General features: G+C 36.8%; 2 protein-coding genes and 5 long non-coding RNA genes across 7 annotated transcripts; 3 read left to right on the forward strand and 4 right to left on the reverse strand.

Annotated features, from left to right (window-relative positions):
• Positions 1-1,144: 1,144 nt before the first annotated feature.
• On the reverse strand, positions 1,145-1,772 carry LOC109171742. Its single transcript, XR_002052649.1, has 3 exons — positions 1,758-1,772; positions 1,463-1,553; positions 1,145-1,257 (listed from the first exon to the last, which is right to left on the reverse strand). It is a non-coding gene; the product is annotated as an uncharacterized LOC109171742 (long non-coding RNA).
• Positions 1,773-4,233: 2,461 nt separating this feature from the next.
• On the forward strand, positions 4,234-5,290 carry LOC109172249 (clumping factor B-like). Its single transcript, XM_019321412.1, has 2 exons — positions 4,234-4,369; positions 4,725-5,290. The coding sequence occupies exons 1-2, from the start codon at positions 4,234-4,236 to the stop codon at positions 5,288-5,290; spliced, it is 702 nt and encodes a 233-aa protein (XP_019176957.1).
• Positions 5,291-11,805: 6,515 nt separating this feature from the next.
• LOC109172441 lies at positions 11,806-13,891 on the reverse strand. Its single transcript, XR_002052750.1, has 2 exons — positions 13,747-13,891; positions 11,806-12,190 (listed from the first exon to the last, which is right to left on the reverse strand). It is a non-coding gene; the product is annotated as an uncharacterized LOC109172441 (long non-coding RNA).
• A 15,740-nt stretch (positions 13,892-29,631) lies between these two features.
• On the reverse strand, positions 29,632-30,481 carry LOC109171754. Its single transcript, XR_002052653.1, has 2 exons — positions 30,327-30,481; positions 29,632-30,103 (listed from the first exon to the last, which is right to left on the reverse strand). It is a non-coding gene; the product is annotated as an uncharacterized LOC109171754 (long non-coding RNA).
• Positions 30,482-39,785: 9,304 nt separating this feature from the next.
• On the forward strand, positions 39,786-120,201 carry LOC109171760. Its single transcript, XR_002052654.1, has 3 exons — positions 39,786-39,961; positions 112,440-112,443; positions 120,115-120,201. It is a non-coding gene; the product is annotated as an uncharacterized LOC109171760 (long non-coding RNA).
• Positions 100,219-100,836, forward strand: LOC109171749. Its single transcript, XR_002052651.1, has 2 exons — positions 100,219-100,357; positions 100,529-100,836. It is a non-coding gene; the product is annotated as an uncharacterized LOC109171749 (long non-coding RNA).
• Positions 120,202-139,255: 19,054 nt separating the features above from the next.
• Positions 139,256-140,341, reverse strand: LOC109172296. The gene has a single exon (XM_019321470.1). It carries the CDS (start codon positions 140,339-140,341, stop codon positions 139,256-139,258), a length of 1,086 nt encoding a protein of 361 aa, XP_019177015.1.
• Positions 140,342-140,400: the final 59 nt, after the last annotated feature.

The following is a 140,400-nucleotide window of genomic DNA, read 5'->3' on the forward strand; positions in this document are numbered from 1 at the left end:
TGGCAGAAATGGCGTACATCTCCTCTCGATCTCTTTCTTGCTAAACTTGATGAAATGAAAGAAGAGGAAGTTTTTGCCTTAAAATGGCTTTGCACAAAGGATGTTTACGAAGCCGTAATGCTTCCAAAAATCACTCGGGCGTATTCATACAAGCTTACAGACCGTAGCATTGCGAAAGGAAAAGCTGCGATCAGTCTCGATATCCAGAAACCTCTGCTTGATGATCCGGTCTTCGAAGCAGAAATGAAGGATCTAAGGGACGCCATGAGATTGTCCAAGATTAAAATGGAGCTTGAGAAGCTACATAAGAATGATCCTCTCTGCAGCACTAGTGGCACGCACTAGTACAGAAACAGTCATTCGCGTCCAAAGTTAAGGCTAATTCGCGTCCAAAGTTGCTTGGACGCAGATGTCGGGGACGCTGATTGTATAAACAATCAGCGTCCAAAGTAGCTTTGGACGCGCAAAATGATTATTCGCGTCCAAAGTTGAAGAACTTTGGACGCGAAAAATGATAATTCGCGTCCAAAGTTCGTGAACTTTGGACGCGTATAGTGTTTATTTATTTTTTAAAAAATACTATATGCGTCCAAAGTTTCTGAACTTTGGACGCGTATAGTAAAAAAAAATTAAAAAAAATATTTTTTTTTATAAAACTACCAATATTTTCCTGTACATCTCAGCATAACTACCAAATAATATATTTCAACATTAATCAAATATTTTCCTGTACATTCCAGCATAACTACCAAATAATATATTTCAACATTAATCAATTTAAGATGTACACTACACACCAATTCTATCAACTACAACACACCAATCTAAAATTTCAATTCTAATAACATTTTACTACAAATTCTAAATGTTAACAATTAAAGTAAACTATTAACCATACCATCTACAAATCAACAATACCCTCCCCTCCCCATTGTTTAATTTTATTAAAAACAATTTAAAATAAATAAATAAATAAACAAGTGCCTAGCAATTTTTTCAACATTGCATATTAGTGAAAGAAGTGTTTTTGGTCCCAGGTAAGGGAGACATGAAGTATTCACAAACATAATCATAGAAGTACTGAGGATGGTCATCCACAGAGCCAGTCATTACTAGGGAGTACTTTGTTGTTTTCTTTTAATTGGTAACATAAAAAATTGGATCACTACTCAATTTATATATATAATTCTGGTATAGGTGCAATGCTATCTTCTCTGTGTAGTTCCAATATTATCAGAGACATCCTAGAAGGGGCAACTACAAGGACACAACTACAAATCAGAAAATTATATCATCAAACTAAGTAAGGATTCTCTGGAACTACTTTTGATTTCACAGAAATAATTAGACTGGAAGAATTAATATGGTTTAGGAAATATCCTTAATTTAACAAGAGAACAGAATCACTGTTAAAAGATTATCAGAGAAAGAGAAACCAGGACAGATATCATCAAGATGGTACCATATCTTTCTTGAAATTCAGGTGTACTTTGTAAGAACTCCAGTCCTGGATGAGTTGCCAAAAGTTCTCTAAGTACAGGTTTGAAGTCCTCCTACAGTAAAGTTGGTTGAAAGATATTGTCATAATAAAGAGTGTTATAGTTCATCAGCTAAATATTTGAATTTGCATGCAAATTTTTTTCTTTGACAGTCACATTAACAGATCCTCTTTTTTTGGTGTTAAGATATATTGACTGGAAAAAAGCAAATAAATTGGGCAGTGAAATTCAATTTAAACGCAAATTTAAAAAAAGCACCTGTGTCAGATACTTGTGGTATCAGCTCTTTAACTGATTGATTCACTAATTTCTGATATAACTGCTAGCCTGAAGGAGGCACATGACAAGGTGAAGCCCTTATTTCATTTTCACCTTCCTCCTGGTTGCCACCTTTGGTGATAACAGTTCATACTTTGAGATGTTAACTCCACTTAATGCTACACCTACTGTTTTTTTGTACTAGTGGAACAAAGCAGACTGTGGGCAGCTTTGGCTTCACCCACATTACATCTTACCCAAGAAAGGCAAGAATGAGGCCTTGAGCCTTTCTAACAGAGATCCCAAGCAAATGCGAACCTGATCGATGCAGAATATATATGAAAAACAACACAAATTTCATATTAATGTTCGATATTTCAATCAGCTTAAAACAAAGTAACACACTTGTCTGTAAATATTATCTTTATCTAGCAGTTCTGCCGTCCTCAAGTTTTTGCTACTGTTTAGTCTCAATTCTCTTACTACTTTCCTGTTTAAGCATGCAAAGAGGACTTTCGATATGCCTTTGGCAAATAGTGTTGTCATTTCTTTAGTTATACAAGTGTGAGGAATCTGGGATCGAAAGAAATGTGACATTAATATGCATTTTAACAACACTAAATCACGTTTGGAATGAAAGTAAAAGAAGAACCTGAATGCATTGATTCAATGCCTCCAATACCATCACTCGAAACTTTATGGTTGGTTCCTACAAGAAGAGTGCAAGCAATGGCATTTAAGTATATAATATAAAACCATTCATGCATGGATTGCTGTTGGTACAATGGTTCAGAGCTTCAAGATCCATTCATGCATGGATTGCTGTTAAACGAAGACACGTATGGCCATGGCATCCAGCCAGTGCTTAACAATGCGACAGTTGATGATATGTTCCAACCAGAACTTAAGTTTGAGGATCAGATCACAGTCTCGGGATTTGCTGAGTTTTTCTCAGGAGGATTCAACGTAAGTAGCAACGATATAATGTATGATGAACTGTACCTTAGAAGAAATTTCAGGGAAGAATAACGAACTTCTAAGTTCTAATTACACTGTTAGAGATCAATAATGGAGACAATAAAACACGAAATCAATTATGTTCAAATTCAGAATATTGAAAGTCTGTAAGAAAAAAAGGTCTAATTAATTAGCAGCTATTCTTCTGTATCTATCTGTACACATTCAAATGCAATAATTGGAGACCTTAAACTAGAGGCATATCTGATCTTTTGCATCATTTCATTGAAGCAGTATAACAAAACAACCTTAAAACCAGTCATTGGAATTCTTCCCTGTGAACAGAACTACTCCACAGGAGAACAACAGCAACAACAACGAGTATAGTGACCGGTGTCCATTTCAGAGCAATAGTCTAATAAAAAAAGAACAAATGTTAAACCTTAGCTTGAGCAGGGTTATGAACCTTAGTATCATCATCCATACATTCTCGCGTACCTCGAGATTTTTAGACCGCCAGATTGGAGAATCACTCAGATTGGCTGCCATCATAGTCTCCAGCATATCTGGTAGCAGTGGTCAAAGTGAATTCCCACACTGGACATTATAAAACTGATGAAAACAGGAGCAAGAACATAAAGATTGAATAATGGTAATTAGTCTCACCAAGCCTTGTATCAACATATTACCTTCTGATATTACCAGTGATGGTATCTGCAAGGCAAAATGGTCAAATTCAGTGTTCTTTTCTGGCCTCAAACCATGATTTCTCAGCATCAAGGAAAGGACCACAAGGAAGTAAACCAGTCTAGGTTGCCCGAAGGCCAATAAACTGCTCATGTTAGGAGTCAAACTTGTAACCTTGTAGTTACAAGTCAACAATAACAAGTCAACATAATCATTATCATATATGCATTATATGTACATGAAGGCATCTACGAGAAGACAGTAACAAATGTGATGATGTAGATACAAATAACAGTAAAGGAATAATAAGGGTGATACCTAGATGATATCCAAACAGAATTGCTCCCAAACAAGCAACACCAACACATGGCAACACTGAACCTGATGATTTCCCTTTCCCTTTGAGGGGTGCAACTGCTTCAATGTCTCCTTCTGTTATTCAGGATCATAGATTATAAACAACTTTAACATTGACATGTTAAAAACAAAAATACAGTACTTTATTAACTCAAAAAGTTAAAGATCATCTTAGGAGCAATTTGGTAAGCCATTTGGAAAGTAAAGCAAAACAAGGGCACAAAACAATGTGCAAGGCTCTCACATCAAATCTAAACTAAAATAAACAATTAATAATAAAATTTCTAAAATATATTACAAATAAATAAAATAAAATTAAAAACTTTAAAAATAAAAAAATTCATGTGTACCTTGCGGTCGACAATGCGGAAGGAGACCGGGAGCGACCTTGCGGGCGGCGTCGACGACGGGGACAGCGTGGACCGGTAGCGGCGGCGGGGCTGGAGACCGTGGCGGAGGCGACACTGCGGCGGCGATGGAGAACGACGACACGAACGGCGGTGACCGATGGAGCTACAAGAAGCCGACGAACGACGAGAAGATGGAGCGACGGTGGCTGTGGGGACGACGGAGAGATGTAGAGCTTTTTGGGGAAGACAAGTCTATGGAGGGTGCGTATATTTGGGGAAGACGACGTTCAAAACCCTAATAATATTAATAATAAAAAATAGAGGGCGTCCAAAGTATATGCGTTTTGGACGCCTATTAGTGTTCAACATACCAGGCTTTACATTGGGCGTCCGAAGTTACTCAACTTTGGACGCCCATTGTTTTATTTTTATTTTTTAAAAAAGAAATTAATTATATAGTGCCATTTAATTACAAAAATGTCACTGTCTTCCACATTTCGCGTCCAAAGTTTAAACTTTGGACGTGAATTATTCAATTTTATTGATGTTTTTTGTACTAGTGACGAAAGATGATGGTTCTCATGTTGTCCTGCCAGTTGAACAAATGACGAGAAAGCTGAGGATCATCAATCAGACAAAACTGAACAAAAGAACACTCCTCGAAAGGAAGATCATGAAGCAAATCAAGATGAAAGAAGTAATGATGAGAAATCTGATGAAGCAAATGACACTGATGGGAACAATGATGAAGATAAAGAAAATAATGAGGAAGATGACAAAGATGATGATAGCGATGATGGTGACAGTGATGATGATTCTGATGATGATAATGATGATGACACCGACGGATCTCCCATCATTGGAAAATCAGTAATGCTTCCTCCTACTGATCAATACTCTCCACCGAATGGTCGAAACGAATGGACACCGAGATCAGCTCGTGATGGCAAAAAGGAAGCATCACCGAGTGCGAGACATGGCGTCTCCAGTCGAAAGGAGCATGGCATTCAAACTGATATCTCTGAAGAGATGGAATATCTTGATGCTCAAGCCTTCTTAACACTTCTTGCGAACACAGTCATTGCGCTCAAACAACAACATCAACGGTACAATGAGCAACGTCAAGAAGATGCTGAAATGATGGAGCACTTGTCTTCCCAAATGACCCTCATCTCGGCATAATTATCTTCCATGCAAAAGGACCAACAGAAGGTGCAACCGACCGTCCAACAAGTACAACAACCTCCTGATCTCAGTCACCAGACCGAACTGCTTGACATGATAGCCAAGGAACAACATTCGATCAAACTGTCAAAATTCGGTCTCAAGGAACGAGTTGACCTCTCTTGTTTGAATATTGATACATCTAACAACAACCTCTTCACAATGCCTGACTATCAACTTCAGATTTTGAACTACGTCAAAGATCTCTCGATCAAGGTTGATAAGCTTCTGAAGCCCTCTGATCCTCCTACTAATTATGCCAAAAAGGGGGGAAAAGAGATATAAGAAAGATGAAAATGATGAGGATGAAGGAAGAGGAGAGGGATTTTCAAAAGAAGAGAAGAAGGAACTGTAGAAGGAATTTTCGACAACAAAAACAAGACACCCCCTCCATCAAAGTCTCGGCAACACACACCTTCAAAGTCTCGACAAGAAGCACCTTCCAAGTATCGTTGATTAAGACCTCGTTCATCCTATGGTTCAAAATCCATTTACTCATTTGCAGGACTATCTCACCGAGACAAGAAGAATCTTCGAAATAGGCTGATGAGGGATAACAATGTGACCATGGATGGATCTGGAACATTCGTCCAGTTTAAAGAATACAAAAGAGGAAGTGGCAAAAGATTTGAAGGTTGTAATTTTCCAATCTGGCTCAAGAAGAAAAATAATGACACAAGGTAAGATTATCAATAGAGAGAAAATGAGAAAATAAGAAAGGAGAATGAAGCTCTATGGCTTGAACAGGAAGAAGCCAAAAATATGAGAGAACGAGAGCTTATTCGTTATCAAGAAACACAAGAAATGATAAAGGATGTTTTGAAAATTGGAAGGGATGCAGAGATAAGTACCAAATACGACACCGTGTTCAAGGTCCACAGAGAATCTGGCAAGCGCTATGTAGAAGGAATGAACTCCATAGAGCTCGGGACTTGGAGGAATCATGGCATTGTACCAGGACGAAACATTCTAGAGGCTTATAAGAACTACATGAGCTATAACTTTGGAGAGAAGTATGAAGGTTTAGTTCGAGAAAACCCACTCCGAGACGTCAGAGATTCAATCAACAACGAACTAGACTTCGACAATATGCTCCAGAAGCAGAAGGAACGAGATGACAAAGAAAGAATGGAAGCACAACAGGTGAAACAGAATCTTTTAAACATGTAATAATCTAGTTTAATCTTAGTACTCTTTGATCTGTAATTTGCATTTTATAAATGAAAGTTCGTTTTTGCATATTTTGTGAGTACTTCCGGTCTTTGATTTTAGCAAGGTTAATAGATCTTCAAGTAAACTCATCTATAGGGATGTTTTGTAATAAAATTTCCTTTAAAGGATATCCTTCAGCCTTGTGGTAAGAGTGTAGGTTTTGGCATCATCAAAAAGGGGGAAACTGTTAAGAACAAGTGTAATTAGATTTTGATGATACCAAACTGTCTAGGATTGTAGACCCCTATTTTTCCTTCCTTAGATAAGTCTCGTGTAACAGACTCATGAGGTGTACAAATCTTGCTCGAGACTAGCATAATAAGTCTACATGAAGGCTTGAAGACGTCAAGATGATCGAAAGATGCTTCCAAGCGAAAGATGGATTGAGCAAGTCTCGGATAGTCTTCTTTGACAAAAAGGATCTCTCATCTAAGAGAAATGACGAAAGATAAGGTCAATCTTTCGACCAACATCTTTGAGTAAAACAAGTCAAAGACAAACTTGTAAAAGACAACGTTCATTCAAGTGAAACAATGAGAATGTTGTCTATAACTTAGATGGGCAAATCATTTGGACAAAAAGTGTCCTAGGAATGATCTTCACAAAAGACAAGGAGCATTAAAAGACTTGTACCATCTTGTCAGAGAACAAGGACAAAAGCCATAATGTTTTTGGCTCCAACGGCTACACAGCACAAGTGCATTAAATGTTCAATGCCCACTGGTTAATACTCACTGGTTATTAGGCTTGGAATTTTCATCTCCCTCCAACGGATGGATTTTTCCACCTATAAATACCTCTCTTCACCATTGAAGAAGGTGTTGCTTATTTCACTCTTGCTATCCAAAGAAAAGCTCTTCAAACAGTTCCATCTCCTAAAGCTTTTCATAACCAGTGATCTTGTGAAGTTTTTTCCAAGGCATATTCATTTCCATACTTCACAACTTGAAGCAGTCTTGTAATTTCTCAAGTGAAGATTCATCCAGACTTCAGGACAAGGCTTCAACCTGTTGGAGAAACATCAGATTATCTTCCCAACATCTCAACTTAGGAAGAAGTTGATAGAGGCGGACTAAACTCGAGGTAGTGTTATTATAACACGACACAGACTTTCTTTCAATCATACACCCGTTGTGTCCTTGATTCTTAAAAGGTTTCCAACCCGCGCGTTGACGTTGCGAATATTTTCCAACAACTACAAATTTCTTTTATCACTAAAAATAAATAAATATTTTGACAGTGACGTGGCTGGAATTATCCGTTCTGAATTTTCTCCTATATGCATTGTTGTTTCTAAGTCAACATTCAAGTCTTCGCACACTAGACACATGGAAAACTAAGTTCCAAAGCCGTCCGTCTTGACAAGTTCCGCATAAAGACAAAAAAAAAAAAAAGAATAAATAAAGAAAAAAGTTCAGTGTACAATGTAAATATAATTTTGTCATCCAACACAAAAGAATTGTAATTTGGTCATTCAACTGATCAAAATTATGCAATTTGCTGTTATCACATTTGTGCATGTTTTTATAGTTATTTTGAATCATATCAGTAACTAAGTTCTTTAATCTTGCTTATTTAATACGTGTTTTCCTTGCTTTCTCGTTAGAATATGGTTTTACACTTGCTTTGAATGTCTTACGGTGTTTGGTAGTGTTTTTTCACCATTACAGGCTAAGTGTAAAAGCAAGGGGAGATTTTCAAGCATGAATGGATCAAAAAGATCAAGAAGTCAAAGCATCAAAGCCTCGACGCGTCGAGAATTTCCAGTAGCTATAGATCATGCCAAATCAGAGGCTCGACGCGTCGCGTCGAGAATGCGGAATGCTGAATTTTGGAACTTTCCTAAATTAATCCCATTGGGTTTCCACTATAAAATGATCATCTTCCATCAACCCTAGGGCACTTTTTTTTCCCAGATTTTGGTATTGGAAGGCAACGAAGAGCAAGAACCAAGAGGACCAATTTGAAAATTTACAGTTAGCTTTGGAGTAGAGAATTGGCTAGGAAGATTCGGGAGAATTCTTTCACTCTTTCTCTTATCCCTATTGTTGTTTGTTTATCTTTCAAGATTGTATTGATTGCTATTATGGCAATGAGTGGCTAAAACCATTAGGGATTTTTGGGTGAATTTGTTTATGAACCTATGTGCCTAGTTCTTTAATTTCTTAACATATTTATTATGTTTGGTTTTATGATTTGTGTTGCAATCTTGTTTTAATCTGTTGTTGCTAGTAATTAAAGGCTTAAATTACTTGCTTCATAGCCATATTCATGTCATAACGATAGTTAGGCATAAATTAGGGAACACACGATTGCACTTGACTGTTGCACCTTGAGAAAGGGCAACTTGGTTGGGGAAATTATTCTAGATTGTTGCGCATCGAGAGATGGTAGTAATTGGGAATAATTGAATGCTATTCTTTGTTCTTATTGAGTGTTTAAGCCACGAGAGTGGAAATTCACTAGAGATAGAGATTACGAGAGTAATTCTATTCCACTTTGCATTTTCACACAAGTCTTAATTCCAAACTAAATATTACAAACTTTAATTGGCACTAGGTGATTAAACATTGTGATTCCAAGAATCCTGCTTTGCTCTATTGCTTACAACACCTTGTTAATTAGTTTATTCTGCCTTTTATTTTCTACAATTATCCAATCTTCAAGTTTCGTTCAGATTAGTTCCGTATGAGTAACCAAGTAGCTAGTTCTTAGTACCATATCTCCCTGTGGTTCGATAACCCAAATACTCCGAATATTATTTGTTTGCCCCAAATTACCACAATCACAATTCAATTAAAATGATGACTTATTCCTTTTAATTATTTTTGATGTGGTAATCATCTTATTAAAATTTATTTTAATAAAAATAAATAATCACCTCTTTCCGTCTTCATCAAGAAGAGGTTTCTTTGTCTCTAGTCAAGGACGAAGAAGTTTCTTCGTCTCCGATCAAAGATGATGATGTTTTCTTTGTTTCCGACTGGTGATGAAGACAGAAAAGGTCGTGCTTTTCCATTTTTTTTGAAATTAATTTTATTTTATTTAAAATTATTAACATAAATTTTTTTAAAAAAATTTATAGTATTACCGTCACGTCACTATTAATTGGAGGATAATGTTAATTTTAGTTGAATTGTATAATTTTAACAGTTCAAGGAGTCAATTGTAATTTTAAGTTGGATGACCCAATTATATATTTTCAAATGTGGTTTGATGATTAATTTAATTTTTTTCATAAATAAATAAAAAAATAAAACTTCAGTTATTTAGTGATGGTTTCAACAACTAACATTAAATACGTGATTCGCATCAGTTGTTAAAAATGATGCATGATCTTTATTTATTTATTGTTATTATTTTTTTTTTGTAGTAACACAAATTCTTAACTTCAATTTTGTAAAATCGATGTGATGCGCATTAATCTTGTCATAGTTGGACTATTTGTTGTGCAGCGGCGGAAACACGGGAATTCAGCATTCTATCATCAAAATGTAGATTGACTGCTACATAAGTATAATGAAATAAATTAAAGTTGTGTATTCTTTATTAACTATAACTTTTGGCATAGTGATAAGTGCTTGATATGGCAATTGGTATCAGGACAGATCATGAGTGCTCCGGTGTCAGGAGGGGGATTGTTAAGTGGCAGCTCGAAGAGACGAGTCTAGCATCCTGTCATTCAAACGTAATACTGACTGCTACGCAAGTATAAGGAAATAAAGTCTCACATTCGCTATTAGCTATTTGCGTAGTGATAAGCGTTTAATCCTGACACTTAATTAGCTTGAGCAAATTGGTCAGTCAAGAAAACTATACGAGTAGATTACAGAATTGAAGTTAATTTTTCAAAAAAAAAAACATATTAATGTTATGTTAAAATCTTATCTGGCCTCGTGGCACTACTTTAGTTAGTTCTACCGATCACCCTAAAATCTAGCTCCAACTGTAGTGTGGGGGTTTGAATCCAATCAGGAATCTACTAGGGCGTCAATGTGAGTTCTTGATTGATTAGAAGTGATGAAGAATCCTTGTCGACATAGTATATAGGCAAGGGGTGGGAATTTGGGGACTTACGCGACAACTCGCAAATTACCTCCTCCCTTGACTCTTGGACAAGAGTTCCAGAGACTTATAAGAGCATGCATCCTCAATAGTTGTAGATTTTGATGAGTTTTTGTAGGTGTAACTATGAAACACAAGATTGGAAGGAAGGGAAAAAGGAAAAAAAAAAAACAAGTAAAAACAAAATTTGAAATAAAAAATAATAAAAGCTTCAGGGGCGCGCGGAGTGCACGCGCCCGGCTAGGGGCTAGGTTTGTATCTCACGCAAATCGTGCTTTGCTTTTTTATTTTGTTGGTGGGTCTCACTCTAGATCCAAAAATCAGGTCATTATCTAGTGAAAAATTATCTAAAAATTCTCCCCCATTTGTTAAAAATCATGATTCAAATTTTTAGATATAAAAAACTACTTAAAATTTACTATTGTGGATGCTCTAAAAATTAATCTGGTATAATAGTTAGAAAACCTAATGTATAAAATATTGTCTAAACTCTAACGGAGTTCCACTTATTACCCTTTAGTCTTTACTTTACTGAACGTTTGACGGAGAAATACTCCATTGCATAGGTACCTTACTAGACTTCACTTTGCTAATTAAGTTCGATTTGCATTATACATTTATACTGACCTGTTTTGAAGATGACCATACTGTGCTTAACACATCCTCGGCAAGGTAAGGTAAATTATTTAATTCCAGCAATGATCCTCCGATTATATTGATTTTTTAAAATTAGTCCTCGATTTTTAATTTGGACACTTTAGGTCCTTTAATTTTCAATTTCTTTTCAATTGAGATCCTTTTGTCAGAATATGGTTAATTGGATTATTTTAAATGAAGGGATAAACTCGTCCTTTCACCAGTCAATGTATTATTTTTTGTATTTTTCCTTTTGTATTTCGCTGCTATACCTTGTAAACATCTCAATAATGGAGAAACGCACACACGAGCAGTCATCAAATGGGGAGTGACGAGGAACATTTTAGGACTTCGACTGAGGTTATCTTCATATATATTGTGTATACAAGGAAGAAATATAAAGAATAATACATAGGCAGGTGAAAGGACGAGTTTACCTCTTCATTTAAAGCCCAATTAACTATATTCTAACAAAAAAGACCTCAATTGGAAAGAAATTAAAAGTCAAGAGACCTAAAATGTTCAAATTAAAAATCGGGACTAATTTTAAAAGATCAATATAATTGGAAGACATTTAATATTCATAGTAGACAAGCTAAGCACAATTATATATATGGAAAGATACATGAGAGGAATAAGTGCGATAAGCAAATATATATAAGAAAGCAGTACAATAAATTAAAGTTGAGATTTTGTGCTCATGTAATTTGCTTTCTTATTTATTTTCATCTTAAAGCTGGGCGGCGGCCGTTTAATTGGACGGCTCCGGGGCCGGGGGTTTACAGTAGCGATCGTAGACGCTGCATCTTCGTGGGTGGGGATCTCTTGGGTTGCCAAAACAGTTGTGACTCTTAGGATTACACATTATGGGTTTCGGAGCGGAAGCCGGACTCAATATCATCCCATAACTTACTACACGGCCCTTTGCCGTTGTGTCTCCTGCAACTGATGGGGTAAGAATTATTAACTCTGTTCATTCTTATTTACTATTCATTGGTAAAAACGTTCTAATTAAAGAATAAAACAAAAGATCAATATGTGATTATTCGTGGTAAGTCAATCAATTTATGCTTTGTTTGACGTTAAACGGATATTTGGAAGTTAAAAAATTAAAGACATTAGGACAATCTTTAGTCAACTTAGTCGGATTGTTAATATGGTAACAATATAGTTATAAGTTCAACTCTCAATGAGCCGATTCTTTACCAAGTAGAGTCATAAGGTGGGATTTTTTTAGTCAATGAATAGTCTCCATAGTAGTTGTGAGTTTTTCTTATCACTCAAAAAAAAATATTTATATAATATTCTTTGTTTATTCCATTTTCTATTTAAATTAGATTCTTATACCCTCGAGATTCAATCAATAAATCAAATATATTGTAAAAGTTAAAAAGATGAGAATGAATAGTTCTGAAGCTATTTTATTACAGTACATTTTAAAATGTTTGGTAAAATTGAACTGTTGAGTAAATTAACATATGTAAAAAGACCCAAAAGACATCTTTGTATACGTCAATGTGTTACACCGTTTATCTTATATTTAATTTTGAAAAGAAATATTTATTTAAGATATATATATATATATATATATATATATATATATAATTTATTTAATAATGTGTAATTTTGAAATGATGTACATATGAATTTTATGTGGAAATTGACAAAAATTAGGTTTTAGGCCATATTTGGTAAATGACTATTAGTTAATTGGGTTAATTATAAGGTATAATTAGTTGATAACATTAGCTGATTGTAGAAAGGTGTTTGGCAAATTAGTTATTAGCTGATAGTTGTTTGGTATAATTTTTTTTTTTTTCTCAAAAAGTTAATTGAAAAAGTTTCATTGAGTAGTTTTTTGAATTTTAACCGTTTGAAGTTACAAAAAGCTAATTAACCAAACACTTATATTGATTTCTTAACCAAGTCAAACAGTTAATAGTGGTCAAATAAGCAAAAATTTACCTATAGACTAACTATTTTATCAAACTGGGCCTTTTATGTCAGGCAGAAAAAGAGTGTTTTTTTTTTTTTTGTAACCTAATAGAGTTTGTAAATGAAAAAATTAAAAGCTCAAAACTCATTAGATTAAACATTATAGAGATAACGGTTCAAATAAGTTCCTATTTTAAATGCCAAGCACTTTGTGCACAGGTGGCATCCGAGTTGGACGCTCATATGAAAAGTTGCGAGTACGAGTCTTAGTGGAGGTGTTATTGGGTTTTTGTGTTTTAGTAGGTTGAGAAAGTAATTATAAACAGATACTACGTTGTAATAGAGTCAGTAGCATTAAAAAAAAAAAAAAAAAAAACTCCTATTTGAAATACATTTTTATTTACCAAACAGATGAAGCTGACATGTGTGTGCGTAAAATTTATTGAAATCTATAAATTCAACTAAACAAAACATTAAAGATAATTAAAAAAATATCAATGTCGAAAATTTTATAATCTGATGACATAAATATAGAATAAGAATGAGAATTGAAGTAGAAATTTCACCTGACAATTTTCGAGCACATGTTAAGGGTGAAAGAAGAAGTGTTGTGATCAAGAGAAGTATAAAAGAAAAAGAAAATGGCTTGGAGTTCATGGCTTATATACTATATATATTGGAATATTGGATATATGTGTACTGTGTAGATTTGTGTATACAAACAACTGAACTGACCTCCCTTTTATAGGGCATACTATGCACTGATGATGAGGAAGATGAAAGATCCACTTGAACAATGTTAGGTGAAATTATTGAATGTCAAATTTAATAATAGAAAAAAAATTGTACTACTTTTTTTTTTTTAATACTATTGACTATTACAATGTAGTATCTATTTTATACTTTCTCAAATTACTGCAGCTCAAAGAGTCAATACCCCACTACCAGGGTTCGATCTTATGACATTCCCTCATGACCGTCAGGGGATGAGTCACATAGGAGTCATCTGAGCACAAAGTACTCGGCAAATTGTACTACTTCTGATGCCACATTAGTTGTTTTACTCTCTAAGCTAGTTCTAGTTTTTTTTTTTTTTTTTTTTTTTAATTTAAATTTACGGGGAATCGAAGTCTGTATGGTTCACTAGTGCTTATAGTTGACCTGCTCAAATCAAGAAGGACAAACACTTCTCATAGAGAGGGAAACTTGCAACCTTGTGATTACTAAATCAACTATCTAACTAACTTGACTCTAGTTCTACATGTAACAGGATCAATAGTACTCAAAAAACTAACTTGACTCTAGTTCTAAATTCCTGTCATTATAAGAAATACCAATAAATTTACCAACGGATAAATAGCTACAGTTTAAATACCTAGTGTTTTAATTACGAAAATCTATTTGTAAATTAAATACATATGGATTGTAGTAATTTATTTACAAATTTTTATAATGTTAAATTTATTTTTGAGTAAAAGACATTTTTGTCCTAAACTTATAGTGGCAAAGACACTTTTAGTCCTTCATAAAAAAATCAGATAATTTGTGGACACTTTTATTGTGACGAGGACAATATTGGTCCTTCGTCACTTATGTCGTTAGTTGACTGTCTAAATGAGGAGCATTTCTGTCAATTCAACTTAAACGACCCAGAAGGCAACATAAATGAATTGAAGCTATTTGCTGCAGATCTCCAATCCAGCCAATATAATCCAGTTTTTCTTGCCTTCATCATGTGCCAGTCTGGAGTTTTCACATGCTGCTCTGCGGCCTCTCTTTGCTTCTCTTCCGGCACCGGCACGAAGATACCAACCCCGTCAGTCTTCTAGTAAGTGGCGATGATCACCATCTCAATATTCTCAGCAAGAAGGAAATGAGGTTTCTATTGGATCTTATATCTGAAAGAGCCCCTGCAATATCCTGGTTTTTGGGCTCAAAAGTCAATACTCAGGTCTCATTTCAATGCTGAATGTGGGTGGATTCACACTCTTTCTTGAGGACAATGATGATAAGATGAAAACAGAAACGATGATGATCAGTATGAATAAGAGTCGAGTTAACAAGGTGGAGTATCACACACGTGCTGAAGATGCATATAAGCTTCTCAAAGATGCAAGGAAACACCCACAACTCTACTCACCATTAGTTAGCATTAGAAGTAATAGAAGTAGCAACAGAAGAAGAAATAGAAGGTGCAAACTGGCAAACACATTGTTAGCAAGGCTTTCACAAGAGGTTTATGAGACAGATTGGGATGTGGTGGCGGTGGACGAACCTTCAAATGACTCCGTTTATTTTATAAATTTGTAAACATTTATGAAAATGACTCCGTTCTTTCTTTACTTGATTTTCCATCCATCAGATCTTGTAGATCAATGGTTCGGATTTGTTCACAAGTTCTCACATGGGAAGTGGTTCTCATATGATTAGGATCCTAAAGTAGTATATAGGTCCATAATCAGGTGAGATCCATGTCCCATATCAAAATTTGTGAGCAAATTTAATTCAACTCATTGATCAAGTTGATTTAATAGTTTAAAATAAACAATACATGTCACATTTTGAAAATTGAAGGACAACATTTACACCACTAATAATTCAGGAGTGACATTGATAATTAGCATATTTGTGAGCGGCATAAATTACAATTTTCTCAATAAACTATTTGGAATGGAAAAAAAAAAAAAAAGATGAATCGTATATGCACAACTATATATATTGTGAGAGTAAAAGTGAAATTTTAATTAACTTTGCATAGTGTGTAGGTTCATATATTGACAGTGGCGGGGTCCTTGAAATATCTGTTGTGAATATAATGCTCTCTTTGATGCATGCATTATTTTTGCAAGTCATTAAGTGTTGGCACAGTAGACATTCATTCATTGTCTCCTGGCTGGCATAAGACAGTGCAAAAGCTGTTGGTCTCCACAAGTCAACGCAAATTCTTCACTCCCGTTTTTTACTTGCATCTCCAATAGCTTTGATTTTTTGTTACAATTTTTTGCCACATAAGGAGAAGAGAAAAATGAGCAAAAAAAATAAAAAATAAAAATAGAAAAAAAAAATCTTTTACGCGTCAATGCAAATGCGCTAATGAATAATTTTATTTTTCTGCGGGACTCACAAAAAATTCAATTAATACAAACACAAAATTTTCACTCTTCTCTTCCCTCCACGGCTCCATCTCACCTTTTTTCTCCCCCGGCCACCAAGCAAAAAACACTACTGGAAATTATGAAATTTTCGACTATCTAAAAGTAATGTTAAATCAAGTCAAAAGCCTTGTTCCGACCACTTTTGGTATCTGGAAAAATCTTTATTGCTATTTCCGATCACATTTTAGTATCAACTTAATTTAAAATCACTTTCAAATGGTCGGAAATTCCATAATTTTCAGTAATAAAAGCCCTTAAAAAGTATTGATAGAGATGCGGCCCTTATTGCTAGTAAAAACCCTTTAAGGCAATATAATATCGATTAGTGGTCAAATAGGAAAAAAATAAAAAATACAAAAGTTAAGTTATTGCTAGTTGGCGACCGTTTGACGCGCACAAGGGGCTCGCAAGTCACGCCCACACATGATTTCTTTGATTTTTTTTACTCTAAACAAAGGCCCCGTTTGGTAAATAGTTATCCTATCATTTAATTTTAACTTATTTGACACTATTAATTGTTTGACTCATTAGTTTTTTGTAACTCTAAAATGCTAAAATTCAAAAAGCTACTCCATACAACTTTTTCAATTAACTTTTTGAAAAAAAGAAATTATATCAAACAACTATTAGCTAACAATCAATTTACCAAACACCTTTCTACAATCAACTAATGTTATCAATTAGTTATACCATCTAATTAACCCAATCAGCTAACAGATAACAACCATTTACCAAACAGGGCCAAAACTCCATTAATACATACTAAAATTGAATTGGTTGTCAAAATTAATGTCCAACATGCTATGCGGTTATGATGTGGAAGAAGCTAGCACAAGTAAAACATTACGTGAAATTATTGGATATAATCATAAAGCTAAAAAAAATAAAGCTGTCCTTCAATTCATGCATTATTCTTCTTGCAACTTGTAAGTCAATGTCTAAGTCTTCGCACATTATAGTAGACATGGAAGGACCAAGACTGTCTTCACAACTCTACGTAAATTCCTAGCTTCTCATTCACTTTCTAATTTTGATGGAAATATATCACTCATATATTTTGCATCAATAATAAAAATCATGTATGAATCATTTTTTAATAGTTAATAAAATTTTATAATAAATAATTTTTTAGACAAATTCTCCTATGAAATTAAACCGTCTCATAGATCCTCATCCGTGAAATAGATCGAGTTTTTGATAAGTATTATATTTTCACGCATAAGTATTACAATTTTCATTATAAGTAACTCTTCAATTCTTAATAATATATTTTGATTTAAAAATACTACAAATTTCATCAAAAGTATCACATTTTTCGTATATGTATTACACTTTCTCCCATAAATAACAACTAAACAATTTATCTAGGATTAGTATTATATTTTTTTCTCATAAATAAGTATTCAACCCAAAATATTACATTTTGATTTAAAAGTACTACATTTTTATTCAAACGTGTTGCATTTTTCCTTATAAGTAACAAACAATTTATTATTGATTAATATTACATTTTTCAGCATAAGCATTATATTTTCATAATGACTCGAACCATCTCACATATACGGATTCATGAGACCCACTCTTTTTTTTTTTTTTTCAAGGTAACACCTTTTTAAGTCAGTAATTACTACTCGAAGGTGTGCTCCAAGTGAATTCATGCCTTGTGACCTTAGTCAACAAAACACCACAAGAAGGTAAATCAATCTAGGTTGCCTAGAGGTATCAAAGTGACATTATTGTGTGGACTATGGTTCACACAATGTTGTATGGACCATAACAAAAAGTACATTTTTAATATACTGAAAGTACATTATTCATGTATTGAATGTACATTATACAAAATAATGTACTTTCAGTATTCAAATAATGTACATTCCTTGAATACAATGTACATTTTAATATACTAAAAGTACACTATTTGTGTACTAAATGCACATTATTTGAAAGTATAATCCACACAACTGTGTAGACTATGGTCCACACAATAATGATTTTGTCAAAGTACAGTGGGCCAAAACTCGGGGGCCAACTCTTAGTGAGGTACAATCGTTATACCCTACACCACGGCGCACATAGCACTGTGCGCCCCGCGCCCCCCAAAACGATGTTGTTTTTGTAAGTTATGTAGGGAGTTGACGCGATTATGTACATTTTTTTATACAATTATGTACATTTTTTTAATACAATTATGTACATCCGAAATAGGGAATTTATGTGTATTATGTTAAGAGTTTATGTGTATTATGTATTATGTTAGATTATGTGTATTATATTTTTTAAAAAATATGTGTATTTTGTTATAAAATTATGTACATTCTAGTATACAATTATGTACATTTTCAAGCATGAGAATTTTTTTTTAAAGAAAATTAACAACCGACACTATAAAACGGAATTTAAAAAAAAAAAAAAAAAGTAATAATAATTCGAAACGAAGTCGTTTTGCACCAGGATGCACAATGCAATGCGCACCATGGTGCATGATATAAATTGTCCAGTGAGGTAGGTTAGGGCCATGAAAACTATGGATAGATAAAACGTGAGTCTAGCCCGCAAATTGGCCCACTAATCATTATCATAATTAATATTTAAATTTTAATAATTCAAATTATATGCTTTAATCAATAAATAAATTAGAAAATAAACAATAAAATATGAAATAATGTTAGCTAATAAAAATGTGTTACATATGCTTTTAAAAAAACTCAATTTTAATTTAGAGCAAGGTTTATTCATACATACCTTTAGATAGGGATTGTAATTTTTCTGTCATAAAAAAAGAAAAGATTAAAACAATAGGATGGCGAAATTAAAGAAGGAAAAAATGGCCAAGAAATATAGGTCAAATATCTGTTGATAATGAATTTTTTCTTTTTACAAAGAAAAATATTTGAAAATAGAGTGTTTGGTGAATAGTGAATAGAAATTTATCTAAGTCAAACAATTAAAATTAATGCTTGGTAAATAATAGATTAAAGCAAAATCGCTAAAATTCATAACGCTGAAAGTACTAATAATAATTTTTTGTGTTAGTAGATTTCATATTTACATTTATTTAGTTCAAAAGATCGACTATTTTGCCGATCGACTAATATATATACTATAAATATCTATTTATATAACAATTTATATTTTATTAATTTATATTTATATTAAATATAATACCATTAATTGTATAAATAGTCATATTGCACCTGTAATAAAATGAATTATTGAGAAATATCATATTAATATTCTTTATTCTATACTCTTACCGCTCTAAGGGTGTGTTTGGAAACCTGGAAAATGAGTTCTGGAATTCATTTTCCAAGTTTCCAGTGTTTGGATGTGCCTGGAAAATCAAGTCAATGGAAATCATTTTCCGTTGACTTTGGAAAATAGGTTTGTTTTGGAGGAAAATGACTTCCCCTTTTTTTTGGGGGAAGTCATTTTCCAACTTTTACACCAACATCACACCACCACCAACATCATCAACACCATACCACCACCACCTCACTACCATCACCACCACTATACCACCGCCACCATACCACCGCAACCACCGTCGCCACCACCACCACCACCACTACCACCGCCGCCGCCTCCATACCACCGCAACCACCGTCGCCGCCACCACCATACCACCGTCGCCACCACCACACCACCGCCGCCGCCGCCACCACCATACCACCGCAACCACCGCCGTCGCCACCACCACCATACCACCGTCGCCGCCACCACCATACCACCGTAACCACCGTCGCCACCACCACACCACCACCATCACACCACCGCCGCCGCCATCACCACGACTATACCACCGCAACCACCACCACCATACCACCGCAACCACCGCCATCATTGTCACCACCGTCATACCACCACCAGTTATTATTATTATTATTATTATTATTATTATTATTATTATTATTATTATTATTATTATTATTATTATTATTATATAACAAATAACACCACTACCACTACACCACCACCACCACCACCACCATAATATTTTTGATATACTATTCGTTATTTTTTTATTATTATATTTAAAATTATTATTATATTATTATATTATTATATATTATACATGTTGTAATATTCTAAATAAAATAATTAAAATGTTTAATTATACAATTCTACTCATTTTCCAGAAAATGAACCAAACACACAAAAACAGTTTTCCAGAATGCAACCAAACACTGGAAAGGAAAATGTTTTCCGAAAAATGACTCATTTTCCAGAAAACATTTTCCAGAAGTCATTTTCCTGCTTTCCAAACGGACCCTAAATCCTCTAATTATTTCATTTCGGTCTCCATTCATCTTGTTCCTTCTCTTATGCCTTTTATTCTCACGCGTTCGAAATGGGAATATTTTTTTGTGCTTAAATCACGAGGTGTTTCAAATCTTTTTTCGTGCATCTTACAATTCGGATCGACCCAATTTATCCCTGTTCGTTTCGAGAAGCATGAGAACTAGTTCAAGGAGAATTACCATTTATAAAAATCGAACCCGAGTTATTCCTAAAATTGTCCCAACAAAGAAATTCTTTTGCCTATTGAACTACCCTTTCAGTTAAAATGTGAACATTTGGTGTCAATATCAACTGGAAATATACATATTCGTTATGATTGGAATGGTAGCACAACTAGACATGCATGGTCACATGGAAGGACTAAGATCGTTGAAATCCCATCCACATATGTGTATTTTGGTTCGATCCTGAAAAATCATATATATACATCTATGCAAGTGCTAAGCTAGAAAATTTATGTCAGGGAGGTCAGAATTATAGTAAAATTTATAATGTCAATCAACGTGATCATACACGATATTATTATATATATCATACATAATTATACTATGTATTATCAATAATAATTTTTAAGAGTAAATATCGGCGGAGGTCCTCCGACGTTGGTGGTACTGCCACTTTTAGTCCTCAACTTTTAAATCAACCACTTTTAGTCCTCTTACTTTTTGTTTCTAGCCATCTATGGTCCTTTCGTTAAACTTGACCATCTAATGCCGTTTTCTAAAAGATAATTCCGTCCTTTCATAATAAATTTATTAATTATTATGTTTAGTTTCCTCATCAGAATAGTCAAACAATGATTTCCCCAGCTATGAACGTGTACAAAACCAGCTCGTGAATCAAAATGGCGTACAAAAGCTGGTACGAAGGTTGTGCCAAAACAACGTCGGGATATCTCGGTATGACTCGGCAAACATAATAATTAATAAATGAAAAACAGATAGCCAATAATGGAGCGGAATCAAGTGCAGGAAATAAGCCTAATGTTACTCGCGAAAATAATAAACATGACCGTATCATAAGTAAAGCAAACCAAGCTGCAGCTGAGGGCTCACATGTTGTGGTAAGGGGAAGGTTGACGGGCAAGCAAGTCGAGCGAAGCGTTATTTCTAACAACATTCCTGAACCTTTGCCCACTGGATTAGAGGATCTGGAAAATATGGAACATCATAGCGATCCACCAGGAACTGAAGGTGACAACATGGACGAGGAACCATGGCATGAGTGCGGTGAAGATGTGTCGAGGTCGGGTTCTCTTGACGAGGACTCTGTAAGCATTGAAAATTTAAATAATGGTGTTGGACCGTGGTGAATATTTGATTATTAAATTAATTACTTTAATTAAGCTAGTTGGACTAATATTTATTTAATTGGGTTAATTAAATGACTCATTGAATAATTAATTGGTTTAATTACTTAATTAAGTGTAATTGGATGTTGGATTGTTCGGCCCGAAATGGTGAACGATTTAATCAAGTTGGACCAGGCTGCTTGGATGAATTGGGTTGCCTAGTTAGTGGGTTTGACTTGGTCTTGGCCCATCAAAATTATATGTGGATTATATAATTTTGGGAAATTTGAATATTTGATATTATTTGGAAATTTAATGAAATCATGAACTTGGACGCAATGGTGTCCCGATACATTCCTTAATTTAATTAAAGAAATTAAATTAAATAAGGAATTAAGAGTTGGTTGGAGATTTTCCCTCACACTCACCACTATAAATAGTGGTTTCATTTTCAAGAATAGGGGCTCTGGAAATCTACATATCGAAGCTCTGCCGAAATCTCTCCAGGATATCGTCTGGAACACGCCCGCAGTTGTACTGCGTATACTGCGTTGAGGAACACGCCACTTGAACACCGGAAGCCCTTCTTTGAAGATGAAGCTGCATATTAGCCCTTCACTGAGGAACAAGCTACTAACTCCGGAGGCCCTTCAGCAAGGAATTACTCCAATTCGGCACACTCCCGAATTCAGCATACTTCCAGTTCGGCATACTCCCGAACTTGGCATACTTCCAGTTCAACATACTTTGAACTCGGCACACTTCCAATTCGGCATATTCCGGATTCGGCATACTTCCAACAAAGAACTACTTCAAGTTCAGCATACTCTGAACTCGGCACACTTCCAATTTGGCATATTCCAAATTTGGACACTTCCAATAGGCATACTTGTAGTAGAGAATCAGAGGACTTCTCATATACAGAGATTGTACCCCTTCCCGTTTGATATATACTTGATACTACTTGTAACCGATACTTTGAATTTCGAATATATACAATTCAAGTTTTTCGCGTTTACAGACTCGACTCGGTGAGTGTTTCCTTTTTTCGTGTTTCTTTGTGTTTGTGTTTTGTTTCGTGGTTTTCTTTTTTTGCAGGTTGTTATGATTATTTGTCTGGAATTGCCAAGGAGCGGCTTCTAAAAAGTTCATTAGAGCAGCTCGTTCTCTGTTAAAGCATCATAAACCATGGTGTCTTTGTTTGCTTGAACCAAAGATGTCAGGTAATGGTGCGGATGAGGTTTGTTTTAAACTTGGGTTTGAGAACTGGATTCGTGTTGAAGCGGTCGGGATGAGCGGGGGAATCTGGATTCTCTGGAACGATGTTAACAATGTCAAAGTTCAGAGCACACACCCTCAGTTCATTATTCTTGAAATTGGTGACCATGCAAACAGGTTATGGAATATGGTCATTGTCTATGCAAGCCCAAACAGAACCCTGAGGAGAAGGTTATGGACAGACCTTAGCGCCATTAATGGTAGCGTTCCTCTCCCATGGGTAACTTTGGGGGATTTCAACTCCGTTACAGGAATGGATGAAGTCAGCAATCCGGCAACGTTTAATGATCAACGTAGCCGTGATTTCAATGACTGGATTGATAGGGAGCACCTTATTGATATGAGCTTCAGTGGCCCTAAGTTTACCTGGAAACGGGGAAACAATGTCTCTACTTACACAGCAGCGAGGTTGGATCGTAGTCTTTGTACGGAAGAGTGGATGGATCTTTTTCCTAATGCAAGAGTCACGCATCTGCCAGCTTTAAGCTCGGATCACAATCCCCTTCTCTTAAGTGTCAACGAGAAAGAGGAAAACAACAAGGTCAGCCGTTTTCAGTTTCAAGTTGCGTGGGCTGACCACAAGGACTTTCTTCGCATTGTGGAATCAAACTGGACTGAAAAGGATAATATTAATGACAAGCTAATTGACACAAGGGAAGCTCTGCGCAAGTGGAGTAAGGAAACTATTGGCAATATTGAAAAAAGGAAAAGAAGGTTGTTTGCTCGGTTGGAAGGCATTCAACGAAGTCTTGGAGGCCATGCTACAAATTATCTTATTAAGTTAGAAGCCAAGCTTCGAAATGAGTTGGAAGAAGTGCTCTATCAAGAAGAGCTTATGTGGTATCAACGTTCCAGGGAAAAATGGATTGCTTCGGGTGATAGGAACACAAAGTATTATCATGCTATCACAAAAGTGAGGAAAAAACAATGTCATGTTTATGGTCTGCGGCTGGAAAATGAAAACTGGACTCATGATGAAACAATAATGGAGGGAATGGTGCTAAGTTATTTCAAAGAGATTTTCAAGGAGGATCTTAATAACCCCCAGGTTCAAGGTAATAATCCTTTCTATCCTAAATTATCTAATGAGAATATTTCTTCTTTCTGCAGGGGCGTGACTTTGGAAGAAGTCAAATTTGCTCTCTTTGAAATGGCTCCTTTCAAGGCACCAGGCCCAGATGGATTTCATGCAGGTTTTTATCAAAAAGCTTGGGCAGTCGTGGGTCCTGAAGTCACAAAGATGGTCTCAGATTTTTTCACCAATGCTACGTGCTTTGAAGGTTGGAATGATACTCTTTTGTCCCTTATCCCAAAAGTTAAGCATCCTGAAAGAGTAAGCCAATTCCGCCCTATTAGTTTATGCAATGTCTCGTATAAGATTATTACAAAAGTAATTACTAACAGACTTAAGGTTTTTTTGAGTGATATAATTGGAGAAGAACAAAGTAGTTTTGTTCTTGCCGACAAATTGTGGACAATATCGTGATTTATCAGGAGATGCTTCATTCCATGCGAACCAAGAAAGGAAAGACGGGCACCATGATCCTTAAGATTGACCTTGAAAAGGCTTATGATCGCCTTTCCTGGAACTTCATTAGAGAAACTCTAATGGAGATTGGCCTCCCTACTCATTGGGTTAATATCATTATGACTTGCATAGAAACTACCAAGCTTGGAATCCTTTGGAAAGGTAAACATCTTGACTGGATTGTTCCGACGAGGGGAATAAGGCAAGGCGATCCTATGTCTCCTTACATTTTTGTGTTGTGTATCGAGAGATTGTGTCACCTGATCAAACAGGAAGTAACAACTAAAAAGTGGAAAGCAGTCAAGCTGTCTAGGTATGGCCCTGAACTCTCTCATCTTTTATTTGCTGACGACATGATATTGACTGCAGAAGCTTCAGAAGAGCAGATTGAGGTAATCAAGAATTGCCTCAATAAATTCCAACAAATGTCGGGTCAACGGGTAAGTCTCCAAAAGTCTCAAATTTTCTTCTCCACTAATGTGGATAGGGAAACAGCGGACAAAATAACCCGAGCAGCGGGAATTACTAAGGTGGAGAATCTTGGAAGATATTTAGGTGTCCCTTCTATTCATGGTCGTGTAACCAACTCCCTCTTTGGCCCCATGATGGAAAAGGTGGAAAATAGGCTAGAAGGCTGGAAAGGTAAGCATCTTAATCTTGCAGGGAGAAAAATTCTTGCTCAGAGCGTTCTCAACACAATCCCCTATTACACTAAACCATGTATATTCCAAAAGGGGTTTGTGACACAATCGAGAGGAAAATACGTGGCTTCATTTGGAATCAAGGTACTCATCTGATTAAGTGGGATGTTGTTACAAAACACCGAAATCATGGAGGTTTGGGCATCCGCAAGACAAGAGAAATGAACCTCGCGTTTCTAGCCAAATTGGGATGGCGTATGATAAAAGGTAATCAAAACCTTTGGGCAAGAACAATAGTCTCTAAATACATGCAAAATAAAAACATTGAGCTTGGTGTAAGTTGGAAGCAAGGCGCCTCAAACATTTGGAAAGGAATTTGTGCAGCTGCACCTATTCTTAGCCAAGGGATCAGGAAAACAGTGAACTCGGGGAATGATACTCTTTTCTGGTTAGATGACTGGCTGGGAAATGGAACAAGATTGCTAGAAAGTGAAGAGAATAACTCTTTCAGTAGTAACACGGTGAGAAACTACTGGATCCAAGGAATTGGTTGGAACTGGAACAACATGGAAAGAGATATCCCCTCGGCCAATAAACAGTTCATGGACCTACTAAACTTGGATGGCAAGGAGATGGAGAAGGATGATATTTACTGGAGAGAAAGCTCAGGACTTTTCTCGGTTGCTTCCGCATATAATATTGCAACCGGTGCGATCAACAATTCCAACAGTCATTGGGAGAAAATCTGGAAGATTAAAGTACCTAATAAAATATGTGCATTTTTGTGGCTCTTACGGCACCAGCGGATCCTCACAAATGCCGAGCGAAAACGGAGAAGTTTCACTTGGGATGCGAGCTGCAGTTGCTGTGGTCACAATGAAGAAACAATTGACCACCTCTTCCGATACTGCAGGGCGGCAAAGGATGTCTGGAGGGCGTTCCTACCTGGCACAGAAATTATGAGACAGGATACTTTAGATTTTGAGAGATGGATGGACGACAACATCAGTGGCAAAATTAACACTCGGGAACAGAGCAATTGGAAAGAAGTTTTCGCCATTATTCTATGGTGGATATGGCGTTGGAGGGGCAATCTGGCTTTCAACAATGAAGACTGGGATGCAATGCGCAAAGTGGATTGGATCAATACGTATGCTGATCAGACTACCAAGGTGTTCCGAAAACAAAGGGAAGTTCACTTCATGATGATAAATAATCAACATGGTAAGTACTCCGTTGTGAATACTGATGCTTCTTTTTTTAATCTTGACAGGCCTGCGGGATGTGGAGGATTAATGAGAGACGCGAATGGCAATTGGAAGAGAGGCTTTAGTTGCATTGCAAAAGCCGACACTGTGGCAGAAAGCGAAGCTTGGGCACTCTATCTCGGAATCAAATGGGCTTGGAATAATGGAGAGAAACGAGTTCGTTTCCTTTGTGACTCGCAAGAAGTGGTAAATTGGATCAACTCGGATACACAGATCCTCGGGCCATGTGGTAGAATCATTAAAGAGTGTAAAAGCTGGCTAGACAAGGATTGGGAAGCCAATGTTCAACACATTACGAGAGACCATAACAATGCGGCGGATGCTCTAGCCAAGATAGCTTTGAGAAGACAATGTGATTGGATTGAGTTCACAAACCCCCCGAATGAGGTTTTGAGCTATCTCCAAGCTGACGCTGCGAAGAGCTGCCTTACCAATGAGGCAATGAGAGCTAGGAATTAGCCTAGCTGGGTTCTCCCCTCCCCACCTTTTCAAAAAAAAAAAATATTAAAATTAGTTTTTCCTATTTAAAAACTAGTCTTTTGAATTAGCAAACGTACATCTTAAAAGTGTAAATAAATAATAAAAATACATAATAACTAACTAATTAATTACTTGATTTTTTTTTTTGGGTGAATTTGGATTTCAATATATGTTTTGAGCTTATTTAATATATACATATAGTATGATTAAAAAAAAATGAGAGGGGTCAATTCCATTTGGAAGGTTGTGAGTTCAAGTCTCAGTGGTTATTGGCTCTTTGTGTTTCAGTAGGTTGAGAAAGTATATGAACAGATACTACAATGTAATAGAGCTAGTAACATTCAAGAAAAAAAAAAAAATTTAGTAGTTACAACAAAAAATAATACATATACATTTCTTTAATTTAGAATTATGTGTTCACAATGTCTTTATTCAAAAAAAAAAAATTATTCATTATCAATAGATTAAATAAGATAAATAATTTTATTAGTTATATTGTCTTTATTTTTCTTTAATATAAAAATTCTTTATATTCAAATTTATTAATTGATTATATTCGCTACCAGCGAATTTATTTAATTATTAACATTGGGTAGAAAAAATGACCGCCAAATTATTAAATCAAATGAATGGTTCATATTGTTCAGGTTTTAATTTTTTTCTTTTAAGATTTTCTAATTCATCCTTAATTATATGATTATCCATTTAACTTTTCCGTTAATTCACCGTTAGTCTAATTCTAATATTAAAGTCTAATATAGAATTATAACTACACCATTAATCTAATTCTAATATTAAAGTCTTAATAGAACTTAACCACAAATCCTAATGTCGGAATCTCCTCAAACAATATTAGTATATATTTCATATTTTATGCCCTAATTTTTATTTGTTCTCCCTTATGTCCCATATTTGGTTTCAACCATACGTCCATACCTATACAATTATTTTATTGACAATTATAATCAATATTGATTATATTATCTTGCATTTGTAAACTTAGAATTACCTATTTAACCCGCACGGGCTTAGCTCAATGGTTTAGTGGGTAGTATTTAGGAGAAGAGACCAAGGTTTGAACCTCGGCGCCGGCAATGCGGGAATTATGTCCAAAGTGGGCAGATTCCTTGTGCGTACCAGCATTTGGCCCTGTCTGCTGAACCATTGAGTCACCGTGATTTACAACTTCCCACAATGCTCTGTCGGGTCGGAGTGTGGGGGGGGGGGGGGGCCTTGGGGTTGGGGACTCAACCTTTGGGAGAAGAATTACCTATTTAAATACGCAAATTCAACCTTCAATTATCTATGCATGAACAATTTCAATATAATCTTGCCTTAATATACTTTAAAGTACTTATTTTAAAAAAAAAAAAAAAAGCATTGGGCATTATCCCAATCGCGCAATGCGCGTAAAAAACTAGTATGAATAATAAGTTAGATACTTACTAGTATTTGTTTCATTGTAGGCAATCACATTATCACAACTAAGTTGATAAGACAGTTAGTTTGGTAACTACAAGATATCAAGTTTGACTCCTCATAAGAGCTATCTATTGGCTATCTTGATTTTAGTTAGTCAACTATAAACAACTTAAATTGATTTATTTCTTTGGAGTCTTTGCCAGTTAATGTCATAAGTACATACTACATAGTGTAACACATGAGAATGAATTTTCTGTAGCGCAGCCAAACTTTTTTATTTGGGATAAATTTTGCTGAGTATGACATCTCAGGATATATTTGTTTGGATGTCCAATTAATAATGTTAGAGTGTGCTAATTTCAATTGTCTAGTTTTTTTTTTTTTTTTTTTTTTTTTTTTTTTTTGTTAATTAATAATGTTAGTGTTTAGTAATATTAGAAGTATTTTAATAGAGTTAATACCGTTTGAGGTCCTCCGAGTATAGTGATTTTGCCACATTTAGTCCTAAACTTTCAAATTGACCATATGTGGTCCTTCGACTTTCAAATTTAACCATTCGTGGTCCAAGTTAACCACCCATGGTCCTTCAACTATTAAATTTTAACCAACCATGGTCCTTTCAAGAGGATCACACCTGGTTAAGTTTTGAAACTTGAAGGACCATGGGTGGTTAACTTGGACCACAAATGGTTAAATTTGAAAGTCGAAGGATTACATATGGTCAATTTGAAAGTTTAGGACTAAACGTGACAAAACCACTATACTCGGAAGACCTCAAATGGTATTAACTCTATTTTAATATTTCTTGTTGTTTGCTTGACTATAAACCCAAGTAGTCACTCCAACTTAAGTTAAGTACTAAATCTATTTTAACATGAAAATCAATAGAGAATATTTTATGCTTTTGCTGCGATCTTTGCATAGACAGATTTTAACAATGCAAACCTTTTACACATTTATTACGGAGTATTAAAATTTCATACAACAGACGTTAAATAAATTTAATTACCATACTGGACAAAAGAAAATAGTCCATAATAAACATTTAGACTTTATTATTATTCAATATTCATAAAAGAGGAGGTAATGGCAATTGGTTAAAAAGATACATGCAGGAGTGTTTCTATAAGCAAATATAATGACAAATTCATAAAGCTGAGGCTATCAACTACTATGTAGTATGATGATAACACCTCTATTATTATGCAGATATGTAATACTTTTTCACTAAAATATACAAAGTAATATTTAAATAAAGTTGAGGCCAGCTTTCATATTTTCAATACTGAGACGTGTAATACTTTTTATTATAATGTAATTTTTTTATATAAATTTATAGAAAAATATTATATTTTAACTAAAAGTATTACACGTCATCTTATAGAGACGACGTCATACAATATTTGCTTGGTTTAATTGGATGGCTCTGATGGAGGAACGCCGCAAGAGCGATTGTTGAAGCCGCACCTTCGAGGCTTTGGTCGGGCACCAATACAGCTGCCATATCTACGATTATTACATATGGGCCCTTTTTTCAAAGGGTTACCTATAGGATGACTTCCTGTGACAAATTAAATAAATAAATAATCATAATTTATAGGAGGATTGATCAATTCAAAAACTTTTGAGTAGCATAAAGTTAACGGTATGTGTGTGCATGTGTGTGTTTATATAATCCGATATATATATATATATATATATATATATATATATATATATATATATATATATATATATATATATATATATATATATTCAAAATGAAATAAAAAATAGAAATATACCCTGAGTTTCATCGGACAGTTTCCGAGCACATGTGAGGGGAGAAACAATGAAGAGAAGTATGAAGAAAAGAGAAAAGAGCTTGGCATTCATGGCTGCTGATTGGCTGAGATATATGTGTGTGTAGATTTTGTGTATACATACAACTGAGCTATATATGCCCCCTTTTATAGGCATATATATATTGTGCATCTAACATTTCTCAAAACACAAGACTTTTCCACACTGGCGTGCCTGGATTTATCTGTTGTGATTGTTCTCCATCATTCATTATTTTTGCAACTTGCAAGGTGATGCCATCACCATGACAATATAATCATGACATAAGCACATTACAAGACATTATACTATGAATCTATGATCCTCATTACCTTATTTATCCAGCTCATGTTGTGGAGATCAGTGGATGAAGTAAATTATGGGATGTGTCTCAACTGGCCAACATGTTCCAAATGCTAAGCCAAATTCATATATATACCATGCAACTGCTACTAAAGTAAAACTTATGAGTTTATTTTGATTTGATTGACCAATTAAATTGTGCCCAGAATATTTTAAATGCAATAGTTTAACTGTATAAATAGTGATATATTGTACATTAAATGGAATCATAGAAAAATGTCATACTCTATTCTTGCTTCAACTTCTGTTTCCCTCCCACTCATTCCTTATCCTATTCCCCCTTTCGGGAGTCATCACACATTCTAAGTGTAAGCATATAGAGATGGTGCCTACATAAAATTTACCTATCGGTTATGATTTTATTAAAATTATAACACAAGTCAACATATAAGTCTTCACACATGCATGGTCACATGGAAGGATTAAGACGGTTCAAAAGCTATCGGTCTCGACAAGTCCACCCAAATTCGAGGTTTCTAATTTTTTAAATTTTGATAGAAATTAATTAAATATCTCATATATATATATATATATATATATATATATATATATATATATATATATATATATAACGTAATGCATAAGACCTATGGAGGTTTGAATGAAATGACGTGGTTTCTTTCTGTTTAATCATAAATCTCGTATTTAATTATTTTGTTTACTGGTTGAGCAACTCTATGGTCAGACAAACCTAACAAAAAAAAACATTTTAAATTTGTAATACATGATGACTTTGTGTTTAGCTGAGTAGAAAGTGGGGGAAATAAATTAAAAGAGATTAATGTGGAAAATAAAAGAACAAAAAGGTTAGGATAGCAAAAGAAGATAAAAGGGCAAGAAATATAGACCAAATATATTTGTGTGGATCGGAAAATGAAAATATCTAATGATCGAGATAATATTGTTGTCTTTTGGAGACAAAAGCATTTGATAATATGTCGGCTATTATTATCTTTCTTGAAATTCAGAATGTTTTGGAATAAATATGTACGATTTCATTTATTGGAATAAGTATATATAGATTTTTATGACCTTTTTGCCATAAAAATTACCCTTTACCTAATTTTATATTATAAATTAAGGTTTTTAAGAATAGTCTTATTAGCTATTATAATTAACTAGTAATTCACCCGCGCGATGCACGGAAAAAAATTATGTTATTATAAATATAAATAAAAAATAAAAAAACTAAAATATTTTAAATTATTTAATATAATAATATTTTTGAGCTTCCATTGGTCAAGTATTTATTATTTTTATAGAATACAAAATTACAATTAAAATTAAAATTATAATTTTTTATGGTTAATATAATCTCTAATTATGTGCATATTCAAATAAATTTATAGAGAGAATTTACATAATTACATCAATTTATTCTTAATTGTATTTCATCTATATTATAATTTTCACAATACGAATAATAACTAAGATAATTACATTTGAAAAGCAAATTTTAAATTTTGTAGGTGTAAATTTAAACTCTAATTGAACACATTTTTTATATGATTATATAATATATAGCTATTTTATTTTTTAAATGTTGTGCTTTATATATATATATATATAATAAAGGATGTTGTTGCATTAATTGTAACATTAAATATTTCCCAAACCATATAGCTTTATTATATAAAGGATTAGTTAATTGCATATTATTGTTTAGAAGTAAAATCTTATCATTATATATGATGGGGATATTGGGCATGGACTAAAACTTATTGGGTTAGCGTTATTGGGCCGCAGATGGACCGAAGGGGAGTGGGCCGGTGAGATGGGGGTGGGGGTGTCGCCGCCAATGGGGGATGACCGGTGCCGGTGGCCGGAGGGGGTCACCGACTGGGGCGCTGGCCCAGCTGGTGACGACTTGCGTGGGGGTAGTGTGCGGCACCGTTGGCCGGTCTCGGCGTTGGCAACGCGTCCCTATGCGTTCATGATCCAATGAACGTGGGGGGTGACGTGCCGGCGTAACAGGGGGTGTGGGGGGAGTAGCGGGTGAAACGTGGGACACGTGGCTCTTGCCGGGAGGAATGTCAATCTTGGGACGTACACGTGGATGGTATAGGATGGGGGGAGCTAAGTATGCTATAAATAGGGGGTTTGGATTCCTGACATGGCATGATTTAAACACTATAGGCACTAAGGTCTAATGGTCTGTGTTTTGTATTTTTAACCTTCTCACCTAGGTTCGATTCTTGTCAGTAGCTTACTAGCGCCCCGGGTAATAAAGCTATAAGCTATTGTTTTCTTACCCGCGTTCTATATTTCTATACCCGTTTATGGTTAGTTGACAATTTTTATCATAATGAACTTCACTTTGATGGAACCAAGTTTATCATTATTATTAGCCTGCGTGGTTCACTCTTAATTTTTAATTATTGTAAATAAATAATAAGGAATATATAATGATAGATGGGTCACACTTGTGAGAAACTGTCTCACAGATCCTTGGTGAAATGGGTCGGACATTATTGAAATGTAATACTTATACGGAAAAATGTAATACTAATAAGGAATAAAGTGCTTAGCTTGTTACTTATAAGCAAAAGTGTAATACTTTTGATGAAAACTGTTATAATTTTACATCTCGATGTAAAACTATCACTTTTGTTATACCCTTTTATCTTCCCCATCCTCCTATGCTTTCCACCAGTGATAGTATCAAATGATGAATGTAATTGTTCTACCATTATTACAGGCCTATTCCATTAACACTATTTTTAGGAAGAGATCAGAAATTACTTATTATTAATTTATTATATTTTTAGACTTTGTAAGTGTTGGAAAAAATGCTTGTAATCTGTAATACATTTGAAATACAACAAAATACAGAAAACAACAGGGAACAAAAAAGTGGATCATTTGATATCTTCAGGCATGTAATCACTTTCCTATAAGCTTTAAATCTCCTTTTATAAAAGCAACAAGGTTCAAGATTTAATCTTATGGGATACAAGAAGATGAATGAAATTCTTAAGTTGCTTTGTTTAAGAATTTCCCGTAGAATTGTAGAACTGTGAAATATCAAGATATGCAACAAAACAATCAAATTTCCCTTAATACAAGAATTCTCTCCATCTTTTTCGTGCATGCAGTGAGATCACGATCTCTTCCGGCGATCGTTTCCGATCGTGCTTCTTGAACGTGGCCTTCTCTACTAGTGGTGCCTAGGGGAGTTTCTCCCTAGTGTATCTAGGGCTCTTATTTTAATAGCGATGGATTCCAGTCATCTTCACGGCGAGCGATCTGTGAGAATTCTCTACGTTGTCTGTATCGTTTTTGTTCCGGTAATTTATTCGTGTTTATCGTGTGTCGACGGCTGCAACATGGCTATGCGATCGACCCCAAATCTCAGCCTGCTCGAAGATAAGTGGGCGGATCTATCTTTAGCGGATGAAGATAACGGTGGCCTGCCAACACCGGATATCCAGGTGGGCATTGGAGACACATCACAATGGGAATTGGTTGGGCGTTTCCTCACCGATCGTCCGATCAAATTCGAACATATGCAGCAGGTGATGGCATCGGTCTGGAGGCCAGTCATGGGCATGCATGTCGATTTGTTGGATGAAAACCTGTTTGTGTTTCATTTCCCTCATCACAAAGATATGCAACGGGTGCTTGACGACGGTCCGTGGTCGTACGAGAATAATCTGTTGGTCTGCGCGCAGATCAAGCCGGGGATGCGCCCGGATGAAGTGGTTCTTGACAAGGTTCCTTTTTGGGTCCAAATCCATGGCCTGCCAACGATCTACACATCGGAAGATTTCATCACCAAGATCGGTGATCATGTTGGCACTTTTGTGTCGATGGACCCGAACAACTTCGGGGGTACATGGCGTAGTTACTCCCGGATCCGCACACTGCTGGATGTGAATCTCCCACTCAAGAGGAGAATGAAGCTTCTACGTAGGGATGATACATCCCAATGGATTACATTCAGGTATGAGAGGCTCAACCTCTTTTGTTTTTGCTGTGGCATCTTGGGGCATACAGAAAAATTCTGTAAGAAAGTCTACGAGGAAGGGATAGAACCGGAGGCATTCCCGTTTGGGGCATGGATGAAGGCGGGTCCGAGGAGACAAGTTAAGCCGATCGGAGCTAGATGGCTCCTACCATCCAAGACCAAGACATATGTACCGGCGGCTAGAGGAGTGACGCCGGATGTCGCGTTGGCAAGAGTGGAAGAAGGCAGTGGGTTGCATGGGGACCTAAAGAGACGTAGGGAAGGTGATGAGATAGTTGGGGAAATTTCGGGAAGTGGCGTGGTGATGGAAGAACATGTAAAATCATTTGATAAAGCGGGGCTGGGAACTCAGCCCTGCGAATCACAATGAGCATTTTGAGTTGGAACTGCCGGGGTTTGGGTGGCACCCGGACAGTTCGTGAATTGATGAGCTTGGTAGCTCATCGGCGACCCAGTATTGTTTTTTTGATTGAAACACTAGCAGTTAAAAGTAAGATAGAGAGTTTACAGGTGCAATTGGGTTTTAAGGGTATGCTGAATGTGGATCGTGAGGGTCGAGGTGGAGGCTTGGCTTTGTTATGGCGGGATACTGACATGGTGAACTTCTTGAGTCTTTCCAAACACCATATTGACGTGGAGATATATTTACCGGAGAAACCATTGTGGCGTCTTACGGGCTTTTATGGACATTCTGATCAGTCCATGAGGCACGAGACGTGGGATCTTCTACGACAGTTGCGTGATCAGTCACCGCTTCCTTGGGTGGTTCTCGGAGATTTCAACGACATCTCGTGTCAATCTGAGAAACGTGGTTTGCGTCTCCAGTCAAAATCGCTCATTGATGGTTTTAACTCAGCGTTAAATGATTGTTCATTACTGGACCTAGGGATGTCGGGCTCTTGTTACACATGGGAAAGAAGTCGGGGAACGGCAAATTGGGTGGAGGAGCGGCTTGATCGAGCGGTGGCTTCGTTAGAATGGATGGATATTTACGAGAATGCGGAGGTACACAATTTGCTAACCTTCGAGTCCGACCATAATGCTATTTTTCTGGACTTGGAATCCCGACCGGTTCGGCGTGCTTGGAAATCCTTTCGTTTCGAGTCAGCTTGGCTTTTGGAGGAGGGATGTGGCAAGGTAGTAGATACGGTGTGGCGACAGTCTTCCGGCATGGACTTTCAGCAATGTCTAAGCTTATGTGCGACGCATTTGGGTAGGTGGGGAGGGGAGTATAATCAGAAGTTTGGTCGGCGTATTACAATATTCCGACGTGTATTGGAACAACTTCGAGATAGCAGAGTTCACGAGACAGTGCAACAATATATGAAGGCCGAGGAGGAGTTGAATATATTGCTCGACCAAGAGGAATTATTCTAGAAGCAGTGCTCTAAGCAACTTTGGCTCAAACATGGGGATTCAAACACAAAATATTTCCACAAGATGGCCTCTTTCAGAAAACGGCGCAATACTTTGTCCCGTCTAAAGGATCCCCAGGGAATTTGGCAGGAAGGAGCGAATTTGGACGCTGAGGTACTCAGGTATTACAACTTTATTTTTCAGTCCGAGTACAGTGCAAATAATATGCTTGATCGGGTCCAACTAAGACTCACCGACGATATGAACGCTTTCTTAAGACAACCGTTCACGGTGGCCGATGTTAAGGCTGCTCTTTTCTCCATGGCCCCGGAGAAAGCTTCGGGACCAGATGGGATGACTCCGGCCTTTTTCCAACATTTCTGGCCAGTTTTGGGCCATGATCTAGCCATGTTTGTATTGAATTGTATCTCAACGGGCCAGTTTCCCGAGGGGCTCAACGAATCGAACATAGTTTTGGTTCCAAAAAAGAAGACACCGGAAAAAGTCACGGATCTGCGGCCAATTGCACTGTGCAATGTGGCCTATAAGGTCATTGCGAAAGTCTTGGCAAATCGATTAAAAGGAGTTTTGGACACGGTGGTTTCGCAGTCACAAAGTGCTTTTGTGCCTAACAGGTTACTTACAGATAATATAATTGTTGTTGGGGAAGTGGGTCATTTCCTTAGGCGAAAAACGAACGGAGCTTTGGGGTGGGCGACTCTAAAGCTCGACATGGCCAAAGCCTACGACAAGATGGAATGGGACTACCTGAGCGGTATGTTACATGCGCTTGGCTTTGAACGGAACTGGATTGAGCTATTATTACAGTGTGTCACCACGGTCAGTCTGTTTTTTTTCAGGGCTACAAATGAGGAAGCTATGTCTGTCAAGGGATGTCTTGATAATTACAGTGCAGCATCGGGGCAACTTGTTAACTATGATAAGTCTAGCATCATATACAGTGCAAACACGAGGGTTGAGACACGTGAAATGATTAACGTATGCATGGGGGTCCGTGAGACGACTGACTTTGGACGTTATCTAGGACTACCTTCGATTCTGGGGCGTAACAAGTCGGCCACTTTTCGCTATATTGAGGAGAAGGTTTAGGAGCGTTTAGGGACTTGGCAACATCGGCTGTTTTCGAGAGCAGGTAAAGAAGTCGTGCTCAAAAGTGTTGCGCAGGCCCTCCCTATTTTTACTATGTCTATCTTTTTACTTCCAGGGCGGCTGTGCGATAGAATAGAAAAGGCTTTCAATCGTTACTGGTGGGGCGGTGGTGTGTCGAATGGCAGAGGTGTACATTGGATGAGCTGGTCTCGTTTAAGTGTGCCTAAAAGTCGAGGGGGGATGGGCTTTCGCCGGCTGCACGAGTTTAATATTGCTCTTTTGGCTAAACAGGGGTGGCGTCTACTGACTTCCCCGCACTCTTTGGTTAGCCGCCTTCTAAAAGCGAAATATCATCCGAAATGTGAGTTTATGGAGGCCAGCATTGGACAAAATCCTAGTTACATATGGCGGAGTATCATCGCAGGGCAGAATGTTTTGCGTATGGGTTTAGCACGTCGCATCGGGGACGGCAAAGACACAAGAATTTGGGGCTGGCCTTGGCTGGCGGACTCTACTGTGACCAGGCTGAGTACCCCTCCGCCGGATGCTTTACAGGAAGCTACGGTCAATGGCCTCCTGACTGATACTGGACAATGGGACGAGGAAATTCTCAAGGACCTGTTTGTAGAGTCTGATGTACGTCGGATTCTTGCCACTCCTTTAACGATTCATATGCCGGATTCTTGGCGGTGGATGGGTGATATCCGTGGAACTTACTCGGTTAAACATGGATATCAACTTTTGACACCTGATAACTTTGTGCATGCATCTGATGAGTTCAAAGCTTGGGAGAAGCTCTGGAGTTTGCTAGTTCCACCAAAGGTGCGTAACCTCATCTGGCGCTGCGCACGGGGTATTTTGCCAGTGCGTGAAAATTTGAAGACGAAACATGTGTGGATTGGGGGCGGTTGTCCACTATGTGGGCAGGCCGCGGAAACTGCTGAGCATCTGCTTGGGGAATGCTGGACTGCCCGACAGATTTGGGAGAAGGACGACGTTTTACAAGGGGCTTCCATCCCAGTGTTCCTTGACTCAGTTCTGTCCAGCTCAAACAGGGAGAGAGCGGTGCATGCGGCGGCTATTATATGGATGCTTTGGACTCTGAGAAACGATCGAGTATGGAGGGATAAGGCGTGGGATATTATGGTGGTTCGCGGTCACGTGGTTAGACTTATTTCCTTGTGGAAGGATGCTTACAAGGTCACTATCCCAGGGTTGGCATCGGCGGGGTTGATATCATTTGGGAACCTGCTCCACGATTCTGGCTAAAATGTAATGTTGACGCTGCTCTTCTGACTGATCATGTGGGCTTTGGAGCGGTCATACGGGATCATGGGGGTCAGTTCATAGCAGCAAAGAATGGCCGGTTGGCCTGCGTTCGGGATCCTTTGATGGCAGAGGCTTGTGCTGTCAAGGAAGCGCTTTCTTGGATTCGTGGTCTTGGCCACAATCACATGATCATCGAAACCGACTGTTTACTTTTTTGCAACACATTTAATTCTAGCTCTTCAGATTTCTCTTATGTTAATTCTATTGTAAAGCAATGTTTGATACTTGCTAATGGCATTGGGACCGTTGTGGTTCGTCCTGCCAAGAGATCAGCGAACCAAGTGGCTCATGTTCTTGCACGGGCAACTGATTCTTCGGCTGACTCGAGATTTTGGTCTTTTGTACCTCCTGATTGTATCGCCAGTTTAATGATTTAATGAAATATGTTCTTTTGTTTCAAAAAAAAAAAAAAAAAAAGATATGCAACAAGATAATTTTTTATCTCTCTTTGCAAATGTTTCTCCATAATATTTATAAATACAAATATGACTGTTGGAGAAGTTACATGGAAGGTTTCTGCAGTTTTAAAAACTTATCTTCCATAAAATATATCTTAAATGATATATTTATCATAAGAGAATATTAATTACATAAATCATGTTCAACATAAATATATATGTAATTATGAACCTTTGTAAGGTTGTGAACCGCATGCAAATAACTGTGCAAATATATTTCTATATATATATTATAATTTTCTAGCACACTTTTGCATGTAAGTTATATATCTTAAATGATATATTTATCATAAGAGAATATTAATTACATAAATCATGTTCAACATAAATATATATGTAATTATGAACCTTTGTAAGGTTGTGAACCGCATGCAAATAACTGTGCAAATATATTTCTATATATATATTATAATTTTCTAGCACACTTTTGCATGTAAGTTTGAGAAATTGAAAGCTTACGTGCTGTATAATCATTTTCCAAATGAAATACACAATTTACCTATATTGGAGAATAATCCTCCAATGTTGGGGAATAGAGAAAGCCTTCCAACAAACTCATTCTCTATATTAACTTTCTACCTAACTAAAATAATATTTATAACTCCGCAACTTCAAATATTATTTAAGCTTTCATGGTAGTCTATCTGAACCATTAATCTCCATTACTATATAAATTTCTAACAGTAAATGACTGGAAACCTTACTTTCAAGTTTCATCCACAATCTCATAATTTTTAATCACTTTTTAATAATCGGAAGTCACATACTTTTCCATGTTCCAAAAATATGCCAATATACTGATATAGCATTATACAAATATTACATTAATTGGATGGCTCTGTCGTCCCATGACAGTTGCGATTGTTAGGATCGCATTTTGGCTTTGGATTACTAATAATACAGTTGCGAATAATTTTAGAATTGCAGATGGGCCCTTTGTTCACAGGGCCTTTGTAAACCATATGGCCGCCGTTAGCCGCCATGTTTCCTGCAGCAGAGACTAAAACGAAGTTAGGTAAAATTTAATTATCTATCTGGTATAATAAAGTGATATAGATAATAATAAATATGTGATAATAACTTTGTAATAAAATCGATTAATTTATAGGGAGCGTTATGCTATGGACCGGTGTCTATTATGTATACGGTGGACACGCTGCACATTTATAATTTTTATACTGTACATAAATTTATATACTATAGATTTATAATTTCTATATTGTAGATTAATAAAATTTATAATGTAGATTCATAATTTCTATACTGCACATTCATAATTTCTGTACTGTAGATTCATAATTTCTACACTGCATATTCATAATTTTTGTACTGTAGATTCATAATTTCTATACTGTACATTCATAATTTATATACTGTAGATTCATAATTTTTATACTGTAGATTAATAAAATTTATAATGTAGATTCATAATTTCTATACTGTAAATTCATAATTTCTACACTGCATATTCATAATTTCTGTACTGTAGATTCATAATTTCTATACTGTACATTCATAATTTCTATATTGTATATTCATAAAATTTATAATGTAGATTCATATAATACAGAAATTATGAATGTGCAATATAGAAATTATGAATCTACAGAATAGATTTTATAAATCTACAGTATAGAAATTATGGATCTACAGCTTAGAAATTATGAATGTACAATATAAAAATTATGAATGTACAGTGTGTCCGCCATGTACATGGTAGACGGGTGCATGGTGGACACAGGTCCATAGCATAATTTGCCAATTTATAGATAGTGGGTTAATTACTTGCGTTCAAAAATAAAAGGGGTGAGAGGTGGAAAGGTACCTGGAGCTTCATTAGATAGTTTCCGAGCACATGTAAGGGGAGAAACAATGAAGAGAAGTATGAAGAAAAGAGAAAAGAGCTTGGCATTCATGGCTGCTGATTGGCTGATATATATGTGTGTGTAGATTTTGTGTATACATACAACTGAGCTATATATGTCCCCCTTTTATAGGCATATTGTGCATCTAACATTTCTCAAAACACAAGACTTTTCCATAGTGGCGTGCCTGGAATTATCTATTGTGAACTTGTGATTGTTCTCCATCATTCATTATTTTTGCAACTTACAAGGTGATGCCCCATGACGATATATAATCATGACATAAGCACATTATATACTATGATCATCATTACCTTATTTATCCGGCTCATGTGGTGGAGATTAGTGAGAGAGGTAAATCACAAGATATGTCTCAACTGACCAGCAATCACTCAAATGTTAGGCCGAATTTAGGAATAAGGTTCAAATTGCCCACTGAACGTAACCTGAAAATATAATTAGGCCACTTAATGAAAAAAAGTACAATTAGGTCACTGAACACTCAAAAAACGTGCAATTAGGCCACTGAACACTCCAAATGTATGCAATTTCACCAACAAAATAAAATGCCGGCCACCCCGTCATTTTTTTGTTATTTTTAATTTTTTTTAAAAATTTATTATTATAATTTAATAAAAACTATTAAAAATGCCAACTCAGCTGCCATGTAAGCAGGTAATCTGCTAAAATTGATGGTAATATGCTATCAGGTGAAATTGCATACATTTGGAGTGTTCAATGGTCTAATTGCACTTTTTTTTTTCCGTTCAGTGGCCTAATTGCATTTTCAGGTTACGTTCAGTCACCAATTTGAACCTTATTCCGCCGAATCTATGTACCATGCAACTGCTAGCAAAGTAAAATTTATGATCTTATTTTGAAGTGACTAACCAATTGGACTGTGCCTTAAAGCTTTAACTGCACTGTAGACACCGAAAATTTGAACTCGACAAATGGACTGACGAAATTGTTATTGGGCCGATGTTGAGATTGATTATTGGGCCATAATAATTAAGTTAGCCCAATTAAATTTTATTTGGGCTATATTGAATTAATTAATTGGTCCAAGCCCATTTCATATTTATATTTGAATTTGAATTACAATTATAAAATTATAATTATAATTATAATTTAAATATAATATAATTTTATTATATTTGAATTAAATAATTATAATTTAATTTGAATTTGAATTAGATGATAGAATAATGAACCTAGACTTAATTTTGACAATATTCATTGTATTAGATAATTAATTAATTAAATTAACTTAATAATAAAGGAGTTTGTTGAGGGATTTTGGTTAGACTTCTCACTATAAATAGAGCCTTCATTTTGATCCCAAGACGTAGTTGAAGACTAGAAGAACACTTGAAGAATTGAAGAGAAACTCTGGATTGAAGATCAAATCAAGCTAAAGTGGACTGAAGATCAAGCCAACTAAAGATCGGAGGCCCTTCAAGGCCCTTCAACGAGGATTAAGCAACAAAGCCCTTCATTGAAGAACAAGCCGCCTCCGATTCGCATTCCGGAGGCCCTTCAGCCAAAGTTTTCAAGTCAAGTAAATCAAGTGAAGAATCAGAGGACTTCTTGATAGTGACCTTGTACCCGCGCAATTTTGAAATTTGAATATATACTGTACAACTTTTCTTGTTCACAGACCTAATATAATTATATAATTAAATAAAAGTATTGTACTTGAAACGGAATCATTGAGAAATGTAAGCCCAACCTGGCTCTCGGTAAGCTGTGCTCCTGCCCAAGGCCCATCTCTAAAAGGGGCCCATATGAGATATAAATATATAATGGGGGCAAATTATTGTGGGCAAATTATATCGTGCATCGCGGTGCATAATCAATTATGCACCGCGTATCAAAACGACATTGTTTTATTTAATGAAAAGAAACGAAATCTTCGCAAAAAATAACTCTGTTCTTCAGTTTCAACAAACACTCTCGAGATACCAAAAACCCATTATGTCAATAGTGATGACTAAAGTTTCTAAGCTGTGGTCGGGGTTCAATGGAAGATCATCATCTGTAAACATGATTGATTGGTTCCACTTTCCTTCTGTTTTCCTTCGGCTCGGACTGAATAAGTATGACTTGTAATTCTCGCGACCACTGCCGCCGTTGCTCCACCGTGTCACCATAGCACGAGGCCAGTTGTATTTATCTCTAAAATAGAAGACAGTGCTCGTCTGCTCGAGTTACCCAGCCTGAGTGCAAAGCTCGGGAACTTCTTCTCGATACCAAAGACGCTGCATAATAGCTCATTGATAAGTGCAATTTTTATAACTTATTTCATAATGATTGACTTAATAATTTTTATTAATTCGTTATATTTTTATCTTATTTTATTAAATTATTGCACTTTTATTTACATTAATTATATTTTGTAATAATTTTTATAATATAAAACTAATAATAGTAGTAGTTTAGTTATAGTCGGTCACGGAAGAATAGGGAAGCGGTTGAAGTCTGAGCAGTAGCGACGCTGAAGAGGAAGGATGATCAATCTACTCCGGAGCAATTCCGGTCGGTACGGCTGGGTTGATTTTCCGGTGAAGATTTCGGCGGACAGCAGTTCTGTTCGGCGGTGATCATCTCTGATCGGCGGTGACAGTCCAGTGAACAGCGGCGGTAGCTCCGAACTCTGTAAGGTGGTGAGCTTTTCTTCGCAGCAGCAGAACTCCTTGAGGACGGTGGCAACAACAATTAAATTCTTTGCTCCATCAATTTCTGGTTTCTTCTCTGCTCTTAATTATTTATTAACTTTTTTGCACTGTATCTTTCTGGAGAATGGGTTTTTATGATGTTTAAATTGGTGAATTTAAAGTCTTTGAATATTGTGTTTATTTTACACCTTTGAGTTACTGTGAATTGTGAAGTTACGAGCATTATTATGAAGCTTTATCACAATTGCTTTCATTCTTTTTCTTAATTTGCTCTAAATTTGTGGTTGAAAATTCTTAAATCCAAGCCTTTGAATTAAATTGCAGCTTAATGTTTAAGTATTTTGCTAATTGCTCTTATCAATGATAATAATGCCGAGTTACTGTGTTGATTGTTTTTTTGCCATTTCCTGTTATTTTCATTATGCACTGCTAAATATTTTTGTCTAGGAATACGATACGAAAACTTCGTATTAATTTGTCTAATCTTGCCAATCAAATTAAGTTTTATCTTTCAATATTACTTTGCTTTTGAGTTAACCCTGATCTTTGATATTCGTTTTTAACACTTTATATTATTTACTTGTTATTAAATCGCATTGTATCAATTTCTTGTGAGTTCGACCCTTGCTATTGCACATTATCACTTGATTCGTGCACTTGCGAGAACATAATTAAAATTTTTTATCAAATCTTAATTGTACCGATCGACCCCTAATCGGGTCGGGTCTACCCTGATGAGGTAGGAAGTGGTTGAGAATTGCCCTTTACAATATGCGGAGTACATACCAAGCATGCATACAGTTATATGCTTAAGGGATATCTTCCATCTAGTATATAATTTAATAATTGAATATATATAATATGTTAACTACAAGTACATAATACGTGATTTGTAATATTAGGTACATAATATATTAACTTCATTTATATAATATATTAACCACATGTATATAAAAGATGCTCCCTTTGTATATAATATATTAACCACATGTATAATATATTTTGTTTGTCATGTTTACTGATAAGTGTTAAAATGTGTCAATTTTATGGGGTATTTAGGAGTAATATTTTGCTATATTTAGAGTCTTTTGAGCCTATTACATGCTTAGAATAGCTTATTTTGATTAAAGTTAGGCACAAAGATCAATTGTGGTTACATTTGTGAAAAAGAGCAAAATATTGACATTTTTAGGACATTTCGGCAGCAATTCGGTAATTTGAGAATATCTGGAGCTAGGAATGTCCAAATGAGGTGATTCAAGTGGAATTGGATCGGAATTTCGAAGAACTACAACTTTCATAAAGACCACAAAGGCCAATTCAGACATCTAGACAATCAAACTTAACAAAAACCGTGTCAGGATTTCGAGTTACACTGATGTCACACAATGACGACGGAGTAAATGAGAAATAATGGGCTATTGGCGAGATTTTAAGGCAGGAAATTTTCAGATTTGAGGCAACCATTATCATTATTCATCTTAGAACTTTCTCTCACTAGGTTTTTAGATTAGATTAGGTTAGAATTTCCTCTCCCGTCTCTCTAGAAATTAGCTCTCAAACATACTTCATTTTGTAAGAAGAAGAAGGGGATTCTTCACGCCATCTTGGGGGATCTTCATCTTCACTCTATTGTTTTGTAATTTTGACATTACAAGTGGGTAATCTCATAAGATCTATCTTTATATTGCTTGATTTGATGATTATGCCTACTTTGTGTATGCTGAGATTATTGAGCATGAATATGAGTAGCTAGATTTCTATGAGTGGATTAGATATTTCTTTGTCATTGTTGATGTATTGATTAATATGATTTGACTATATGTTTGATCCTTGTTGGAAGTGGGTTTTGTCTTGACTTATGTATGAGTTTGGTTACCTCACGCATGAGATTTAGGATGAGTGTATTGGCAAGAGATTGTGATACACTCTAGCCTCTCCACTTGAAATTCCCGCGTTGCTATCCGAGAGGACCAAGTCCGGAAGCAATCACGTAGGCAACGTGTTCGATGAAATGCCATAGGCATAGAATTTGTCTTGGAGGCTAAGCACGTAATGGCTAGCATTAGCAAACCGTGTGCCAATGATCAAAGCCCCGCATAGCCTCAATTCTCACTAGTGTCTATACATTGCAATCCTAGGAATTCCAATTCACTCCACTTCTTTTTATTTTATAGTTTCTTTTATTTCTTTGCTTATTTTTCTTTGTTGCACTCCTTACTCCTACCATCTCTTAGAGCATCCACTATAGAGAAGAATGAGGAGTTATTTCACAACTTTTGAGGTGCAAATGCCATGTTGGAGGAGAGAGGTGAAAAGAGAGAGTGTTTTTTTTTTCTTTTTTCTGCAAATGCCAAGTTATTTCTCTTCCCAAGGAAGAGAAATAAATGAGAAGACAGCAGTTGTTGTGCGCATTTCGCGCACAGCAATTGCCACGCCGGGCGCGTCAGGCGCGCCTGACAAGGTCATTACTTTATTTATTTATTTATTTATTTAAAATCAGTTTTGGTTTTTTTTTTTTCCTCCCCTTCCCACATTCTCTTTCCTAATAACTCTTATATTATCCCCAAAATCTCCTTAACTGATGCGGATGCTCTTACACCATGCACTTTCATAGCTTCCTTGTGTCAATGTGTACTTGTGTTTAGGGATGATAATGGGTCGGGGAGGGCTACATCCATCACCCGACCCACCTTATATTTTCTCCACCCACCCTCACCCCCACCCCGCATCGGGTGGACTTTTTCAAAATCCACCCCCACTCCTACCGGGTGCGGGTGCCCACTACGGGTACCCACCACTTATAATCTTATTATTTTTTAAAAAAAAATAATATTTAAATTATTTACATATAATAAAATAATAAAATTTATTAGTTATACTAAAACATAAAATAATAGAAATATTTAAATATAATAACAAAATTGTTAATTTTTAAAAATAAACTTAGTAGTTTAGATATAAAATAGTAAAAATTTACATAAACTTATAGAAAATCTTATAAATAACTACATGGCGAGTCGGGTGGAGTTCTAGGCGGGTTTTGTACATAGAACCCGAATCCAACCGACCCACCACGGGTTTACTTTTTTAAGACCCACACCCGATCCACCACCCAAAAAAAACCCGACCCAGGCGGGGTGGATTCGGGTGGATATCCGCGGGGCGGATTGAAATTGCCATCCCTACTTGTGTTTGATAATACAACATTCAATTCCAATTATCCATCCCTAGAGAACGACATCCCAGGAATCTTCATTCCCACTCTTCTTTCCATCACTCAGCTAAGACTACATCTTTCATTTACTATTCATTATATTGGTCAAACCAACTATTTCTTCATTGTTTATTTTCTTCAGTAATTTTAAATTTGACTTTTTGTGTTTAATAGTCCTTTAATGTAATTTTTAAATATATAAATTTTATATACTACTACTAAACTTAATATTATGAATAATAATTGAATTAAAAATATCTTCAGTCACATCTTGTTAGTCGAACCAGGCAAACGTACAAAATGGGACATTTGGAGTATATAATATGCTAATTTCATGTATAATATGTTTTTAATAGGGTACACAATTTAAGATGGAGATCATTTGCAGTTGAATTCCAAATTTTAAGGTGTTGTTGAGAGGGAAAAAAAAAAAAAAAAAACAAAATGTAGCTCAAATTAAGTCATTCGTATTTATCATAATTATACTGTTTCATGTTGTCTTGGTAGAAATTTGGATGAATGCTCTTGTGCCTCATTGTAAACCAAACTAATGAACTCCATTTTGTTTCTGCAAGATCCTTTCCTATTTCTCTGTTTCTTGATTGAGTTTATCCTGTTTATAGATAATGTGGTTATTATTTTCCTGTTGTTCACTTCTTTATTTCTCTAAATTTCAAGTTAAATACTGGTATGTATTTAAAGAATAGTGAAAATGAAGAATTGAAGAAGCGATGAAGCTATTTGGTAGCAATTGTTTGTCCCACATCGGTTGGGGAGAGGGAGTTGATGGGTGTGGGAGGTTATAAAAGAAGGGGGATGTGGGCTTAGTTAGACATACCTTTCTAGGCCTTTTGGCTAAGATCTAGTGTAGTACAATTGTTATGCTATGGACCTGTGTCTAGCATATATGTTGGACACGGGGTAATAGTGCCGTTAGGCACTGTTATCTCTTTTTAAATTTTTTTTTTTTAAATTTCAAATTGCTTTGTTATAGGAGTATATGTTCATAATTTTATTACTATATGTTAATAACTGTACATTAATAACTCAATAACTGTATGTTCATAACTCTATAATTGTACATTTATAATTCTATAACTATACATTCATAACTTCATAACTGTATATTCATAATTCCATAATTGTACATTCATAATTTTTGAAGCTCTATGTTCACAATTTTAGAGCTTTATGTTCATAATTTATTCCATAATTGTACATTCATAATTTTTGAAGCTCTATGTTCACAATTTTAGAGCTCTATGTTCATAATTTTATCACTATATGTTCATAATTGTAAGTTCATAATGTCAGAGCTCTTTGTTCATAATTCGATCAATAACTGTACATTCATAATTCCATAACTGTAGTTTCATAATCTCATAACTGTAGATTCATAACTCCATAATTGTAGATTCATAACTCCATAACTGTACATTCATAACTTCATAACTGTACATTCATAATCTTTGAAGCTCTATATTCACAATTTTAAAGCTCCATGGTCATAATTTTATCACTATATGTTCATAATTGTAAGTTCATAATGTTAGAGCTCTGTGTTCATAATTTCATAATTGCATAACTGTACATTCATAACGGCATAACTGTACATTCATAATCCAAAAAAAAATAACGCCGTTAACGGCAAAACACGAGCGATTTTTTTTATTATTTAAAACTAAATGACGCGTTTTTTTTTTTTTTTTTTTTTTTTTTTTTTTTTTTTTTAAAAACAACGTCGTTTTGGGCTCGTGTCCACAATTCATTGTGGACACGGGTCCAGGGCATAATTTGCCAGTGTAGTATCTGTTCTTGTTAGTTTAATATTTGATACGTGGGTTATTAGCCTACACGATATTAACTCAATTTTTTTTTTAGTGTAAAGACCCACTAAGGCAGCTTGCTGTTTGGGCCTTTGAGTGTCGCTTCGGCGTTGTACTATTGCCTTGGCCTGGCACACCCCACCAAGTCCAGTTTAAGAATTCTAAGTCCATTTCTTTTAGTCTGTTGGAAGCCCGTTTTGCTACGTAATAGTAGTCATTTTTCCTAATGCGTTTGTGTTGGGTTTGGCAATTTATATCCTACACCACGGCGCACGTTGCACTATGCGCACAGATGCAAAACGACGTCGTTTTAATTTTTTTTTTTTTTTTGAAATTTCCCGCCCCAGTGAATGACAGTAGTTTTTTCTTTAAAAAAAAAAAAACCCGCTGTTCAAGAATGTACATAATGTTATACTAGAATACACATAATTGTATACATGAATGTACATAATTATATAACAAAATATACATACTCTTTTTAAAAGATAATACACATAATCTAACATAATACATAATAAACATAAACTTTTAACATAATACACATCAACTATTAACATAATATACACAAATTTTCTGATTCGGATGTACATAATTGTATAAAAAGAATGTACATAATTGTATAAAAAATGTACATAACTGTATGAACCAATACACATAACTGTATGAACAAATACACATAACTGTATGAACAAATACACATAATCCCAGCAACTTCCTACCGCACCTCCCAAAACGACGTCGTTTTGGGAGGCGCGCGGCGCACAGTGCTATGTGCGCCGTGGTGTAGGTCATAACGATTGGTTGGGTTTAGGTCTCTGTATATTTACTGTTTGTGTATATGCTCTGAAATATTTGTTTTGTTCTTCTACAAGTTTAATACTCCGTATTTGTTTTGTTCTTCTACTAGTTTAATGTAATTTATTATAAATAATCAAAACTTAAATTGGTAATAAGGAGAATAAGATAATGTAGTTAATTAAGGCTGATATAGGTCCATCTTGTAAGGTAGATTCAGATTTAAAAATACACATAGAAATTATGGATCCAATTCTATGTCCACTTTGCATGGTGCCATGGTTGCATATATTTGGTGACAAACATTGTGCTCGTCTCAAAACCACCCGCATGGAGGATGTGTATTGACTACATACACATGCATGAAGAAGGAAATCAAGCAAATCTTATAATCTTTCAACTTCATAATTTGCAATCACTTCTTACAAAAGGTGAAATTTTGTTCCAGAAATCTAACATTCCGATCTAACATGATTGTGAAGAGAAAAATTAAGTTGACTAAGAGATCCATTAGGTGAGAGTGTAAGTTAATTCTATAAACACCAGATCTTCAGAACACATGATTTCACATACTGTATTCAATTGGCGTTCAGTGAACATACCTGGCACCATTATTATCCCGTGAATGCTTGAACTAGAGACTTGGTTTCTCTCTCCAAACCTTCAACATTCCTTTCTTTAAGAACTCTGATGGAGAGAGACTTTAGTTTTTGTTTTTCTAAAGGTTGGGGAGAGGACCAGAGAATCAGAATAATGGTTAATCATTATCTCTCGGTTCCATCAACCTGAGAGGTTATTATATGATATTATCCTTAACTGGCCAATCATAGGATTATTTCATTATTAAATATAAATAAATATTTATGAGCCAATAGAATAACAACATTAATAATTATTCTAACATTCTCCCACTTGGCTCATAAGTCATAAATTTAATAATGAACGTGAAACATAATATGCATAGTATAAGCTAATTCCTACATTATATTGGTCAGAACATAAGTCATCGTTAAGTTAGAAATTAATAAGAATCATGGCGGTAATACGTCACTAATTTAACGCAGTCCCTTTCATGTATCACAATATTAATTTCAAACTCAATATGATTCATAATGAACTTTTTCATGATGGTCCACGATAATGTCTTTGTCAAAGACAAATCCTGTTTATATCAACATAAAACATTCATGTATATATACATCATAAACTAAACAGGATACTGAATACATAAACGAAGCTATATTGAGCTCTAAGTATCAAATATATCAAAACACAACCTTAACATAATGTTAACAGTTTCCAATAACGCCCATTATTTCAACATGCTCATGAAATGCCTTTGGTGGCAATGCTTTAGTGAATGGGTCTGCAATCATTAATCTAGTGCTAACATGTTCAATTGATACTCTCCGTTCCCGAACATCTTCTTTAACGGCAAGATACTTCAAATCAATACGTTTAGACTTGTATACTTGTCGTTTTTAGAAAAGAAGACTGTTGCGGCATTATCACAATAAATTTTCAGCGGCTTGGCAATACTATCGACAATTCCAAGTCCCGAAATAAAATTCCGCAACCATAATCCATGATTTTTGGCCACAAAACATGGCACAAACTCCACATTCTAAATCTTTCTAAGACTTTGTTGATATATGCTTTCTGAGACAATCCTAACACTCCTTGTGATCTATTACGAAATATTTCAATTCCAATCACAAAGGATGTCTCACCCATACCTTTCATTTCAAAGTTCTTAGAAAGAAATTGCTTGGTCTCGTGCATTAAACCAAGATCATTAGTAGCAATCAAAATGTCATCGAAATACAGAATAAAAAATATAAACATGCTCCCACTAACCTTCAGATATATACATCGATCAACATTATTTTCTTTAAATCCAAAGGTCATTACAATATCATTAAACTTAAGATACCATTGTCGGGAAGCTTGTCTAAGTCCATATATCGATCTGTTAAGTTTACACACTATGCGTTCCTTTCCTTCAATTGAAAAACCCTCAGGATGGTTCATGTAAATTTCTTCCTCTAAATTTCTATTCAGAAATACAGTTTTCACATCCATCGATTGTAGCTCTAAGTCATAATGGGCTACTAGTGCCATAATTATTCTAAATGAATCTTTCTTTGAAACAGGTGAAAATGTTTCATTGAAATCAATACCATCCTTTTGAGTAAAACCTTTGGCAACACGTCTGGCCTTGTATCGTTAAGTATTGCCATTTGAGTCGTGTTTGGTCTTAAAAACTCATTTACAGCCAACAGGCTTACAACCTTCAGGCAATTCAACAAGATGCCATACTTCATTATGTTCCATTGATTTTAACTCATCTTTCATGGCTTCAACCGATTTAGAAGAACTAGAACTATTTATAGCCTGTGAAAATGAAACTAGATCTTCATCAATTCCAATATCAAAATCTGATTCTTGAAGATAAACCATATAATCATCAGATATAGCTGATCTCCTTTGTCTTTGAGATCTTCTTAATGCTACTTTTGTAGGAATATCATTTGTGGGTTCATTGTTAACTTCAACATGGAGTGATTGATCATTAATCTCTTTATCATTAATTTGTTGTTCAGGCATGTGATTAAATTGTTCAACCGTTGCAGGCTAAACAATTTGAGTAACTCCAGGTAGAGTAATTTGACGCACACGAACAACAAATTGAGAAGAAGATATCAGAGAATTTTGCACCGTAACTTCTTTAAGTTCCACTTTTCGTGGTTCAACGCTCCCACTTATGTTATCATTCTCAATGAAGTTAGCATTCCCAGTTTCAACAATTTTAATAGTATGGCTAGGACAATAGAATCTATACCCTTTAGATTTATCTGGATAACCAATGAAAAATCCACTAGTTATTCTTGAATCCAGTTTCTTTTCATTTGGACTATAAATGCGTATCTTCGTCGGGCATCCCCAAACATGAAGGACTTGGTTTCCTTCATGTCCACAGTTCAAATGGTGTTTTTGAAACTGCCTTACTAGGAAGCATGTTTAATAAATAAGCGACATTTTTTAAAGCATATGTCCACAATGATAAAGGTAAAGAAGAATAACTCATCATACTTCTAACCATTTTCATTAAGGTACGATTACGCCTTTCTGCAACACCATTTTGTTGTGGTGTACCGGGCATTGTGTATTGAGCACAAATACCACGTTTTTCAAGAAATTTAGCAAATGGACCAAGGCATTGTCCACTTTTAGTATACCTTCCATAATATTCTCCACCCCTATCCGATCTTATAATTTTCACATTTTTGTCTAATTGTCTTTCAATGTCATTCACAAATACCTCTAAGGCATTTATTGATTGAGATTTTTTTGTGCAACAAATAGACATAACCATAACGTGCAAAAATCATCAATAAATGTGATGATATTTTCTTTTCCGAATGTTGGGACATCAAAAGGTCCACATATATCAATGTGTATAATTTCAAGGAGCTGTGTGCTTCTTGTGGCTGTATTTTTATTTGTGTGATTTGAATGTTTTCCTTTAATACAATCCACACAAATACCTAGATCAGTAAAATCTAATTCAGGAAGGATTTCATTCTTTACTAGTTTTTGAATCCTTTCCTTAGATATGTGACCCAAACGTTTATGCTACAAGTAAGCTGATCTTTCATCCACTAAACTTCGTTTAGTTCCAATACAGTGATGCAAGGTTAAAAGAGTTTCAGCAAAAAGATTGTCAAGCTTTTGTTTGTACAAACCATCAGAAAGAATACTAGAACCAGTGAAATAAATTTGCTTGAATAAACTGAAACAACCATTTCCAAATTTAGTGGAAAAACCATAAGAGTCCAGTTTTGACAAAGAAATTAAATTCCTAGAAACTGAAGGAACATAAAGAGTTTCAAACAAATCCAAATGATTTCCAGTATCTAAAATTAAACGATAAGTTCCAATGGTTTCTATTGGAGCTTTGACTGGATTCCCCATAAATATAAATTTTTCATTTGGCTTTATGGTTTGGGTCATAAGGAATCCATGCATTGTATTCGAAACATGAGTAGTGAAACCAGAATCAATCTACCAAGTATTATAAGGAACTTTAGTTAAATTTGATTCGAAACATACTGATATATAATGTATACCTTTCTTTTCGAACCATGCATTATGCTTAAGGCAATCTTTATGAAAATGTCTATATTTCTTGCAGAAATGACACTTGTCATTCTTGTGTTCCTCTTTGTGGATTTGAGAAGAGGACCCATTAGTCTTCATTGGTCCTTTCTTACCCTTATGATTCTTCTTTCCAAACGTCTTACCAGCCATTGACTGACCCATGAGATTAATTGAGTGAATTTCTTATTTTAAGACTTGTTTCCTCTCGAGTTAGCATTTCATGCAATTCGAACACATTCCACTTATCTTTAATGGAATTTTAATTCACTTGGAATGTCTCATACTCGAGAGGCATAGAGTTTAAAATAAATTGTACAAGGAAAGTATCACTCACGTCCATTACCATGGACCTTAATTTTGTTGCTAAGCTCAACATAATCATAAACAATCAAATAATACATTGAAGGCCAGGTCTCCTTTGGGTGATCCAACAACATATAACTTTAAACATAATACGATGCTAAAAAATTCATATAATTGGTCATTAAGTATATTACGACTAGACTTGTTTGCTATCTTTGGATATGCTAAACAACCCAATCAAATACAAATAATTAACCATTATTATGTTTATAATTGTGAAATAATTGATCAACCTTTGGGTGACTCTTAAATATTTCAAAATTACAAACCTTCAATTTACTCAACAAGACAAAACATGTCATCTCATTATAAGCATCACATAATCATGGGCACTTGAATTTTATTTAAATTTGATGTCTATTAAAATTTTATAATTTGGCCACTTTGGTGACTAACAAATTAATCATAATTAGATACCAAGTTAAGTGGATATAATATAATAAATAATATCATAAAATATCCACATACATAATTATCACTAATATGTAAGACAAATGATTTGCTTCATTTACATGGGTAGAGATGAAACCCCTCAACTTAAATTTAAGGGGCGAGGTTCTAAACCACCATGCAAATCATGTTGGCTACAAAGAATCATAATTAATCTACATACATAATTATCAAAAAATTAATTAACATACAATTAATTATACAAATTAATATGCAGTAATATGGCAGAAGCGATAAACACAAGCACCATGATTTCTCATGCTTTAAAAACCATGCGCCAAACACAATTATTATAAACATGTGCACACAGTATCAGATACTCCATTAATCCTATATATGCATAATCCTTTATATTGTAATCCATCCTATGTTTAAACTTTAAACACATCAAATGCATGATACAGAAAAATTCGTATATCACTGCATATTACTGTAGAACACTTAAACATTATATATATATATATATATATATATATATATATATATATATATATATATATATATTGTTGGAGAAATAGGCTGATAAAGTGAAAACTCAATAACTACTGTGCCGTGGTATAACCACTGCATAGAAGCGAATTCGCTGCTACCGGTGCAGGCTCACAACAACGGCGTCGCCACCGAAGGTTAACACAGCAATCACCGTCTCCGTGCACCCGGAGCAGGGATTGGAACATACACAACATTCTCATAGTGGAAAGGGGACAATAAAGATAACAAGACAATGTTTGTCTGTGTGTCTGAACTCAAGAATACCCCATTTAAATAGTAGAATCCAAATGATTATGGCCACTTAATAACTAACAAATATTGACCACTCACCAAACTTGTGGTGAATATTAATCAAGACTAAATCACCAGGGTAATGAGGACCACAAAATTATCCATTGACTTGCATTTTCCCAACAACCCCCACAAATGCAAGAGAATGCTAAGGAAGACTCTGAGAAGTATAAAGGATTGACACTTAAGTGTTAGTGAACGAATCTTGAACTGGCACATAGTGACACATGGTATCCTCTGATCTAGTGAGTGAACGAATCTTGAACTCTTAGACTAGAGGTTTAAACCATAGTGCCACGCATCAGACCTTAGATCTTGTGTAAGTTCCGCGAAAAAACTACATATATATTTACCCCAACTGAACTTCGGGTTGCTCATGAGTACTCTAGAAAGATAGCTCATTATCTTTCATAAAAGGCGGCTAACCCTTTTTACTCAAGTAGGTGATCTTCTTAAGTCTATCTCAATATAGACTATACCCAAATTGGGGTATGAAATCATTAAGAGCATTTTATGCTCACCCTCTCAATTATTAAGCGGTGAATTCATTAAGTCCATCTCCATAGGACCACCCATCTCATTGGGTTATAAATTCATTAAGAGCTGTTGCTCAACCTCACCAGTACACACACATCATAGAATGACTAATTAGTGTACTACTTTGTGATTCTTTCCATGGCTTCATTTGACCACAAAAGTGGGATCCACCATGAATTCATCACCTCTTGAGCTTTAAGTCATTTCATCAATAATTTAACGACTAACCTCATAATTAGTCATCTCTATTAAAGTAAGTTGATCATCTCGATTAAACTTACGTACACTTTAAAGTGTACTTTATTTACTCACAAATAATTCCCTTGAAATTTTCATGTTCAACATGAAATATTCTCTTTTACCATTATTTTTGGTACCACAAAGAGACTTATAGGAAAGAAGTATAAAAGGAGTTAATTACCCCCACAATGTAACACTTACGAGAAAAGTATTTGATTTCTTATCCAGATTGATCTTTAGTGGCCAACATTGGCTCCTTTGCAGATTGAGTTTTGCAGATTTGTTTTGTGAAACATTATAGTAGCTCCGCAATTTAATTTATACATACTCAATAATTGATAATTGAATATATTTCAACAAGCTTGGTTATCTCAACCCACCATAATTACCCCTTTAAACAGGAATTATAGGTCTTCCAAGATGACTCAACCAAGTTTTTAAATAATATATATAAATGCTCATTGCTAGTTAGTAGTAAGCCACAGAGATAATGTTGTTTGCATGTTATTTCACGTTAAACAACATAATCACAATTTTCACATGATTTTATTGAGATTAATTAGTCTCATATTCAAAGAATATATTCAAATTAATGTTTATTAGAAATGATTTATCTACATAAATTCAACAAGGTGAACTCGACATGTATAACTTTAATACTCAAAGTTATTTCAACTTCACCATTTTTTTACCTTCACTTCGAGAAAATTCATAACTTAGTATAGCATTGGTATAATGCAAATCAACAAAAAAATTTCATATTTATTCTCAAAAGAATAAATAGCCCCCAATTATTTATAACATGGTAATTTAAACCAACACTATTATTACACCACGTAAGCAATATTTATTTGCAAGGCTTAATTTTTTATTTTTTTTTTAATATCACGTGAAAGTTAAACTCATTTCACTATATCTCAATAATTGATTACCACACTAGTCATATGACCCCCACAATCCTCGTAGTGATCAAGCTATTTGATTCTTCTCCATATCTACTTGATTTCATATTGAAATATATGCTATTCAAATTGATATGGTGATTACCCATGCATATAATCTTTGTATGCATGAAACTAAGTTTAAACATGTGACCATGCATACATTATTGATACTCTTAAGTATTAAATGAAGAAGCACATATACGAATGCATGCATAACTCAAATGTAATATTAATACTTAGCTTTCGTAAGTAGCAGGGTGAATGACATTCGATCGTTGTTGCGCATCTTTCTTCTTCTCCTCCAACATTAGAATATTTTGCGAGATTACCCAGATTACTCCGATGCAGTGCTGAAGTACATAATCTTGATACTAATGGAGAAGGATGACTTGGAGAATCAACTATGCATGTTTCATGATTTCATTGCTCTCCAGACAATTGAGAAATACTTCTAATATGTCCTTCATGGTTCTGATCACATCTCACCTTCATAAACTCCTATCTCTTGTGTTCTTTTGGAACACCATAGCAGAAACATAGAAGTTTGCAAATAGCAATCCACAATACCACTTTTGCAATAATTCATGTCTAGTACGTAGCCCTCGATCTCATTGAGTGAGACGACGAAACAAGTCAATTTCAATAGCAACAACGCAATCAACAGGTTATTACTCTTCTAGGCTGTAGCATCAAATTTTAGATGTACTGCAAGCGCATGTTGGCAGCGATGATAACCCCATAAATCCTCCTTGTAGTGGGAACGTCTTTTCAGCATAAATCTGTGACAAAAACATCTTCCAATTTTCCCATTTTTTTTTTCTTTTTTCATTCACTATTATCAGCATCAATTCGCTTCTATATTGTTGGAGATATAGGCTGATAAAGTGAAAACTCAATAACTGCTGTGCCGTGGTATAACCATTGTCATAGAAGCGAATTCGCCGCTACCGGTGCAGGCTCACAACAACAGCGTCGCCCCCGAAGGTTAACACAGCAATCCCCGTCTCCGTGCACCCGGAGCAGGGATTGGAACATACACAACATTCTCAGAGTGGAAAGGGGACAATAAAGATAACAAGACAATGTTTGTCTGTGTCTGAACTCAAGAATACCCCATTTAAATAGTAGAATCCAAATGATTATGGCCACTTAATAACTAATAAATATTGACCACTCACCAAACTTGTGGTGAATATTAATCAAGACTAAATCACTAGGGTAATGAGGACCACAAAATTATCCATTGACTTGCATTTTCCCAACATATATATATATATATATATATATATATATATATATATATATATATATATAAAGCCATATATAGAGCAACACTCGTCATCATTAATATATAAACATACGGAAACACACAACAAAACGCAACAATGGAAGCCAAAAATAAAAAGGATGTCTGCGTATGTATATATTTAAGGCTTACGTATATATTCAGTACACATGTTTGCAGTGTAGAGAAAAGACTTTGCAGTACTGTAGGTAATGCAAGTACATATATATACCCTTAACAAATATGTATGCAGTACATAATATATATATATACGAAACATATATATGTATGCAGTACTCATATACGAAACTTACGAAACCAGCATGTAAACATAAGGGATATTTTATATAGGTAGAAAACATCAGTACATACATACGGAAAAATAACCTTTCATCATAATATTTGGAAAAAACATATGTTCTACAACCAGGCTCTGATACCACATGTAAGTTAATTCTATAAACACCAGATCTTCAGAATACATTATTTCACATATTGTATTATATTAGTATTATACAAACATTACATTAATTAATAGGTTTTTTATTGTCATTTCTGAATTATCCCAACAGGAAGAACATAGCTAGCTTGAGTAGGAAATTTAGTACCGAACACTATGGATTTATAATCCAGACATTATTTATTTATATCTTAAGCATAGGTCGATCTCTAGCATATATGTAGTTACATGCATTAATTTGCTTGCGGCGGACGATGCCCCCCACCGCCACCGCCAGGTGGATGATACCCACCGCCACCGCCACCGCCAGGTGGATGATACCCACCGCCACCGCCACCGCCACCGCCAGGTGGATGATACCCCTGGAGCTTAGTAGCCATCTCTGGTGGCTTAATAGTCAGCCCTTTCACTGGCGGTTTGACAACAACAACTCCCTTTGCTATGTCGCCTGCATCAACAATGTTCAGTAGCAGTTAAACCATGGGATCAGGAAAATTGCATTTTTACTCATTCAGTTATACTATGATAAAAATTAAGTCCTAAGTTATATGCGTGATCATTTTTAATTCCTAAGTTATGAACAAATTAAATTTACAATCTTAGTCCCTCGACACTATTTCTACTACTAATTTGTCACTTAATAAAGTGGTTGATTTGGTTCTTCAAGGACTAAAACCGCCACTCCATATGTAACTTAAGAATTAGAAATGGTCACACATATAACTCAAAAACTAAGTCTGTACTATAAGTATAACTAGATGACAAAAAGTGCAATTTTTCTTATGATAATTTATATAATTAAGAATAGTTGTTGAAACTATAATTCAATCAGCAATATATATACTCCGTGTATATATATATAATAAGCTGGCGTGCATGTTTGTATCGTCAACTTCTACTCATACATACCGGACAACCTCGTCCGAGCGGTTGTTGGGCGTGCAAAAACCAGTGCTGCGATCATGGCAAGAATGAAAAATAGAAAGAGTGGTTTGGACTTCATGGTTGATATGTGTGGTTTTTGTGTGTACACCAAACTAAGATTTGCCTTCTTTTATAGGCGCAATATGGGATGAGGGAAGATCCACAACCACAAGAAAAGCACCGCGTAGAATTAGATTATAATTAATTAAGTTCAATCGATATGCTATGGACCCGTGTCCAGTATGCATTGTGGACACGATAACGGTGCCGTTAGTGGCATCGTTATCTTCCATCATTTTTTAAAAAATTTCAGACCACTTTATTATAGGAGCATATGTTCATAATTTTATTACTATATGTTCATAATTGTAAGTTCATAATGTCAGAGCTCTGTGTTCATAATTCCATAACTGTACATTCATAATTCCCCGTAACTATACATTCATAATTCAATAACTGTAAATTCATAATTTTCGAAGCTCTATGTTCATAATTTTAGAGCTCTACCTATGCTCATAATTTTATCAATATATGTTCATAATTGTAGTTCATAATGTCAGAGCTCTGTGTTCATAATTCCATAACTTACATTCATAATTCCATAACTGTACATTCATAATGCCACAAACGAATAACGCCGTTAATGGCGAGACAAAGTCAATTTTTTTTTTTTTTTAACTAGAAGGCCGCATTTTCCGTGAAAACGACGTCGTTTTGAACTCTTGTCCACAAAGCATTGTGGACACGAGTCCACAACATAATTTGCGAATTAAGTTGGTCGGATATTGGACTCGATAATCGACAAAATTTAATTTCAAATTCTATTTTTTGAGCAAGTTGTCTATTGACCTTTGTGATTTGAGTCGATTTGTAACCTAAGCTGGTTTACGAGGGAGCTGCCTATTAGTTTTCCAGGCCGGTTTGAGCTAGTCAGCAATTAATCTAGACTGATTTATTTCATTGTGATTTTTTATCAAGTGGGATCACAAGACTAATTTCTCTTCAAATACACCTTCGTGTATCGGAGACTAGCTTTCTAGGAAATGAAATATTTTATTTTTCTTTGATACCCTATATTACGATCACTTTAAAAACAATAGAACATTTAGGGTGTGTTTGGTTCGCACATGAGAATCGAAATCAGAATGACAATCAAATAGTTGGTAATATATAGTAATGAGTTTTGGTGAAAGTATTTTGCATGTTTGGTAGTTAGAATGGAATTGTAATGATTACCAATATTGATGTTTGATTGTGTATGACCCTATAATGGAAATAAATGTACTCCGTATTTTTTTAAGGAATGGAATAAATGTTTTAAAAATACAAAAATAAAAAATTAAAGTAATTGATCATAATATAATGACTTCCAAAGTATCAATATGAAAAAAAAAAATCAAAATAAAAATCTAAAAATATTAATCCAAACATAAAAATTAGATTAATAATAAGATTGGAATGATACATCATTTTAATTAGGCAATGAGATTTTTAATTGAAAGAATAATCAAATCTCATAGTTGTATTTTAAAAAATTATCAACCAAACACTAACTATAATTTTGATTCTTATTTTTAGTGTGTAAACTCATGAACCAAACATACCCTTAATTAGATTTCACTAGAAGATTATATGATGAAATTAGTCACCTATTTTCTTTTTTGATCAGCCATTAGGGGAACGGAAATAGACAGCACTCAAGTTTTTCCTATACAATAATATAGGGAGTAGTATAAAATCATTGTACAATTTATATTTAATACATTTTTGCTTTGTTGTGATTTGTGCGCTATTACATAATAATGAAATTTGTTTAATGCACACTCTTAAAATAGTATTATGCATTTTTCTCGTAAAAAAATCATTATATTTTTCATTTTACTAAGTGTAGATGGACAATTTGCTTAGTATTTCTAAACATAATGTCAATTAAAACAAGTATTATTGTCCAGTCAAACGGTTAAAATGAGTGTTTGGTAAATATTTAGTTTAACTTATTTGACGTCAATAAGTTAACAATGAAAAAAGTACTTGAATTAACATTTTTCTTATAACAACAGATTGCATTTTATTTTTAAATGTTTATGAATTTCAGTGTTTTATCCACAAAAATCAAAATATTGAAATCTGTTAATAAATTAAATACCTACATATTTAAGCAATTTAACTACTACGGATTTTTCATGTGTAAATTTAATTTTTTTCTTGCAGTGAAAGTCTAATTTGCCACTATTAATTGTTGCCCGCTTTTGTGATGTTTATACTTTATTCTATTTTTATTTGAATTTACATTTTTAATGTTGAATATTTGAATTATTATTATTATTATTATTATTATTATTATTATTATTATTATTATTATTATTATTATTATTAACTACTTCTTCAAAACTATGACACTATATTAATAATAAATACAAAAATAATATTTAAAACATAATAATAATAATAATAATAATTTTAAAAATAAACTTATTGAAATTTTAAATCTAAAACTAAATAATTTTAGAAAACCTACTCAACAACTAAAACAGTAGACTCATATTTTTATGAGTCATTTTACCTATTATTATCTATTAACAGTAAACAATTAATTTACCTAAACATGTTCAATAACCAACTAATACAACTAGTTATTCAAATAACTAAAACATTATTTAGCTATTTGTTATCCACTAACACAATCAATTATGACTTATAAGTTATCAAACTATTTGCTAATTGCTAAAATTTAAAAAAAAAAAAAAATATCGCACTATCTTTATGTGGATTATAATTAAGATACCAATTTGTGAAAAGCCACAAAATTAAGATGTTTTTCATTATAACGATTTATGAATGATTTACATAAGTGAATTGAATATCTATTAACTAGTCTCGATCTGACGATCTCTATGATATTTTTTAAAAATGATTCAACACATATCTCAAATGCAATTAATAAACTGGGTACCCACTACAACAACTAAACTTGATATTATAATATCTTAAAGAATACCTGCAAGGGCAGCTTAATTGGTCATAGAAGTGAAAATTTGGAATAATGATCAGGGATCAAGTCTCACTAGACACAGTGAGATTCTTTATGCGCAGTGAGCAAATGTGTTGCCATGATATACATTCTTCCCGATGCTCTGTCGGGTTGGGATTCAACCTAAAATGAATTTTCAACAATCTTACCCCAACAAAATTAAAAAAAAAAAATGTACTAAAATATAAGTAACATGATTAAATAATTAAAATATTCACATATTCCCAACTAAGAGGTTGTCAAAGCCCTTGAGAGATCTCGCCTTTTGTAGGAAAAATATTAATTCACGTGCACATACAAATATTACTATATTAGATGCCCGCTTTGAATGATAATTTAAACAAGAATTTTTTTTGGTCAATTGGTGAAACAAAATTTAATTCTTACAGACGGTTTTTTTTTTTTTTTTTTTTTTTTTGAGTACTATTGATTATATTACAAGTAGTATCTATTTTATATTTTTCCAAACTACTATAGCTCAAAGAGTCAATATCTCACACCGGAATTCGCTCCAATGACCTTCTTTCAAGGGGAGTCACATAGGTGTTATCTGAGCACAAAGTGCTTAGCAATTCTTAAAGATTGTTAATTGGAATTATAAACAAACTTTTTGATATTTGATAATTTCATTAATTTCATTCTAAAATTAAAGGTGTTTGTGCAATCTTATTCAATTATTTCACTTACGTAGTTACGTCTAAAAGTTTTAGAGCTATACATATTAGTCAATGCACGTGGCCGGCAAAAATAAACATTTTCTACAAAAAGTCAAAAATTTGAAGACAAAAGAAAAAACGGTTGAAAATGAAATGCAGCCCCAAAAAATCTAGTAAATGATTAGGCATTTCCTTTTTATGTATTAGTATAATAGTATCCCACATGTGCGATGCATAGATCAAAATTTATATAATATTATCGTTGATGCAATTTTAAAAAGAATTTCTATTTATACAATATATGAATTTGATTAGGGAAATATTAGGTAAGAAATTAAAAAAAAAAAAAAAAACCACGTGTAGATGAATTCCATATTCCAAATAGATTAAAAATTGTTAAACACTTCATGATAAACAAAATTTGTAGTAGAATTACAATTTTCTTTAGAATAACTACAGATCGACTAAAATTTTAAGACCCTATGGACTACTAACCCTAGACACAGCTACAAATAATTGACCATGGTTAAACACTGATTTCTTTAAGAAAAGCCCAACATGCGACAAAGTTTGACCTTGACTTTTGTTTATTGTCATTGCCCGCATATGAGAGCATCACGAAAAACTGTATTCGCTAGAACTTAAATGGTAATCTTGGATCTCATGGTGCTAACGACATTCTAGGTATTAATACCTTTGCAGACATGTGAGCACCAGACATGATTTTTGCCTCAATAATGTGATATGCAAATCGAGTCACAATTAACCTAGTATTATTACACAAACCAAGAGAGTGATCGATGTTACGCAATAATATAATTGGACATCCAACCTTTAAGGTAAATTAGTGATTCGGCACTCCACAACATTTCAGTGCATTTCAAAATTCTATACTATGCAAGTCCGATAGTGTGTTAACATTCGAATTAGATCTCCAAATAGTATCACAACTCAGATATGTCATTCCTTCTGCATCATTATATTAAACCCACTCATGCACTCATTGACACAATCAACAATATAAAGCGTTGTTGTCAGAATCATATATATCACCGGACTGTTAAACAAATTGTAGTCAACCATCCCACATCGAAAACCTGGGAAAGTATTATCTACAATCGTTGCAATGGAGTCATTCCCTGAAAGAATTAGATTTTCGCGTGAAACAATCATTTCTGAATATCCATCATTGGGACCATCAATAGTACCATCACCAATTGAAGAAACTCACTTGGAGAAGTTTTCCAAATTCGAAGAATTTGCACCAGCTTCTACTTTTTTCAAACGTAAATTTTTTGTCAATTTTAGAACTACACAACTTTTCCAAAGATAAGAAGAACTTATACTTACTCCTACAATATCTTGCCGAGAGACTTTTGGTATGATAGGTAAGATTTGTCTAAAATCACTTATGTAGCTAAGGGAAGCACATGTATTTTGTCATTCTCTCGGAATTGAGATCTATGTCACGTAATATGCAATAACGAGAAACTAGGCACTAGAACTAGGAAAGCAACAAGATCTAAGCAATCCATAAAAAGGTTAAGGCTACGATAACTAAACAAAATAACACAAACACATATTAACAAGATATAAACACAAAATATAGAAATAGGACTCAAGCTATGGAGTATTATCTTCTAAATGTTTCAAAAACCTATGAGATTATGGAGAACAAATAACCACAGAATCAAGTGCGAATGCACGTAGATATTCTAGTCTAAAGCCTCTTCCATGAGCAAATAAACAAGGATTAGAACATGGAATTGTCCCACTCTCGTGACGTATCAATTTCAAATCCATCAAGGACACAAAGCTTCTAAAGCCCCCAATTTCCCCTATTTTCATATGAACAAATCGGGTTTATGATGTGGGAATGTAATGAATTGTGTATTATTCAACGTATGTACAAGGCTTTATAAAGATTACATAAGCATGAAATATGGAGTGGTTATACCTAAACCATAAGACTAGGCAAAGGAAAAATATTAACCAGATAAATATAACAAAAGAGCCTAATACTAAGTCTTAACACGCCCCCGCAAGATTGAGGCACCGTCAGTGAGCCCAAGCTTGGACCAGAACATAGCAAACAAACGATAACCAAGCGGTTTAGTCAGGAGGTCAGCCACCTGCTCAACTGATCGAACACAGACTGTTGTTTAGTAGATTTACAAGAGATAATATTAGAATAAAAAAACACACAGTAGGCCGTGGTGGACCGCCTCCCATCACGAACACCACCCCAGTCTGAGGTCAAATATGCTACAAGAGAGAGAGGACAACCATGGCGAAAGTATAGTCCAAAGTGCAACGTATCCTTCAAGTAGCGTAGGATCCGCTTCACAGCTTGCCAGTGACTCTCAGTCAGCGATGCCATAGATTGAGCCAAGCGATTCACCGCAAACGAAACATTAGGCCTAGTAATCGCTAAGTACTGTAGGTGCCTAATGTGACACCCCGGGAATTAATCCCTTAAACCCAAATTAATTACCTAATTATTTCCTAAGGAGGGATTTAATCATTCTAGTTACCCTTACAATTCCTTTTATAATTTAGCCTTGAATCTAATTAGGGGATCTAGTTTGACTCAAATCCCTTAACCTTTTAATATGGTCAATGGGTTGGACCTTATTTTATAACCTTTGGACCCTAGCCTTTACTTAAAAGAAACCCTTCTAGTCTTTATGTTGAAAAAGGAGGCCCTTAATGGTCATTTCAAATTTTCTAACTTGGAACCCAAGCTACTACCTAAACACACTCACCCTAGAATCCCCACACTTGGCCAAAACTCTCTCAACATTTCATCTTGTTCCTCACACCACTCTCACTCTCCCATGCTACCTAAAAGAGCTCTTCACCTTCTCAACCAAGAAAGCCAAGCAAGACTCTACCTTTCACCATCACCAAGCCTAGGAAGGGTAAGTGTTAGGTGTTTATAGTCTTATTTCTTAGTCTTACATCTATTTCATCTAAGACTTCTCCTTTGTTTGTTGGGTTTGGGGTTCTTAATGAAGAGAACTTGCAAGAGTGATCTTGGAAGGTTTGGAAGGTTCACTAAGCTAAGAAGGTAACCCTATGTCCAACAAAACCTATTTTCCTTGTATATATGATTTCTTGATGTTCTTGTGCATGTGGTTTGATGCATATTCTTGTGATTATGATATTGTAGAGTTTGTATCTAGGGTTATTTGATGCTATTCGATGATCTATTCCTTGTATTCAAGTCCCTTTTGTTGTTGTTGTGAGTATTGAGGTATTTGGACTTGGATTTGCACATTCTTGGAATTTTTCTCGAGATGAATTCTTCTACAGGTTTCCGGTACTAGCGGGGGCCTAGCGGGTAGTTTTCCACCCACCAGTACCACCCGCTGGTACAAGGTGGTCAGCAGGGGTTCGGCGGGTGGTTTGGTACCCGCCGGAACCACCCACTGGTACGGTGTGGAGTTTCGACGAGTACTTTACCACCTGCCCAAACCACCCTCTGGTACGATGTTGTTGGCTTTCGTTTTGTTGTTCCATTGTGTACTTGCGTGTATTTATTGATGTCTCGTAAGTCTAGAGCAATGTATTGTGAACCCAATGGTTAGGATTTGTAGTCTTGAATCTTGATTAATATCCAATATTGCTATTCGTTGGATTATTCGATGAGGTTGATGATGTTCATATCTAACCTTAGCTTGTGATTTCTCTTTGGTTGTGTATTAGCATGTCATTCCTTGATGTTGGTATGTTTTCCTTGCGATAACCTTGGCTTATTTCTTAATTGAATTGGAACTTAAGCGTATCTATTCGTTGTGATCTCTTGTTGGAATCCCTTGATATCGTTGTGTTGCATTTGAAATGTCTCATTCGTATCTCTTTTTTGAATCTCATTTACCTTGAACTAACGATGTGAGCTTGTACATTTGTTGTACCTTGCCTTTGATGATTCCTTGATTGAGCTATTGCTGAGTTTATCTTATGTTGAATACCTTCTTGTGGAATCTATTCCCTTGCCTCGTCTCTTATGATTCCTTATGTGTGGAACCTTGATGTTATGATTGAGTTGGTACAGGTGGACAGTGTGGTAGTTCTATTTGATTCGGGATGATGGTTAGGGACAACTCTGAGGGAGCCTTTACCAGGTTGTCGGGACTATTTCTACTTATTGAGGACTGGAGAACCCAATGCGGGTGTATATACTTAAGGATTTAAGACTGTCTCCATGGATCTTTGTGACCCCGCGAACCATAATCGGGTCCGGTGACCTCGCGCATCCCTATTCGGGTCTCTTCTGACCCCGCGGAATCTATGAATCGGGTTTGTTACCCCGCAGATATCTAATCTAACTGTTTGCACTAAAACCCACCACACTAATCAACGATGGTAATGAGTCGTTGTGACAACTCCGCGGTGAATGACTCGGTTTGACTATGTCCTTTGAGGATTTGGAACCTTGTCGGTGATTGATTGATTGTGTTACATGTGAGAACTACCTTGTTGATGATTGTGCTTACCTTACCCTACTTGTTATCTCTTGATTCGTTATCTCTATTCTTTGAATTGATCCATATCGTTGTTTCGTGGTATTGAGTGGTATTTGTTGAGTATATTTCTTCTATGGTCGGAGTATTACCTCTATTCCTTGTGATTTATAAAGCAAGAGTTGTTTAAGGATATACTTATGTATTCCCAAGTTTCAAAATGGTTTTTATCTATTAAGTATATGAATATGTATTTCAACGCGCTGGAGTTGGGTTGCTTAGCATTATCTCTACCGGTTGTCTAACCTTATGTTCTCAGGTGCGATCTAGTTGATTCGAGAGCACTAGTTGGAGCCCGTCTTCTAGACTTAGTTCTCTTTTATTAGTATTTAGTTTTTGGTGGCTTGTGAGCCCATTTTGGTATACTTTTACTTATGGATAGTGGATTTTGTTAAGCCTGTGCATTTAGGTTTGGAAAATCTAGATGTGGCATAACACTCCCTTACTTAACTGTTTAGCTTCTGCGAAGTTTATTTCATGATGATTAGACTTTTTACTTATTTTTCTAAGTTGAATGCTTTACTTTATGCTTAATTTTTGGGGGAGTTACACCCAATGGCGCGACGGTAAGACGTGGAGTCAAAAGGCGTAGCATCCGCACCTAAATCAACCGAGGTACACATTGGAGTAGAGACTGGCTTCGCCCCCGTCATGCTAAACTGTTCTAGTATGTCGAACACATACTGATTTTGAGACAAAAACATACCAGTTGCCGTAGACACCACTTCAACGCCTAAGATGTGATGCAACGGACCCAAATCCTTCAACGAAAATCGCTGAGCTAGACAACGGACAAAAGTCGCGGTGAAGGAATCATTGTTGCTGTGTAGGCGGGATTAATTGCAGTGCGAGCGGCATCGGAGTACTTCACCGGAGCTGTAGTAGAGCTCGTGATGTAGCCCACGAGGTGCAGTAATCACAAATAAAGCATCAAGATAGACAATACAACCCTATAGCTCAATCCCATAAGCAAACTACTCATGATTAAATAGCATAAAAGTACAAGTAATAAACATGAATTTTGCAAAAGAAAGAGATAAAAGGGAAATGAAACTTATCTATTGTGATGGAAGATAATGTCTTGAAATCCCAGATAAATACGAAAATGTCATCGTGTCTCTTTTTTAAGATCTGATCAGATTCATCGAATTTTTACATATGTAAAGCTGAGATTTGTTCTTAGTTTTCTCTTGGTTCAGGTTATATTACATAACCAAGGGAATGTGACATTCCAGAGTTTACATTCCCTTGTTTGGTTCAAATTATCTGAGGGAATCCAACATTCCCAAGGATTTTGAAGGGAATGTGATTCCCTTCTCTTTCTTAGATAATGTAAGATAACCTTGGATATTTATATATTTTAAAATTTTAATTCTAATTAATTAAAAATATATATTTTATGTTAGTTTTTTATTTTATTATTATTATTATTATTATTATTACTATTATTATTATTATTACTATTATTATTATTATTATATATATATAATTATTTTTTAATTATATATTTTTTATTTTTATTACGTTATGTTAGCTTATAAAATAATTTTGTTTCTCAAGTTCAAGATTTTAGTTAATATTTTAAAATCATGTAATTATATATGATACCGTTATCTTATATATATATATATATATATATATATATATATATATATATATATATATGTGTGTGTGTGTGTGTGTGTGTGTGTGTGTGTGTGTGTGTGTGTGTGTGTGTGTGTGTGTGTGTGTGTGTGTGTATATATATATACACACACACACACACACACACACATATATATATATATATATATATATATATATATATATATATACATATACATATACATATACATATACATATACATATATATATATATATATATATATACATATATATATATATATATATACATATATATATATATATATATATATATATATATATATATAGGGCAATCAAACCTATTTCTCGATTCACTCAAAGAGGTGAATAGGATTCCAAGAGAGATATGTAAAAAAGCAGGAGAGAAATAAGAATCATTTATAGCCGTTCACGTGTCTAGATCAATGAATTAAATGTAATTTAAAAAAAATGATGGAGTGGTATTTTTATAAATAACTTGAACTTTGGTGTAGGCATGGTTGCAATAGGCGCTAGGCGCTAGTCGGGTGCCCATGCAGCGCCTATCGCCTAGGCAGAATCTAGGCCAATTTTTGGGCGCCTATTAGTGAAAGCGAAATGGCCTGTGGGCACCTAGCGCCTAGGCGCCGCCTAGGTCGATTTTTACAACAGTGGGTGCATGTAAATGTGCTATTACTGGAAGTAGCTGGTGCACAAAAAGTGCAAGTAAAATGACTTACAAGTGCACCTATTTTACAAGTGTAAGTAAAATCACTTACAAATGTGTCACAAGTGCAAGTAAATGTGTTATAAGTACTTTGATTTTATTTTCCCCTTTCGAATCTGTTTGTGTGCATTTTTGTTCTTTTTAGTCCATAGTTACGTTTGTTCTTGGGGTATTGGGGTGCTGTATGCATTGGTTTACTTCAGTAGCCAGTAGGTGTCTGGTTGTCACCTGTCACCTGTCCCCAGGGTCGGCCCTGGGGTAAGGGCAAGCTGGCCCCTGCCTAGGGTCCATCTCTAGAGGCATGGGGCCCATAGTTATGATATATTAATATATTATATATTATAGATATATAATATATATTACTTAGGATATATTAGAAAAAATTATTTAATTACTTTTAACTTGACTTCTGGTCGAAGTGGAAAAAACGGAAGATTCGGGAAGAACCGAAGAAAAAAGACGTCGCAAGTCGGCAGTCGCAATCATTCAATTCCTCTCCAGTCGCGCTTACGCCACATCAATCGTTCAATTCCTCGCAGGCTCTCAACAGTAATAATGGAGTTATTAGAAGCTCATAAATCTTATAAGAATGGGGAATCAACAATCTACTTCCCTAATCCACAAATAACAAATCTTCTCTGCAAATCTACCTATTCTACCAATACCATCAACACTCATCGACAATTGCCGATCACTCTGGTCAGCCGGTCTTGTTCGTCGAGAATCGCCGCGCCTTCACCACTCCGATCTACAATTGTAATTTGTAAAGGTATTTTATGATTTGAGATTTTTTATTTTGAAAACTATGATTTGGGAATTAGGCCGTATTGTTAATTGTATTGTTGAAAAGTCTATGATTTGGAAATTGGGATTTGCAGAATTATAGAATGCACTGTATTGTCTGTATTAGGAATTTGTAGAATTCTGAAAAGTTATAACTTATTTAAGAATGATAATTTTAAAACTACGATTTGGGATTTGCAGAATTGAAAACTACAAATTATTAGGAATTATAATTCCTACTTACAATGTAATTGTAATTTGTAAGTTTAAACCAAATTGATACCTATTCCTTCTCAAACTGATATATGTGATCATGAATAATTTTGTATTTAAAAAATTGTTGAAATTTTTCTAATATTATTTCTTTTTATTTGATATTATCATTTTTTTTAGTATTATTAAATTTAAATTTTAGTTTTTCATATAGGGACCCTTTTTTTTTTTAAATTTCGCCTTGGCCCTATAAAATGTTTGGAGGTCTCAAATTGTGGCAAATTTTGCATGTGGTAGTGATGGTCAATCTGATAGGGTCTAGGGTTACGTTGTTTTGTGTTGTTTGGTAGGTAATTGGGTAGGGGTGAGTTTGTTGTGGTCTGATGTGTGCACTACACGCCAAGCTATGCATAAGTGCACACATGTGCGTTTATAAATGCTCACGACATAAAATAAGAAAGGCTTGAAAAGTGCACACAATGCAGCCCTGAAGAGTCATACATGCTCACACAGACGAGTTCACTAAAATGCACACTGTACTGAATTGCAAGTTTGTACACATATATCTTCTATAATGCACATGGCATAAAGTTACACATGAAGCTGAATCAAGAGGTTGAATTCCACATATGCACAGTGCAAACACGTTTGAATAGAGTGTTGGCTGAACTTTTCAAAGCTTCCTAAGGTGTTTGCCGTGTGCACATATGAAGACATATGTGTGCATTTTTTTAGAGGGTGTTATACATGCACAGACATACTAGGAAAAAGTCGATACACATGCACATTTCGTTAACAATATGTGCACACACATACTGCTCGCGGACGTTAACAGGGTTGCACACACTACATTGCTCGCATGCCTACACACTCTAGTGCTCAAAAACTTTAACAAGGTTGCACACAAGGTTGAAAAAAAAAATACGTAGAACTGACATTCATCTATCGTCATCTTTATGACTTTGCTTCCTTCCTCAAGTTCTTCTAGCATTCCTAATATAGTCAAAATCTTAATGTAAAAACTGTTATTCTACTATAATTAAATCTTCTCAAATCAAGCAAAAGAAATGTATTAAAAATTATTACTATTTTAAATGCTTAGTACAATTACAATTAAACCCATCTTTATTAAATTGTGGAAAAAAGGATTCTTAAAATATGGAAAAATCTCATCCATTAAAATTTTTTTATTGGACGATTTGGATGTGTTCTCATATGAAGATAAGGTAGATTGACAACAACAAGAGAGATATAGATGTTAGGGGTGACAAGGGTAAAATGATTATTTCATAATTAAAGCCAATTAGCTAAGTGAAAATGATGATTTTCTTAACTTTTCAGTTTTTGCCTTATTGCCTAATAAGTTAATACAAGGGAAAATTGTAAAAAAAAAAAAAAAAAACCCCTCTATAATATGTCAATTATCAATGTCACCCCTGAATTATGAGTGGTGTAAATATTGCCCCTCAATTATCAAAACGGTGCACATATAGCCCCTCCCGTAACGGACATGTGGTTCCTAATTTAATGTGGACACCGTTAAGTCGGAGTAAATACGTAATTTAGTTGTTTTTTCCCTCCCTCGATTCGAAGTACCAGCGATGGACAGCGGTGGGGAACCACAAGTCCGTTACGGGATGGGCTATATGTGCACCATTTTGATTACTGAGGGGCAACATTTACACCACTCATAATTTAGGGGTGACATTGATAATTGACATATTATAGAGGGGCCTTTTTTACAATAACTCATTTTATCAAACACTAAAATTAGTTTATTGACTAGACAGACTAGCCAAACTTAATTAAATTAGCCTAATTTTGGCTTATCAACCATTTACCAATGATGAGTGCCAAATATGTCTTATTTTGTGGGGTGTTTTAATGGTCTTTATTGCTTTGTGTGAGTCCTTTTGAGTTGAATTTTGTGCTTAATTGCTTTATTTTCATATAAGTTGCATTTAAGGATGAACTTTGGAACACTTGTAAGGCATTTGAGTGGTTTGAAGGTATTTGGATGCAAGAAAAGGGCAAGTGAAGAAAATCATGAAAATCTAGGAGCCATACGAGTTGTTATACGCTCGTACACGCCCTCATACAGGAGGAGGCCGAGAGCTGCAGGACGATCGCACTATCATGGTCGCTGAGGAATTAAATGAAGTCGGGCACGAACCCGTGCACAATCGTGCAGGGTTCTTGGCGGTCCTAGAATCGTGGCTATAAAATGAGATTGGCGGGATTTATTTTGTACATTCTCTTAGATACATTCTATTAGTTTAGATTTACTTTCTCTCACATCTAGACCAAGTTCTAAACTCTTTCCAATTGAGAGAGAAGATATTTCTAGGGTTCCCGAGGAATTGACAATTCTTCTTTAATCTTTGATCTTCTTCTTGCTTGATTGGACAAATCTTGTGGATTGATTGTGAATTACCCTTGAGCTAAGTATAATTCCTGCATTTCTCTCTTTAATTTCATCATACGTCTCCATTGCTTTGCTCAATTGTTGTTGTCTTTCAATCTAGACCATGCTTGGCTAGAATTACTTTGTGAATTGGATCGAATCATATTCTCTTGTGATTGTGTATGAATTGATCAAGATAGAATTGATTATGTGTTGATGCTAGTGCTTAGAAGAACTTGAATAAGAACATGAACAATATAGAAAGTTGGAAATTTAGTACACAACAATCTGGAAGTATAATCTAGATGTACTTTATTAACTTATTTATTAAGTAGTCCCTAGCTTGGATGCACAAAATACTTGAGCAAAAATCCAACCATTGAATTTGCTCTTACGTATATGCTTTATGGCGGACTTCCATTATATCCACTACGGCCTTGTGGATAATATTCATCACTGTAAACACAAAAAATATCGAAATTGTATATATTCACACAATCTGTTTGCAGTGTGTAGTTCATGATGCAGGTACAAAATCTCTGTGTAGTCCTCTGATTCCACTAACGTTATCTACTGAAGTGCCTCCGGAATTCAAATAGTGTATCCTCTGGGATTTAAGTGGCGCGTGCCTCCGGTATTCAAATGCCGTAGCTTCCGGGATTCAAGTGGCGTGATCTTCAACAGCAAGCAAACGTCAAGCTTCAAGCCAGTCAACTCTGCAAAGCTTCAAAGTACCTGCAATGGCTTCAAAATCTTCAAAGTTGCTTCAAATCTTCAAATGCCTTCAAGGAGCTCTCAATTCTTCAAAGTCTTCAAGTTGTTTCCAATGTATTTAAGATGTGTTTTAAATAATGAATTTGATGCTCTATTTATAGTGGAGTTTATAACTAAAATCCCTCAAAAAACTCCACTAATATTTATCTAAATAAATAAGTAATTATTTAAGAAAATGAACTTTGCCCAAAATCAAGCCCTAGGTTCATTGTTCTATCATCTAATTCAAATTCAAATTAAATTATAATTATCTAATTCAAATATAATAAAATTATATTTAAATTCAATTATAATTATAATTATAATTCAAATATGAAATGGGTTTGGACCAATTAATTAATTAATTCTATAGCCCAAATCAAATTTACTTGGACTAATAATTAAATTAATTTAATTATCATAACTCAATTAATTAAATTGGACTAATAATCAAGTCCGAAATTGGGCTCAATAATGATTTAATTGGCACACTTGTCGGTTTTCCGTGTCTACAAATTGCCCCCTCGAGACTTGCTTGGACATGACACTTGAGAGTATACACTGCTTGAAAGTATGTAGTGCATGGAAGTCTCAAAACTATAAGGTCATTTCAACTCGTGTCAAGGAGCCTTGTAGGATATGATGCAATTTCAACTCGTGTCGGGGAGCCTTGAAGTAATATGAGGCAGTTTCAACTCGTGATGGAGAGTCTTGAAGGAATATGAGGCAGTTTCGACTCATGCCCGGAGAGTCGTGAAGGAATATGAGGCAGTTTCGACTCGTGCTGGGGAGTCTTGGAAGAATATGAAGCAGTTTCGACTCGCATTGAGGGAGCTTGAAGAATATTTCCTCCATCACATATGGTGATATAATGTGTTGAGGCACACATTCTTCTCTAGCATATGGGTTGATTTGTTGGAGTAATATGGAACCACTTCGGCACGTAATCCGCTAATGTGACTGGAACTCGTGCTTTCATATAGTAGCCGCAAGTCCTCCCATCAATAGAGCCCTTTAACATTATCTTCTTAACCCTCCTTTTCATAACTTGCTTAGATGGTCGTGTCGCATCATCAATGTGGTGTTGTTTATCATGCTTAATACCATGTCGAGTATCATACTCGGGTTTGGTATCATAAGACTTGATGTTAAGAAGGAATAGACACTTGTGTCGTTTTCTATTTCCCTTCACATTGTTCCTCTCAATGAGTAGCGAAGTAGATTTACCGCATGAGATAGAAACTTGATTAGCGCTTGTTGTGGCATCTGCAAGTTTAATTCTCCCCTCTCGAGCTAACTCCATTACTTTATCCTTAAAGACAAAGCAATTTTCAATTGGATGTCAATAACTCGGATCATCCACCATTGATACCTTGTGTGGTCGTCTCATTTCTGGCAAATCAACATGATTGTGTCTTAATAGCTCATCAAACATATGTGGGACATCAAAATCCAAGAATGGATACTTCTTGTTTTGTCGTTCCCTGAAAGAAAGCCTTCTACTACCCTGTAATGATCTAGAAGCATCCTTAGACGCACCAGTAGCTTCAGTAAATATCCTAGCTGGTTGAATATTCACATGCATAGCATCCTTGCTTTCATATTTCTTAAAGGCCTTACTGCCATTTTCAACGTCATCATGACTCTTGCCCCATTGTAGAAGCTTTGAATGTGTATGTTTTGTCCACCATTAGCTGTTATGCTTAACTCCATATCGTGGACGCGACTAGATAATTCCTCAAAAGTCTTAGGCTTGAGCCCTTGGAGGATGTAGTAGAGCTCGAAGTGCATGCCTTGGATGCACATTTCAATCGCGGAGCTCTATGATATCTTTTCCTTGCAATTCAAGCATAACTCCCTCCATCTTTCAATGTAAGCGGCCAAGCTTTCACCATTTCTTTGGCGAGTGGTGGTGAGTTCTAAGAAACTGACGGTTTTTCTTGTGTTGTAGAAGCGGGTCAAGAACTCGCACTCCATGTTATGCCAGCTATCAATGCAGCCAGGGTCCAAGTCAGTGCACCAATTGAAGGCAGTACCCTTCAAAGAGCGGATGAACTACTTGACAAGAAGATCTCCATACATCCCAGCGTCATTGCATGTTTCCATGAAGTGGGCAATGTGTTGTCTGGGATTGCCTTTCCCATCGAATTGTTGAAATGCTGGAGGTTGATAGCTAACGGGCATCTTCAAATCCTCTATCCTTTGGGTGTAAGGCTTGGTGTAAGTGTATGAAGGTTGTCCCTTCTCGAGCTTTCCTTTGATAGCTCCCATGATGAACTCATTAAGCCGATCTACTGGTATCATGCCCCTTCTGACTGGAATGTTCCTGTCCGAAAGTGGTATGTGCGAAGTTGATTCCTTGCGCATTGTAGTTCGCCCAATGCAAGTTGGTGAGTGCGAGGCATCTTCTCCTTGAACCTCAGGTTGTTTCCCAGGAGCCCGACTAGTTTCGCCATTCTTTGTGCTCTCGACCTTTTCAGCTAAGTCGTTGATTCTCTTTTCTTGGTTTTGAAGGAGGGTGGTGATCCCTTCAAGCGCCTTAGTGATGCTCGCAAGCTGGTCCTCTATAGATATTGCGCTTGTTGTCATAGCTGGCATGATGGTATAGATGCTTGACCATTCTGGCGCGGCTTTCCACATGTTGGACGTCAGTGATGTCGGTGACGATCCTCCCGTGTTAGCGTTTCCTTTTGGAGATATTGGACTCTTACTATCATTAGCTCGTTTCAAAGATGTTGGATTCCCGCTATCGGTTGCTTCTTTTAAAAAAGTCAACCTCCCGCTATCCACTGCTCCTTCTAAAGAAGTCGGTGTCCCACTGCCAGCTGCTCCTTCCGAAGAAGTCAGCCTCCCGCTATCGGTTGCTCTTTCTAAAGAAGTCGGCGTCCTGCTGCCAGCTGCTCCTTCCGAAGAAGTCAGCCTCCCACTATCGGTTGCTCCTTTCGAAGATGGTGGACCTGCAACGTAGATAGACTTCCTTGGGACGGTAGGGGCCATTTCGAGTCTTTGAATCATGCTTTGAACAATTGACTCATGCTCTGGCGGTCGCATTCCTAAGGTCCTTGCACGGCTCCTGGTTAATGGTGCTTCGGTCTCTCGGCTAGCTTAGAACCAGCTGTTGATGAAGACTTAGAACTAGTGGCTTAGGCATAAGACTTCTTGAACATCGAGCTTCTTAACGCCATTCCGATTGCTAGTAGAGTTGCTTGCTGATGTAGATCGATAGTGAAGAGATGAGAGGCAAAGCGGTCCCACTGGGCGTGTCAAAATCTGTAAACACAAAAAATATCGAAATTGTATATATTCAAAAAATCTGTTTACAATGTGTAGTTCAAGATGCAGGTACAAAATCTCTGTGTAGTCATCTTCACTAACGTTATCTACTGAAGTGCCTCCGGGATTCAAATAGCGTAGCCTCCGGGATTCAAGTGGTGTGTGCCTCCGGGACTCAAATGGCGTAGCTTCCGGGATTCAAGTCGTGTGATCTTCAACATCAAGCAAACGTCAAGATTCAAGCTAGTCAACTTTGCAAAGCTTCAAAGTACCTGCAATGGCTTCAAAATCTTCAAAGCTGCTTCAAATCTTCAAATGCCTTCAAGTAGCTCTCAATTCTTCAAACTCTTCAAGTTGTTTTCAATGTATTTAAGTTGTGTTTTAAATAATGAATTTGATGCTCTATTTATAGTGGAGTTTGTAACTAAAATCCCTCAACAAACTCCACTAATATTTATCTAAATAATTAATTAATTATTTAAAAAAATGAACCTTGCCCAAAATCAAGTCTAGTTTCACTATTCTATCATCTAATTCAAATTCAAATTAAATTATAATTATCAAATTCAAATATAATAAAATTATATTTAAATTCAATTATAATTATAATTATAATTCAAATATGAAATGGGTTTGGACCAATTAATTAATTAATTAATTAATTAATTCAATAGCACAAATCAAATTTACTTGGACTAATTAAATTAATTTAATTATCATAGCCCAATTAATTAAATTGGACTAATTAATAAAAAAAACCCCAAAATTAGGCTCAATAATGATTTAATTGGCCCACTTGTCGACTTCAAATTTTTCGTGTCTACAGTCACCACCAGCTCCATTATATCCGCCACGACCTTGTCAATTAAAAATATAATTCAAACAACAAGTTATTGTTGGAAATTTTCTTAATACCATATGACAAAAGAGAAAAATGAGCGAATAAAAACCGAATCATCTAATGGGAGTGTTTGGTAAATAGTTGTTAGCGATATATGATTGGGTTAGTAGGTTTGACTAGTTGATAGCATTAGCTTATTGTAGAAAAATGTTTTGTAATTTAGTTGTTAGCTAATAGCTGATTACATGCAAAATGACTTTCTCAAAAAGCTGATCGAAAAAGCTACTTTGAGCATCCTTTTGAATTTTTGCATTTTGAAACAATGAGGTGTTACAAAAAACTAATTAATCAAACACTCATATTGATTGTTTAACAAAGTCAAACAACTAATAGTAGTCAAATAAGCCAAACTTGACTCATAAGCTAACTATGTTACCAAACAAGGCCAATATCTTCATGTGTGTAATTACTTTCATTTAATTCTTTAGTCTCCATTAAAGCAACTCTGAAAAGCCATATTAAGACTTATGAGATACTAGAAGATGTACAATTTTCATGTTGCTCACTCAAGAATTTTCTTTCAAATTTTAATTTGTAACCGGAGATTTTTGTATGTTATAATTATCAAGTACTTACCATTGATAACACAAGAAAATATGATAGTGATAATTAACATTTTATCTTCTTTCTTTGTGTCTATTTCTATGTTCCCATCTTATGTCTATAAATATCAGACAACTTCCAATTCCAAAGTTACAGAGAAGTAATACATAAGTTATTATATTTATAAATAAATAATTTTTCTTCTCTACTAATTTAATTTCCCTTCTTCCATTTTGTGGCCTGGTTCTTCAAAATAAAAGACCGGGAGACTTTTATCTTTTCTCTCCTAACAAGACCAAAGATTTAAAGTCTTCCTCTCTTGAAATTAAAACAACCTGACGGAATTAATTAAACCGGGGGCCCGACTTAACTAACCCGAATAAGGATACGAATAATAAATAAGTAGTACGAACGTTATAGCAAAGGCCGTGAGATCGTAGATTGTATTAAATGCCGTAGAATTGGCTATTACGATAGTATTTCAGGACAGAGTATGTAAGAACAGTAGATCGTGTCTTAACGAGACAAGGTGGGGGGCTTTTATACAACCCCCACCCCTAACCGCCACCCCTTAAGGCGGGGGGGCGGTTAGATCCGGGTTGACCGCGCCCGGTCTCGCGACCGGGCCGCACTGTGGGGCCAGGCCGAGCCCATCATGGGCTCGGGCTGAGCCCATGTGGAGGTCGGCCCGGCCTCCAACGCGGCCCGTGCAGGGGCCACGTGGCGAGGCCTCGGCCGGGGCGGGTACGTGGCGCCGCCCCGGGACCCGTTCTTGCTTCGCGCCCTAGAGTCGATTCGGGTCGATTCCTAATATATCCGTCATCAGTCCCCCACTCTCCGAGCTGCGAGTAATCGTCAGTGAAGGAGAGTAGATGCTCCGGCCGACCTCCCAAAATGCCGACACCGAGACGTCCGCGTCCCAGCGTTATAGGTGCCGTCCAAGTGCATTTCTCGCGATAATGATGAAAAACTCCATCCGAAACATGACTCATTCATCTGCTAGGACACATACACAGTAGAGTCCTCTTGGGTTTTGATCATCTTCTCCAAGTCAACCAATCACATCCATCATTTCACCTTTTCCCCCCTCTTTTTTGCATTTTGAATTTCAAACTCCCCCTCTTCATATCTCCCCCTCTTCTATATAAACCCCCTCTCCCCTTTCATTCTACACTTTCCACCACTCCAACATCACACTCCTCCCCCAAACTCCGGCGAGCTCCCCACTGGAATCCGGCAACATTCCGGCGCGACCCCACTCCGGCCGAACCCCCAGCTGTCTTCCGTCGCCGAGCCCCCGAGGTACGCCCCTTCTCCTCCCCCCCCCCCCCCCTTTTTTTTTTCGCGAGTTCCGCCGTGCTGCTCCTCGCCGGCGCCGGCGTGACGAGCTCCGCCGTGCTGCTCCTCCACGGCGCCGGTGCGGTGGCGTCGCACAGTTGCTGCCACGGGCTGCCTGCCGAGGTGCGGCCTGCGCGCCTCCGTGGCGCTCCGGCCGGCCCTTCGGGCAGGCCACGCCGGGCCGACCCCGGCAGCGACCGCCGCCCTCCGGCGCCGGGGTCGCGCTGACCTCCGGCGTTGATCGCTGGGGTCGGGCCGACCTCACACGCCGAGGCCGTGCCGACCCCGGGGTCGGCCGACCTCGACCTTGACCTCAGCCTAGGGCCGAGGTCCTCTCCACCGCCTCTGTTATTTATTTATTTATTTATTTTTACACGCCCCATCCTTATACCCCTTCTCTTTTATCTCGTAGGTTTAGTTGGTGCATGTACACTTCTTCCGATTCCTTGGACGCTTTTTTGGACTCCGTAGACACCCACATCCTTCCCATGGATGACACTAGCGACCCCTCCCCCCCCCCCCTACTCCTTTTCCCGCTCATTCCCCCTCTAGGGAGGTCACCATGCCATACGATGGTCCGTTGGACGCCCATCCTCCCGTCATGGAGGACCCCTTCGCGGTCCCATATGAGGATCCTGTCCAGTACACCCCTCTGGAGACACTCGTCACGGTCTCGACTTTGGCTCAGACCTCCGCGCAGGAGTTTGAAGAGGCCAAAGGCTATGTTGGATCTACGGCCGTGATGCGCCTGCCCTCTCCATCGGGGAATGTCTCCGAGCCTCCGACACCCCTCTTCTTCGGGGTTCACGTGCAGTCCCTGTACCTCGGTTTTCGCTTCCCGATTCATCCCTTCGTCGAATCCTTCCTTAACCATTACGGCATCGCCCCCGGGCAGTTGGTTCCGAATGCCCATTACTTACTTCTTGCCTTCTTGCTTCGCTGCCACACCATTCGTGTCAAGCCCTACATGGACCTCTTCCAGAGTTTGTTTCAAGTCACATCGTCTTCCGACCAGGCCAGTAAGGGGTTTGTGGGTATAGCGGCCCGGGCGCGTATGAAGACGTTCCATGACTTCAATCAGACCAACAGAGATTGGAAACCGCACTTTGTCTTCATCTCGATCGGCGATCGTCGCCCGTTCCTATCTTGGAACAACAGGTTTGTGCGCCACAGGACCCCGCTTTAGACGGCCTCCTTAGCCCGGGACATCCACGCCTTCCGGGGCAATCGGGGAGAGATTGTTATTGGCGAGATGATTACGACGGAGAACATGCGTAGCCTGGGCTTTGTGTCGGATGGGCCGCTACCGCCACATATTCGTTCGCGCCTTTTGCGTACGCCCCGGTCGGATGCGCGTCCTTTGATCGACCTGTCAGATGATGAGCCGCCAGAGCAGTCCTCGGGATCCTCGGACGAGGTTTTTGCCGAGCCCAGGTCCTCCGAGTCCGCTGTCGGCCCTTCGCGTGCCTCTACTCGTGGTCTATTCCCCCTCGTTCGCTAGACCATCGTTCGTATATATGACTTACGGATTGACCCTTGTTCGTTTTGATTTTCAGCGAGGCCTCCCCTCATGTCTTCGTTCCGTGAGCGCGTCATGGCGCGTGGCCCCGTTGCGAAAAGACAGAAGGTTACTGTGCAGCCTGGTGCGCCCCCGCCGGGAGGGGCGCGGCCGCAGGCGAGTCGCCCTCCCGTACCGCTGGCCGTTCCGCCCCCGCTGCTGCCTGCCGAGCACAAGACGCGGAGCTTGCCCGCTATTATTCGAGAGGCCCTCCGGACCTTCGAGGCATGTACTCTTGCTTATGATTTCCTTTATTACACTTACTCCTTGTTGTTGTCTTGTTATGATTGTGCCTCTTCTTAGGGTTGGGCCGTGTCCACCGTGGCCCTTATTGAGGATGAGCAGGGTCGCACTCGCGAGCTGGTTCGAGCCTTGGAGGCCGAGACCAGGCGGGCCGATGAGGCGGTCAGACGTGATGCTGAGTCCCGGAAGGCCTTGGAAGCGGAGAAGAAGAGGCACGCAGAGGAGCTTGGACAGGTCATCCCCACCTACAAGAAGTCTGATGAGTTCGAGCGGGATGCCGAGGAGTACGTTCGTGGGCGCAGTGGCAACATAGTCGCCTCGTGGCTAGCTAGTGACGCTGGGAAGGAGACGATTGCGGAGGAGAGTGTTATGGCCTTCCAGGTGGGCCGGTATGCTATGCAGCAGGAGATCTACACGCCCTTGACCCGGCAGTCCTCGAGTTGCCGGGCGAGATGGAGAACCCCGAGCCAGTAAACCCTGCGGCGGGCTTCTCACTATCACCCCTTGATCGCGCCGAGGAGCCTGTGGAGCTGGTGGCCTCCTCGGGGGTTGTTTCACCCACTTTGCTAAGCGTTCACATCCCCGACTTGGATGAGGGGGCCGAGGGAGTGACCGTCGCCATTGCGTCGTCGGCTGAGCTACCACTTGCCACCGCGCGCGGGTTTGGATGAGCAGCCTTGATCGTGCTTCTTTTAGATTATCCTCCTATCTTGTGTAACAGGGCATAGACTTTGGATGTGGATTCTTGCCCTCTTTTGCTGTTTATGTTGCTTGATGACTCCTCCTATTTTGTCTTGCTAGGCTTCGAATGTTAGATCTTTATTATATGCTTGGGACTTATGTTTGATTATGTACTCCTGTTGCCGTGACCACGTTGGGTTTTTTTTTTTTTTTTTGTAGGTGCCCGACCAGTGCCGGGGTTCTCAACCTCGGATTGCGCCGAGGTATTAGACCTCGGTGCACGCCGAGGTACATGCAGCACAGTGCGCCCCGGCAGTACAGCCGAGGTGCACGCAGCACGGCGCACCCCGGCAGTACAGCCGAGGTGCATGCAGCATGGTGCACCCCGGCTGTACGGCCGAGGCGGTACCTTGCTGCGCCCCGGTGTTGCCGGGGCGTGATAGGCCTATCTTTCTTTCTTCTTCTTTTTTTTTTTTTTTTTTTTTTTTTTTTTTTTGCCTAGTGTTAGACTCAAAACATAGTCCTACGAGACTACGCCATCGGGCTCCCCGTCGGGGTTGGTACGCGAGGTCGGACCTCGTGCCCCCTTAGGGTGCGTCAGCCGCTCGGGTTAAGTCCTTCCGGACTACGCCACCGGGCTCTTCCGTCGGGGTTGGTACGCGAGGTTGGACCTCGTGCCCCCTTAGGGTGCGCCTAACCGCTCGGACCTAGTCCTGCCGGACCAAGCCACCGGGCTCCTCCGTCGGGGTTTGTACGCGAGGTTAGGCTTCGTGCCCCCTTAGGGTGCGTGCTAGCCGCTCGGGCCAAGTCCTTTCGGACTGTGCCCCCGGGCTCTTTCGTCGGGGCTAGTACGCGAGGTCGGCCCTCGTGCCCCCTTAGGGTGCGTCCTCCATCGGGGTTAGTACGCGAGGTCGGACCTCGTGCCCCCTTAGGGTTCGCAGGGGAAGACATGAGTGAGCACTCATTCCCCTTTGTTTCTTGATTTTTTTTTTAAGGAGAAAGAATGGATGAGAACCAATGTTGTGATATTATTGCCGTTCACTAAAACATTATTGGGGGAGGGGAATGGTCTTCCTCTTAAAATAGCATTTCAAAGTCCACCTTTCACGCGGTGGGTCTACTGGTAGAACTTCAGCAGGTGTTCTGAGTTCCAAACCTGGCTATTATCTTCCCTTTGGGGGTCTTGAGCTTGTAACTACCCGGGCGGACCACGGCTGCTACAATGTATGGGCCTTCCCAGTTGGCAGCAAATTTTCCTCTCGCCTGGGGCTGGCTTGCCTCCCTCCTCCTGAGCACGTAGTCTCCCGCTTAGAAGTAGCGGGGCCGTACCCGCTTGTCATGGTAAGCTTTGGTTTGCCTTTGGTAATTCTCAGCTCGGATCGCAGCTGCTTCGCGCCTGTCATCGATCAGGTGGAGGTCAGTTCTATGGTGCTCCTCATTTGTGTCGGGGTCGTAGTCCTCCTCCCGGCGGGAAGGTATGACTACCTCTGTTGGGGCTCGAGCTTCGAACCCGTAGGCCAAGGAGAAAGGTGTCTCCCCCGTGGCCCTCCGGGGGTGGTGCGATAGGCCCATAGAATGGCGTCGAGCTCCTCTACCCACGCTCCCCTTGCGGATTCCAATTTCTTTTTCAGACCGCCCACTATGGTGCGGTTGGCATTCTCCACCTGCCCATTTGCTTGGGGATAGCACATGGCCACCCGGCTGTGAGTAATGTGCCATTCTGCACAGAACCCCTTGAACTCTTGTCCCTCGAATTGGCGTCCGTTGTCGGTGATGAGTTGCATCGGGACCCCAAAACGGCACAAAATGTTTTTTATACAAAGTGCTTGCAACGGGCGCTTGTTATGGTTGCCAGTGGTTCCGCCTCCACCCACTTGGTAAAGTAGTCCACTACCACTATGAGGTACTTCCTTTTTCCCGACCCCATAGGCAGAGCTCCCACTAGGTCCACTCCCCACCTGGAGAAGGGGATGACCGAGCTGATGGGGGTGTAGCTCGTGGCGGGTCGGCCGAGGGTGACCTGGAAATGCTGGCAGGTCTCGCTAGGGGTGAGCATCGGTCAGTTTTGGTCGGTTATCGGTTAATAACCGAAATAATCAAAAATTCCACACCCTTCGCATAACCGACCGAAATAACCGACACACATCTCATAACCAAACCGACCGAAAACCGAAAATTTCGGTCGGTTATTTTTAACCGAGCTTAATTACCTAACAGGCTGAAATTTCATTAAAATTTTAGTCTAAACTCAAAAATTTAACTACTAAAAATAAATTACTAGTTAAAACAATCCATCACATAAAAATTTCAAAATCAAATGTCTAAAGTTGCAATGTCAAGTTATCCACACTCCACACTCCAAAGTCCAAACACAATATTAAAACTTAAAAGTACAACTTAGAAGATAATATTACAACCCCAAGTCTGAAAATGATCTCAATGCCAAAATAAAAGTACATTAAGTAATGCTCCAATTCTTCCAAATAGCTCACTGCCTCATTGCCAAGTTGCCAACTACCAAGTCCCTTTTCAATGTGCTAAAGTGCTCACTGCCAAAGTGCATAATTTCAAACATTAATAACTAATAAAATGTAGCAAAATTTAAAACACAAATAAAATTATATTTTACCTATTTCTTCAATTGATTTGGACTTCTCAATTCTTATGAGTCGATCACAGCATCCAAACTAAGCTTTGTCAAATCTAAAAACACATCACAAATTACAATACGGTTAAATCATAACACATAGCATATTATGATTTATGAAATATGAACTATAAAAGAAATACAAATATAAAGTAAAACATACCAAGGTCAAACTTATCCATTTCAACAAGTTCATTCTCCATATCATCCTCACGGATCTCACGTGTTCCTTGTCTGATCCAATCTTGAGTACAAATGAGTGCTTGCACTATTTTAGGAGTTAAAGAACTCCTATAAGTATCAAGAACACGTCCACCTGTACTAAAAGCCGATTCAGAAACAACGGTTGATATGGGCATAGCTAATATATCACGAGCCATGGCAGACAAGATGGGAAACCGATGGCTATTCTTCTTCCACCAAACAAGAATATCAAAATCATCATTATCTTCATCATTATCAAGTTCTTCAATAAGGTACCTATCCAATTCAGACTTCTGCTCTCGACAACCCATTTCAACCTTATACTTCTTAAAATCATTCTTATTCTTCTTTTCTTTCCCCTTCCTTTGAGAGACATCATCACTTAAAGATGAAGAATGACTATGCCCTATACTCTCTCTTTGTATAGATTGAGAAGATTGAGGTTGATGCATTTTTCTGTATTCTCCAAATAACTCAACCATTGCATATCTAACTTTAGAAGACAACACAGCAGCTTGATCTTTCAATTGATCCACAGGATACATCTTTTTAAAACAAAAATCAATAAAAGTATATTTGTATCTAGGATCAAGTACACATGCAATGTAAAGCAACATATTCATTTTCTCCACATTCCCCCAATACTTGTCATACTTTTCAACCATTCTTTTAGCCATTGCACTAAACTCAGAATCAGAATTTTTCATCCAATCACGTAAAGTAGAGTAAACATCACAAACTTCATCAAGATAAACATTGGCAGTGATATACAAAGAACCAGAAATCTTCACAGTAAGATCATAGAAATGTTGCAAGAACATACTTAATCTCCTAACACTTTTCCAATCTTCACCATTTGGAACACCATCACCAAATAAGAGGTCATGTCTATAATTAGGGTCAACTTCTTCAAATCTCTCAAATGCCCTCTCAAAATTTTGAGCTGAATCTAACATAAGTCGAATTCCATCTAGTGCTCACATCTAATCTCAACAAAGCTTTAGATTGGATCTTTTCTATCTCAACACATTCTTTAAATTTGTGCAATCTAGATGGTGATTGCCTCACATACCTTACAGCTCCCCTAACTTTAGCAATTGAATCATTCACATCCTTCATCCCATCACTAACAATAATGTTAATGATATGTGCAATGCATCTCATATGAAGATATTTCCCTTGTAGGATACTAGTACCCAAATTATTCAACTTTCTTCTTAAGTATCCTACGACAACATCATTAGAACTAGCATTATCAACTGTAACGATGAAAACATTATCAATGCCCCAATTACGCAAACACTTTTCAATTGCTTTACCCACATCCTCACCCTTATGACTTGTAATTGGACAAAAGTTAATTATCCTTTTATGCAATTTCCAATTATTATCAATGAAATGACATGTAAGACACATGTAATTTACCCTTTGCAATGATGTCCAAGTATCCGTGGTGAGTGACACTCTAAAAGAATGCGAATGCAACAAAGTATTCAAATTTATCTTCTCATCCAAGTAAATATCATAGCAATCCCTAGCAATAGTCCAACGAGAGGGCACTTTAAATCTTGGACAAGCAATAAGCATACATTTTTTAAATCCCTTTGCTTCCACAAACTTAAAGGGCAATTCATCTTCAATAATCATTTCAGCTATAGCCCTCCTAAGAGCTTCTGCACTATATTTCCCAAAACTTATTGAACTCTCCCCTTCATTTACTTGGCAAATTAATTTAGTTTGTGCGGGATCAGAACTACTACGTGGCAATTTAGAACTTTTTACATGAGCTTTCAATGAACTAGTCCCATTCATTTTAGTGTCAGCAAAAAGTTCTCTTTCACAATAATTGCACCTAGCTTTCTTTTCACCACTCTCACTAATGAACTTATGGAAGTGATCACATACCTCTGACCTTGGTCGTTTAGCTTTCGGTTTACTCTTTTCAACCCCAGTACTTGTAGTTGTTCCACCAGTTGTATTAGCAGCTTGTGCTTTTGCCCTTGTCCCTTTTCCTTTCACAATTGAGTCTGAATCTGTTGGTTGACTTGATTCTGCTGATACCTAGTAAAAGCAAAAATAAAAATCAAATCTGTTGCTCAATATATTACTAAAAAATAAAAATCAAATCTGTTGCTCAATAAAAATACCTAGTCAGTACTCAGTAGATTACTAGATTATAGATACAAAATGTATAAAATAAACACAAATATAAAACTAATGCATACATATTATTATATTAACTAATTAACATATATTAATTGTAATTAATAGATTTAGATACATGCATATATATATATATATTGTAATACTACTGTCTACACTCTACTGCATACATATGCATTACTACTGGTGGAACATATATTAATTGTAATTAATAGATTTAGATACATGCATATATATATTGTAAATACATTCTGATAAATGTGAGGTGCCTATATCTCAAGACAACAATGGGAAGGCCTATTCGGGTCTTTTAACTTGGAATTGTGTCTTTTGTATTCTTTATTTAAGCTCTATAGGTAGACATTGCACAATCAGTCTTGTACTCTGCCATTGTCTACAACCATTTTTGTTTCGATGTCCTCGTGGATTTCCCTGTTATTGTTACAAGGCTTATCACTGGGTATTTGGATTTATTGAGATTTTTGATATCAGTCTCTCTTGTTTTTGAAAAAAAATAAATAATAAAAAAATTCTGATAAATGATTTCATAACCCTAGAATAGTAGAACTAGAACTCTGAGTAGCTATGGCTTATGGGTTATGACCTATGGAGATTGAGAGAAATTACAGTATCATTTGAAGGAGCAGGACTCGACCGGCTTGCCGCAGATCGACCAGACTGAAGGCAGAGCTTCTTCTTAATGGGTCTCATTGCCTGTCGCGTAGAGGAGGCCGAGGTATAGCAGGACAGCAGGTTGTGTAGAGGAGGCCGAGCCGCCGAGGTAGTCCGGCAGCAAGAAGCGAGAAGTGTAGGCGGCGTGTAGCAGCGTCGGGCGTCGGAGAGAAGCGAGAAGTGTGAAGTGAAGAGTCTGAAAATGAATAAGTGATTGGGATTTAGGGCTTATCTCTTTACTGCTTTACAACTACTAACACGTACATAGCCATTATTTATTTATTTTAATATTTTTATACTTTAAATAAGTATTGGGCTAATACACAATAGGCTTAGTAATGGGCTTCTCCCTCGATTTTTCGGTCGGTTATTTAATTTTTGGCCCAAAACCGATAACCGATCGAAAAACCGAAATGACCGATTTTTTTTAAACGTAATAACCGATAACCGAAATTTTCAGTCGGTTCGGTTATCGGTCATCGGTTTTTCGGTCGGTCCGGTTATTTTGCTCACCCCTAGGTCTCGCAACCCCTAGCGTAGTCAGTGCACTCCTTGGCCATTTTGGGCCAAAAGTACCCCTGTATGATGGCCCTTCGGGACATGGCGAAGGCCCCTTGGTGGGCGGAGCAGGTCCCCTCGTGGATTTCTTCCATGACCGCCCTGGCTTCGTCCGGGTAAAGGCAGCGCAACAAGGTGCCGTTATAAGACCTCTTGTAAACTGTGTCCCCCATGATTACGTACGTGGGGGCTCGTCGTTTCACCAGTTTGGCATCGGCCTCGTCGGGAGGCAATGCACCTGTTCTCTTGTATTCCTTGAGGTGGTCCAACCAGCAGGGAGGCCTGGTTTGCACGAGTAGGACCGGGTAGGCGTCCAGGCTCGACCTCTTGAAATCCTCAATTCGAGCTATTTGTGAGATATGTTCCGGGGCCCCTTAGGCGAGCTTGGATAAGATGTCAGCATCTGTATTCTAGTCTCGGGGTACCTGTAGGACCTTGTAATTGATCAGCTGCCCCAGTAGCTGGAACACCACGTCCCGGTACCTCCTCATTCTTTCATCACTTGCTTCAAATTCACCTGTGACCTGTCCCACCACGAGTCTAGAGTCACATCGGATTTTGAGCTTCTCCACCCTCATATTTAGTGCGAGGCGGAGCCCCCCCCCCCCCCCAGGAGTGCCTCATACTCGGCCTCGTTGTTGGATAACTTGAACGTGAAGCGGAGGGCGTAGTAGGCCCGGAACCCCTCTGGTGTTATGAGGACGACTCCACCCCCGCAGCTTTTGGTGCTGGAGGACCCGTCCGTTGAGAGGGTCCACCACTCCTCGTCTTCATCCCGGACCCGCTCCGTTGCCTCCCGGGCAGTGCACTCGACTATAAAGTCAGCCAGCGCCTGCCCCTTAATGGCGGGTCGGGGCTTGAACTGGATGTCGAACTAGCTCAGCCGCATGGCCCACCTGACCAACCTGCTGGCCGACCCCGAGGCCCTCAGCACCGCGTCTAGTGGCTGATTTGTGAGGACCTGTACGGGGTGGGCCTAGAAGTAGTGGTTCAACTTTTTTGTCGTCGCATCTACCGCAAAGATAGCCTTCTCCACGGGTGTGTACCTGACCTCCGCCCCCCGTAGAGCTTGGCTCGTGTAGTATACGGGCCGCTGGAACCCCTCGTTGTCCCCGACCAGCACGGAGTTGACCGCGGCCTGCGAGATGCCCAGGTATAGGTATAGGACCTCCCCCTTAACGGGTTTGGCCAGGGGGGGAAGTGACATAAGGTACGTCTTGAGGTCCTCGAACGCCTTCTAGCACTCTTCGGACCACTCGAAGCCCTTCGTCTTTTTGAGGACTCCAAAGAACGGCAACGATCGAAAGGAAAAAGCCCAGGGCTGCCAACCGGCCGTTGAGGCGCTGGACCTCCCGGAGGGACCTCGGAGGTTCCATGTCCAGGATGGCCTTGACCTTGTTGGGGTTGGGCTCAATGCCCCTCTTCGAGACCATGTACCCCAAAAATTTCCCCCCGTGTACCCCGAAGGTACACTTCTTGGGGTTCAACCGTAAATTGAAGCGTTGCATAATCGAAAATACCTCGGTAAGGTCGTCCGTGTGGAGGTCGGCGTCGGTGCTCTTGACGATCATGTCATCGACGTAGGCCTGGAGGTTGCGGCCGAGGACCTGCTTGAACACCTTGGCCACCATTCGGATGTAGGTGGTGCCTGAATTTTTCAGTCCGAAAGCCATGACCTTGTAGTAATAGACCCCCTCTGGCGTGGTGAAGGCCGTCTTCTCCTCGTCGGCCTCCTCCATGAAAATTTGGTGGTACCCCCTGAACGCATCTAGGAAGCTCATAAGGGCAAAACCTGCAATCTCGTCCACCAGCTGGTCAATGTTGGGGAGGGGGAAGGGGTCCATAGGGCAGGCCTTGTTAAGGTCGGTGTAGTCCACGCACATCCTCCAGGTGGGTGGCTTTGGGGCGAGGACTACGTTGGCTAACCATGTGGGGTATATGACCTCCCTGACATGGTCAATCTCTAGCAGGGTGTCGACCTCCTTTTTGATGAACTCCCTCCTCTCAGCGGAGAGGTAACTTTTGCGCTGCTGGACTGGCTTGGCCGCGGGGTCGACAGCCAGCTTGTGCGTGATCACGTCTCGGCTCAGGCCCGGCATATCCTCGGGGCCCCATGCGAAGACCTCCTTGTAGCTCCTGATGCTGTCGATTATCCGCGCCCGGAGGTCGGCCGGGAGGCCAACCCCTACCTTCACGACCCGGTCAGGTCGGCTGAGGTCGAGGATGACCTCCTCTGTCTCCACCACGGGCTCGGCCCGAGGTCGACCTGCCTCCTCCCGAAACGCCTTCTCAGCAATGGTATGGACCTGGAGGTCCTTCTAACCAATTTGGCGGCACGCCTTCAGGTAGCAGATGCGGCTCACCTTTTGGTTTCCCCGGGCGACCCCAACCCCGGTTGGTGTCGGGAACTTGAGGCATAGGTGCTCCATAGAAATCACACACCTGAGGTCCTCCAGGGCGGACCGGCCGAGAATAATGTTGTGGGCGCAACTGATCTTAACGACTACGAACTCGACCTCCCACCTCCTGGTGTGCGGTAGGGTGCCTATCTCCACCTCCAAATTGATCGACCCCTCCGTTTCAATTGAATCCCCCGTGAGCCCGGACAGGGGGGTCCGTACTTGTTCCAGTTGTCCTCTTGAGAGTCCCAGCTGGGTGAACGTGTCGTAGTACATGACGTTCACCGAGCTACCCGTGTCTACAAGCACCCGGTGCACCACCACGTTGTTGATGTCCAGCTTGACCACCAGGGCGTCTCGGTGGGGGAGGGGCCGATCTGGCAGGTCGGCGTCGGTGAACGTGACGGGCTCCCTCTTTGGTTTCTTCTCGTGGGGGTACGTGTGACCTCCCCCACGTACAAGCTCCTCGCCCACCTCTTCCGCTCGGCTGGCGAGTCCCCTCCCTCGGGCCCCCCAAAGATGACGTAGATGGTCCGTTTCTTCGGGGGCTGGGAGTCCTCCGTCGTCTTCTCCTCCTCCTCGGAGCTGTGGTCGTGGTGGTCCCTCTTACGGGGAGCCGAGGTGGATGGCGCCTGGCCACCCCCCTTCCTCCATACGTTGCCTGGCTTCTGGCCTGGCGCCTGCCCTTGTGCCTGCCCTTGCGCCTGGCCAGGCCTCTTAATGAATTGGCCGAGGTAACCCATTTGGATGAGTTCCTCGATTTGTCTCTTTAAGAGGATGCATTCGTCCGTATCGTGCCCTTTCTGCCGGTGGAACCTGCAGTACTTGTTGGGGTCCCCCCTTGCTGATATCTTCATGCACTCCTCCTTCGGGAACACCACGATTCCCTGGTCCTCTGCGTGCACCAAGATGGTACCCACTGGTTGTGTCAGCAGGGTGAGATAGCGTGTGGGGTTCAGCCTGGGCCCCTCAGCGTACTCACGTCGGTGCGGCCGCGACGCATTGCGCTCCTCCTGGGGTGCCTTGTCTTTCCGACCTCGTCCTTCCTCCTGCTCCTTCTTCCTCTTCTCGGCAGCCTCGGCGTCAGCGTACCTTGCTGCCTTGTCCATCAGGTCGTTATAGGTCCTGGGGGGGTACCTGATGAGGTCCTGGTGAAAGGCGCCTGACCTCAAGTTGTTTCGGAAAATCACTATCCGACTTCCCATCAAAGTCGGCAACCCCCATGGCCTCTTTCTTCCACTTGCTGAGGTACTCGGCGAGTGATTCCGAGCTCCCCTGCTTCAAATCACACAAGTCGGCAATTTGCTTCTTCCGCTGTATGCTGGTGGCGAAATGGGATAGGAACTGCCGGGTGAGGTCCGCGAAGGTGGAGATGGACCCCGCCGGGAGGGATCCGAACCAATCATGCGCCTGCCCGTCCAGGGTGGCGAAGAACCCCCTACACAGGATGGCGTCTGTTGCCTCGGTGATCATCATGGCATCTCTGTACCTGGTCAGGTGTGCCCGCGGGTCCGTGGTCCCTGAGTATGCTTTAATGGTGGGAAAGTGAAAATCTCGAGGTAGGGGCTCCGACATGATGGTGTCTGCGAATGGGGAGGCCAATACGTCCTGGGGCTCCGGAGACCTGTCCCTCTCATCGATCTTCTTCTTGAGCTCGTCCATCCTCCTCTGCAGCCGCTCGACCTCTGCCCGATGGGAGCTCGGAGCTCTACCCTTCGTTTCACCTAATCGTTTGACCCGGGAGGCCTGCTCACGTTGCGGGTGGGGTCGGGGGACCCGACCTGCTGACCCGCGCGAGGCTGCCTCGTGTCGCGGTTGGGCGCGGGGCCCACGGCTCGGCGACCTCCGAGCGACCGATCCCTGTCGCGGTGGCCGGCGGGAGCATGACTCCGCCGCCGGTGGCCCGTTGGCTGGCCTCGGACCCAACCTATCCCGGGCTGTCACGCGATCGCCCAACCTCTCCAGGGCGGGCCTGGTTTGGGTCGGTGCCCTTCCATCGTCGTCACGCTGGCGGTCTTAGCGGGAGCCCACTCCTCCCCGCCTCTCCGAGGGCCGAGGCGAGTTGACCTCCCCATGGGTGATGAGTGCCTGGGGTGGCCGGGTGCTTGGACCGCTGCGCCCCCAGGTGGGAGGAGGCGGAGGCGACGCCGGCGCCCCTCCGGTGACGCCCAGGGCGGCCTGCTCCTCTGCCCGGAGGCCCGCCGCGACGCGCGCCAGCGCCGTGGAGGCTTGTTCAAAGACCGTCACCCCCTCCTGGATGAGTGCGCGAGCCGGAGCGGGGGCGACAGGGGGTGGTGGCGGTGCACCACTGCTACGGTGGTTGGTGAGTTGGGCCCTCAGATCTCCCCCTGACCTGGTGGTGGCAGCCGGTCGGATGTTGGGGGCGGGGGTCCCGTTGGGACCGTTCCCGTTCGCGACGAGCTGGGTGCCGCGGGAACCATTGGTATGAAGAGAGCTGGATCTCGATCGCGCCATCGCTGTGGATGAACAATAGTGGGGAGAGCGCTTAAGCTTGTACATCAGCTCTCAACAAGAGCACCAATGATGGAATTAATTAAACCGGGGTTCCGACTTAACTAACCCGAATAAGGATACGAATAATAAATAAGTAGTACGAACGTTATAGCAAAGGCCGTGAGACCGTAGATTGTATTAAATGCCGTAGAATTGGCTATTACGATAGTATTTCAGGACAGAGTATGTAAGAACAGTAGATCGTGTTTTAACGAGACAAGGTGGGGGGCTTTTATACAACCCCCACCCCTAACCGCCACCCCCTAAGGCGGGGGGGCAGTTAGATCCGGGTTGACCGCGCCCGGTCTCGCGACCGGGCCGCATTGTGGGGCCAGGCCGAGCCCATGTGGAGGTCGGCCCGGCCTCCTGGAGAGGCCGGCCCGGCCTCCAACGCGACCCGTGCGGGGGCCACGTGGCGACGCCTCGGCCGGGGCGGGTACGTGGCGCCGCCCCGGGACCCGTTCTTGCTTCGCGCCCTCGGGTCGGTTGGGTCGATTCCTAATATATCCGTCACAACCTTTTAAATAGAGATGTTAGCGAACAAAGCTTTTGATAAATTACTGAAATTTTGTAAAGCGCAGCACACAGTGATGTTGAAACTGACATTGTAACACAAACGATCTGTAACGCAGTTCGGGCAAACAACCCTAATCTGCGAGGCACTTCTCAATTTGAGAACTTGCCTAAATCCACTAAAAGCTCAATATTTAAATTACACTGTTTGGAACCTGAGATTACACAATAGAATGATCTTTCCTACCAAACTATTGAAACCTAAACACATGTATTACTTTCTAGGGGAATTTAGTATCCTATTCTGAAAGACTCCCGTACCTCACAAGATTAATGTTGAATTCTTAGATTCTACAATAAAGGACAACCCCTATTTATAGTAGCTAATCCTAACAGATTCGTGAATAACAAAGCTATTCCTAATCAAACTAGAACTAGAAAATCTTCAACAACAAATCCTTTTAGAACTAGTATTCTTTAATAACTATTCCTCGTAGGACTGGTATTCCTATATAGAGCTGTAATTCTTTTTGCACATAACTTTGACAAAACACTTTGAGTCAACATTCTCCCCCTTTGTCAAATTTTTGGCAAAAACCTTGATCTCTGTCTTTCTCCCCCTTAGTTGATGCCACAGTGGTGTTTGATTGATGGTAGATTAATGACAGGTTAGATCGTCATCCCATCTGTAGCTTTTATCAGATGATCTTTTCCCCATCATAACACATTCATGCTTTTGGTTGTAGACTTTACAGTTCTCTTTGAAAAATTCTACTTTGAGTTCATCATCACACAGTTGGCTTATACTGATAAGGTTTGCTTTGAGTCCTTGTACCAAAAAGACTCTTGGTAATCTAGGCAGTCCATGGACATTCAAAGTACCGCTTGCGATAACCTGTCCTTTTCCTCCATCTCCAAAAGTGACATGCCCTTCATTTTTGTACTGGATGTTCTCAAGATAATGTGGATTTCCTGTCATATGTCTTGAACATCCGCTATCAAAATACCAAACACTTTGTTCTTGGCTTGTTTCTGAGGTATACGCGACACTACGACAGCTTGTGTTTGTTGTTTTCTTACCCAGATTTTCTTATTCTGATTTCGAGCCTGTCCAGTTCAGGTCATGTTGTTATGTCTGTATTGGAGATCATACTGTCTTTTAAAACAATATGCTTTGATGTGCCCGAGTCTGTGACAGTAGTAGCATCTAATTCTTCTTCGATGTTGGAAGTGATGTTGTGACACCTCAGAATTTTCTGTTTGCTGGTTTTCACTGGAGGCTGAGATTGGAGTCCTAGGCCTTTCAGTTAGAGCCTTGATTTCTTGTAGCAGTTTTGCCTCTCTGTTTTTGGAGTCTAATAATTCATTTTGAGCTTCTTTGAACCGTTTTTCTCCTCTATCTTTTTCATCTTTTAGAAACTAATTTTCTTCCATGAGTTCTAGATTTACTTCGATGATTTGTTCCCATTTGGCATGTAGTTGAGTATATGCCTCTAGTAATTCTTGTATATCTTCTCCGTTGTTATTTTCATGATTTGCGGTGAATGCTACGAAATTGGTGTTTGTGTCTTCTTCACTGTCTGAGTCATCACTTAATGTTGTCATGTATGTCTTGTTCTTTCTTTTAAGGTATGTAGCACATTCTGACTGGATGTGTCCAAACCCTTTGCACTCATAGCACTGTATTCCTTCTGTATTTGAACTGTCTCTTCTTTTTGAAATAGATTGATTTTGTCCAGTTGGGAAGTCCCCTTGATTAATTGAAGCACTTTTGTTTCTAAATTTGTTGAATTTTTTGAGAACTCTGTTGAAATTCTTTGTTAGGAGAGCAATTGATTGTTCCATGGTTTCAGTATCAATTTCTGGACTTTCTTTCTGCTTTGATTGGAACGGAATTCCTTTGTCATTATTTTTCCCTTTTTTGCAGTATCTCAAGCTCATATGTTTGAAGATTTCCCATTAGATCACTGAGTTTGTAGGTGTTTAGATCTTTGTTTTCTTGGATGGCTGTAACCTTTATCATAAATCTCTCAGGTAGGGAACGTAAGACCTTTTTGACGAGCCTAGGTTCAGGAATAGGTTCGCCTAGGTTAAACGCATCTCCAGAGATGCTTAAAACTCTGGCACTAAATTGTGTGACATTTTCTTCTTCTTCCATTTTCGAGTTTTCAAACTCTGTCTGTATCATCTGTAATTTGGATTGTCTTACAGACGTGTTCCCTTCATGATGATCACATAATATACTCCACGCAGTTTTGGCTATGCGAGTGGTGGCAGTCAGTTTGAAGGTATCTTCTCTCACAGCTCCATAGATTGCATTCATTGCCTTCGAGTTGAAGTTATATTCTGTTTTTTCTTCTTCACTCCAGTCAATTTTAGGTTTTCTATTTCCTTTATCATCAACTGGAGTTTTCCATTCGTTTTCTATAGCATTCCAGACACCTTCTCCTTGTGCCAAGATGTATATCTGCATTCTGGCTTTCCAGTAGGAAAAATTCGTGCCAATGAGGGCAGGTGGCCTAGTGCTTGACAGTCCTTCTCTGGGAAACTCCATTAGGATCCTGCTAATAACTTAAGCAGTTTGGCTCTGATACCAATTGAAAATTTGTAAAGCGCAGCACACAGTGATGTTGAAACTGACGTTGTAACACAAACGATCTATAACGCAGTTCGGGCAAACAACCGTAATCTGTGAGGCACTTCTCAATTTGAGAACTTGCCTAAATCCACTAAAAGCTCAATATTTAAAGTACACTGTTTGGAACCTGAGATTACACAATAGAATGATTTTTCCTACCAAACTATTGAAACCTAAACACATGTACTACTTTCTAGGGGAATTTAGTATCCTATTCTCAAAGACTCTCGTACCTCACAAGATTAATGTTGAATGCTTAGATTCTACAATAAAGGACAACCTCTATTTATAGTAGCTAATCCTAACAGATTCGTGAATAACAAAGCTATTCCTAATCAAACTAGAACTAGAAAATCTTCAACAACAACTCCTTTTAGAACTAGTATTCTTTAATAACTATTCCTCGTAGGACTGGTATTCCTTTATAGAACTATAATTCTTTTTGCACATAACTTTGACAAAACACTTTGAGTCAACAATTACTTGTATTTATGTTCAGTAAGGGTTCGTTTATGTTCGCTTATTAAGATAAACGAACATAAATTAACAAATTTTAAAGCCCGAATCATAAACTGACAGAGTCTGAACAGTTCTATGCTCGTTTGTTAAGAGCTTGTAAACAAGCTCGTTTGTGTTCGTTTAATCATGTTTACGAACATCTTTATGAACAAGCAACTAAGCATATATATATATATATATATATATATATATATATATATATATATATATATATATATAGTTGTGTTGTTTATTTTGTTATTGTTTGTGAATATAGATTGTTTCTTGTTCACGGACAAATTGTGATCATGAACATGTAGTGAATCTATTTGGTTATTATTAAGGGTTAATGAACGTGAATGAACATGTTTATAAACGTGTTCATTAACAAACATTTTCGTGAACGTATCAACGAACACGTTCGCGAATGTTAACAAACACTAATGAACGCTTAACAAACGAACACAGATAAGATTTTCAAAAACCTTAACAAACGAACATGAACACGAACACTTCAAAAATGTTAACAAACAAACAGTGCACAAACAACATCCGTTCGTTTATGTTGAGTTCGTTAAGAATCCTACTTTTAAAACATATCAAAACTTAAAAATCTTCTCTTGAAAAATCATCTGCAGACCTAGGATAGCATCAACAGACCTGTAAAATCTTCTCTTCTAAGCAAATAATAAACATGAAATCATATTTCTGTTCAAAGTTAAACAACTTTTAATAAAATTTTCACTAAACTTAAAATAATTTTTTAACTTCAGAACTCCCAAACTATTGTTTAAGTTCAGTATCGTGCGTGTTTGAAATATTTAAACATGCATATATTTACTGTATAAATCTCTAACAAATTTAAGATGCATTGAAGCAATAAATGGTATAGAATTAAGATTGTTTCTGATCTACCCTCAACTTCTCATACATACCTAACAACTTCCGAGCGGTTGTCGTTGGAGATGCAAAAACCAGGGCTGCGATCATGGCAAGTATGACAAATTGAGAGAGTGGTTTGTGTGAGATATAAATATGGTCTAACTATACAGAGAATAATCTACGAGAAACTTAACTCGTAGTAGCAGGTAGATTTGCAGAATAGGATTAGCCGTTTTGTCCCATACTTGACTCAGAACCCTAAATGGTGTACTGGTATTTTCTGAGCAGCATGAGTACCATAACTTTATACTATATAATGAATATGTCATGTATCCCATCAATACAGACTTTATATAGGCATATTAGTGGAATACAGACTTAACCTAATATCCAGTCCAACCAATTACTTAATGGGCATAGTCTACTTACACCACATAATTAAGGCCTATATGGGCAAGTCTTACAGTTTGGACTTCATGGCTAATATGTGTAGCTTTTGTGTGTACACTCACCTAAGCTTTGCCTTCTTTTATAGGCACAATATGAGCTAAGGAGGGGACAACTTCAGCCAAGTTTGTCAAACAATTGACATATTAATCACAATATTATAAGTTTAATTTAATCTAACTTTTAGTGTGAGTGGTCAATTAGTCTTTCATGTTTGAGCCGGTCAGCAATGACAATCTAACTAGATTGGTTTACATTCTTATTTTTTACGGACTATAATTACAAGGCCTGATTTACTCAATGTACACCGTCGAATATAGTGATTGTTGATTACTTTCCTGAGTCTCCTCATCCAATATAAGCTGAGGAAGATCAATAAAAGCATCACGTAAACTTAGATTTCTCGCATATTTTCATCACGTAAAGCATTTAGATTTTATTGGAGGATTGAAATTAAAAGAAAAGTCATATATGATATATTACTCGCATATTTTCTTTTTCTTTTTTTTTTTTTTGTTGACATTAGCGTCATGAAAATAGACAACATTGAATTTTTTTTATATTTGATAATTTCGTACTAAACTTTAAAAGTATTTATACAATTCTATTCAATTATTTCACTTTAGTCTAAAACTTTTATTACATGTTTGGTTCACATGATGAATTTTGAAGGAATAGGAATAATATTCCGATCCATACAAGGGCTGAGCCACAATGGGGTCAGCTGTCCCCCTCCCCCACCCCCTACCCTTTATATATCCATGTACGGAGTAAATGTGTATAAATATTAAATGTACAAAAATTTATCCAAAATATTAATTATCTTAGATGGTTAGGTTTATGTTAGTTTGTGAATTGTTCTAGGTTCAAATTAAAACTTAGTGCATTAATTTTATAAATTTTATTTTATGGCCTTAATAGTAAGATTATAATTGTGATTTATGAGATTAATTTCTAATTTTAATTAGACTCTGTAACATTGGGGTTTTCTTTTAAATATATATTACTAGTGCAATACATGATTTTTATTTGAACTATGTTTTTGTTTTGAATATTTTTTATTGCTTTTTAATGTATTTTTATTTTGTTTATTCCTAGTCAACAATAGTATGAGTTGGAATAGATAAGGAATATAATATAAATTATATTTTATTGTTGGATTCACTCAAAGGAATAGATTTCAACAATTATATTACGGAGTATAATATTTGATTAGTTTAAGAAGGTAAATTAACATATGTTGTGCATAGCTAACTGGTTCAAACGGAGAAGATCAATAGAAAACTCTGATATGAATGGAGCTTGGAACCTGATTATCAAGCCAAGTATAATCTAATTCTACTTGGTGTCATCTCATAGTGGGCCTATAAAAGAAGGCAAATCTTAGTTTAGTGTACACACTAAAACCACACATATCAGCCATGAAGTCCAAACCACTCTCTCTATTTTTCATTCTTGCAATGATCGCCGCAGCACTGGTTTTTGCAACCCCAACAACCGCTGGGAAGTTTTCCGGTATGTATGAGTAGAAGTCGACGGTACAAACATATAAGCACGCCAGCTTATATATATCTTGCTGATTGAATTATAGTTTCAAGAATTATTCTTAATTACATAATAAGTTATCAGAAATATTATATTGATATGATACCATGGCTTTACTGCTACTGAACATTGTTGATGCAGGCGACATAGCAAAGGGAGTTGTTGCAGTGATACAGCCGTCGCGGCGGTGCTGTGGCGCGATCATGCACCGTGCTAAGCTCCAGGGGTATGACGACTATACCCCACCGTGTTGTGGCTGAGGACATGATATGTAAAATGGGACAGAGGAAAGAATAAATAAATAAAGCATGTTGGGATTATAAATATACTAAATTTCCTACTCTACTCTAGCTAGCTATGTTCTTCATGTTGGTATATTTCAAAAATGGCAAAAATAACCTATTAATGTAATATTTTTATAATACTATGTTGGCATATATGCTTTTGGACGATGGAAAAGTATGTCATTTCTGACTATTGAAAAGTGATTGAAAATTAAGAGATTGTGGATGAAAATCAGGTTTTCAACCACCTACAACGTCAAAAAATATATAATGGGTCAATAATTTCTGATCTCTTCCCGCAAATAGTGCTAATGTAATAGGGGTAATGGAAGATACAATTAAACTTATCATTTGATGCTATATATATCATGGTGGAAAGCATAGGAGGATGGGGATGATAAAAGAGTGAAAAATTCAGACAGTGAGATAATAAGACTGGCTCAATTTACCTGCTAATAGGTCTGTAGCGTGTTTATAAAATTCATGATACGGTCTGATAAAGTTGAAAACTATGAGTTATCAAAAACATATAAGTAAGATTGGCTCAATTCATCACCTTTGACCTCTTAATAGGTTTGGGAAAGGTTCATACTTCATACGTTTCAGGATGTAGTTAGATGAAATTGAATATTTTGGTTATCAAAAAAAAGTTGTAGGATAGGATGTTAAGGGAGATTATAAGATAAATAGATAATGTTTTAAATTGTTATTTATCATGTTATATTCCTTATTTTATTTTAAATTTATTTAACAGTACAATTTAAAATTAAGAATGACATAGACGCAGCCACCCGGCTAATAATAATGATTTTATTTAGTCAAAACTCAAAACAGTTAACACAATTAGTTATTAATTATCCATTAACACAATAAAAAAAATAATCAACTATTTGCTAATTGCTAAATATAAAAGCCCATATCTTTACATAGATTATAATTAAAATACAAATTTGTGGAAAGCCACAAAATTAAGATGTTTTCATTTATGAATGATTTATATAACTGAATTGAATATCTATTGACTAGTCTCAATCTCTATGATTTTTTAAATGGCTACAATATAGTATATATCAGCCATTCAAGGAATATCTCAGATGCAATTAATAAAATGTACCCACTACAACAACTAAACATGATACTATAATATCTCAAAAAATAATGAATATTGTGCAACAATCTTACCAAAAACAAAGTACAAACATATCCACATATTCTCATGTAAGAGGTTGTTGAGTTATCATGATTTATTCATCCATTATCTTTTCAAGTTGAGTGTAGAGACCCTTGAAACAAGAGATTTCGTCTTTCGTGAAAAAAATATCCACTGCACACACAAATATTAAATGCCCCATGATAATTTAAAGGGAAAATGACACTTTTTCCCCCTAAGTTATATACTTATAGCTATTTTTTCCCCTCAATTATTTAGGTAAGCACATTAGCCCCCTCAATTATTCTAAAAGTGATGATTCCCCCCCCCCCCCGATATATTAAATTGACATTTCTACCCTTAAAGTAAACATTTTATTTATTTTACTTCTCCAACAAATTATCGCGTATACGTAGGGATGACCACGGTTCAGATCAAACTGAACCGGACACTATAGCAATTGAATTAAAAGTTTCCGGTTATGATTCAGATCTAGAACCTAATATTTGGATTTCAATTTATTAAAATTATGAATAAAAAAAATTGGATCTTGAACCGTGAATCGGCGGTTCTGGATCCGGTTCGCAATTTTGAACCGTCTTTATTTTAAAATTTTATTTTTTTATTTTAAATAGTCTAAATTCAACAATAAATATATTTTATTTTTCAGTTCGGTACATGAATCGTCCGTTCCGGTTTGCAATTTTAATAAACTCTAAATATCGAGTTTCGATTCTAAATTGTAATTGGAATATTTCGGTTTGGTTGCTATAGTGTTTGTTTGGTTTGAACCAAATTATTGTCATAATTTGTTGGAGAAGGAAAATAAATGAAATATTTATTTTAAATATTTATTTTAAGGGTAAATATGTCCATTTAACATTTCAGGGGGAAAAACAACCACTTGAATAATTCAGGGGGAGAAAGTGCTATAAGTATATAACTTAGGGGGAAGAAGTGTCATTTTCCCTAATTTAAAATAAGAAATAATTGTTTTTAGGTTAAGTGGTGAAACAAAATTTAATTCTTAGAAGATTATTAATTATAACTATAAACAATCACATTTGTGTGAGATCCGTAAGACGGGTCAGGTCGGTGGATATGAAAATGTAATATACTGAAAAATGTAATACTAATTAAGAACAGAGTGTTCATTACTTAAACGTGAAATTATAATATTTTTTATGACAAATGTAATACTTTTATATTTTGATGTAAAACTATTACATTTTTCATCAAAAGAATTACATTTTCTCTTATAAGTAATGTTGGTAAGTGTTTGTTACTTATAAGAGAAAATGTAATAATTTTGAGGAAAAATGTAATGCTTTTAAATCAAAATGCAAATGTATTACATTTTTCTTCAAAAAAATTACATTTTTCCATATAAGTAATAAACATTTTATTCCTTATTAGTATTACATTTTTCAGTATAAGTATTACATTTGATTTTGACACGACCCGTCGGACGGATAAAGATATGTGAGTTGGTCTCACGCAAATTTTTGCCTTTGATATTTGGTAATTTCATACTAAAATTTATAAAGTATTTGCACAATCCTATCGAAATATTTCACTTACATCTAAAAGTTTTAGAGCTATACATATTAGTCAATGCAAGTGGCCGGCAAAAACAAACAATTTCTACAAAAAGTCAAAAATTGAAGGCTAAAAAGCAAAAACGGTTGAAAAATGAAATGCAGCCCAAAAAAATCTAGTAAAATGATTAGGCATTTCCTTTGTATTTATTTTTTGAAGGCAAATAATAGCGATTCATTAATGAATGAATATAGTAATAGAGTCAGGAGGGATCGAGTCCCAACACATAGAATGATCCTGATCAAATGCTAACGATGCTAATGTATGAGCATGTAAATTAACCGTTCTAGAAATAAAACTCAACGAGCAATGATTAAATAAAGACATAGATGTCCTACACTGGTCAGTAATGACCCCGACGTAGGACAGGATGGCTGTAGAGTCTGAAAGTAAAGCACTCCGCAATTCTGAGCAATTCGTAAGAAGATCCACTGTTAACACGTCCCGTTCTCTGAGTCAAGATAGGGCCTCCTTGCAAGCTAACGCCTCCACCATGAGTGGTAAGAATGAGCTTGCTAGTACTATTACGTGTCAACTGTGAAATCCAATTTTAGTCCATCAATTATTAAGCTTATCTATGACAAATAATGAGAGACAAGAAATTGCAGGGAAAGAAAAGAGACAAAGAGATAAAGTGTAATCGCATTAACTTTTTTATTGCAACACCTTATCAGAACATTACAAAGCATATATATAATTACAATAGTAATGGAAAGAAATAATGATAGACATAAGTACGAGGACCGTTACATAATCAACTCATTATGTCCACACTTAATTATATTTATAACACTTCCTCTTGGACATTATCTTATCATAATCATGCCTCATTAAAAACTAGCTAGAAAAACCCTGTGAAAACCTAGTCGAGAAAAGAGTACACGATATATGGGTAATGCATGCATGTGTTCTTTCAGTTGCATCATTAAAAACCTTAACTTAAGAAAAACATGTGAGAAAAAATCTTAGTTAAGGGAAAAAGAGTGGAACCATAAGTCTTCAGGGCAAAATCTTCAGGATTTTGGGATTAGTCTATTGAAGTATTTTTTTTATTTGCAAGTTTCCCCATTGACATTACTATATCATACTCATGTCTTGTTAAAAATCACACTAGAAAAATTCAATGAGAAAAATCTAGCGAGGAAAAGAGTACATGACATATATGTATGCATTCATGTGTTGCAAAAGAGTATAAATGTTAGTCTTTAAGACCCAATCTTCAAGATTATTTAATTCCAATCTTTTAGGATTGCTTCTAGTAAATGTCACATTCCCTGAAGATAACAATCTTCAAAGTCTACATGTTTTAAAATAAAAATATTGTAGATTACCTCTGCATTCTCCCGCGGATTGGCTGTATTTTTGGACTCTTCAATACTTGACTTATGTGTGTTTTGATTGGAGATCCCTTTGCGATAGTAGCATTGAGCAACACAGTGTCCTTCTTTCCCTCTGCCACATTTCCCTTTCTTCAGAATTGTGTCCTTCTTGAAACAGTTGTTATTGTTGGATTTAAATTCTTTTTGTTGTTCTTATTTTGACCACCAACTTTCACCATGGCATTGGTTTCAACAATATTAGCCTTTAAATTTGCCAGAAAAGTAGCTGACTTGTTTCTTTGGCAAATTGCTTCTTCAATGTTGATAGAATTCACGAACTGCTTCATGGTGTAGTCCTTCGTTTCGTGTTTCAGCTCATTCTGGAACTCTGACCAGGATACGGGCAGCTTTTCTATTAGAGCATCAGACAAAAATAAAGCATTCACTTGTGTGCCTTCAGCCACTATGTATACTACTATTTTCATAGTCGTGAACCTGTTCCACTATTGGCTTGAGTTTATCATCCTAAAATTCAACCAACGGCCAATTGCGCACGTCTTTCTTCCAGCATCGTTAAAATCATATTTTTTATACAGTAAGTCTCAAATTGTTTTGGCAGACTTTTGTACATAAAATATGTTAAAGAAACAATCAATCATTTGTTGTAGGATAGTGGCACGAACAGATTTATTATCCTTCTCGTACTTGGTATGAGCCTCTTGAGACTAAGCAAATATTTTAAGTGCAGAAGCTTTTGGATCAGAAATAGCATCAATAATGGTCACTTGGGGATCTGTAGGTGGATGTTGTGTAGCTTTAGTAGAAAACTGGTACTTGGCAGGATCATCGAATAGGACATAGTCCAATTCCAATGCTTCCTAATCCATGACCATCGTCGGTAGTTGAGACTATGCAGGGGCTTAACCTTGATAAGGTCGACGATAGACTTGTTCGAAGAGTTCAACATTGCTTATGGTAGGAATTCGGTTTTAACTATTGTAAACTATTGTAAATACATGGATCAACGTTGAAGACTTTTCTGGAACGAAACGGCAAGCGCAAGAGGGAGACAAAATATGCATATTGCTGAGGAAGAAAAAACGAGAACTCTATGTCATGTTATAATAATACTACCTTAAAAACGAATTTCCGGTAACCGATGTAGTCAATGTTTTTCGGCACGTTTTCGACAAGTAACACAGACCAACCGCGCTTAGCTTACACCAATTATAGCGGTGAACCTGACTATGCTCAGATAGACAAACTTGAGGTTTAAGTAGAAGAAAAAAAAGCTCTGTATTTGAGTGGCACTCTTGAACAATGAAATGGACTGTTTATATAACCTCTGTTGAAAAAAATAGCTTAAAATAGCATATTAAGTGGCTATTTTGTGGTCTAATTATTAGTGGGATCCCCTTTTGATTTGGTTCGGGTCGAAGTCGATTCGGGTTCTTCGTAGTGAGACGAAGAGATTGGGATATATTGTACGCTCAAAACAGATAATGGGTGAATGAGATATTGATTCTCAAAGTAGACCCATTTGAGTTGAAAAAATGAAGGGAAAATGAAACTTTTGTCCCACATTCGTTTGGAAGATGATTTGCACCACTAGTTATACAAGAGTCTTTCTAAGGCTTATTGAATTGTATAACATAGAGGCTCTCTCTCGCGCATAGGGGGGGGGGGGGGGGGGTGAACTCGTGTACACCGGCACCTGCGGGCACGAATGTCGTCCAGAGCCTTCTATATAAGAAGAAGTGGAGGCAGCAGAATTTTCACAAGAACAAGAAATCATAGTTTTCAGCTCCAAAATCTCTCTTTAGCCTACTGTGTTCTAAGCCTTACTCTTGTTCGACGGGTTCAAAGTTTGGGTGCTCAAACGTTTAACCGTAGCACATTTTTCCCTGGGGAAACCTAGGCTACAACGCTCCTAGCACTTGTGGGAGGTAGAAAATAAGGTTTTAGGAAAGAGTGATTCGCTCGACTTGTGCTAACAACCTACACCAAACCCGAGCCATATCTCTTCACCCTTTCCTTCCCAAAGTTTCTGTAAAATAATAATCCTAATTTTGTAGGATTATTATTGGGTTTTACCAACGAAATATCCAACAGCATCTGCAGGTGAACGATTTACCACAAATATTAGGAGAAACAAATGAAAGTGGATCATGAACACTTCCACGTTCAGAAGAATTATTTGCGAACAAGAAAGCTGACTAATCTGGAAAATAGGGTCAAAAATTAAAGTGTGAAATATGTTGCTACATACTCACACCCGTGCGAGCCGAGCCAAGCGGGCAAGCGGCACCGGCGACAGCACACTCCTTTTTTCCTCTCCATAAGTCTTCAAAGGGCTTAGAAAGGTTGGGGGAAAAGACTGGTTGTGAAATCAATGTTGGACAATGAGAAAGCCAAGAAGCCTTCTATTTGAAGAGTTCTACTACATGTACTCCCAAATCTTACTCCTTCAATTTTACTTATTGATGTGGGGCTTGATAAGCTATTTTTTCATGCGGGGCCCAATACAAGTGTCTACATCAAAATTTTGTGTGTGAGAATAAAAGTAAGAGTATAGAGTGAGGGTACACATAGTATTTTCCCTATCTGAATTACTTCCCAACAACAATATCATTTGTAAGAGAATGATTACTTTTAACATAGGCCTACTATAAGTCTATAAATAACACACTCGTAAACCGAAAAAAAAATACAAACTTTTATTCGGTAAATTATTGTGTGGGCCATGGTCCACATAGTGTTGTATGGAACTATGGACCATAAAAGAAAGTAAATTTTTAATATACTAAAAGTACATTATTTATGTACTGAATATATATTATATAAAATAATTTAATTTTAGTATTTAAATAATGTACTCTCCCTGAATACAAAGTACATTTTTAACATATTAAAAGTACATTATTTGTGTATTAAATATACATTATTTTATACTTCACAGTATACAAAATATGATTCACACAACTTGTGTAGACCATGGTCCACACAATAATTATTGCTTTTGTTCAATATGATATTTGCTTTCCTCTCTTGGGGGGCCGAGCTACCAAGAGCCTTTGTCTTCATCTTTCCATTCAACCATAGCTTAGTACTAGCAATATCAAACTTGACATTTATTTTGAGATTGTTCACTATTTTAACACCAACAAGAAAAATACTTTAATTGGTGAAATAAACTTTACTTTTAAAGCATTCTTATAATTATAATTAAATTTACAAAAAAAAAATTATGCACTGCCGGTGTATATAAGTGCTATACACTAGCTACACTAACGGTAAATGAGGGGATGACACCTTATTAAAAAGAAAATCTAACATTTATTATGCCCTTATTTGTAAAATATATTTCTTCTGAATTTAATAAATATATATTAAAAATTAGTTAATTTATTTCCTGCGCTTATTTATCTCCACCATCTATTATAGACTAAACCTCATGAACTCACCCGGACCTATTATAGAGTAAATTGAGTCAATCTTATAATTTATCTTGGCTTAATTTGTCATACTCTTTTATCTTCCCCATCGTCCTATGCTTTCCACCATGATAGTATCAAATGTTGAATTTAATTGTTCTTCCATTATTACCCCTATTCCATTAACACTATTTTTAGGAAGAGATCAGAAATTACTTTATTATATATTGGCGATGTTTGATAAAATAATTAGTATATCATTCAATCACTACTGGAAATTTTGAAATTTCTGACCACCTGAAAATGATCTTAAATTAAGTTGATACCAAAAAGTCCAAAAAGTGGTCGGAACAAGACTTTCAACTTGATTTATGATCACTTTCAGGTGGTCGGAAATTTCAGAATTTCCAGTAGTGAATATTGGCTTATTTGACAACTATTAGTTGTTTGACTTGATTAAACAACCAATATGAGTGTTTAATTAATTAACTTTTTGTAACAATTTATTGCTTCAAAATGCTAAAATTCAAAAAGGTGCCCAAAGTAGTTTTTTTATCCGCATTTTGAGAAAGTCATTTGGTACGTAATCAGCTAACAACTAACAGCTAATTTATCAAATACTTTTCTACAATCAACTAATCTTATCAACTATAGTCAAACCCACTAACCCAATCAGCTAACAATCATTTACCAAACACTCCTATTATATTTTAAGACTTTGTAAGTGATTGAAAACCTGAATTACATCCACAATATAATCTCGTGATTTTTAATCACTTTTTAATAGTCGAAAGTCACATACTTTTCCATGGTCCAAAAATATGCCAATATATATACTAGTTGTTATATTATAGACCGCGGTGCATAATCGATTATGCACCGCGGCCCATATACGGCGCCATTTCTTTAAGTAAAGAAACGGCCCGCCGTTAGAGTTAACGGAGTCCGTTTGTTTGGTGTATTAAACACCAACTGACACTACAGAATATCCAAACCGACACTGCAGTTATATCAAAATGATACTGTAGTTATAATGAAATGAAACTGCAGTGTATATAAACTGAAATTGAATAATATTTCACATATTTGAGTGTATATTGTACAATGAAGCTGTAATTATATCAAAATGATCATGTAGTTATGTTTTAATAAAACTATAGTGTATATAAAATAAAATTAAATAACATTTTCACATATTTGAGTCTATAAATATCGAATGAAACTATAGTTATATCGAAATGAAACTGTAGTTATGTTCAACTGAAACTGCAGTGTATACAAAATGACACTGAATAACAGAGTTACTTTTTGCAAAAGGATGCGAAACGGCGAAAATAAATACTGTTAATTTTCATTTAAAAAAAAAAAGACGCGCGGTGCATAATCGGTTATGCACCGCGGTGCATAATATAATTTGCCATATATATACTAAGTACTGACTAGTTTTTTACACGCTTTGTGCGATTGGGATAATGCCCAATGTTTTTTTTTTTTAAATAAGTACTTTAAAGTATATCAAGGCAAGATTATATTGGAATTGTTCATGCATATATAATTGAATGTTAAATTTGCGTATTTAAATAGGCAATTCTAAGTTTACAAATGCAAGATAATATAGTCAAAATTGATTATAATTGTCAATAAAATAATTGTATAGGTGATTAGAGAAGTCGATTCGATCATTAACTGAATAATAGGAATTACAGAGTTATATCAAATATCAAACTCTAACTTACACGTGACTAATAGCATCACACTATAAATAGGGGTGTCAAAGTGGGTCGAAGCCCGCGGGTTAGCCCGCACCTGCCCCGCAATGGGGCGGGTTAGGGCCGCAAGAAATTAGCCTCGCGAAAATGCGGGCCGAACGGGCATGGTCCGCGGAGGGCCAAAGCCCGCGCAGGTTGCGGGCCGGCCCGCGGGCCAGGCCATATTTAAAAAATAAATAAATAAATTATATATATAATATCTTTTTTTTAAAAAAAAAAATCATATATATAATATCTTAATTCTTAGGCAATGTGTAGATCTAACTATCTAAGAGTACGCAAAAAGGGAGAAATCCAATAATTCAATAATCCTTCGCCAATTCTTAATTCAATAATTCCTAGAGTACGTAGTTCTTTGGTTCTCCCGTCTCCATCCGCCTCCAACTCTATCAAATAATTACTAAAACTAAATCATCAATTCATACATATTTATGAATTACTAAATCGTTTCCAAGTCAAGCAAACATACATATTTATATATGTATTATACACAGAAGGGAATTGTAGAGGGAAAATCTGAAGCCGAGAGAGAAATCGGGTGTGCTGTTGAACCCTAGCTTTGATTACCCTTCTACAGTTCTGATGAACGCGCAGTATCGATCCGGGAGATATGGGCGAGGTTTATGGATTTTATGGAAGTTTTCGGTGCCATATTTCAAGCGGTTTTAATATGTTTATATACTATTTAATGTTTTTTTTTTAATTTAAGTTATGGCCCGCGGGCCAGCCCGCGAGACCCGCAAGCCCGCATGGGGCGGGCTTGGGTTGTATAGTTCCAAGCCCGCGGGCTTCGCGGGGCGGCCCGCCAAAGCCCGCCAAATAAAAAGCCCGCGGTGGGGCGGGACTAATGAGGCGGGTCGGCCCGTATTGACACCCCTAACTATAACTACTGTAGACTATTCTAACACCACATAAATACAATCAAATATTATACAAATAATAATGTGGAAAATAACAACTATATTAACACACCCCCTCAAGCGCAAGGTTGGAGAGCCTCCACATTGAGCTTGTCCCGTAGAGCAGAGAACTGCGGACCTGGCAACGGTTTGTGAAGATGTCGGCTAGCTGGTCCGTAGTAGAGACATAGTTGACGACGAAGTCCCCTGAAGCCACTTTGTCACGGACGAAGTGATAGTCAATCTCGACGTGCTTCGTCCTGGCATGAAAAACTGGATTGGCACAAAGATATGTTGCCCCTAGATTGTCACACCACAATGTCGCGGGTTGTCCTGAATGTAGCCCTAGTTCCCGTAACAAAGAGTCGATCCAGGTAACCTCGGCGAATACATCGACAAGAGCTTTGTAATCTGCCTCCGTGGATGAACGTGCTACAGTGCGTTGCTTCTTGGACAGCCACGATATTAGATTTGAACCCAAGTAAACCGCAAATCCGCTCGTACTCTTCCTGTCCAGCGGACACCCAGCCCAGTTAGAGTCGAAGAAGGCATGGATGCTAGTTGACGAAGACAGTGTGAGACGTAGCCCATAGTCAAGTGTCCCCTTGATGTAGCGTAGGACGCATTTCATAAGAGCCTAGTGATCAACAGATGGTGAGTGCATGAACTGACATAGGCGATTGACAGCATAGGAAAGATCAGGCCTGGTGATAGTCGAGTACTGCAAAGCTCCCACAGATATTGCGTCGGATTATCAAACAACTGTTCCGAGGGTGTCACCGCCTTGGTAACCGCGGCCGGTGTGGCGAGAGGCTTGTTGTCTAGCATACCAGAGCGCCCTAAGAGTTCTGTCATATAACGGCGCTGTGAGAGAATTAGACCTGTGCCTGCAGTGACTGTTTCAATACCCAAAAAGAAGCTTGGTGAGCCAAGATCACGAATCTTGAAGGTAGAGGATAGACGGTGCAAAAGAGTAGCCACTAGTTGCGCGTCGTTGCCCATCATTATGATGTCGTCAACATAGACTAATAAGAACACACGGGATGTCCCTATAGTATAATAAAAAAGAGAGACATCCGTTTTGGATGAATTGAACCCTGCAGACAATAAGAAATCATGAAGTCGTTTGAACCAAGCACGGAGGGCCTGTTTCAGACCATAGAGTGACCTTTGGAGATGACAGACATGACCCGGGTTTGTCGGATCTTCGTAACCTGGTGATTGTTTCATGTACACGGTTTCTGCCAGATGACCGTTCAAAAAGGCATTATGAACGTCTAACTGGCGGAGAGTCCAACTGTTTGACACAGCTAGAGAGAGCAGCATACGGACCGTGGTTGGTTTAACCACGGGACTGAAGGTTTCAAAAAAGTCTTCTCCTACGACTTGATTGAACCCTTTGGCAACAAGTCGTGCCTTGTGCAGTTCTGTAGAGCCATCAGCGGTGCGTTTGGTGCGGAACATCCATTTGCAGCCGATTATATTCATGTTGGGTTCCGGTGGTACAAGTCGCCAAGTGTTATTGTGGAGTAGAGCATTAAACTCCTGGTCCATTGCCTCACGCCAGTGCGGGTGCCCCACGGCTTGAGAGTAGCAAGTGGGGTCTGTGGTAACACTTAGCGCCTGAAAAGGCTCATCTGTATCCCGAGTCATGTGACAAAGACGCATGTTATGGTCCCGTGCTTGCGGTTGCTCAAGGCCTGCGTGATTTAGCTGGGGCAGTATTAGTTATCGCTAGTTGCGGTGGATCGCGAGCCAATGGCACGGGTTCATCACAACTCGGTGCTGGGCTCGGTGTTGGCCCGACTAGTGGAACATGCGCCATGACAGGTGCAACAGCCCATGGCAGCGGTGGTGGTGTTGGGCCCTTGTGTACGGGATCTGTGGAAAAAGGAAACACATATTGGTTAAACCGGACATGGCGACAGATGTAGGTTTTCCCACTTGTCAAATCAAGGCATCTGTATCCCATAAAGGAGAGAGGGTAACCTAAGAACACACACGGGGCGGAGCGATACTCTATCTTATGCCGATTATACGGACGAAGATACGGGTAACACCGGCACCAGAAGACACATAGGAAAGCATAGGGGGGGGGGGGACACTTTGAAGAGACGAGTATAAGGACTTTCAAAATGTATGGCTGATGACGGTAAGAATTTGATTAGACAGGTTGTGGTTTCAAACTCATAGTCCTAGTATTGATGGGGTACTTTGCCTTGAGCGAGGAGAGTGAGGTCGGTTTCAACGATGTGTCTATTCCGACGCTCTACCCTCCCGTTTTGCTCATGTGTATAGGCACACGATTGGCAATGGTTTATGCCCAATTTATGAAATATTGTGTGTAAGTTTCGATACTCACCCCCTAAATCAGATTGAATAGACTTGATAGACCGCACAAATTGGCGCTCTACCAACATACGAAACGAATCAAAAGCTTTATGTATGTCTGATTTTACCCTTAACGGATAAAACCAGCAGAATCTGGAATAATCATCTACAAAAAGTAAAAAGTAGCGAAAACCACTAGTTGATAATACAGGAGACGGACCCCAAATGTCCGTGTATATCAAATCTAATACATTTTAACTACAATGGGAAACATTGTCTAATTTAAAGCGTGATGATTTGCCAAGATGACACGAGGTGCACGACTCAACGAGCTCAGTTTTATTGGAGGTGACCAGGCAACTTTTAAGAACTTTATTGAGGACATGTTTGTGTGGATGACCGGGCCTGCGGTGCCAAACCGTGGGATTGGCATGGGAACTTAAAAACGCAAAATTTGATGGAGACAGCGGGAGCTTGTACAGACCACCTGTAGTGGGACCTCTAAGCAGAACCGCTTTGGTTGTGGAATCCTTCACAATAAAACAAGAATTGTGAAATTAAAAAAAAAAACATCATTATCAGTAGTAAATTTAAGTATTGACAAAAGGGGAATAGATAAATTCGGGACATGTAAAATATTGGTTAATTTTAAAGGTTTGGACACAGATGGGACTGATGCATGACCGACTCGCAAGATTGCCAAACATGCGCCATTACCGACCCGAAGGACATCGGGTCCACCGTACTCATCAGACTGCGCCATCATTCCTGCATCCGGGGTAGCATGCGCTGTAGCTCCAGTATCCGGATACCACCCGTCGGTCGGAGGTGTCGCTGTCGTCGCCGGAGGTTCGCCAGATAACACCACATTAGCTTGCGTCGGTGGTTGCGTAGTGTATCTCTTGTAGCAGTAAATTGCGGTGTGGCCGTGAGACCGGCATATCTGACACCGCGGCGCTCCTCGTACGCCACGACCACCTCTGTTCTGACCGCCACGGCCCTACTGACCGCCGCGGTCTGGAGTCGACGGCCCATGTCGTTCGCCACCATGATTATGGCCACGACCAGGACTGGTGTATAAAGCCATGTGCGACGCCGTTCCGTCGGATAATCGTCAACGAGGATAAACTCATGAGCCTGCAAAAAATCCGACAGGTGAGAGAGAGTGACCGGATTCCCCGAGGCGGTGAGAGAAGCCGCAAGCGTCTTGAGTTCCGGCCGGAGTCTACGAAACACGTAGAGATTCTGCTCCATGAGCGAGAGTGGACGTCCGGCTTGAACCAATGATTCGACGAGAACCCCCGCCTGCCCTAGGTAATCAGCGGTGGTGGAGTTCCCTTGGCCGAGCGCCTTTGTGACGGAAGTCCAGACCTCGGAGGAAGGGTATCAATTGCGTACGCCAGTAGAGGAAATTTCTAGACGTAAGCTTCATTGACACGTAGTGGTGTGCTCCGACGAGGGAGACCCGGCGGCAGACACGGTGTGCTCCGATGAGTTCATCGACGAGGCCGGAGAGTGGATGGTGAGAGGGGGAAGGATTGTGCAGTGGAGGTAGAGAGAGAATCGAAACCCGTCTGATACCAGATTAGAGACGTCGATTCGATCATTAACTGAATAATAGGAATTACAGAGTTATATCAGATATCAAACTCTAACCTACACCTGACTAATAGCATCACACTATAACTACTGTAGACTATTCTAACACCACATAAATACAATCATATATTATACAAATAATAATGTGGAAAATAACAACTATACTAACATAGGTATGGTTGAAACCAAATACGGGACATAAGGGAGAGCAAATAAAAATTAGGGCATAAAATATTAAATATATACTAATATTGAATAGCTAACTGTTGATTGCCAAACAAGGAAATTGCGAGATAATTTCCCACTTCAATTTGTTGTGTGATTTGAATACTCTTTTTGTCAATAAATCCCCAAGTAGTTAATATGATTGTATTATTATTATTATTATTATTATTATTATTATTATTATTATTATTATTATTATTATTATTATTATTATTATTATTATTGTTGTTGTTGTTGTTGTTGTTGTTGTTGTTGTTATTATTGTTATTATAATTATTATTATAATTATTATAATTATAATAATTATTATTATAATAATTATTATAATTATTATAATTATTATTATTATTATTATTTTTATTTTTATTATTATTATTATTATTATTATTATTATTATTATTATTATTATTATTATACCCTTAGGTCATTTTACATGTTAATCTAAACAACTAATTTTTTCAAATATCTTTTTACCAACCGTTGATATAATTCGCTAATATAATCTGTTAATGCTAACTGCTTACTGTTGGTTGTCAAACAAAGACATTGCGAGATAGTTCTCACTTCAATTTGTTGTGTGATTTGAATACTCTCTTTTCAACAAATCCCTCAAGTAGTTAATATGATTGACTTTATTAATTATATATTTTTTAATTTTTTATGGTATTAATAAAATCCTTGGTAACTAAATATATAGCATTATTTTGTATTATAACTTTGATATTTAATTAAAAAATAGTGCACAAAAAAAGATAATAGACAATATAGTTAATATAATCAATTGATGAATTTGAATGTAAAGAATTTTTACATTGGAGAAATATAAAGACAATATAACTAATAAAATTATTTATCTTAATTAATTTATCGATAATGAATAAATTTTTTTTAATAAAGACATTGTAGGGACAATGTAGCGATATAATCAATTGATGAATTTGAATGTAAAGAATATTATATTGGAGAAAAATAAATACAATATAACTAATGAAATTATTTCTCTTATTTAATTTATTGATAATGAATATATTTTTTTTGAATAAAGACATTGTAGACACATAATTCTAAATTAAAGAAATGCATATGTATTATTTTTTGTTGTAGCTACTAAATTATTATTATTAATATAATTTAATAAGAGTAAAATAGAGTACTATTTATGCCAACTTTGATTGGGTTGGAGTTCGAACCTAAGATCTTTCTTATTGAAATCAATGAGTAAGTTAACGGTGAACTAACAGAAATTAACGGAAAATATAATATTTAACGGAAAAGTTAAAGGATAATCATATTCATTAAGGATAAATTAAGAAATCTTAAGGAAAAAATAAAATCTGATCAATCTGAGCCATTGATTTGATTAAAAAATTTGACCGCCATTTTTTCTACCCATTATAGGCCTAACTACTCTCTTGGGCTCTTATTAGTATAACTAGTTCTTTAACGCGCTTTGCACGAATGAAATAATGCCCAATGAGTATTTTTAAATAAGTATTTCAAAGTATATCAATACAATATTATATCGGAGATGTTCATGCATAGGTAAATAAATATTGAATTTTTGTAATTTAAATCGGTAATTAAAAGTCTATAAATGCAAGATAATATATGCGAGATCGATTATATTGTCACTAAAATAAATATTTGCAACTTTGTAATAACGCTAGTCTAAAAACAATTGTCTAAATAAATACTACTTTTGGTTTAAATTTCTTTAATTCTTCTTAATTCTCTTTTGGGTAGCATTGTCATTGTCTTCATCTTCAGTACATGTCTTTTTTTATTACTAGTACTGTGTCATGTGCAATTGGGTTACTGGTGGTAGCATAGATGGATTCATCGTGCAATGAGATTATGGTGTAGGAAGCTTTAGATTTGTCTTGTTGTGTATATGATGGGATCTTAGTTGTAGTATTAAATCTTTATCTTATAATCACCTATTGATATTTGGTAGTGGTAGTTGTCCCCTACATGTTTCATGCGTTTGTGAGATGTGTGTCGTAGGTTATCATGTGAAAGTATTGTACAAAATATTAATATTTATTATATTTGTATAAAATACTTGATAAATAAATAAATAATATATATATATATATATATATATATATATATAACATATTTTGTATTATAACTTAGATATTTAATTACAAAATAATGTAAAAAAGAAAAATACAATGGACAATGTAGTGAATATAATAAATTAATAAATTTGAAGGTAATGAATATTTGAATTGTAGAAAATAAAGATAATATAACTAATGAAATTATATCTGTTTTAATTTTTATAATGAATAATTTTTTTAAATAAAGGCATTATACACATCTAATTCTAAATTAATTAAATGCATATGTATTATTTTTTATTGTAGCTACTAATTTATTTAATTTATAATTTAATAAGAGTAATAAAGTAGTGTGCATACTTTTTATCAACAATAATGAAATCATTGATTTTTTTTTTTAATTTACATTCGTTGTTGAGACAAATTGTTTTGAGAGTTTGTCAATGACAATTGTTACAATTTTTGTCAATAGAGGAAGATAATAAATAAATCAAAATACATAGTTACAATATATATTGTTATAATGATCTAGTAAAAATTAAATTACAAATTTCTTTAGAAGTTTTCATGCATTGATAAAATTATGATGTGCAAACTTGTTCAATTGGATCCAGTGGGATGTGAACATTGTCAAATTCTTTGGAAAATGGTCCTACCATTTTAGAGTCCAGGTGTAATTGTATTTATGATCAACAACTTTGTAGTTAGGTCGCGCAGGTCTGACGATGATGTAAGAACAATTTTGTTCGATAAAAAAAATAATAGTATAATATTTGTAAAGTAATATACAATTGTACCATTATAAAAATACATACAAAAAATATTAATACCACAACGACCTAAATCATACCAATAATGCAAAAATATAATTGAAATATTAAGTTTTGTTATGATCTAAATAATCAAAAGAAGCTTAATTAAACGAAGAAAAAAAAACTTAATCTAAATTTGTTTTTTTTTTTAATGCATAAAAATTAAATGATTTTTAAAGTTTTTTTTGAAACAAAACAACAAACTTCATTAAGGAATCAAAAAACCGACAATACAAGATTGGGTTAGTCACCCACACCCCCGAGACAGATTCAGAAACGGTTGCCCGAGCAAGCTCATGAGCCACACGGTTCGCTGTTCTCCTGACATGGACCACAGTTACGGTCCCTATGTCGCTAGCAATCGATAAACATTGCATCACAAAAGCTCCTACGTACGAAAAATCAATACTACGTGAATTAAAAGCATTACAGAAATTTAAACAATCAGATTCAAAGAAATAAACTCTATGTTCTTGTGCCTGCAACCAAGACAAGGCTTCTTTAGCTGCAATGACCTCTGCCAAATACGGATCGGTCACACCTTCAAGCCACCCGCTTCTAGCTGCTACAAACAAGCCGTCATGATCCCGCAAGACCGCCCCAAAACCAGCGCCATTTGCGAACACAGCCGCGTCGATGTTGCACTTGATTATGCCTCGGGGTGGTGGTTTCCAAACATCTGCCCGGTCAGAGACGCCAGCCGCATGAACAGGCTTTGAATAAGCAATCTCCCAGTTGCTAATGGAGCGCCTTACTTGCGCGCAGATCTCCTCCACCAACGGAATCTTGTCGTGCCATACCACATCGTTCCGGGCAAGCCAGAGATTCCAGAACACTGCCGCAAGTTTCACTGCCGCAGAGGAGGGTTGTTGGGAAGATTGTTGGCCTATAACAGAGTCCATGAAGCTGAGAAGATCCCTTCCCAACATAACATCGTCATCCCCCAAACAGTCCTGGCAAAAATGCAATCGCCGAATAGATGTTCGGTCGTCTCTATCGTGAAGCCACATAAAGGGCAACCGCCGCCGATGCACACCCTTTTCAGACGAAGGTTTTCACGAACTGGCAGCACTCCTCTCGCACATCTCCATAGCAGGTTCTTGACCTTCGGCGGTATCGGAAGCGACCACACCCCCTTCCAGGCCTGGAAATTCCCAGATTCCTCGAGCTGCCTGTTATCATGCATGAGTAGACGGTAGCCATGTTTTGTTGAGTACTGGCCACGGAGATCCCCAATCCACCTCCAGGAATCCTTGTAATGGGAGCTAACTGGCGTTGCAAGAATCCGTTGTACATCTGCCGCATTAAATATGTCACGAAGAACTTCAACATCCCAGGTCCCTGATGATTTTTAAAGTTATTGATTTATTCTCTTTGATGCTTAACTTTGAATATTATTTATTTATTAGTCAGACTAATTATTTGACCAAAGTTTATGTTAAATTTTATATTTTATATATATATATATATATATATATATATATATATATATATATATATATATGTGTGTGTGTGTGTGTGTGTGTGTGTGTGTGTGTGCATTTTAACATATTCGTAATATATGTTTAACAATTATGCCAATCATAATTGGGATGAAGTTCGACCTTAAGACCTTTCTTATAAAAATTAATGAGTAAGTTAAAAATAATAAATAGTTAACCGAATATTCCGTCACTAAAGTTTATACTTACGGAATTTAGGTTATTTAAGGGAAGAAAATAATATAATAAAGGGTAAATGAAGAAAATCATTAAAAAAATACTAAAATCAAAATAATATGAACCATGCATTTTAATAAACAATACTTCCGAGATTTTTTTTTTCCAGTTAAGGGCCTAACATTATTGGCTCTTATTATAATTGTATTGTATAGATGTATAAATGTATAGATTATTGGCTCTTATTATAATTGTATAGCTAAATATAGTATTATACAAATATTACATTAATAGGTTTTTATTATCATTTCTGAATTATTCCAACATGAAGAACATAGCTTAGCTTGCTAGAGTAGGAAATTTAGTACAAAACAATCTGGTTTTATTGGATGGCTCCGTCATCCCATGACAGTTGCGATTATTGTAAGGATCGCATCTTCGCTTTGGTTGCCAATAATACAGTTGCCATAAATTTTAGAATTGCAGATGGGCCCTTTATTCAGAGGGCCTTTGTAAACCATATCGCCGCCATGTTTCCTGCAGCAGAGACTGAAACGAAGGTAAACCATATCTATCAATTTATAGTTACGTTCAAAATAAAAGGGGTGAGAGGTGGAAATGTACGTTAAGCTTCACAAGACAGTTTCCGAGCACATGTGAGGGGAGAAACAATGTAAGGTGGAAATCTTTTGCACTCAAATTCTTAATTTTATGTTGGGAGGGAAAAAACAGAAAAACCCAAAAAGTAATTCAAATTAAGTCATTCGCGCGTATTTATCATCATCCTACTGTTTCATGTTGTCTTGGTAGAAATTTGGATGAATGCTGTTGTACCTCATTGTAAATTTGAAATCCAGACTTATGAACTCCATTTTGTTTCTGCAACATCCTTTTTTATATCTCTGTTTCTTGATTGAGTTTATCCAGTCTATAGGATAATGTGGTTATTATTTTCCTGTTGTTCACTTCTTTATTCCCTCTAAATTTTCAAGTTTAATATTGGTATGTACTTAAAGAATATAGAAAATGAAGAATTGAAGAAGCAGTGAAGGCGTGAAGCTATTTGGTAGCAATTTTTTGTCCCACATCGGATGGGGAGAGGGAGTTGATGGGTGTTGGGGGTTATAAAATAAGGGGGAGGTGGGCTTAAGAACTCATACCTTTCTCGGCCTTTTGGCTAAGATCAAGTGTAGTATCTGTTCTTATCAGTTTAATATCTGATACGTGGGCTATTAGCCCACATGATATTAACTCACTTTTTTTAAGGGGAAGGCCCATTAAGGCAGCTTGCTGTCTAAGCCTTCAAGCGTCGCCTTGGCGTTGCACTATTGCCTTGGCCTGGCGCACCTTACCAAGTCCAGATTTAAAATTCTAAGCTTCTTTCGTTTAGTACGTGGGAAGCCCATGTAGTTCTTTTTGTTTGTCCGCAAGTGTTGGGCTGGGTTTAGGTCCTGTATATGCTTGAACTATTTGTATATATGCTCTGAAATATTTGATTAGACATAAATTTTACTTGAATTTTAAAATCAACCACCTAAAATGACCCTTGAACCCTAATTCTAGGATCATCCCTAATTCTTGAGTCAATGATGGATGAGAAGAGACTTGTGAACAATGAGAAAATTAGGGTTTTATTTATTGGGGGGAAGGAAATGGCCGCAGAGAGAGAGGAGGATATGAGATGTGAACAAACATGATAGAACTAGGGTTAACTCATACAGAATATTCGATATGAGATGTGAACAAACATGATAGAACTAGGGTTAATTCATACAAAGAGAAATATAATTAGGTAGATTAGAGTTAGAGATATTATTGTATATAATACGATCGTAACAATTATATAAATACGTATAAATAAAGGCTTACAAGTATAACCCTGACACGTCCATGTCAACCTAATGAAGCACACAGAGTCAACAACGTCATTACATGTCATCTGAACACAAGGTGCTTAACAACACAAAGTCAACAACGTCATTACATGTCATCTGAACACAAGGTGCTTAACATCTATTCAAGATATAACTTAGAGACACAATATTTTATATTCCCTCTCCTTTTATTTATTTATTACTATTTGTCCATCAAGTATTTTGAGTTTTCTATTTTTTATTCTTGACTTTGAAATCAACCAAGCTTTTTTTTTTTTTTAATATTATTGACTCTATTACAATGTAGTATATATTTTCATACATAGGATTCGAACTTGAGACCTCTTATTTGAAGGGTCACAACTATGCCGCTCCAGCACAAGGCCTTTGGCAAATCGACCAAACTTAATACTTGATTTTGAAAATTGTTACTTTTATTTCAATGATCAAAATTAGTGCCAAATTTGATCAATCGTTATACCCTACACCACGACGCATATAGCACTGTCCGCCGCGCGCCTCCCAAAACAACGTCGTTTTGGGAGTCGCGGTAGGAAGTTGCTGGGATTATGTGTATTTATTCACACAGTTATGTGTATTTGTTCATACAGTTATGTGTATTGGTTCATACAGTTATGTACATTTTTTATACAATTATGTACATTCTTTTTATGCAATTATGTACATCCGAATCAGAAAATTTGTGTGTATTATGTTAAAAGTTTATGTTTATTATGTATTATGTTAGATTATGTGTATTATCTTTTAAAAAGAGTATGTATATTTTGTTATATAATTATGTATATTCATGTATACAATTATGTGTATTCTAGTATAACATTATGTACATTCTTGAACAGCGAGTTTTTTTTAAAGAAAAAACTACTGCCATTCACTGGGGCGGGAAATTTCAAAAAAAAATAAATAAAATAAAACGACGTCGTTTTGCATCTGGGCACATAGTGCAACGCGCGCCGTGGTGTAGGATATAAATTGCCAAATTTGATAGTTGATGATTTTTTTATTTTTTATTTTTTGGAAAAAGAAGAGGGTAAAACCCGTGGGTGAAAAACAAAAAGCCTAGTTACACTGGGCACTATCGCTCACTCCAGCTCCAGCATTGTCCTCCCACAGAATGTCTTCGAGAACCCCAGGCTTATCCAGCAGCTCCCGCGCCCCAAGCTCATGTAAGAGGGCTGTCGCAGCAAGGCGGTCGGCCGCCCAACTTATTATGACTAATGAAAGCGACAAGATTTTAAACGTTAAGTATCGGATGTTATTGATTTTAAAGTTGATAACTAAATATAAAACTCGTAATTGTTGAGGGATAAAATTAGAATTAATCTTATTATTATTGTTCATGTTGCTATTAGAATTGTTATACCATGGACCAGGGTCCATCTTGCAAGTTGGACCTTGGTCCTAAATGACATATAAAATTGTGTATTTTTAGTATTAGAATTGTAAACTTCTAGAATATAAATTCTTTACATAACAGCTGTATAAGAAAATTTGTAGATTTGTAAATAAAATACAGGGTCACTAAATCCTAATATATTAATATTGTATGAATGCAGTATTTGAAAGGAACTTGTGAATACAAAATAAGGTAATCAATTACATATATATTAACATTGTATGTTCGTAGTATATAAATTATGAATTTTTAAAAGATAAATTGTGAATATTTAGTATGTAAATTATGAACATTTGGACTCGAGTCCACAAAATAATTTGCGGTTGCTATTATGGTCCTAAATAAATAAACCATATTATGAAAAAAAAAAAAAAAAAAAAAAAAAAAAGTTAATATTGTTGGCAATTTCAGCCCATTTCGAAATGGCCCGCCCATATCAAGTCGTGGGTTTTTAATGGGCTGAAACGGGTTTTACAGGGGCAAAAAAATGGGTCGGCGGGCTGAAAATAGACGTAAACGTGGCTAATCGCCTTAATTAAAGATAAGGCACCATTACTTATTTTTCTACGGAGTATTAACTAATATAGTAATATTTTTAAAAATTAAATTAAACGACTCAAACAAAGAATCAAACATACAAAAACTAAGATAAAAGAAAAGATAATCCCAACCAAGTTGATCAGACTATTAACTGAATAACTACAAGATTACAAGTTCAACTCTGATCATAGAGGGTGTAGCTTATTGATTCGAACTATGGACAACTTAGGTTGCGTTACCTCATTGTAATCTTTTCTCTACTAGAGTTATAAGGTGGGGTTTACCCTGTACACACTCTCAAATATTGGATACGGGTTTATCAAATGAAAAGAGACACAGAGGCGAGAGACTCTAAAATGGGTGGCTGAGTGTGTGGATTATGATTTTTTGTATATATAAATAATGTAACTCACAAGTTCAATTTTTGTTAATACTTTCTTGATCAAATTTATCACACAAAATCTTCCTAATGAAATTTATTTAGCACATACCCTTAAATCACACAAAATTTGCTCAGATACACACTATGTGGGGACTTTTTAAATTGGGGATTCAATCTTTTTGCGAAGAATGAAACCAAATATGCTATAGCCCTAAATTCCAAATTCCAAAGTCCATATTCCATGCATATTCCATATTCCCTAGGCATGTCCAGGTCTAGCATGTTAGAACTATAATAAGTTTTTATCCAATTAAAAAGGTAAAGTTTATATTTTCAAAAAAAAAAAAGAAAAAAGGGTGAAGTTTATATACTCTAGTGTACATAATAATTTGCTTATTTAATTACTCCGTAATTAATTACTTAATTGGTGCCCCACTTAGAAGGTTAACTAGTCGAGTACTAGTTGGCAAATTATATCATGCATTCCATGATTCATCTTATAATATTAATCCAGCCCGCATGGGCAGTTTAATTGATCATAAAGATGAAATTTGGGAAGAATAACCAGGGATCAAGTATTACCAGCGACAGTGTGAGAGCAATCTCTTAAAGTGAGGAACTCCTTGTGCACACAGTAAGCAAATGTCTAATCTCTCTGGTTATTGAGGGGTGTGGAGACTCTTAGGGTTGAGAATTCAACCTTTTGGGAAGAGTCTTATAATATCAACCTTAATATATGTTGACTTTAGATATATTATAAATTCATTTTTAGTATATTACAGGTTCATTTTTAATGAGCTTATTATATTTTGATACAAATTTATTTTTAATATACTATAGTTTATTTTAATCTGTAGTATACTAAAAATAAACATGTTTACAAATTCATCATGCGAGATAAATTTTAGTCCATGATATAGCGATTGAGTAGTGGCCGGAATCCTACAATCGATTGAAAGTCATGTTGGTGAAAGAATAATTTGCTCCAACAATTAGCATTTTTTTGTGTGTAAATCATGAGATGGTACAGGTCTTTCTCTGTCCGTTTAACGATCCAGGTTCACCCGACTAATCCACGTTCGCTTCGAGAGGCCTTGGGAGCTGGCCTAAGGGCTCCAACAATTAGCATTATTACACAAAAAATAAAGTTTATCCCGACAACACACACCCTAAATAGTACGTGATGACGAATTTTCTAATTAAAAAAAAAAGACATTATTATTAGATCTAAAGTCATTGTCTTCCATTCTGGATTAACTTGTTAAAAATTAGAGAGCTGGCGTGTACAATGATGTCATCAATAAATAATGGTTCCTTAATTAATTAATATAAACCCTAGGATATAGGAAGTTAATGATGGTGGTTAATTACTTTAACATTCAATTTTTAAAAATTGCTTAGGTATAACTATATATAATAATTTAATAAGCGTTTATATATATGCATGCAGTGATGTAAAAGATCCCATCTTTCATGGCGTAACGTTTCAACTGCTCTTCTAACAGCTACTATGATTTGGATAATGGGCATTGGGCACCCCATTTGATACATAACTTTCCATATATTATAACCATCTGTTCCTTTCAAAACGTAGCCTTTTATTTATTTTCCAACAACCCACACTAAGCTACAATTATCCTATAAGTACTCATCATTAGTCAAATATATATCACGCATGGTTGACCAAGACTCTCACACCTAAAAATTTACGAGCTTGATTCTTGTTAATACTCTTACAGTTGAGTTCGTCACACAGGGTTAAGGTCTTCATAGTATAATTAATCTTTTCTTATGATTTACGAACTATTACACATGAGCTGAATTTACCCATACAATGACGGCAGATTTTTCTCGTCACTCAATAAATATATATATCATGCATTATACAATTAAATAAATGTCTAACAAAAAAAAATATAAAGTTATAAAGAGGAAATGGCAATATATAAAAATAAATGATAAGTCATGGACAAAAAGATCGAAGAATCGTAAAATCAAAAAGAATTTGTGAGTTACAGAAAAATAAGCACAATATACAAGTTGTTATATTTAACAATGTTAATATAAGAAGATAAACTTATACATTTATAACTATTTATAACTTTTAACATATTGATAAATGTTTTATCTCTAAATACTTGTATTTGATAATAAAGACTAAATTAATTATAAAATGATGGTAGGCGCATGCCAAATTGTTACCCTCTAGACTTGGAATCATATCATCAATACGATCACTCTCAAATAATTGATGTCATATGGGTGCATGGAAAACCATAAAATCTATCTACTCCATGTCTGTCGCTGTCATGAGCCCACACCATGACATTACCAAAACTGTATCTATCTCTCTCTCTCTCTCTCTCTCTCTCTCTCTCTATATATATATATATATATATATATATATATATATATATATATATAAGCCAGGGTTCCAATGAGAATACTTGCTTATGTGAGAACGTGAGAACAAATTGTCTCCATTCATCTAATATTTTTTAATTGTCTAAATTAGATTAAGTGTGTGCGAACACGAATTAAATGTATGCAAACGCACTTAATCGCGTTTGCACACATTTAATTCACGTTCACACACAAAATATTAAATAGATGCAGTATGCACATGATTTGTTTTTATGTTTTCACCTAAACAAGTGTTCTCATATGATACTCATTCTCTCAATTTGATGAACTAATATATGAGTGAATTAGGTATGGCTTACACATGTATTCTTTAAATATGATTTTTTTAATTTGTTCTTCATTCCTTGGCCAGCAAGGTTTGAATAATTTTATTTTTTAATGAAATCTTCATCATTAAAAAAATAAAAAGTGAATATATATGTACCTCTTAAATATCTTAAGATTTTTTTAGATGTGAATTAAATATTTTGTTTCTTTTTTTTTTTTAATTAGATTTACATAAGTCACGTTTCATATTCCTTAAGCTTAATAGGTAATTCTCACTAGTTCAGAAATCAAATTTAAAATTTTGTAATTATTAAATTAATTTTTTGATAAACTCGACTGAAAATAATGCTGACGAGCTTCAGATAGATGGACTGACATGTGCATGTTATTAAAATTTTGTGATTACTAAATTAATTTTTTGACAAACTCGATCGGCTAGAAATAATGCTGACGAGCTTCGGATTAATGGATCGGCATTTACATGCTACTAAAATTTTGTGGTTACTAAATTAATTATTTGCAAATGCACCGAAGAAAAACTGATTATTCTTTTTTGTTTTTACTCAGGATTATTATTGAGGCTTCGTGAATTTTAATTTAATTTTTCGTACTGGATATTCTCTTGTACAGTACGTACTATACCTTTCATTTTCCAACTATAAAGGTATCCCACTTTCACACACTTAAGCATCTGGAGATTCATTTGATGTTGAGAATAAATTTTAGATTACCTTAAATATTTTTTTTTTAGAAAACTAATACGGAGTATATTTTAATATTAAATTATCTAAAAAGTCTTAAATTTAAAATGAGTACATTATATTCTGGAGTTAATTCCACTTTTGGTCCGAAATTTATAGGTAACAGTTCATTTTTAGTCATTTTTTATCAAACCATCATGACAATAAAATTATTGTGACATGATCATTTTTTGTCCTTTGACAACAAAATTGTTAAAATGTCGTTAAATACAAATGACATTTTAATGACATTTAAACTGTTTTGTTGATAGAGGACCAAACATGATCATGTCACAATAATACAAGGACATGATCAAAAATGGAATTAACTCTTATATTCTGCTTATACCTTTCATTCTACTTAATTAGAAAAACTGATTATTCAACACCCTCTTTGTTGAGTCCGTCACACAGGATTTTCCTATTACACAAGAGTACGTAGGATTTACCCCGTGCATACTCTCAAGTATTGACTATTGGTTTCCCGGTCTCAAACAAAAAATAAAAAAATAAAAAAAATTAAATCAATCTTCATTTTGTTTACATATGGTAGAAGATAACTCCAAAATTATTTTTTGGAAAAATGACACTTTTTTTCCTGAATTGTATGTTTATAGCATATTTTCCCCCTAAATTATTCATATAAGCATATTAGCCCCCTCAATTATTCTAAAAGTGACAGTTTTCTCCCCTGATATATTAAATTGGCATCCCTACCCTTAAAGTAAACATTTTATTTATTTTTCTTCTCCAACAAATTATTGTTATACGTAGGGGTGACCACGGTTCGGTTTGAACTGAACCGGACACTATAGCAATCGAATTGAAATTTTCCAGTTATGATTCAGATCCAGAACCAAATATTTCAATTTCAGATTATTAAAATCATGAATTGAAAAAATTGGATCTTGAACCGTGAACCGGCGATTTGAATTGGAACAACTACTAGCATTAGTTTTAAATTAGAATTATAATATTTACAAATAGTGTATGTTCTTTTTTACATTTATTCTGATTCTCACATATAAGTATATATGACCGCGATTTGGTTTTCATTTTGAACCGCCAGTTCACGATTCCGGATCCAATTTGAACTACTGGTTCAAACTTTATTTTAAAATTTTATTTTTAATTTTTAAAATAGTCTAAATTCAACAATAAATGTATTTTATTTTTTTCAATTCGGAACATGAATCGACCGTTCCAGTTCGCTATTTTAATAAATTCTAAATATCGGGTTTCAATTCTAAATTGTATCGGAATATTTCAGTTTGGTTGCTATAGTGTCTGTTTGGTTTGGACCCAACCATGGCCATTATTTGTTGGAGAAGAAAAATAAATGAAATATTTATTTTAAGGGTAAATATGTCCATTTAACATTTCAGGGAGAAATGCCACTTAAATAATTCAGGAAGGAAAATTGTTATAAGTATATAACACAGGGAGAAAAAGTGTTTTATTTTTTTTTTTTTTGAGAACATAACTCCGAAATTATTAGTATTTTTTAGAAGGGTTTCTTGCTCACGAGAAAGAAGAGAGGGATATCCATATATATGATGTGGAGTTTTCATAGTTCCCCACACATTTCATTCCAATGGATATAATGCATTCTTGCAATGAATATACAACCGCCCAGTTTCAGCAAGTTTGGTATGATTTAACAACTCCATAAATGCTAGCTACAATCCCACTTCAAATTTTGTGTTTCTTTCACTCCCCATCCAATTGCTACCAATTCAACACTAATAGTTCAATTCTACCAAATGAGTTTGAAAATCCATTGAGTTAATAAATTTTGAATTTATTGTTTAATATGAAATTAGAGAAATAATTTGTATAAGACGTAAGAGCATCTCCATTGGGCATAGTTTTTTGAAGAAATTTTGTCAAATTACAAGGAGAGAGGAGAGAACAAAAGCAAAAATAATTATAAAAAAAAAAAAAAAAAACATCTGTTAGGCCAAAAGATAAATTTTAAAAGGTTTTACGCCCCTTTGGGCGCTAAGCTTGCGCTGAACGCGCATGAGAGCTAAGTAACTTTTCCCTTGTTCTCTCTACGTGGGCCCCATATTTGGAGACAAAAACTCACTCTCCCTGTAACAATCCAAATAATCGAGTAGTTATGATGTGCATCCGTATGCAAAAACGACGTCATTTTATTAAAAACGCGCGTCTCTCCTTAAAAAAAAAAAAATTAGGTTCGATTCCCAGCAACAACATTATGTTGTTCATTCATTCTGGAATTTTAGTTCATAGATTATGGAATTTTAGTTCATTGATTCTGGAATTATAGTTCATCGATTCTGGAATTGTAGTTCACCGATTCTGAAATTTTAGTTCACAGATTCTGGAATTTTAGTTCATTCATTCTGGAATTTTTAGTTCATAGATTAGATTCTGGAATTTTAGTTCATAGATTCTAGAATTATAGTTCATCGATTATGGAATTATAGTTCATCTATTCTGGAATTTTAGTTCATATGTTATTGCTGAGAATCGAACCTGAATTTTTTTTTAAGGGGAGACGCGCGTTTTTAATAAAACGACGTTATTTTTGTATCCGTATGCACCGTGCATGGTGCATACGGATGCATAGCATAATTTGCCCAAATAATCTTCTCTCTAATACACTTTCTCTTTCATCTAGGATCCAACCTTCTTAAAAATTGTTCTATTGGGGATGCTTTAACATAAAATATGATGAGGTAATTGATTAATCCAAAGTTCAAAGTTAAGATTTGGGTTACAAAGAGCGATGCTTAAAAGCTTAGAATTAGCCCAATTTGGGGTTGGCACAATACAGCTAAACCACTGCATGGTCCTCAACCTGTGAAGTTCAATTAGATCAACTGTACTATTTTGAAGATTAAGAATACCTAGAAATTGTGGACACAATTGCAAGACTCGAAAGACTTAAATTGATTACTATACATGGTTTAATGTCTAGAAATTTCTTGCACTTTTTTAATTGTCTATTATTATCCATATAATCTATACCCTAATGGAATTAATTATACAATTAGTTAATGATGTAGTAGAAGTTTCGACCATAATAAAACAGTACGTGCCAACCTCCAAAGTTGTGACACCAATTATCCAGACCGGGAGAAGATGACAAAACAATCACTTCAGCGGTCAAAACAGCAATTCCGAGTGGCAGCTATCGGCTAAGAGCGGTAGAGGAGACGAAGTTGTGTCGTTGGAGGAGAAACAACGGTGGAGGCAACGGGAGCTTGGCGCAGTGGAGGCAGTGGCGACTGGACTTTGAGAAACTGATGAGATTAGGATTATTTTGGTATGTTAATATACAATTAAAATATATAGTCTCATTTTTTGAAAGATTAACCAAACACAACAAGATAGTTTTCTAGAACGTAACCGAATACTAAAAATAAAAATATTTTCTGAAAAATAAATTATTTTTCAAAAAACATTTTTCTAAAGTCATTTTTCGTTTTCAAACACACCCTAATTCTAAATTCACTTTCCAAGCAACACAAACAACTAATTTTTCGATATATAGCACAACATACATAGTTGTTAGTCGCAACTACAAACTATGTGGTCTGTTACAAATTTGTTGATGGGGGAAAAACCTAATGCCACTTGTGCTCAATAATTCAACTAGGAAGGTATACCAACCTAGCTAAACTACATGCGGCAGATATATAGATACATATATACGATGTTCACAGACAAGTTTAATGATTAATGAACATTGCACTTTGTCAGATGCCCTTGTGTCTAATTTCTTTCGATAATAATTATAAATACCTACACGTGATGATGAGGTGTTATCATAGTGGATTTGTGGTTGTAAATTTGCCATGGACCTAATGCTTTTTGACTTTCAAACTTTAGGTGACAACACAAGGCTTTCTATCCTTTTTACGGGTATAATTTTGGTTGGAAGGAAGAAATTATAATTCGATACGTGTAAATAGAGTAAGAATTCAAATTACATTATTTGGTAGGAAGGAATAGAATTATTGAAAATAAGAAGGAACGAAGTGATATAAAGACTAAATTGTCCTTATGTAATAATAATAATAATAATAATAATAATAATAATAATAATAATAATAACAACCAGAATCATTTGTCATTTTGTCCCTTTTTTCCTTTTTCACAATCACTGAATTGCAATTCATGGGGAGCAAAATGATGGAATTGCAATTCGATAATATACCATGGTAAGCAATTAGGTTGTAAAAGAATTACAATTACAGTCAATCAAACATGCTATTATTTCTCTTCTTTTTTTTAAATTATATTTTTTTGACGGAAAAATTCGCAGCCACTATCGATACTATTTACTAAGTAAACTCATTTATGTGTAATAGTTCACAAACTACAGATGCAGGAGAAATAAATCACTCTAGAAAGACCCTATGTGATGGACTCAACCGAGATGATATTGACAAGAATTGAACCCGTAATCTATAATACAAGAATCATGTTCTATCTAGTAAGCGACCAACCACAATTTAATTATTTGATCTAATAGATCAACCAAGAATAATTAATTTTGCATGTCCCATCAAGCTAGTAATAATTTAGTAATGTTAGTTAAGATAGCTGAAGTTAAGTGTTTAACAATGATTAAAAAAAAAATTATAGGTCATACGAAGTACAAGTTTGCAAGAAGCTAGCAAAATCGTCTATTTATTTTTAGTATAAGAATATTGATTTAAAAAAAATTAAAAATTTTGTTAAGCCAAGTAAAAGAGAGAAGAATTTGTTTTTTTTTTTGCTTTTATTTTTCCTAATAAAAGTAGGGTGATCATCTGGGGACCACCCAACGCTTCCAATGAGCATGTACAGTGAACGCAATCTTTTTTTTTTTTTTTTTTTTTTTTTTTTTGCCTTTTCTAGAAGACTCAAACAAAAGACCTAATTAGCCTTCAAACCTCTCTGACTTGTCTCACCCATCTTATGAACCCAAACCAACATTCAAAGAAGAAATTTTATAAAAAAAAAAGAAAAAAAAAAAAAAAAACAGTGATGGTCTAAGAAGTATAGGATTTGACATTTACTATACATTTGAAAGATGTGATGTATTTTAAGAAAAAGTTTAAACAAGGACAAAAGAGGTATTACACTGCATAAAAGAAGCTCCTTAATCTGTTATGGGCAATTTTTTTGTTTTTTTGTTTTTTGTTTTTTTTTTTTTTTTTTTTTGTTTTCAATACCTCTGATGTCTGAAGTGATTGAAATGAGGTTTGAAACTTGGAACACCAATTTTTGACCAAGAATTGAAAGTTTTCATCTACTTCTGAGTAGATGATTTTTTTTTTTTTGTTTTGTTTTGTTTTTTTTTTTTGTTTGTTTTTTAAAGTAATGTTGATCTTTTGCGAGTCTCTCTTATTCTTATTCTTCAAAATAGTAGGAATTTTGGTGTGTGTTTTAAGAAATTTTTGTAAGTGTGATTAGGAAATAAAAAATAATAGGAAAGTGAAAAATAAAATAAAATAAATATTGATTTTCAAAAATTAAAAATAAAAATAAATAAAGACTATCATTAACGCGCCGAGCGAACGCGTGCAGTTTGTGGCCTTCACTCGAACAGAGACGGAAGCCACTAAAATGAGTGGATCCCACTTTATCGGCAAAATCTCCAAATCTATATCTATATATCTATATATATATATAAAAGTAAAATCCTCCTAACAAATTTTCCCCCCAAAACTTTTGTAGTAAAACTTATTTGGTAAGTAAATGTCAAATGGAAAATAAATAAATAAATAAATAAATAAATAAATAAATAATGTTATTACCTTAAATAAATAAATTATTATACTTTCCCTTAAATAAATAAATTATTATACTTTCCTTTTGAATTAGTATTTTCTACCTATAAATACAATGGCTTCTTCAATCAAAGAATCTCAGACTCATCTCTCTGCTTTCTTTTTGTATGAATTTTCTACATTTTTCTAACTATATTCTCACATACTTCAATATGTTTTGCAGTTTATATCATTTGGTATGAGTTTGAAGATACTTAAGGAGGCTCTGCTTCAACAAAAGGAAATTGAGGAGGAAGAGCATTTGTAACAGAACCCTATTGGTTTAGTTTTTATGGAAGATTGTAGAGATGCGATCGAGGATGATAAAGACGGTAATTTTGATAATTTTGTAAGATTTTCTGAAACTTAGAGTTAGTATGTTGACTTCGAGATTTGTACATGCCATTCAAGTTTCTATGTTTTTTTTTACCAAGCAGAGTTCATTTTACAGCATTTCACAGCATTTTTATATATATCATTTGAGTAGAGTGTTTGTTTAACCTATTAAAAATCTCGCTATATTTGATTTTTTCTAAATTTTTGTAAAACACAAAAATAATGATTATTTAAAAAGAAGAAATAAATAATAAATACAATTTCAGATTTTGTGTTACTTCATTCACATATTAGTATAAATAAATAAAAAAGTAATAAAATAAAATACAAAGGAAATATAAATTTTTAACCAAAAATTTAATTAGAGAAACCTCCCAAAAAAATCCACGTTATACTGAACCCAAATAAAAAAATACTGGCAATGGCACAATCATAAGGATCAAAGGGAACAATGGAAGACCCAGAAATCTAGACACCATTGATGTACCGAACAGTGATGAGAGACTCAGAAATAGGAATATCATTATGAATGAAAACGGAGATTTTCTTGACACCCGAATTTAGTTTAAGGAGAAGTTTACTCTTCAGTGCAAATGTCTCCTCAATGGATTTTGTATGGTCATATAGAGTGTATTTGTACACCATGGATGAGTTCAAAATCGCATAATATTGAAATTATAAAATGGTAAGACATCTCAAAAAAGGTAAAAACTTTTAAATTTTCAGTTAATACAAAAAATGTTATAATCGCCGAAAAATATATATCTTTAACTTTAGACAAAAATTAAAAATGAAATCATAAACAATTTTAATAATTGACTATTTCATTTCTATGTTTCTTGAAAAATGATGGGCATGAACAGGCTGACTCATCGTGAAATATAGTAATTAATGAATTACCATTAAAATTAGTATAGTAATGAAAGAATTATCATTTGTATGTTGACATTTTCCCCCGTTTATTACCATTCAAATGTTTGATACCAAAAATTATACTATATAGACACAAAATATGCATATATGGTAAATATGCAATTTATATATATATATATATATATATATATATATATATATATATATATATATATATATGCCCCTAAGTTTTGGGGATAAACTTGGTTAGGAGGATTTTACTTTTAATTATATATAGATATAGATTATTCTCATAATTTTTCTTTTCTTCTTTTGTGTTATTATTATGGTAATTTTATGGTAATGTATTTAAATATTGGAAGAAAACAAATGTTATAATTAATAATTTAGCTTTATTTTACTATTAATCTTTAAGGAAGATTTTGTTAAAAAATAAAATAGAATTAATTATTAATAATTTAAATTTAAATTAAAGTACATATATTTTCATATCCGTAATACAATTTTACTTACTGTTTTACAAAATCTTCAAATAATAATTGGTAATATTATTGTTCAATTATAATAAAAACTTTAATTTTAATTGGTAATCTATATTCTATATTAATTAATAAAAACAATATCCTCATTTACAAGTTCCCGCCTAAACAATTAATAATAATATGAAAAAATAGAAATGAATGGAAGGAAGCCGTACGCCAAAACAATATAGAATAATATTGTGAAGGATATTAATAATAATATGGAAAAATAGAAATGAATGGAAGAAAATGTTAGTCATGTGATTTTTTTCTACACTTTGAAAAATGGAAAAGAATCAATAAGCAGTATAAGAAAAAGAATCATTAACATATTATTAATCTTTTAGGAAAGATTTTGCATAAAAAATTGAGCCTTATTTTTTTTTTTTTTTTTGAAAAAACCAATATGGTTGCATTTATATATGAATCGAAATAGTGTCTGGTGGGATCCCATCCCAGTACATAGGTATAGAATAATTAAAGGCATCTGATGCTAAATCATGAGCCATAGCATTCTGTGATCTAGGAATAAACGTAATTGACAAGGAATTAAAAGTAGTAATTAATTGTCTGCACTCATCAAGGACATAGCCAAGATAAGACCGTGGCTGGATAGAGGACTCGAGATAGGTCCGTAATGTCTGACAATCCGTGTAGATGCGAGCTGATTCTTCTCCGCGGTGTTTGAGCCATGATAGTGCTTCTTTACATGCTAGGGCCTCGGCCATAAGAGGTGAGAAACAAGCTTGTGGTGGCACGGAGTAGGCCGATACATAAATTCCAACATGGTCTAGCAATAGGACACCAGCTGTGGCTATCATCAAATCGGCCTTGTACCCTGCATCTATATAGCATTCTTCGGATATACGTGGCAGCCTTGGGACAAAGGATGCAGTTGGGCATTTGACGTGGTGGGCGGCGGCATTGCATGTTGAATAGCAGTAAGGGAGTTCGGCAGTGGCGTTGTTGCATGGGTCACGGCATAATTGTTTTCGGACTGCTGCAATGTAGCGTGACATGGATGGAGTTTTGTGTGTAATGCTTGCCACGTATTCTTCATAGCTTGAGTTGCCAACACAACCTTCTTTGGTAATTGTAGGCTTGCATCCCATACCGCTCCGTTCCGTGCTCTCCAGATATTGTATAGAAGCCCAGCTGCAAATAACATTTCATTAGAGTCTAGAACATTTATAATTGTCCTAAACCATTCATGAAAACTATTTGTGGTAACATGGGGTAATGGAAGGCCAGATTGGTTCCAAATGGACTTTGCATAATCACACAACACTAATGAATGCATAACATCTTCATTGATTAATCCACACATGGCACATATTGGATCAACATCCACTCTCTTTATAAGCAAGTTGTTTGTTGTAGGGAGGATATTACTTATAGCTCTCCACAAAAACATCCTCCATTTAGGTGGTATTTGTAGCTTCCATATAGTATCCCATTTATCAAACCCCGGGGTATTCTCATAAACGCCCACGACATGCCTGTATCCATTCTTAACTGAGTAGCATCCATTGGGGTCATCATACCAATACCACTCATCATCATATTCCGGGGAGACAGGTATTTTTAATATTCTTGGCACATCACTGGGATCAAAAATATCAGCTAAAATATATGGGTCCCATGTACCAGTTGTCTGATCAATTAAACCGGATACCCTTGCATCCATTAATTGTGTCGGCATTTCTGTCTGGATCATAGGTTCCAGTTCGTCCTGTAACCAGGGATCCTTCCATATATGCGTAGAATTTCCATTCCCAATACGACGCCTCACTCCTCCAACTATCAAATCTTTGGCTGCTATAATGCTCCTCCAACAATAGCTAGGATTATTTCCTAAGCATGCTTCGTTAAACGGGCGGTCATGATAATATCTGGCCTTATAAATGCGGGCTACCAAGGAGTCAGGATTGGTAAGAAACTTCCATGCTTGCTTACCTAACATAGCCAAATTAAATGCTCTTAAATCTTTAAATCCCAAACCTCCATATTTCTTTGGGATACATAGCTTATCCCAGGATTTCCAATGAATACCACGGTCTGTCCCAGATCCCCACCAATATCGGTTCATTGTGCGTTCAATAGCAGAGCAAACAGATACCGGCAACAAAAATACACTCATTGAAAACGTAGGCATTGCCTGGGCTACACTTTTCAACAATATCTCTTTCCCAGCTTGCGTTAGGAGCTTTTTATTCCATGAGCCTATTCTCTGCTTAATCTTGTCTTCAATATAGGCGAAGGCTATTTTCTTATTTCTTCCAACAAACGCTGGCAACCCCAAATACTTTCCAAAATTCGGCGCCTGAACCACTCCAAGGGTCTGTGCCACTATATTCCTGTCCACTTCGCTAGTATTCCTACTATAGCAAATACTAGATTTCTGATAATTGACCATTTGCCCAGATAATTTCTCATAAACAACCAAAATATTCTTAACTTCAGTTGCCTCCTGTACATTTGCCTTAAAAAATAGTAAACTATCATCAGCAAAAAACAAATGGGAGACAGGAGGCGCTGCACGTGCCACCCTACAGCCATGAATCAATCCATTAACCTGTGCCTGTTGTAATAATAGAGAAAGGCCTTCCGCACAAATAATAAATAAATATGGTGATAAGGGGTCACCCTGTCTTAGACCACGAGTGGGCAGTATGGCCTCTGTTGGAGATTCATTTACCAGAAATCTGTAGGAGACAGTAGTAACACACATCATGATCAAATCAATCCACTTCTCATCAAAGCCTAGGGCTTTTAGCATCCCTTTCAAAAATGGCCATTCCATGCGATCATATGCCTTAGCCATATCTAGTTTTAGAGCTCCCCATCCACTAATACCACACTGTTTTCTATTCAGGAAATGTCCCACTTCAGCCGCTATCAAAATATTATCAGTAATTAGCCGATTAGGAATAAACGCACTCTGTGAGTCCGAAATGATACCTTCCATCAGGGGTTTCATTCTCTGTGTAATCATTTTGGCCATTACTCTGTATACAACATTACTTAGGGCTATTGGCCGTAGATCAGATACTAGTTCAGGGGCATTTTTCTTTGGAATTAACACAACATTCGTTTCATTCAATGCAGGTGGGATCATACGCGCATTCAAACAATCCACAATAAAAGTAGCCATGTCACCCCCCACAATATCCCAGAAATGCTGATAGAAGCCTGGGTTCATTCCATCTGGGCCTGGTGCTTTATCTGGGAACATTGAAAATAATGCCGCCCTAACCTCATCACTCGTAAAAGGTCGTAACAGCGTCTCATTATGTTCATGTGAAACCTTTGGTACTACCCTTTCAAACAGCTCATGGCCAGACATAGGATTACTAGAGCTAAACACATTGCTAAAATAATCCATAACCACACTCTTCATATCATCCCCCTCTACCCAATCCCCTGAATTATTCATAATACGAGATAATGAATTTTTCTTTTTCCGGTGAGAGGCATACCTGTGATAGAATTTAGTGTTGGCATCCGCATTCTTGAGCCAATGCTGTTTTGCACGTTGTCTCCAATACGCATCCTCCTGGGCCTCCAAATTACTCAATTCCACCTCCAGGCGCTGGAATTCAGTTAATGAGTTTATATCCATTCGTCCCCTGAGTTTTAGCTGCTCCCTCCGGAGAGCCTTTATCCGCTCACCAAATTTATGATACCTGTCTCCCCCCCACTTAGCCAAACGATTGCCACAGTGTGTAATACAATCTTGTAACCCATTACCCCTCTTTTCATTCCATGACTCCTTTACTACATGTCTGCATCCCTCATCGTACAACCATGCCATTTCAAACCTGAATTGCCGTCTGTATGTCCCCCGTCTTCCTAATGGATCATGAATTCCAAGGAAGATGGCGGAGTGGTCTGATTGTCTCATTAATAGATTTGCCACATTAGCCCCCGGAACTACATCGCTCCACACATTCGTTGCCAGCACTTTATCCAACTTTTCTTCTATCCATCTCGCTGTACCCTTTCCTTTCTCCCATGTAAATTGATATCCACTCATCGGTAGCTGGGCCAATTCACAGAAGTCCAAAACTTCTCCAAAACCACGCAGGAGGTAATTCGGATGTGGATTACCCCCCCTCTTTTCATATTGGAATAGAAGCTCATTGAAGTCACCAATCATAACCCATGGCAGGTCAGATTGTGACTTTAAAGATTTAATGAGATTCCATGCCTCCCCGCGCCTGTTCCTCTCTGGAAATCCATAATAACAAGTCATTCTCCAGTGTGGAAAACCAATCATATTAACCTCAATATCAATATAGTTCTTCGAATAAGTTATTAGTCTTGCTGTGCTGTTTCGGCGCCACATTAATGCCATGCCACCACTTAAGCCACGTTGACCACCCGGGTCAACATAGAACAAACCCTCAAACCCTAGCTTTACTCGAACACGTTCCGCATGATCCCTCCGTACTTTAGTCTCCATTAAAAATACAAAGTCAGGCTTCTTTCGGGACACTACATCCTCAAGTTCACGAACTGTCTGTGGATTGCCCAAGCCACGACAGTTCCAGCTTAACGTACTCATTGGCTCGGGCGGGTCTGGGAACCTAGACCCGCCATCTGCAAGTTTTTTGAGACATTGTCATTCACCCCCTCCTCAGTCACTGGTACAGTAGTTCTGTTCACATCTTCCTCTACCATCCCAGCACGACGTCGTTTAGACGAGGCCACCACGTCCTCTTCTAACTCATCTCCACTCACAACCATATGTACGTCCGCCACTCCCCCTACACCTGACGAACCCACATGTGGCCGTGTCTTCGGCGGCAACGGGGCGTCACTTACCGGCGGCAGAAGCCAAGATGCCCCAATCGGTCTCGGCCCCTTTGGTCTTCCTGCTCTCATCCAGGGTCCATACGGATACAATTCTGGCCTTATCCCAGCGACCCTTGCTTTCACACAGAACTTCTCAAGATGCCCTAGCATTCCACAACAGTAGCAGAAGTTATGGAGTCGCTCATATTTCAGATTGACCCATCCCCAGGTTTTATCCCGGCGAATTAATTTCATCCTTCGTTTCAGTGGCTGATCCACTGGCACAGCCACACGTACCCGGTAAAACGTTTTCCATGGCCCACCGACCTGCCGATCATCACACTTAATAAACGAGCCAACATAATTACCAACCTGTTCCAGAATTACGTTAGATGTATATCCCATAGGCAAGTCATAAACCTGTAACCACATATCAATCGTATCAAGCTTAACTTCCCCAGGCAAAAAACCATCACACACTTGTCGACAAACCAACGTGTGATTTTCAAACGACCATGGCCCGTCTTGAAGCACCCTGAGCATGTCAGTCTCATGATAAAACGCGAACAAGAACAAATTTGCATGTAACTCCGTTACCCGTAGGCCCATAACAGGTTGCCATGCCGAGGCTAGAACTTGTCGCATATACTCCACTTTGATCAACTTCCTCGTGAGAAACTTACCCACAACTGAGTATACTTTCCCCCCATCCACTTCATTCGGTTGGAAGGTGTTGGCAGCCTCCACACCTTCCTCTTCATCCTCCAAGCTCATATCACCCCATCGATCAGACAAGGCTTCTTCATCAAATCTGTCCGAAACCGGCGGTTGCTGCTGTGAAAACGAAGCCATAGTGATATATCCGTAGCTGTCCTGCGGTTTTTCGGCGGCCAAACAGAGCGAACAAAAAC

The sequence above is a fragment of the Ipomoea nil genome, unplaced genomic scaffold, assembly GCF_001879475.1.
Source record: "Ipomoea nil cultivar Tokyo-kokei standard unplaced genomic scaffold, Asagao_1.1 scaffold0143, whole genome shotgun sequence".
Lineage (NCBI taxonomy): Eukaryota > Viridiplantae > Streptophyta > Magnoliopsida > Solanales > Convolvulaceae > Ipomoea > Ipomoea nil.

Bases quoted from the DNA above. Each gene is read 5' to 3' on its own strand.
- LOC109172296 (XM_019321470.1), bottom strand. From the start codon at position 140,341: ATGGCTTCGTTTTCACAGCAGCAACCGCCGGTTTCGGACAGATTTGAT.
- LOC109172249 (XM_019321412.1), top strand. From the start codon at position 4,234: ATGGAGAACGACGACACGAACGGCGGTGACCGATGGAGCTACAAGAAG. The intron at 4,370-4,724 runs GTGCGTATATTT...ATGACGAGAAAG, and splicing joins GGAAGACAAGTCTATGGAGG to CTGAGGATCATCAATCAGAC.